This window comes from Ochotona curzoniae, unplaced genomic scaffold (genome assembly GCF_017591425.1).
Source record: "Ochotona curzoniae isolate NIBS_2020 unplaced genomic scaffold, NIBS_Ocur_1.0 scaffold_4763, whole genome shotgun sequence".
NCBI lineage: Eukaryota > Metazoa > Chordata > Mammalia > Lagomorpha > Ochotonidae > Ochotona > Ochotona curzoniae.
In genome coordinates, this window is record NW_024467123.1 from 1,996,975 (window position 1) to 2,123,489 (window position 126,515).

The window sequence follows — 126,515 nt, forward strand, 5'->3', positions numbered from 1 at the left end:
GGAGCCTGGACCTTCACCCGGGTCTCCCACACGGGTGGCAGGGGTGCAAGCATTCGGACCATCCTCCACTTCCCTCCCAGCCACGTCGGCAGGGAGGTGCACTGGAAGCAGAGCTGCTGGGACTCAAACCAACAGGAAGACAGCTTACCTGCTGTGCCACAAAGCCAGCCAGCTCCAGGAAAAACTAAACAAAAACAAAAAATGGTGTCATGCACTGAGTCTCAAAGATCTCTGGGACAAAGTTGCAACATCTCTGCGCAGGTGACTCTCAGAGGCAGAGGGAGAGTTAGCGAATGGGCCAGAAACAGTATCCACGCAGACAACAGGAGGGCTGACTCCGCTACGGACAGACAGGCAAAAGTTAAAGCAAAACTCAACAAAGAATATCCGACAGAGAGTGAACAAAGGGCACCGTTGTGCACTCCTCAGAGAGGATCCCCAAACACGGCGGACTCAGGACGCCCAGGGGGACAAGCCGTGACCGGCGACTGGCCTGGTCAGAGACTGTGCAGTTCAAAACACAGCCGCCACCGTCCACACAGAAGGCGAGCAAACCAAACAGCTGTGACAATCTGCTGCCAGAGGATCCACCGAGCAAACTAATGCGAAGGGAGATGCCTCAGGTGGCAATGAGCAGTGCCAGGCTCAGCTCTGCGGATGCGAGCTAGCCCCCCTCGTGCACGCGTGACTACTGGGAGCCAGCGTAAAGTGCTGTGCTGTTCATGTGACAGCACCCACGTGAAAATAGATCTGCATACATACCTATAAAGAGTGTGCATGAATATGCATACAAAATCTGCATACATGCATATTCATGTGCCCACAGTTCATATGCATGTATGTAGATCTGTATTCATATAAGCATTTGTATGCATGGAAACATGTGCATATGCAAGTGCACAAAACCACATGCATCTATTCATATATGCAGATTCGTGCATGCATATTCATGTGATCATTTCATATGCATGTGTGCAGATTTTATGCATACATGAGTTCCACATGCATTTAGGCATGCAGATTTTATGCATGCTAATGTGCATGCAGATTTTATGCATATATGCAGATTTATGCATGTGCACGCAAGGTTCAAATGCATTTGTGCATGCAGATTTTGTGCATGCATACTCATGCACAATCATTTCACATGCATGTATGCAGATTTATGCATACACATGCAAATTCATAAACCCACATGCATTTATGCATGCATGCAGATTCCATGTATGCAAATAGCCATTTGTATGCATTTATGTATGTATGCAGATTTTATGCATGCATATTCATGTGTGGGTGGTTTATATGCATGTGTGCAGATTTTATGCGTGCATGCTTTTGTTCATCTGCATGCTTATGTGTGCATATTAATGTATTTTATACACATATGTGCAGATTTTTTGCATGCATTTTATATGCATTTACACAGATTGCGTACGTACATATTCATGTCGAACGGTTTATATGCATGTATGCATATATGCAGATTTATGCATGTGCACACAAGGTTCAAATGCATTTGTGCATGCAGATTTTGTGCATGCATATTCATGCACAATCATTTCACATGCATGAATACAAATTTATGCATGCACATGCAAATTTATGCATGCACATGCAAATCCACAAACCCACATGCATCTATGCATGTATATCTCATGCATGCAAATAGCCATTTGCATGCATTTATGCATGTATGTATGCATGCAGGTTTTATGCATGCATATGCATGCATATTCATGTGTGGGTGGTTTGTATGCATATATGCAGATTTTATGCATGCATACTTTTGTTCATCTGCATGCTTATGTGTGCATATTAATGTATTTTATACACATATGTGCAGACTTTTTGCATGCATTTTATATGCATTTACACAGATTGCGTACGTGCATATTCATGTCGAACGGTTTATATGCATGTATGCATATATGCAGATTTATGCATGCACACACAAGGCTCAAATGCTTTTGTGCATGCGTATTCATGCACAATCATTTCACATGCATGAATGCAAATTTATGCATGCACATGCAAATCCACAAACCCACATGCATCTATGCATGTATATCTCATGCATGCAAATAGCCATTTGCATGCATTTATGCATGTATGTATGCATGCAGGTTTTATGCATGCATATTCATGTGTGGGTGGTTTGTATGCATATATGCAGATTTTATGCATGCATACTTTTGTTCATTTGCATGCTTATGTGTGCATATTAACGTATTTTATACACATGTGCAGATTTTCTGCATGCATTTTATATGCATTTACATAGATTGTGTGCGTGCATATTCATGTCGAACGGTTTATATGCATGTGTGCATATATGCAATTTATGCACCTTTCCATACATATGAATGCACTCATGAATATACATCTGCATGCATGTACACTATGAATATTCATGCATAAATCTGCATCCATGCTTACATATTCATAGCACATATTTGCATGCACATGTATATGTGCATTTATATGCATGTATGCAAATAGATATGCGTGTATGTAGATGAGTGCTTGCATACAAAATACGCATGCGAATATGCATGCACATACATGCAAGCTTATAAAACGCTACAACTGTGCATGCATATTCATACGCATGTTTTATATGCATCTTATGTATATCCATATTCATGTATGCATTTGCATGCATAGAAATGTATGCACACATAAATCTGCATATATAAATGCACATAAACACTTGCGTGTGAATGTGCATGCATAGGATCTGCATATATGCATGTGAATATGCATGCATATATGACTAGATCTGCATACACGCAAAGCGTGCACATGAATATGCGTAGAATCTGCACATATGCATATTCATATGCACGTGTTGAGTGCATTATGCAGTCATATGCTCCATATTTATATGTAGACAAATCTGCATGCATGAAAATATGTACGAATATGCATGCATATGCACACATAAATGCATAGAAATGCATGAATTTGCAAGTATAGATGCAGATTTTATGCATGCATATTCATGTGCACGATTTGCATCTGTGCACATCCATATTAATTTATGCATATATATGCATGTATATCTGCACATATGCATATAAACTATCTGCATGTGCAGGTTTAATGCATGCGTGCGTATTTGCATATTCATGTTTATATGTGGGTTTATGTGCATGTGTATGCATGTATATGCGCAGGATGCGTGCAGACATGTAATAGATTTGCATGTTTGCATATTCATCTGCACATATCTGCATATATGTATACAGTTCCATAGTAACTGAAGACTTGAAAGTCCAATGTAATGCAAGAAGAAATGAAAGTAAAGATACACAGAATGAGAAGAAATAAAACACCTTGTAGTGACATGATCATTTATGTAGAAAATCTGACAGTCCACAGCTCCCGGAATTAATGAGTCACTTCCCGGACACCAGCAAGGGACAGTGCAACCAGAAATTTGAGAACAAAATGCTGTTCTTATTAGCACTACCCTCCCACAAAACACTTAAGAATAAACCTAACTAGTTGTGTGCAGGTCCATGAGGAAAACTCCAAGACTGTGATGAAAGCAAGCCGAGAGAAGTGAGCAAACCCAGAGAGCCTCCACAGTCACTGGGGGAGGATTCAACACCACCCAGAGGTCAGCCCTCCCCGCTAGAGCTACAGACTCAGTGCGACACTCACAAACTGAGTCCAGAGTTTACACGGGAGATCAAAAGATTCAGGACAGCCAGCAGGGGACTGGCGTTGCGGCACAGTATGTTAAGCCACTGCCTGTGACACCAGCATCCTACATGGGCACCAGTTCACGTCCTGGCCTCGCTACTTCCCACGCAGCTCATCGCTAATACACCTTGGGAAAATGGCAGAAGACAGCCCAAGTACGTGGGTCTCTGTACCCCCCTCACTGACCTGGAATCTCTTGCCTTAAGCCTGGTCCAGCCACAGCCATTTGGGAAGTGAACCCTCAAAAGGAAGATCTGTGTCCCCTTCGCTCTGTAACAAGCAGGAGGATGGCTCACACAATCCAACTTCCTGGAAAGCTGCAGGAGTCAAGACAGGGCAAAGTTGGAGAAAACAAATAGACAAAAGTCGGTGGGCACAGAGCAAGGATTCCAGAAAGACCCTCACACAGTCAGCTCATCTCCAGCCCAGCAGCAAAGGCAACCGAATCTCGAGTCTTTTCAACAAATGGTGCTAGAACAACTGGACAGCCACAGGTAAAAAGTAACCCCCCCGACAAAAAATCTCAACAAAGACCTTGTATTTTTCACACACACGCAAATAATATAAACCTAAATGTATGACACAAGACTATACAGCTTCCAGGAGATGACACAGGAGGAAAATTTTGATGCTGTAGGTTATGGCTACAACATCTCAGATAAACAAAAGGCTTGAGCCAGAGATAAACTGGCCTTCAGGAAACACCGCTGTGTAAAAGTGCATCCAGCGAACGGGACCGACACTGAGAGAGAAGACACTCCTCCAACACACACCATCTGCTGAAGAAATGCCCCCCAAAATACAGTTATTACCTTTCAATAAGGAAACAACCTAATTCAGCGCCGGCTTGGGATCTTAACCTTGGCAGCTCCTTACAACACTGAAGTGTGTTTCCCACCCCTGCACCAGCAGTCACACCCTTGGGTATCTTCTCAAAGGACTGGTAAGCTTATGTCCACCCAAAGACACACAGACCACCAGCCAGAGCCGCTCGTTTCACAGCTGCGGAGACTTGGAAGCCAAACAGGGTCTCCTCCTCGGTGAGCGACGATCAAGCTGTGTTCCGTGCACATGACACCACAACGTGGTGCCAGAAGGTGGCGGGCCGCCAACCCAGGACCAGAGCAAGAAAGAGAAGTCCCTCCACAAAAAGGCTACACTCTCCCCGTGACAAGCTGGGGGCACCAGAAGGAGCCGGGGCTGCCAGGGCAGACATGAGCAGCCAGACCCTGGCGGGTGTCCAAAGCAAGGAAGCTGCTCCGCTCCATGGCAGGACGGTGGAGACACGCCTAAGTCAAAACCCCGGCACCAATGCCAACAAAGGGATGAAGCTGTGTATCAGCGCGCACCACTGCAGAACGGGAGACGGCGATGGCAGAGGCTGTGAACGGGGTGAGATGTCAACAGGGAACCATGACATGGGAAACACCCAACGGTGCTCTCCTAAGATCAAATCCTGGGAGGGGAGGAGGTGACACTGACGCAGCAGGCCGAGCTGGGCCAATGTCCCATGTGGGAGCGCCGGTTTGATCTTCAGCTGATTCCTGTAACGCACGTGTGAAAGCAGAGAATGGCAGCTCAAATGCTCGGGCCCTGTCATTCCCAGGGGAGACTGAGATGGAGTTCCAGGCTCCTGGCTTCAGCCTGGCCGTGCCCAGGCCCAGGCCCAGGCCCAGCAGCCATCTGGACAGTGCATCGGTGGATGGACAGTCTTTTTCTCTCGCCCTCCTTCTCTTCTCAGTCCCTCTGGCCTTTGCAATGAAGTCTTTACAAGATCAAACTTCAGTAAGTACAATCAATTTACAAATCGCACATCACCTAGCAGTACAAAGTTACCTTATTAAAAAGCACCTGCAGGGCCCGGCGTGGAGGCATAGAGGCTAAAGTCCTCACCTTAAACGTGACGGGATCCTATATCGGCGTTGATTCTATTCCCGGCAGCTCCATCTCCCATCCAGCTCCCTGCTTGTAGCCTGGGAAAACAGTCAAGAATGGCCCAAAGCTTGGGACCCTACACCTGCATGGGAGACCTGGAAGAAGCTCCTGGCTCCTGGCTTCAGATCAGTGCAGCACTGACCGTCACGCTCACTTGGGGAGTGAATCATCAGATGGAAGCTCTTCCTCTCTGTCTCTCCTTCTCTCTGTATATCTGATTTTGCAATGAAAAATAAATACATCTTAAAAAAAAAACACCTGCAACACAATGATGTAAAACTACAAAAATAAAAAAAGCAAAAGCATGGCACTTCGCAGCAGCAGCCGGGAGCTAGAGGACAGGAACCTGCAACTACAGTTGTCTGAGCAAGGCAAAGTACAGCTTCACGGCTGCGCAAGGAACCACCGCCATCCAAACAGAAACCGTGCCCAGGCCTGCACCCGCGTGGCCGTCGGCAGAGAAGCCGCTCCGCACGAGGCGAAGCGAAGCGACTCATCTGAGAGGTCAGTTTTCCAACTTAAAATTGCACCCGTCCCCATTCTGTTCTACCTCAACAAATATACCTCCAGGACAGCCCTTCTCGCCCATGTACACATGTATGTCCGCACGCACAGAAGGGTACAAAGATAAATATCATGAGTTGGATTCCTCAGGCAGGGTCTGTCCCCAGCACCTCCAGCCCAGTAGCCAGTCCCTGGCCTGCTCTCCCTGCTGCCCCTAACGGGCCCTTCCCTGAGCAAAGGGACTGTTTGATCACATGCCCCCTTATCCATTTTCATTCATTGTCGTCATGCTTATGACCCTCTCCTTGCCAACTGCGGGGCCAGTCCTGTTCCTCCATCGTCAGCCAGAGGAAGCGTGCCCTCACTTGCCTGCGTGCAACCTGGCAACCGGTGCCGATGCCTTTCCTCGGAGAGCCCCTGTGAGTCCCAACTTGAACCTGACCTTCTCGGAAGCACACTGGCGTGGGGCTTACTCCGGGGTACTCCCCGTGCGCCCCACTCACGCATGGTGGCGTCAGGCTGCCTGACGGCCTGGGACGGGGCTGAGCCCAGAGTGTCCGCCCCTCCCACCAGGCTCCAGGCAGGCAAGCACTCCTCGGCAATACCGCTTTAGAAAGACGAGCTTTATTGCTGCATTTGGGCATCCCCACGTGTCACCACACACGCGGCCCCCGCCCCGCCCCCCACGCGCACACACACACACACACACACACACACACAGAGTTATTCACCAGGATACAGAGACACACTGCACACACACGGGAGAATATAAAACTAGACATTTAGGTTGCTAGAAACGCGAGAAAAAAATTCCCAGTGTGAAGTGTCTTTTAGAACTATGCCGCATGGGCCAGTGTGAATTTGGTTTTGAAAAAGTCAACCTTCTGGAAACACTGGGCTGCCAGGTGTACCGACCAGACGCATGTTTGAGCCAGGGAGGAGGCTCCTGTCTCCCGGTGGGGCTGCCTGCCCCAGGGGCGCACATGGAGGTACTCAAACCCACCACCAGGCATAGGAAGGTTTCCAACGTGCCTGCAGAGAGCCACGCCCCCCAGGCCATGGGGGGGCGGGGAGGATCCTTAACCCCTACGGTGCACCCCACCTGCCCACGCCGCCCAGGCAATCACAGGTGGGTTTGGAAACCAGGCCCACACTGTTGAAGACAACGGGGGCAGGACCAAGAAAAAGAAAGGCGTCAGAAGCCTGGTGCAGGCAGAGACCTCCACAGGCCGCAGACATGAGCGCAGAGGCCAGCCTGCAGCTGGTGGCCAGTGTGTGAGAACAGCATCTAGGTGGCTGGCTGCTGACACCCCTGGGACAGCTCTCCCTCCCCCCTCCTGATCCCGAGACCCCCAAGACCTTGCCCTGGTTTCTACCTGGTCTGCCAGACACCATTTTCTCACAGAAATGGCAATGCAAGGTGCGGGGCACATGGGGACTCAGCAGCCCCTCAAAGGCACCTTGTGGGTGAACACAGGCAGCCCCCAGGAGCAGGTAGACCTGCAGCTGTTACCAGGGCAGCCCTTGCCGGCCTTTGCCTCCCCCACAGATGCAGGGATCTGAGGGCGAGGAGAGAGGCCAACGGGAGGTGGATGCGGACGGTAGGGGCAAGGAGGCAAAGGGGTCAGGCCTTCTGGAACTGAAAGGAGAAGCCTTCACAGGCCTGCCTGGCTGGACCCGGGAGGGAGAGGAGGATCCGGGGGCACCTCAGCTCTAAAGCAGTGCCGGCCTTGCCAGGGCTGTCTCCACGAAGCGCAAAGCCTCAGGGCTTCCGCAGTCCAGGGAAAGCTATTCCGAACTTTTCGGGTTGGGGGAGAAGAGAGTTAGAGGGAGGAGGGCTCATACTTTAAACAAATCCATTGTGGCCTTCACTGTCAGAGGGTGATGAGGCAGTGCACAGAGTTGCTAAGGGCTACAGGCACGGCTGTGCTGGGAGCCAGCCAACCAGAACGGGCAAGTCTGAGGCTGCCTGGTATCCCCAGGTGAGAAGGGACGTGGGTAATTGCACTTGGGGCACAGTCAGCACAGACACCGCCTAGGGAGAACGGGGAGGGACAGGCTGCTTGGGAGCCGGCTGCGACAGCATGGCACCTGCTTGGTCTGGGGAGGGTCCTGACGTGGTGGGCAGCTCTACAGACTAGAGTCTGTGAGTGCAGAGGCCACCCTACTCCCCCTGGCTCTCAAAACCCAAGGCTAGGGCTTCCACTGGCCAAGGCCAGGCTCATGGAGGCCCTCAGGTCCTTGGTCTCTTCCAGGGGCTGGATGCGTAGCCCTATGGAACTGGGGGTGAAGGAGAACTTCCTCAGAGTTCCCAAAGGGACAGAGGCCATTTGATGGGGATGCTTTGGGTTCTGTTGTTTCAGAAGAAAAAAAAAGTACAGAAGGTAATCCCTGAAGAGAACAGACCACGAGTGGGGCTGAGACCCCTCACTGTTCAGTCCAATTAAGGCAACGGGCAGGTGGGTGTTGGGCTAGGGACATGGCAGAGGTGGCCCCTGGGTCCTCAGCCCTCGGCCAGGACTCCACATACAAGTCAGCAGGAGGCAAGTGTGGGAGCAGCCACGTGTGGCCAGCGCCACCTGCAGGTCTACCTGTGAGAGCGTTTTCCAAACCCTCGGTCCCCTTCCACACAGACCTCAAAGCCCCTGCCTCCAGCACTGACCACAAAGAGCAAGTACACAGCACATGTGTCTGAGGTAACGACTCATCGGAGAGCAGCTTCAAAGCCCCAAGTACTCGCTGCGCAGCATCCACGGCCCCAGCGGACACCTGCCGAGGAAAACCTCACCCCATGGGTCTCTTCCACGTTTGCTCTCCATCCTCTTAGAACACGTAAGGCAGAGAGGGCTGTGCACCTACCAGGACGTAAACTGAACAAGACGGTGACAAAGGGAAGGCTTCTGGGTGCAACGTGAAGTGCTGGTCCTTCCGGATGCACGTATCCCTTCTGTAAAGTGCTGTCTCCTTAGCACAGCACGCACTGGCAGACACAGAGCGCCAGGCCCGGCCCGTGGGCAGGAGCACGTGCCTGGAGGGGCCTCCCTCCCCCTCCCTTCTCTCCCACCATTCCCAGTGCGGGAAGGGCCGGCCGTGCCCAGGGCCTGGTCCGGTACCCAGACTCGGCCATCAGGCATGGCGTGTTCCTCCCTCCTCCTGCCTGGACCCATGGGTAACTCCACCTGGCCCCCAGGATGGCTCAGTGTGGTCTTGACCTTCCCTTCCACATAGCAGCCTCAGCAGAGGGGACCCGGCCCAGTCCTGCTCACAGGAGGGCTTCCCGGAGGAGGGTTCGGAGAGAGGAGCCGCCAACAGCAGTCACGTGCCCGGCAGTCTAGGCTATTGAAGGCCGTAAGAAAAGGGCACGACGGGCAGCGAGCCACGGCCAGCAGCTCCGGGCAGATGGCAGCCTCTGCAGGCGCGCACGGTCAGACGTGGAGAACTTCTGCCCCACTGTCCTCGGGTTCTGAGCAACAGGAAGAGTTTGTGTCGGAACGACAGGCTCCACGTCCATCCTTGGTGTCCAAGTTGGGCTCTGTTAGTGCCGATTTCTCAAAAATACTCTTCTTGCTAGTTTCTGGGCAGTTCTGCACATAGATCACTCTGTTGTAGGCCTTGAGCCTCTTCCACAATTGCACATACACTTTGCACTGAACGTACATGAAGAGCAGCCCCCCAGTGAAGCCAATGGCCACGACCACCAGTTTAGTCCAAAAGGGCCACTCCAGGATCCCTGCAAGGGAGAAAGCACAGCTGGCCAATCAGTAGGTCTGACGCCTGGGGGTCTTCCTTCGCTCGACCCTGCTTCCGCCAAGGAGGAGCAGAGCGCGGCCTCTTCGCTCTGCTCCGCCATGAGGCAGTCCTGGAGACTCGATCCCTTCCCACTGGATTTCAAAGATGGCCGCCAGAGCAGGAGCAACTTGCCCACAGGAGACCTGGTGCTCACTGGCCCTACCACCTCCCAATCCTGGCATCACTGGGTCTGACCGGGGTAATGATCCGCTCCTAAGCAGCCCCTGGAACTCACCTGCCCGCTGCAATACCCACCTGTGACCTGCCCCTGCTTGATCTCCTCGGTGGTGCGGTCGATGAGCACGTACAATGACCAGACCACGCAGGTGATGGCGATGACGTGGAACGTCACGGAACACATGATCTTCCGGCGCTCACTGGCCGTCATCTGCAGCTTCTCCCACTGCAAAGACAGCACGCGTGCCACGCATGAGGATGCAGCCGGGGAGGATCTGCTCCCCCACCTGGATGAACCATGCCCCAAACACCCAAAGCTGCTGTCACAGCACTTGAACCAGGCTGCAGGCGATGGACAGAGGCTGGGCTTGAGATGAGGCTACACCACCACTCGCACCTCTCTGCTTACTCCCACAAGCTCATCTCCAATGGCCTGACAGAGGAGTGTAGGATCTCGGTCCTGATGGGGACACGGTGGCTCGAGACCCCGGGGGCGTATGTTACGTGGCCCTGCCTTGCTGACTGACATGGATGAGCGGAAGAGGATTGATGATGCCACGACACAGCAGCAGATGGCCATGCTACGTGGTGAAGGTGAATGGCAGAAGGTGCTCACTCTTTTGGTCCTCTGCTACTCTGCAGCAACAGCCTGGGATCGGTGCTAAGAGTTCCTGGTACAAGCAGGCTCTGCCAGTCCCTTCTCCGCTAGGAGTTCATACATTTACTCCAAAGAGCCAGACTTTTTCATCTACCAGCTTCCGAATCAGAAGAAAACAGAGAGGAGGAGAGAAAGAACACAGTGTGAACGCTCTGGGGACGCTTTCCAACTCCAGCCAGGCCTTGCTCCAAGGGGCTCTCCATAAACAACCCTGGTGCTGCAAGACCCCCACAGATGGTACCCCAGAATTAGCAGGCATTACTTGGGCCATTCATTATTTAAGGAGTCTGCACCTGCCTCCTCTGACATCCCGCCACCTCCGACTGCCAAGTTCCCGGGCTGCATTCTGTACCCACAAACCCCGGCCACATCCCAGGAGACCTGCATCTCCACCCTTTTGACTCAGAGAGTTCACCTCCTCCCTCTGGCTGTGTGCTTTTACCCACAGACATGGTGGCTCCCCAGCCTCTTTCTCTTGGCCTCCAAGTCTCACCAATGCTTCCAGAACTGCTGAGACCCAAACTTCCCATGAGGCCACGACCACTGCACCTGCCCAGCAGAAGGGAGGCCCACGGTAGCATTGCCTTCTCTGAGCATCTGACATGCGTGTCCCTACACTGCCATCCAGAAATGAATTCCTCTGCAGTTCTCATGCTCAGGTTTTGAGACAGGTATAGCTAGTCTTTTGTCCCTCCCAACAGAGCCTTCAGCACTGGGCAGCTGGACAAACCACTGCAGGTCAGGGCCAGGCACAGGATTCCTCACAACAGGGGCAGTGGGCTCAAGGGGGCCTGGGCTTAGCTGCCTCTCCCCAGCCAGCAGGGGCCCTACGGGTGCAGACAGATCAACTCTGTGCCACGTGGGCCCAGCGCTGAGGAGAGCCGCTCACTCCGATGTGCGGTCCTCGGGAGAGACGTGACAAAACTGTCACCAAGGACAAACCCAGACTCAGTATCACGTGACCATCTGTGGGCAGGGCCAGGAGAGTAACAGACAGGCAAGGAAACTTGAGGGTCCACAGGGCCAGAAACCCCGCAGCTTGGAGCCAGCCAGAGAGCAGGCCCTGGCTCTCTGCCCCTACGTGTGCACACCTTCCTCAGAGGCTTCAGCTTGGTCTCCATGATGAACTCGTACTTGCAGAGCTCACAGCAGCGTGTGTCCGAGCTCTTGATCCACTGCTGCAGGCAGGCCTGGTGCACGAAGTGCAGGCTCCCCGTGCAGTGGCAGGGGGTGATGAGGGGGCTCTCGTCGTCTCCCTCGCAGTGACAGATCCTGCGTCAGAAGGAGAGGTGGTCACTGCCAGAAGGGCCCCCCAATCCCCCACGGCCCGCTCCGCTCTTGGATGCAGACGCCACAGGTTGGCGAGCAGCACAGCACGTGTGTGTACACACACACACACACACACAGATGAAGATGGCCATGGCGGCTGCCTCGTGCCTGCTTGCCACAAAGGCGTGGGAGGTCTGTGCGGCACAGGGGGAAGCAACACAGCAAACGACAGCGTGCTCGTGTCTCCACAAACACTCACGGGCTTTCCTCAGACACAGCGTGCAGCCATCTTCCCAGCAGAAGATGTTAAGATGATTTCCACATCCACTGAAGCCAGCGAGCTACCTTCCAAGTGCACCACAACGAATGGCAAAGACGAGGAGCTGGCCTTTTAGCTCTCATCCCTAACTTCACTCACACACCACTACTCACTTCCTCCATCGCTCAGTGAATGAACCATGCCGGGAACTGAAAACTCACCAGGAAAAGGTGCTGCCATCTCTTTTGAATCCTAAGTGTCTGTGGTCTCCAAGGAGCCAAGCAGCAGGACACGGCCACTAACCCCAAAGGACCGACTATCTTACAGAAGGAACGGGATTTCCCAGCTGCCAGGGAGGAGAGACACCTGTCCTTAAAGGAGCCAGGCTTTGGCCTGGGAGGTCTGCGTCAGTGACAACGTTTCTGATCCAACTGCCAGAAAACATTAACAGCTGCTGCCAAGCAGGAGAGACTGGGCCAAGGACAGAACAGGCCAGGCCCAAGAATGGCTAAAAAAGCAAGCTCTGAGCGGCCTGGGAGGCTGGATCAGGACGACGCACAAGGGATGGTAACAGTGCATATCGGAGGGGTGGGCATTCAACCTAGCGATTAAGACACCCGGGTCCCGGGTCATGGCACCTGGCTCCAATCCCACACACCAACTCCTGACTCCAGCTTCCGGCCAACGCAGGCCCTGGGAGGCAGCACTGACGCTCCAGCAACTGGGTTGCTGACACTGACACAGGGGACCTACGGTGGGATTCCCGACTCCTGGCCCGGCCCTAGCCTTTGTCCCACTCCAGCCACTGGGAACAACTGGGCAGTTGTAGGATGAACCTCCAGTTCCTTTTGTCTCTCAGATGCATAAGCAGTTGCATCTGGGAACTGGGAAGTGGAAGATGGCCCTGAACAGAAATGGCCGTGTCGAATGGGAGGGGAGGAGAGGCAGAAGGAGAGGGCGACAGACTGGGACCAGCCAGCAGCCGGGCAGAGCCACTCCCATGCCCGCGGGGACAGGGCAGAGAGGCCGGGTAGGGCGGCCTGGGCCATGCAGCACGAAGGCCACAGAGACTATTTTCCTTTTTCCAGCTTCTTTAAGCAAAGTCTACTTATCTTTCCTTGAGAGCGGTCAGCTTGGCCTTTCCCAGGCGCAGCTGCTTCTTTCACCACCTGGCAGTCTAGCTCGGGTCTCGTTTCCTAGACATCAGCTTTCAAACACCCATACTCCATCCTTCAGAGGGAAACACGGACCCCCAACTGGCTACCACCACCTTCCTGGGACCTCACACGCTAGAGCAACAGGGGGCTACGGAGGTGCACACAGGCACAGCCGGGGTGGCAGCTTCTGGCAAACCAACCTGCAGGCATCCCCTGATGCGGACACAGGAGACGCGAGGGGCCGTTTCTCAGGAGTGGGGGAAGGACAGTCGAGGTCACTGTCCTTTTCCACGGAACACAGGGGGGCCCGCACGACCCCACCCGTCAGCCTGATGGATGTGCTGTCCTCAAAGACATCGTCGTCCCCCATGTCGTCAGAGCAGAAGCCCGTGCTCCCAGCCAGCCCGCTGGAGGCCTTGGCGGTGCGCGGGGCAAGGACACAGCTCTCCAGCTCCTGGAACCTGTGCAGACTGCTGGCGCTCGAGCCGCGGGACAGCGACAGCAGGTAGCGGAGCAGCCGCCGGCTGCGTGATGCAGCCTGGCCGTCTGCCGGCTCATCCAGGAGTGGGACACGCACACTGCCCTTGCCGGCATCCCCCTCAGAGGCAGACAGGGATGAAAAGCAGGAGCGCCAGGGAGCGGCCCGCAGCCTGTGGCTGGGCGTCCTCCGGTCCTTGAGAGGGAACCCGCTCATCCCGAGACAGGGGCCCTGAGGGAGTGTCAGTCGGCCTTCCGAGCAGGTTCTCTCCGCGTAGTCCAAACTTGCCGGCACATCCTGGGCCTTCTCCCCAACATCGTTCAGGGACTTGGAGAATTTCAGTGCTCTTCTTGTTCTCGTGTTCCTAGTGGGCTTTAGGGCCTGCGCCCATTCCGAACCAAAGGCATCTCGCTTGGGCGCCTGTACTGTGTCTTTACAGAGAACTGTCACAGGGAGCCCTGGTGTCAGAGAACTCCGGCATGGAGGAGCTTTCAAGACAACGGCAGACTGCACGGGACTGTGGTGACAACACTCAGAAAACACTGCACTGGAACTGCATGCAGAACAGTGGGATAAAAGCACAGAGAGTAAAAACAATTTTAAAGGAGAACAGACATCAGAGCGAAGAAATGAGACTTGTGGAGCAGCTTCGAGAGCAAGCAGCATATAAAACTGGCCCAACAGCAGATTGATCAAGGGGTAAGGAGGCCCTGCAGACACCAGTGCCGCCCGGGGGACACACACCGATCCTGGCAGCCTCGGCAGCAAGCAGAGAATTACCTGCAGATGTCCTGGGTGGACGGCGTGACCGAAGTGCGAGAGAAGGCAGAGACTGGAGCTGAGGCCGACGGAGGACTCACGGCCTGCAACGACACGGCTTCGGTCAGTTCCAGGAAAGAGCCAGGGAAGACAGCGCACACTGCCTCTCGGAACTGCAATGCGTGCAGAACCCAGCAACAGCCACCCTTCCCACTGCTCAGGGAGGAGCATGCATCAAAAGTGTGCAAGTCTGAGCAAAGCACACCTTCTCTCATCTGTGCATAGAAGTGATGGGCCGGGGCCACCTGAGCTGGCCTGGGGGTGGTGGCGGTGAGGGCCTGCTTGCGACAAACTGGGCACTGTATCTGGAACTAGGCAATGCCACCACCAAAATGTGGCAGCTGAAACTGCTCAGGAATCCCTAGGCAACTCAAGTTCACTTGGTGCATATCTGAGTCAGGAAACCAAGTATTGTCAGGTGCTACGCAAACACGAGAGACGGGTGAGCTGCACAGTGCCAGCCTCCCGCTTGCACACGCCGCGCTCTCCCCTGGGTCCTGGGGTGACCCTATCCAAGGCAGGCCGACTGGACACCTCTGGTCCACAAAACCTCACTGTCCTGTGCCAGCTGTTGATAAAAAAGGAAGACTGCCTCGCCACAACGCTACCAACCCACAGTTCAGCTGGGGACCAAGGAGAGAGAGCCGAGCACAGAAGGTTCCCAAGAGATCTAAACTTGGACTTGCCAATTGGAAAATTTGGAAGAATGTGAGGGCAAAGGTTACAGGGCAGAATGGGGCCTCTGTAGGGTGCCCGAGTCGGTGGAAAGAGCAAGAACTCACAGCAGGCAAAGACAAACAGGGAGGAAGTAGGATGCAGGGAGAGCAGAGGCTAAAGGTACAATTCCACCACTCAAGGCCAGCAGGCTCCCCTGCCAGCTGGGGTGGGGGGTGGGTGATGGGGGTGGGACATGCGTGCGCACACCAAACTCCTCCCTCCTTGGAAGGAGTGAGCTCCAGCTTTGTGCACCCACACCGACCTCAGGCCAACGCTGCTCAATCTGTCCCAAGCAGGCCCACACTCCCACGCACTGCCCCCAGGCCAGCTCAGGTGGCCCCGGCCTATCACAGCTGCACACCAGCCCATGATTCCCTGCTGAGATCTCAGCTCTAGTCTTCTTAAGTAATTTACTTATTCATTTGAAAAGTAGAGTAATGGTAGCAGGGGGGAAGAGCTTCCATCTAGTAGTTCACTTCCCAAATGGCCACAGCAGCCAGGTCTGGTCCAGGCTATCTTCTGCTGCCTCCGTAGCAACAGCAGCAGGAAGCTAGACAGGAAGTAGAGCAGGCAGGCCTAGAACCGGTGCTCCAGTATGGATGCTGATGATGCAAGCAGCGCCTCAAACTGCTGACCCATGGTGCCGGCCCCACCCCCTTCCTCGGTGCCACTCCTGGTTGGCACTCGACCCAGGCTGGCACTCGATCTATGGGCTCCTGGCTTCAGTCAGCCACCCAAACAGGTACCCACAAGGGCTTGACTGGGCCATTCCCCAGGACTCTGTCTTCCTGGCCAGTGTGAGGAAGCCCACTTGTCCTCCACGTACCTAGTCCAGGAAGTCACCATGGGATGTGCTGAAGAGAAGCAGTGCCGCTCTATTTCCAACATCCTGCCTCTGAGCCACCCATGATTCTTATCCAACTGGACGTCCATATGGCAATAATGGTCAGAGCACTGAAGACATCTCCCAAGAACCCCTTCACTCCTTACTGAGAATCTTCTTGAAACACAGGGAGGGCATTCCAGCACCAGGGGGAAGACGCAGCACTGTCCTCCAGGCCACATAGCACCAGCCAGCTTGTCCTCCAGTACCCTCCTCTCAGGGAGGCCACGAAGGCCCCCGTCTCAGGGGTCAGCGCCCAAGGCTTTGTGCTACTGGGGGAATTCACTGTGAAGCACGAGGGAAACAGGCCGGAATCCCCAGGCTCCCGCAGTCTGTGTGATCGTAGTCATTTGGTTCTAAGGCTGCTCTGAGATTGACGGCTGTCCTCAACTTGTTGCCCCTCCTTTTACGTCTCAGGGTTACCGGCTCTGTGCAGCACCTGTAGGCTAGGCCACAGGCTGCAGGGAAATATAAGCTGCCACCATCCCACCCTAGATGGAAGTAGGGATGTGCGGCTGCGTGCGCCGCCTCGTCCCTGCCATGGGGCGGCCTCTTCGCCAGCACTGTGGGGACTGATGTTTAGGAAGATGCTGCTGCCCCTTCTGAAGGACAGGAAATGGAGATTTCCCTGGGACCTCCCTCCTTGTGGTCCTCAAAAGCACAAAGACCCTCACGGACCCAAGCATATTTCCCTATCTTCTGAAGGAAAGGCAAACCCTGCGAGAGTGTGTGGGCATCTTCTCAGGGGACGGACACCCGGCCAGGGTCCATGTCCCGGGAGGAGACAGCTCTCAGACTGCAAGCAAAATAGAAATGGTCTCTCATCCCTTCTGAACTCAGGGGTGTGGGCCACACCTTGCCTGCCTGAGATGGGGAACAGGAGTAAGGCCAAGTTCCAGGGGGAGGAGGGCAGAGCCTGGGAGCCAGCAGAGCCTTCTAGACCATCCCCACACATGGCAGGACCTGCGTTCACTTGCCCATCATTTCTCGTCTCTGCTGCCTCCCGGTCAACTCACACAGATATGGCTGCACTGGCACCAATGCCAAGGCTAATGAGACAGCAACAGCATGCCAGAGGGCACTGCAGCTGGCAGCGTGGATCTGCACTGCTTCACCTGCCTCAGCATCCTCTGCTCTAGTCCCTTCTAACTCTGCAGGACATGCTGTGCCCGTGACACCCCAGCTCAGCCAGCCTCCCAAGACGGAACCACTCTCCTTTACTAAAGTGCAACAGCCTCTGACTCCTGCTTTGAGAACAGGAAAACCAGCTCCCCTAAGAAGCTCCCATCACCAGCTACACAGCACATGTCCTAAGTTCAGGACCCACCCACATGCACAATAAAAGCGACCTGTTAGGGGTCTCAAATGGAGCAAAATCTACCGGTCAACCAGCAAGGGTCCGAGAGACTGGCCTGAGCGAAAAGCAGAGGTGGATTCCATACCATTGTGGTACGGAGTCAGGACAAGTGGAGCGCACAGCCACAGCAGGCAAGCAGGGAGCCCCAGGGTCGGGGCTGCACGACACTGAACCCCAAGCACACCTCTGCTCTCCTTTTCACCAGGACTCCACAAGCCCTGGCAGGAGCTGCTGGTGTTCAGGAGGAGAACAGCCAGGCCAAGCCAGGAAACGCAGCCCTTGTCCCTCGCAGGTTTTCCGTGGTTCTCAGAAGTTTCCAGTCATTAGAAGGAATGCGCAGCAACCTCAAGACAAAGCAATTCCACTAGAAATCCCCTCTTCTGACACTGTCACAGCCAGTCCCGCCCAGACCAGTCTCAAGTGCCGCCTTTCCTTGGAGATTCCCCTCTTTTAAACCATTTCAGTGAGCCTGTTCGGACTATGGCAGCAATCAGCTCCACTCCCATCTCCACCTGCGAGGGGGCGGCCCTCGGGAGCAGGGCTGGCCGGCTGGCTCCGCACACCACACCTTCCCACACTGCTTCTTTACACAGCTGCTGTCCGGCCTCCCCCTCTTCTCTACAGCAAACCCCACCAGGCCTCCTCACCGCTCGCCAGCAAAGCCACCTGTCAGCATCTGTGGTCCCGGACCCCTAGCAAACGCGGGGACAAAGAGAAAGCGCAGTGGGCTTTGCTTGGCGTCAAGGCAGGAAGGACTGGTCCCGGAGGGCGAGAGGCAAGCACGGACCATGTTCACGGCTGATCTCCAACTGCCCTCAATCAGATCGGTGACCCCAGAGAAGAGGGGGAAAGGGCAGACAGGTGACCCCTAAAACACGAAAATGCCCCATCTCTGTCACAAGGACAAGCAAACGGCAGCAACAGCGCTGCTGAGTTTCCCCGACAACCACAAACCTCCAATGTTCGTCATCCTTTCCCTGCAAGTCCACCTGCCTCATGCTGTAAGAATGGGTCTAGGGCCCGATGCAGTAGTCTAGCAGCTGAAGTCGTCTTGCACATCCTGGGATCCCGCGTGGGCACCAGTTCATGTCCCAGCGGCCCCGTTTCCCATCCAGCTCCCTGCTTGTGGCCTGCGAGGGCAGTTGAGGACGGCCCAAAGCCTTGGGATCCTGCACCTGTGTGGGAGGATCCTGGCTCGTGGCTTCAGATAAGCTCAGCTCCAGCCACTGCAGCCACTTGGTTGAGTGAATCAGTGGACAGAGGATCTTCCTCTATCTCTCCTCTGTATATCTTGACTTCCAATGAAAATAAACAAATCAATCTTAAAAAAAGAAAAAAAAAAGAATGGGTCTAATCCTGGGTTTCTGGTTTATGTTTGATTCATTTCCCGCTTCTTTGGGAGAAGTGCCTAGAACACAGCAGCACTGGGCGGGCCGGACCAGGCTCCCTCTCTATCAGCCCACATCTCAGCCACGTCTGTACATCAGCTGTCCACCTGCCCGACTCCGACGGGGCGATCCGTGGGCACACTGCTCCTGACTCCTTCCCAGGCTGCCTTCTGAGAAACGTACTTTGAGCCTGTGGCCCTGGTGTCAGCACAGGGAGACAGCCCCACCCTGGGGCAGTCGCAACACTTTGTCCTCTGAGGAACGAATCCCCACACGCCTGCAGGAAGAGGTTTGTCTTGCAGCACTGTTGGTGACGGTCAAGTTCTCGCATCAACCTTGATGCTAGTTACCCTCCGAGCTGACGCAGCCTGCACTCTCCACTCCACGGACAAGCACGGCACGTGCAGCAAACAGGGAAACGCTCAGGGTGCCCAGGGAGGAACACGCAGCAAGCAGCCCGCTGAGAGAAGCAGCCCTGCCGAGGCAGGCCAGGGCACCTGGGGGAGGGGGACACCGACCGTCCACAAACACCACTGCAGCATTACTCCAAGGCCAGACACACAGCTGGCAGTCTGAGAAGTAAAACAAGGGGCAGGCATTCTATGCTGAGATGAAGATGCTATTGGGATGCCCATATTCCACAGCACAGTGTCCGGATGGAGGCCTGGTTCCGCTCTCGATTCTGGCTGCCTGCTAACGCACACACTGGCAGGTGGCAGGGGATGGCTCAACCATTTCGGTCCCTGACCAGGATTCCAGCTTTGGCCTAGCCCAGCCCTGGCTATTGCTGACACTTGGGGAGCAAGCCGGCAGATGGCTCTCCTGCTATCTTGCAAGTAAGATCAAACAAACAGACTTTTAAATAACTATCAAATTACAAATAAACTCCAACAATTTTCCAACTCTAGGTGAACAGGGGCCCAGCACAATAGCATAGTGGTTAAAGTGCTTGCCTTGAACACACCAGGATCCTATATGGGCGCCGGTTCTAATCCCTGCAGCCCCACTTCCCATCCAGCTCCCTGCTTGTGGCCTGGGAAAGCAGTCGAGGATGGCCCAAAACCTTGGGACCCTGCAACCACATGGGAGACCTGGAAGAAGCTCCTTGCTCCTGGCCTCAAATTGGCTCAGCTCCAGCTGTTGCGGCTGCTTGGGGAGTGAACCATCGGACGGAAGATCTTCCTCTCTGTCTCTCCTCCTCTCTGTATTTCTGACTTTCCAATAAAAAAATAGATAAATATTAAAAAAAAAAAAAACAAGAGACTCATTTAGTGGATCATGGCCTAATTTTTAAAAAATGAAAACAGAACAAAGCAGAAGACGGCAGAGCGCATCTGATCTGACAAGGGAGAAGTGAGGGAAGTGGCTTTCAAGGCAAAACTGACTTGTTACTGTGGCTCCCGGTCTGCACCAGCACTGGTTCTACAAAGCATCTGAACAAGCAAACCAGAAAGGGCCACCTAAGTCAGCAAGGAGATCACATTCTGTCACTGGCCCAAAGTCGAGGCTAGACGAGTCCTACTGCGGGTTCCGACAGTGCCCGAACCAGGCCGTGCCCCACGTGCACACACCTTTCCAGTGCCCACGAGAGCTCCCGCTGCTGTGTGATTAAACCCCCACACACTCATCATCACACTTCTCTCACCGACTGTGAGTCCGCACACGGCATGCTAAGATTCTGCGCTCACTCCCCTCCCTGCCCTCCTGGAGACCCCGGGGGAGGACGCAGCTGCCTGGCGGCTGACATCCTTGTATTCCACTCCACCCGACACACTGCTGGTTGCCCCACAGGGGCCCTGCCCACCCCCACATTCGCCTGGGCGATTCATCTTCCAACCGCCCCTTCTGCCACCAGCCAGAGAGAATCCTCTGCCCATTAGGGCACCTAGGATTCCATGGGACTTGTGTGTACCAACCAAGATGATCTCCCTATTTCACAGACAACTGGGCTGCACAGGAAGGACACCACACTGCACCTACGAGTCCTGGGCGTTGGGGTAGGGTGGCTTTTGGGGAGCAGTCTGGACACCCCACTAACCAGGCTCAGCAAGCTGCTAAAGGTATTCACACTGAAAAACATCAGTCTGCTCCCCTCTGCCCCTGCCCCTGGTCCTGTCTCACTCGGGGTTGGGATCCTGACGTGTACACGCTGGGATTATGTGTCTGCACATCCTGGTGAGCGCAGAAGCCATTCTGTCGAAGCCAAGGCTTCATTATGAGATTCTGACTTCCAAAAATAAATCCTCAGTCACATTCAATGGCACAAATGAACCACAATTAAAGAAGGAGAGGCCTTGTGTGGCTGCAGTGAGAAACACTGGGTGACCCTGCATCGAGGACTGTGCGAGAGCCAGTTTTCTCCAGCAGCGATTACAGCTGTCCAGCCCAGGGCAGACACACAGCCCAGCCCAGGTCCCACGGGCCAGGGTGGAGGACGAGAATGACTCAAAGCCGACACGATTTCCACCGAAAATGACTGATGAGCACGCTCCATTTGGTAGCACCGACACTGGTTACAGTTAGGCACGCAGCACAGCAGCAGCGGCCGCCACCACCCGTCACAACATCGCTGCTGGAGTCCGTGGTCGAAGGCATTTTCTCCAAGCTTCTCCCACAGCTGGCATCTGCCTGCAGGTCACTAGGTCATGAGAAACCATTCTGAGCACTGAGGGCTTTGCAGGCCCAGAAACTACAGACGTGGGAAGGCTCAAAACCACCAGGAACTATACAAAAGAAGGGTTAAGTCGTTCCCCACTCAAAATAGTCTTTAACTTCTGTAACTTCCTTCAGCCAAAAATCCACCTTTGAGAGGATCCTCAGGGCAGAAGCACTGGCCTTGGACTCAAGTCCTCCATGTTCCGGGGACCCTCCACTGAGCACATCACCCACTGAGGGGTTAATGATTTAAAACTCAGGTTACTGATCCAAGGGGATACCACAGACATCAAAACCAGCAGAGATGCGCTTCCTACCACCCCGGGGACAGACACGTCCATCACCAAGAACACACTCCTGAACCCTGCAGATTAACTTCAGCTCACCATCGCCCACCCACCTGGGAGGAAGACAGCTTGCTTCCACCCAGGCTCCTGGGGCCACCCTTGGTCCAAGGTAAGCAAAATTGCAAAGGGTGAACCCTGGGTCCGGGAGTAAGCACCTAATGGGAACCCCAAAGGCCAGGAAAGTGGCCCAGACTTCACAGTTGAGGCTGAGTGAGTTAGAGAAGGCGACGGGGAAAGTAGCCCACTCACGGCCCATCTAAACACTGATTCAGAGACTTGCCTGAAACTCCTCCATTGCCTCCCACCCTCACCCTGGCCTCTCTGCCCCTGTCCCACAGCCTTGCCCAGCAGAACCAGCAGCTCACAGGACTCTCCTCTCACTGCTTCTCCAGCAGCACCCACCAAGGCCATGGGAGAAGCTGGGTCTGGAGCAGGACAGTTGTGTGGAAGCCAGTCTGTGTGGTGAAAACACGGCAGGTATTGGAAGACACCAGCTGAAAGAGCTGACCCCCAAGGCAGAGGCCCTGGTGTGAGATCAAGTCACTAAGCCCAGGCCCCATGAGCTGCTGATGGGGCTTCCATCCCCAGCACTGAAACAGCTGAAAACACAGCAACGCTGTCATAGCCACAAGACAAGCCAGCCCACCTGTCACTTAGCCTCTGCCAACTTCACCTCCCCCTGGCAAGCGGTCACGGGAGGGAACGGCGAGGAAAGCCTCCGGAGTTCCCAGCAATGTGTCAAACTTGCTCCCCCACCCCACCTCCAGAGCATCTGTACCAAGCAGATGGCCTAACAGTCTACCAAATTCCATCTGTGACCACGTGGAGGAAGCAGCAGCAGACACCCGGTGTACCCAAGGTTGCCACAGGGCAGAAACTGCGCTCTGTGACAACTCGCATGAGAGGGGCCTAGGGCTCCTGCCACAGATGGAGCAGCCACAACTACATGAAGCCGCCCTCCTCCACCAACTCATTGCCCTATTTCTTTTTCAAAATTTTAATTAATGTATAGGTTCTAGGGTTGTCTGCGCCCTTTCCCTAGGGTCCCTCCTCACCCACCCCACTCCCCGCACTGATTTCCCCTCTAGTTTCACAATGCAGGTCCTGCATAAACAGTCACAAGTCCATCATGGCATTGTTGAAGTGCTTCCCAACAATGTAGGTATAGACACTGACGCGGAGTCCATCATCCTACTGCTGGGATGTGCTGCGTTCTTTCACTGGGAGTCCATCTCTGGTCGGCGTGTATAGAGACACACTGCACTTTGTCATACTCTGTTATCTATCTCCTAAATTACAGAAGAAGTGAGCGCAGTCCACATGGGGCTGAAAACAACAAGTTTTCATCGATGTGAAGTTAACAACCATGCTGCTGAAATAAAAATCACAAGAGTGGTGAACACAGAAATCAAAAACCTTGTAGGAATAGATACTAGTGCATGACTCTTATGGCACAGGAGGAATTAAATTAATAACTAAAACTTCATTATTCATTATATATAGCAAAACAATGTTGAAATGGACATTTATAATCCCAAGTGTTTGCAAGCAATCCATTTAATTGATGATCAATTAACAAATGACAAGAACTTATTCAGAGAGACACAGGGATAACAGGAAGTGTGAAAAGATAAATAGATTTGTCTCTACAAAACTTGTATATTGATGGAAGTTATCTTATATTAGAACAAACATGCTACCTGACCTTTTGGGATTGACTCATTTCCCTCAGCATAATGGTCTCCAATTCGGCCCATTTGGCTGCAAATGATTGTATTTCGTTCTTTTTAACAGCTGAGTAATACTCCATATAATAGATGAACCACAGCTTCATTATCCAGTCCTTTGTTGATGGGCGTCTAGACTGCTTCCAAGTTTTTGTAATTGTCGACTGTGCTGCAACGAATACAGGGATGCAAGCTGCTTTCTCGCGTACCAGGTCCTTTGGATATATTCCTAGGAGTGCAATTGCTGGGTCATAGGTGAACTTCAAGTATTCACCATGCTGACTTCCACAGTGGCTGTACCAGCCCGCCTTCCCACCAACAGTGGAGTAGGGTTCCTTTTCCCTGTATCCTCATCAGCAGGTGCTGATGGTAGTTTTATCTCTGTGTGCCATCCTTACTGGAGTTAAGTGGAACCTCAATGTTGTTTTTATTTGAATTTTCCTTATGGCTAGGGAGCGTGAGGAATTTTCCATATGTCTGTTGGCCATCTGTATTTCTTCCTTTGAGAAGTGTCTGATCATTTCCATTGCCCATTTCTTAGCTGGTTTATTTCTTTTGCTATGGTTATGTTGCAGTTCTTTGTATATCCTGGATATTAGCCCCTTGTCCCCTACACAGTGTGCAAAGATTTTCTACCACTCTGTTGGTTGGTTGCTTTCTTACTTTGTTGACTGTTTACTTTGTTGTGCTGAAGTTTTTTAGTCTGATGTAGTCCAGCTGCCTTATTTTGGTCTTGACTTCCTTTGCTTTGGGTCATACTGTAGGAAGTCTTTGCCTGTGCCTACATCTTGTGGAGTACTTCCTACGTTTTCTTCTAGAAGTTTAATGGTTTCTTGGTGTAGATTTAGGTCCTGTACCCATTTAGATTTGATCTTTGTGTATGGTGGGAGGTGGGGACCTTGTTTTTTAGTTCTGCAGGCTGCTATCCAAGTGTCCCGACAGCATTTATTAAAGAGACCTTGTATCTTTCCTGAATTATTTTCTGTTCTTTTCTCAAAGATTAGATGGCTGTACATGGCTTCAGAGGTTTCTATTCTGCTCCATTGGTCTTCTTTTCTGATTCATCTGTACCAGTACCAGGCTGTCCTGATTACCACCACCCTAAAATGTGTCCTAAAGTCTGGGATTGTGATCCCTGCAGCTAAGGTCTTATTCTTCAGGATAGTTCTGTCTATTCATGGTCTTTTGTGCTTCCAGATGAACCTTTGTTTCATTTTTTTTTTCCAGCTCTGTGAAGAATGTTCTAGGTATTTTGATTGGAATTACATTGAATTTGTACATTTCTCTTGGTAATATGGCCATTTTGATGATATTGGCTCTACTCATCCAGGAACATGGTATATTTCTCTACTTTCTGAGGTCTTCTATTTCTTATGTCAATGGTTTGTAATTTTCCTCATAGAGATCTTCCACATCTTTAGTTAGGTTTATTCCTAGGTATTTCAGTATCTTCTGTTATTTTGAAGGGTATCATGCTGATTAGTTCTTTTTCAGCCTTGAAGTTGTTTGCATACACTAAGGCTGTTGATTTCTGTTCATTTATTTTGTACCCTGCCTCTTGACCGAACCCTCACTTAAGATCCAGCAGTCTTTTATTGACTCTTTTGGTCCCCCATATAGAGGATCATATCATCTGAAAAGCTTGACTTCCTCTTTTCCTATTTGAATTCCCGTAATTTCTTTTTCTTGCCTAGTAGCTGTTGTGAGTACTTCCAGTACTATGTTAAACAGCAGTGGTGATAGTGGACAGCCTTGTCTGGTTCCAGATATTAGTGGGAACATTTCCAATTTTTCCCCATTCAGTATGATGCTGGCATTGGGTTTTTCATAAATCGCTTTGATTATGCTGTGGAGTGTTCCTTCTTAGGCCTGTTTTGCTTAGGGTTTTTGGCATGCAAGAATGTTGAATTTTATCAAATGCTTTCTCTACTGGTTGAGATTATCATATGACTTTTATTCTTCAGTTTTTTTGATGTGGTGTATCACACTGATAGATTTGCTTATGCTAAACCATCCCTACATGCCCGGAATAAATCCCACCTAGTCTGTGTGAACTATCTGTCTAATGTACTTTTGTATTCTGTTGGCTGGAGTTCTGCTGAGAATTCTAGCATCAGTGTTCATCAAGGATATGTCTATAACTCTCCTCTGTTGTGTCTCTGTCTGGCTTTGGTAGTAAGGTGATGTTTGCTTCATAGAAAGGGTTTGGAAGGATTGCCTCCTCTTCAATTATTTTAAATTGTTTATGAAGAATTGGAGTCAGTTCCACTAGAATGCTTTGTAGACGACAGCAGAGACGCCATCTGGGCCTGGACTCTTCTTTGTTGGGAGTGCTTTAATTACTGTTTCCATCTCTGTCTCAGTTACAGGTTTATTTATATTTTCTGTTGCCTTATGATTTAGTTTTGGTATGAGTCCAGGAATCCGTCCATTTCTTGAAAGTCTCCTGATTTGTTGGCATATAATTGCCTGTAGTAACTTTTTATTATTCTCTGTATGGTTGAGGGGTCTGCTGTTATGTTCCCTTTTTCATCTTGGACACTATTAATTCTTGCCCTTTCCCGCTTTGTATGTCAGTTGATCTAGAGGGGTGCCTATTATGCTTATTTTCTCAAATAACCAACTTTCTGATTCATTGATTTTTTGGTATTGTCCTTTTGATCTCTATTTGGTCTACTTCTCTCATTTTGATTATTTCTTTTTTTCTGTTGATCTTGGGTTTTTTTGTTTGTTTGTTTTTTGCTGTTGTTTTTTCTAGTTCCTTCAGGTATATACTTAGTCAATTTACCTGGTGTGTTTGTTGTTTCCTAATGCAGGCGCCAACTGCGATGAATTTACCTCTTAACAATACCTTGGCAGTATCCCACAAGTTTTAGTAGATTGTGTTTGTGTTTTCATGTAATTTTTAATTTCTTTGTCAATTTCTTCTCTGACCCATTGCTCGTTTAGTAGCATGTTGTTCATCTTCCAAGAGTTTAAAAATTAGGGTGTTTTGATTTGCGGATCTCTAGTTTACCTCTCTGGTGATGTGAGATTTCAATTTACGATTTCAATTTTTTTAAAGTTGGTAAGGCATTTTTTGTGACCTATCATGTGACTGATCCTGGAGAAGGTTCCAATGAACAGCTGAAAAGAATGTATATTCAGTGTCCGTAGGACGGAAGGTTCCGTACGTATCTATTAAGTCCATTTGTTCTATTGTCTGTATGAGATCGGTTGCCTCTTTGCTCAGCTTCTGTCTCATTGATCTGCCTATGTTAATGGAGTATTAACGTTTCCCATTACTATTGTATTACCATCAATGTCTCCATTTAGGTTCATTAATAATTGTTTCATATAGCTGAGTGCTCTTATATTTGGTGCATATACATTCACTATGGCTAATCCTTTTTGGCATATGACTTCCTTAATCATTACGTAGTGTTCCTCTTTATCTCTTTCAATATTTTTCATGGTGAGGTCTAAATCGTCTGGTATTAAAATGGCTACTCCCACTCTTTTTTCTTTTCCATTGGCCTGGAATATCCCTTCCCATCCTTCCACTCACAATTTCCTTGAATATTTGTTGATTGGATATGTCTTTTATAGGCGACCAATAGATGAGTCCTGCTTTTTGATCTATTCTGTTAATCTATGTCTTTTGACTGTTGAATTTAGGCCACTTGTATTCAGAGTTATAACCGAGAGGTGGTGATTTAGTCATGTCATGTGTGTGTGTGTGTGTGTGTGTGTGTGTGTGTGGTGGTCTTTGTTTAACTTTGGATTCTTTTATGTTTTTTGGGGGGAAGATCTTCCTCTTTGCCATCATTGATTGTGATTAGCTTCCTTTCTTTCTGACTTCACATTTCTGAGCAATGTTTCTACGGCTTGCTTAGTCTTGGCATATTCTTCCAACTTCTCTTTACTATGAAAACATTTTATTTCATCTTCAAATACAAATGAGAGCTTTACTGGATATATTATCCTAGATTGACAGTTTTTCTGTTTTAGAATCTGGAAAATGCTGGTCCAGTGGTTCTGACTGGTTTTCCTTTGGTTGTTATCCGCTCCTTTTTTCATGTTTGGTTCAATATTCTTTCTTTATGTTCAGTTGAGGGAAGCTTGACCACAATGCGTCTGGGTGAAGGTCTTTTCAGATCTAACCTGTTTGGGGTTCTCTGCTGCTCCTGTATTTGGCTTTCCCTTATGTTCCCAGTATTTGGGAAGTTCTCTTTCATAATTTCATTGAACACCTCCTGTAACTCTCCTTTTCTTTACACTCCTTCAAGAACTTCTGTGACTCTCATTTTTGATTTTTTTATATAATTCATTTCTTAGAGAGTTTTTTTTTTTTGCTTTATTCAGATTTTCTTCCAGATGCCTAATCCGTTGTGTGCTCTCCACCTGGTTACTGTCCACTTCTGATGCTCCTTCTTCTGCAACATCCATTCCATTGTTACGCTTTCCACTGTGTTCTTTAGCCCTAGTACTTCAGTTTGGCCCTGTTTTATCTTTGTGATGATGTTATTGTTTAATTCCTTAAGTTCTTCCCAACATTTTTCATTGTCTCTGAAAAGTTCGTAATGATTTTTTGTATTCTCTGGGAGCTCCCCCATATCTTCATCCTGCAGCTTTAGCATTGAGGTGGTCTTCTGTTCATTTTTGAGGAAAGCACTGGTCCCTGGTCTGGAGTATTCCCTATTTTTCCACATTTCCCCATGATTTTTCAGATCTGTGGGCTGTCTTATGGCTGTCAAATTGCGTGCTTTCTGCCTCTGATGGTTTTCTGGCGTTTTCTGATATACCTGTCTGTATGACTCACTGTGTCCCTGCTTGGAGGGTGGGAGGGGTTTCTCTGATCTGCCACCCTCAGGCAGCAGATGGCGCTCATGGGTCAATGTAGATCTAGTAAGTCTGACCGAGTCTTGGGGTGTTGCGTGTTGACCCGGGTTGCTGTGCAACCGACAACTGCTTCCTCCCAGCGACTCAGCCTCCGTGCCACACTCTGTCCCGCAGAGATCCCGTGACTCCCCCTGGAGGCTTCCTGGTTTCTCCCCAGGGACCTCAGAGTGCATATTCTCTGGGTATGAGCACACCTAGACCTATCCTTGCATGTCCATGTCACAAATTGTCCACTCGCCAGCCTCTCCCCCCTCAGTGGCATCTCCTTGCCTCTTTGCTCAGAAGGACACCTGAGCAAGCACTTGTGGGTTACTGCTCAGACTGCTCTCCTGCACAAGTGTTCCACACTCTGGGCTCCTCTGCCTTCCTCCGAATCCCTGGGGGGTGACAGATTCACGCTGGTTATCTCCCTGTATGGGTCTGCAACTCATCCAGCTTTGTCTGCATCCCTGTTTGCAATCGGCATTTGCCCTCCCAGGCTGTCAGTTGCCAGCTGCAATCCTGTGAGCTTACCAAAGCTCTTCCTTGCCTTCACGGCACCTGTCTCCCTCCGGAGAACTGTAGGAGTTTCAGACATGTCGTCTGGCACTTTTCTTCCAGCTCCCCACTCTTCTGGATCCTGTCCCTAAGCTTTCTTCACAGTCATCTACACCAGCCTTCCACAATCACCCATCTTGGATCTCTCCTCACTGCCCTATTTCTGTCACAGGAGAGTCAATGTGCTGGTCTCTGGCACAAAAACACACACACATGCTCCACCTTCCAAGAAGTCTAAGGCTGAGGAACTTGAGCTGTCCCCTCTGGCCTCTGGAATGGAGAAACTAACCACTTCCCCAGACAACCTCATGCGGTCTGTCCCTTTTTAAGCCTAAGTGGGTCAGCCAGTCTCCCTTTCCAGGTTGAATCTGACCCAACTCTTCCAGGGAGCCACAACACTGGAAAAGAGCCAAGAGGTCTAGGGTAGCCAGTGCTCAGACGCCCTGGGAACCACCAGTTGAACAAAAGCACAGCAGTAACTCCACCTGCTCATTAGCACGCCCCATCTGCCTGCCACTGGAGAACACTTGACTACCAGACACAAACCACACTCATGGCACCTGCAGAAACGAGTCGAGTCCCAAACATGGTCTGAAGGCTGCCAGCCTTTGGCGATGGCTAGAACTTAGAGGACTTGGCAGAAGGCACTCTCCACCAAGCTTCCAGGGCCTTCTCCCTGGGGCAAATGCGACCCATCATCAAGTGGCTCAGAAAACTCTGACACCTGGTAAGAGCCTATTCCCACTGCTGAACTTCGGGCTTTCCTCGGGCCAAACAGCACATGTCTGTGCGCTGGCCTTCAGATGCCACAAGCTAGGCCCCACCAGCCTCTGGGATCAGCCTTGCCTAGGATGGTCCTGGTATCTGGACACTAGCAAGGGGCAGGCATACAGTAACATACCATGTCCCACTGAAGCACCCAGATTCAACAGCAGCACTGCAGCTCAGAACTCCAGCTGCCTGTCAGTGAGTGCTGAGGGGCAGGGGCAGTGGCTTGAGTACTTGGGCTCCTCACCCATGTACAATATCTGGATTAAGCTGTTGGCTTCCAGCCCCAGCGAAGGGACACAGTGACCATGTGGGCGCAGAACAGCTAGAGTACTTTCTTTCTTCCTGTCTCACAAAAAAGAAAAGAAATCCTGGCAGAACAGAATGAGCATGAATTCCAACCTGTCTCTGAAAGATTTCAGGCCAAAAAGTGCAGGCAACAGAAGCTCAAAGTGTACTGGCAGCAGCAGCTGAGCACCGTGAAGCTGTCATTCCGGTGACTAGGGCTGGCCTTCTCTGGCCACCTCAAGTACCGACATTTCCAAGTATCTGTCCACTGTGGGCCAGCCCAACCCTGGCCGACTCCTTCCTGCCGTTAACAGTCTGCCATCCCTTCAGCTGAGGTCCCCCTGCAACTCTCCATCCCAGCCCCTGCGGATCCTTTTCCAGGTTCTGGCTCCACCCGAGGGCCCACACACCGACCGGTACTGTCTGCTTCAGTATTCACAGCACAACGTCTGGCACGTGGTCCAGGGCTGGACGGGGTGTGAACGTGTGTCATGCTCACAAATGCCGCCCTGGGTCTGCTAGGCTCACACGCAGGTGGAGGGGCGGTGGTGCAAAGGCACAGTGCTAGTGGACAGGTAGCTCCTTCTCTCCGGGGTCTGCTCCGAGGCTCTGCTCAGTGCCTTGCTGCTTCTCCCTCCCCAGCACCTGCAGTGGCAGTTCTTTAGTAGGCACAGGCTCCCAGGTGTGACAGTACATAAGATGGTCCAGCCTCTACTCCCCCCCTCTCTCTACCACACAGTCTCCTAAAGGTATCCCCTCTGTCTGGCTCTGCCTCATAAAGGACCAGGAATAACACATATGTTTAAGTAACAAGCCAAGGAGTGCATTATAGTTTTAAGCAGCTACATTGTGTGTTCCAAAACTAACCAAACACGTGATTTCAGAGACCATGCAGTGATCTATTTTGAGCTGGTCCTTCAGAAAATGATTATGCAGGGTGGCACAGAAGCGGGCTGTGGGTGGGGGACCTGGGGAAGACGGCTCCAGGATGCTCTGCTGGCCTCTAATTAGGTCCTCCACCAGGTGGTGCCAGGGCGGCTGAATTTCACACTCAGCTCACTCAGCCCCTAGAGGCACTCAGGCAACAGAGCAGGGCAACGGTCAGGAGAATCCTGCTATGCCCAAAGACAAGAAGTTCTAGACAGGCCACCAGTATCATTACAAATGGAGCATGACACAGAGGGAGCAAAGGTCACACTACATCGAGTGATGTGACGTAGATTCAAGAGGTGGAGGGAGAACACCTCTAAGGAAGCAGAGCCTTAGAAGAAACCAAAGAGAGGAACTGGCCATTCTGGCGAGCAGGGGTGATGGTGGGGAGGCCTCTCCACTGCAGGGAACCGCATGTCCACAGGTGGGCAGGAAGGAGGCTAGCCTGTCTGACCACTCATATGGTAACCAGAAGACACTGCACTGGGCAAGGCTTCAAGTGGTCCAGGTGGGGTCCCTGTAAGAGTCACAGGCCAAGGTATGGAGCTGGACCTTATTCTAAGATCAACAGGAAGCACTGGAATTCATGTCGTGGCTCCAGTGCAAGGACTGTGGAGGAGGCCAGAAAGTAGGCAGAGCTTGGAAGACTCTGGAATCTGAGAAGGCCTTGGCCAGAAGGGCTGGAATCAGTTGTGATGACAGGGCAAGAGGAAGGTATGAAGTGTATTCAGGTGCTGGGCACACCCTGCCATCACCGGCTTAGCATGCACCAGGAACCTCCAGGGCCGCCCTCTGGCCTTGGCAATGACAGGTCAGGGTAAACAAGTCAGAGCCCTGCGCTCATGGAACAGAGGTGTTTTTGAAGCAAGAAGGACAGCCAGGCTCAGTGGCAGATAAGCGGAAATCAGGCTCAGACAGATGGAGGCAGAGACAGCACTGCTGCTGCCACAGCCAGCAATGCTGGGGTTTAAAGGAAGCCAGCAAGCCTTCTCCCAGAGAAACCCCCCCAGATTTCAGACTTTTGCCTCTACAACTATGAGAAAACAAATCTGTGTTCTAAAAAAAAATAATACATAGAAATACTTCAATATGCTTCCTCCATTAGCTCTTGAAGGAAACTGAATTGTCTCTTTTTAAAAGGCTATATAATTTGTATTTATTTGTGACTCAGAGACGGGAGCTGTAGCTACCCTGCAATGCCATGCCTCACACGCTATAGCCTTCCTTTGATACAAAATCAAGTGAAAGAATAGGATCAGACCACAAATACATCCAAGAAAAGGTCATTTCATGTCACAGAGGCTCTACCAGATTAGGTTAAAAGATGATTTAATGAAAACATTCGTGCTGTTAATAACTTTCCATTTTGGCGCATCAAGGAGGCCCTGAGACAGGACAGGTTGTGTCCCACTGTGTACGTCACGGTCCTGCCAGGATCTCTGCCACACTGGCCACACACCAAACACGGGGAGAAGGTCCACGCCCACAAAGAACTTACACGACCCACAAGTCGAGCCCATGTCTGAGCTGATGCGGTCACATGCGAACAGCGGGCCGCGTGCAGACGTGGCAGCAGCCATGAGCGGCATCTCAGGCCTGCCCTTTTCCTATCTGCCTTCCAGCTGGGGGTGGCCTGTGAGCCAGTTCCAGCAAAAAGAGGCACAGGCAAAACTCGGGAAGCTGGGTGGGGCTTCCTGCCAAAAAGGGCCCCTATCAACGGATGGCCTACCCCATTCCTATTAAGGCCACAGCCAAGGTGCCAGGCAGCTCAGCTCCCACCGAGACATGCACCATGACGGAGGATGGCCGGGCAGTGAGAAGACAGCACAGAGAGAAAAGACAAAGCAAGTGAGTTAGTCCTGCACCCCGACCTTCAGATATCTTGCTATCTAAACTCTGTAAACCCACAAGTGTTTACAGCACCACAGTTGGAGTTTCGTTATGTTCTGCCAAGTGCAGTTCCAATCAAGTCAACACTCTGGTGAAAACTGACTACAAGAGATGGAATTTCCCCACGAGTCGCTTGCTCTCCTATGAGACACTCAAGGTGGCCTCACAAGGAAAACATTAAGTGCCACGCGTCCTGCATGGGCACAGGAACAGGTTACAGAAATCTAGCAAGAGTTTCAGGTTCGGTGCCAGAAACACACAGCGGAGAAACGGCGGCGGCCTCCTCAGGACGGGGTGCTGTGCCAGCAGGACATGCCTCAGCCCAGGCCCTGCCCGTGCACAACGCTGGAGCTGCGTCCCCACTTCTGTCCCTCACACTGAGAACGTATCAAAGACCTAAGCTTAACAATGATGAGGTTAGAAAAATGAAGGGCAGTCACTTCAAGTTACTGGTGTGGGCAATACATTAGGGGGGATAAGACCCCAAAACAGAGGCAGTGAAAGTAGTAACAGACAAAGGAAACGGCTAAGGAGCTTCGGCACAGCAAAAGAACCAATTAGCAGAATAAAAATATAACCCACAGGGTGGGAGAAAATTTTGGCCAACTTTCACCTAGGCGTTGATATTCGGGGAATAGAAGGAACAAGCACAGTAATAAAAAAAATATCCAATTTAAAGACAGACAAATGATGCAAACATTTTACAACATAACAATTCCAAATGGCCAAGATTACAAATGCATGCCCGACATCGATAGCCCTACAGAAAAGCAAATCAAAGCCACACTGAGATACACTTACTCCAGTCAGAAAGACTCTTACTGCCACATCGTTGAGGCCAGTGTGCGGCACAGGAATCCTCCACCCACAGTGCTGGTTCATGTCCTGGCTGCTTTACTTCCAATCCAGCTCCCTGCTGACGGCTTGGTAAATCAGCAGAGGAAGGCCCAAGTGCTTAGGCCCCTGCACACACACACACTGGAGATCCAGAACAAACCCCTGGCTCCTGGCCCAGCCCTGGCTAGTGCAGCCATTTGGAAAATCTGTCTCTGTCTCCCCTTCACCCCATATCTTTAACTTTCAAGTTACCATAAATCTTAACACACACACAAAAAAGGAAGAAGATGAACACTGTCAAAGCTGATGTAAATGTGGGCAGCCACCATGAAGAGCAGCACGGAGCTTCCTCAAAAACTACAAACCCAACTGCTGTATGACCCAGCTATCCCCCCTCGAGCATCTGCCCAAAGGAAATGAAATCAGCGCAGCAAAGAGGTGCCCGCAGTGCCAGGCTCCTACGGAAACAATCTCGATGTCCAATGGTGGACGAGCGGACAGACAGTGCAGCACACATAAACGATGGAGTATTACTCAGCCATCGAAAGAATCCTATCATTTGCAGCTTTCTGAAACAGATGCAACAGGAGGGTATCATGTCAGGTGAAGTCAGTCAGACAGGAATCTACCACAGGCTCTTTCTCACGCGGAAGATTTTTAAAAATCGACGTGAATGTAGCAGAGTGATGACTAGAGGGGTGGGAGTAGGGAGGAAACGGAGGCAGGCCAGATGCCGGGTGCCAAGCCAGGTAGGAGGAAGCGGCACTGCTCCAGGCACAGCAGGGTGGCTACAGTTCACTACAACCTACTTCCAGGAGACAGACGCTGAAGGCACCAAACGTAAACCAGCAGCAAGGAGAAGGGGAGAGCAGTTCTCCTGGAAGGCACCCACTGCACACACCTATCCAACCATCACCTCAAACATCCTTAACACACATGCTTGTCACATCCTCACTTTAAAAGTTCCTCAGATCTTTAAGGACATGGCAATTCTACCCATCTGATCATCACCCAAAGAATACATACAGTATCTTTTTGGCTACACAGTGTACAATTTAAAAACTCTTCCTAATGACAGTCCCCCACTCTCCTCCCCCTTTGAGCTGTAAGGAAAATGCATATAAACATACGAGTTGTCTAAGAACAGCAAAACACCAATGCGCTCACAGATGGCATTGCAGTAGTTCTCTACCTTAGAAACGTTGCTTGAATGACTCATGGAATGTCCCAAAGTCTTCTCATTCTGCAAGTAAAACAAACAGGTATGAGGGTTCAAGCTCTGATTAAAACAGACCAGAGACACAACGGAGTGTAACAATCCTACTGACAAGTTATTCGCAGAAACAGAAACTTGCTGAGCTCACCTTGCTGGGTACTGGATGTATGCAGCCAGGCGGCTGATACTGCATAAATGGCCCCAAATGAATTCAAATACCAACTGCTACCGGAGAGAACTTTCAGCCTGAGATAACTTTTCAACAAATTATCAAGACCAGAACAAGAGCATTCTAAAGAACTAAGATGGTGATAGGGTCTTCAGATGCACTCAAGTGAAGGTCCCGGGGCAGGAAGCCGCATGCATGACATACACAGTCCACACCACAGCATGGGGGAAGTGGACAGACAGCTGATCCCACTCAGGCTTTGAGGCTGTACCCAACTGCCCCCCTCACCAGAACCTTCTGGAGCAAAGAAACCCGGGAGTCACGCTGGGCTCCTCCCTCTCCGACCCCTCCACGTTCAGTTACAGTCTTAGATCCAAGCCCCCGCCAGTATTCTTCAGCCCCATCTCCATCTCTCCTACAGGCGCCCTTTTCACTTGGTCCTACCTGCTGACCTCTGTCACGGACTAGGTTAGGTCTCCACTCTTCGCAGGCTCATGCTCAAGTTCTAACCCCCAGTATCTCAGAACGTGGCTGAGTTGAAAGGTTGGGTCTTCTGAAGATACCATTAAGCTTAAACAAGGTCAGCGGGGAGGACCTTAGTCTGGCAGCCCCGGCGATGAGGATCTGCACAGAGCAAGGCAGTCCTGCCGGCACCTTGGGACTCCAGCCTCCGGACTGTGCGGGGAAGCCGCCCGGCCTGTAGAACCTCGGTAGGGGAGACCTAGCAAACACACACAATGATCTTCCACACTGACGATTTAGAAAGTGAGCATTCTGGGGCCAACAACATAGCATGACAGGCTAACCCTCTGCCGTGGTGCTGGCATCCCATATGGGCACCAGTTCAAGCATCAGCTGCTCAACTTCCAATCCAGCTCCCTGTCTATGTGTCTGGGAAAGCAGCAGAGGGCAGGTCAAGTGCTTGTGACCCTGTACCCACATGGCACACCCAGAAGTTGTTTCTGGCTCCTGGCTTTGATCCAGCCCAGCTCTGGTTGTTAGAGCCATTTGGGGGCTGAACTGGCGGATAGAGGAGCTCTGTTTTTTCTTCTCTCTTTGCAACTCAGCTCTTACACACACACACACACACACACACACACACACACACACACACACACACACACACACACACACACACACAGTATTCCAAGGATAAATCTGGTTCTTAAAAATAAGCAATTCCTTCTGAATCCACTCATTCTGGATCTAAAAACCCAAACAAGTCAAAACTATAACCAACTATAACCAAAAGAAAGACTGTGTTAGCCTCTTCATTTTTCCTTTTATTTTTCTGAAAGGCAAAGAAACACGAGAGACAGCAGACAGCAGGACAGAGCTCTCGGCCATGGAGCGCTCCCCAGATGTCTGCAACAGCCCCGGCGGGCCAGCGCCTGGAACCCAATGGCTTGGCACATCACCTGCTGCCTCCCAACGCTGCCCCAGCCAGAAGCGGGAGATCAGGAGCCGAGCAGGTGGCACGTGTGCCCAGCAGGCCGACTGTCGGCCCCTTATTTGTACCTTTAAAGAAATCTACTCTCACTTTGGTTCACGTGCTACACAGTTAGCTGTGGGGATGCTGAGACCTGGCTGGTGGAGGCACTCCACTGATGGATCACATGTACAGACGCAAGAGTGGATCACTTAGAGACCCTCTGGGGAAGCGCTGGCTCCACTTCATCAAGCCTCTTCTCCCAGGGAGCCAGCCCTCCAGAGTCTGACCACACCCCTGGCAGCCAGCAGGGCAGATCCCTTCAGGTCAGCACAGCAGGCTCTTGGAACACCTCCTACCCCAAAACGCTAACGGAGAACACTGCCACATCTCTCAAGCAACCTGACAGCCAGCACGTCGGCCCAGGCAATGATGCCCTCTTGCCTTTACAGCAATGTGCTTGCACAATTCTTGGAATGCTTTATTACATTCTGTACTTCATCATTCTGAATAAAAACAGAAGTGTTTGACCCTCGGGTCAATGTTAAACAAAATCAGAAAGTTTGGTAATATATCACCAAAACCCAGGTCCAATCAGGAACTTCATTCAGCTGTGCCATTGGCTCACACGCGTGCACGCACACACACACACACTGGCAAGACAGGTCAACCTGTAAGTATAACCATCTCAGATTCACTCGTGATGCACAAATACATGACGGATACACAGAGGATGCGGCTGTGACTCCTGGCTTCGCGCTTTACCTTCTCATGACTTACTGCTACACTCTAGTCCGTGACATCAAGGCCAAGACACCACATGCCTTTGGTAATAAGGACCAAAGACCAAGTGCAATCATCGTCACATCGGCTGCCACTTCAGGAGACTGGCCAGCTGGGCAGCATCTGGAAAGCTTCGGGGCCAGGCTGAGGTACTGACAAGAGAAAGCAACACATTCAAGACGTCCGCTGTGCCATGCAGGCTGGGTACTGTGCAGGCAGAGGCCTAGGGATCAAGCGTCTCAACTTCATAAACCAGGACTAAGCACTGAATTTGCTCTTTCCCGATGCATTTAACAAATATATCTCACTACACAAGCCTTTCCTCCAGTTCTTGAGTTAGAACCGTTAATGGTTTACACTGGGGAATTTATTTTTAATGGCCAGCTCCTGACTGACACCTGCCAACATTTATAGCTGCTTCTCCACTGTATGGCAAGATCTTAACTGAGCTCCAAAGGTCACCTCCATGACGTCAAAACACTGCTATAATTTTGTAAATGTCCACTTAGACATTTCAAAAGGACTTCATAAGAAGTTCAGATGGGGGCCCAGCAGGATAGCGTAGTGATTAAAGTTCTCGCCTTGATGCGCCGGGATCCCACATGGGTGCCGGTTCTAATCCCGGCAGTTCCACTTCCCATCCAGCTCCCTGCTCGTGGCCTGGGAAAGCAGTCGAGGATGGCCCAAAGCCTTGGGACCCTGCACCTGTGTGGGAGACCTGGGGGAAATTCCTGGTTCCCGGCTTCAGATCGGCATAGCATCGGCCATTGTGCTCTCTCGGGGAGTGAACCATCAGATGGAAGATCTTCCTCCTCTCGGTATACCCACCTTTCCAATAAAAATAATAAACAAATCCTTAAAAAAAAAAGTTCAGGATGACCACAGAGTTATTTTCCAAAAAGTAAATCCAACAACTCATTCAAGGCAATCAACTCATTCACGCCACACTTCTTTACCGCACAGCTATGACACGCAAACAGCTTTGTCAGACACACAGCATGGTCAAGCACACTCCAACTCCCAGCACCGGGCCAAGAATGGTACCACCTGGGAACTGCTTTGAAACAGCGTTATCAGAGGACTGGAACAGCAAGCAGCAGGGAGCTGGAGGCGGGGTGGCTGACACCACTGCTCTGTCCTATGGCCAGGCTGGCATGTGTCTAAACAAGAACAAGGCACTTCGCCAACATCAGTGCCAACAACTAGACAGGCACACCAAGGAGAGGGAGCCCCAGGCCAAGGCCAAACGCAGCCGCGGTGCCAAAGCAACAGAAACCCTGGCAGGCCCTTCCCACGAGCTCTGTAACACAGCCACCGGGCAGTGGTGCCAGCTCCTTGGGGTCCTGGGTGAAAAAGCCCACCGTACCCTCCTTCCTCGGGCACCGTACCCTCCTTCCTCGGGAAGACACAGGGAGTACAAGGGGGCACACTCTCCCCGGACCTCTCTCGTCTCACACCTATTTGGAGGGGATCTCTTTGTGGCACATGAAACCCAGTCCCAGGCCCTCTTCTCATTTGTCACTTCAGCACCTAGAGCACGTGCCGAAATCAGGCTGCAGTTTGCCAGGTCTGGGCAGATAAGGATTCTGAATTTGCAGTAACCATGTTGCTGCTTCCCACCCCACCCCACACTCCAAGGTCCAAGTTTCACTTCATCCGGCCACCCAAATAATTCATTAAGACTATGGCTCAAATTTTAAAAGGTAAATAATGACTACTGTATTTTTCTGATGAAAAGATGGCAGTGAGGCCTGGGAGAACTGTACTATGCACCCCAGAATCCTCCTCAGGGCAACATGGTCGGGGTAGACCCTGAGCACCACGCCCACTGGTGGCATGGAGGTGTGTGCTGCACATACACACAGCATCCCCACCACTCCCTGCCGACAAGGGCCACTACCTGCGTTGGTTTCTCTGGCTTGGCACTTTATAAAGCTCTGCCAAGCAGAGGCTTCTGTGCCGGAGGACAAGCTGTCAGTGGGCACCTCGAGCTTGCCCTGCCGGCTGGTCGGGAGAGTTGGTGCTGGCCCAAAGAGTGTACCCCTTGTTCTACATTTTGGACTGAAACGATCCCAGAGTGTGGGCCCACAGAGTACATGGGGAAGGTCACACGCAGCTCATCCAAAAGGAATGAGCTCACAGGCTGCCGCTCTGCTCGGAGGCAGCAGCCACACTTGTCTGGGGAGTTGGAAGGGGCTGCCTCGGGCGTGGCCTTGGCCTTTGCTTGCCTGGTCCGTGCTCATCAGCGACAACTGGACAACTAGAGAAGGTCCGGAAGCAAATTGGGGCCACACGGCTGCATTCCACCTTGTACCATGCTCTTACAGACCTTGTCCCAGACAAAGTAGAGTGGCCTAATTTGTATCCTTAGATCTTTGCAGTGTTGTCACGATGACCCCACCCCTAGTTTCCTTTTCTGGATCATTAAGGGGCAGGATAAAAAGCATGGAGGATAAACTACTGAGTTAACACAAATAAATCAATGAGGAAATAGATTGGGGAAGATTCAGTCAGTGAGGGGGTGTGAGAAAGCAAAGTTCTCAATGTAAGAAGTTACCAAACCACAAATATTTAAACAAAAAAAAAAAAAAAAAAGCTCTGCTGAAGAATACAGGACATTACACAATTTATCTAATCGGTGCTGTTAACGTTTCTCGAAAGCCCCGTGCTCTTCCAATAAAACGCAGCTTGCGGTAGAACACTGCCAAAGAAGCCCTGAAAGTGGAAGCTAAGGCTTATGGAGAGGACCGTGATGCCTGAGCAAGTCTGGGAATTCTATGCACAGAATCCAACAGCACAACTTCGTGGAGGCGTTTCCCTGAGACTCTGACCAGGCACGGTGACTTAACACAAAACTGAAGGCATCTGCATCTGGTGCAGTGGTTAAGACACCGCTTGGGGTCTGGGCGCCATCCTTCCGCTGTAGCAGCGCATAGACGGGGCCTCAGGGGGCCTGGGGACTAGGGCTGGGGGCCAGTGGAGCAGAGCGGGTCTGGGAACTCACCCTCAGACTTGGGTCCCAGGCAGGTGGGGGGTGGGGGGGGGGACAGGTGTTAGGCCCCCAGGCTGGTGTGCTGGTGGACTAGGCTGTGGGCCCTTGGACAGATTAACATGCCTGAGTCCCTAGCAGGCACACATACTGGAGGACTGGCTCTAAGACCCCAGGTGAGCGGGCAAGGCTCCAGATCAGCACGCCGCCCCTCCAGAAGATTGAGCTGAGGAACTCATGTGCTCATGGGCGTGGGGGCGGGGGGGCGGGGGTAGGCCAGGCCACAACATCCACCAGCATCCATAAAGGCCAAGACAGAGAGAGCCTAGTACCATGTAAGGACCTAGCACCTGCTGTGGTACATGTGAAACCTGGGTCTGGGAGTGGACGTGGCGGGGGAACATGAGCAACTCTCCTGGTGGGCTGTAGCTCCTGCTGGTGAGCACTGAGTCAGTGCTGGGTATTGGTCAGGCCAGGCAAGGCTGTTCCACTTGTCAGAAGTGGGTTTGGGGGAGCGGGGGGAGGGGCAGGTGGACAGGCAGGGCTGGGCCAAACATTAGCACCCTGGCATGTACAGGAGTAAGGATGGAGTATTGGCTATGCTGGGCTAGGCTATTACACCAACCATTTTGCATGAAAGCCAGGGATGGGACCAGGCTGTTCAGGGCTAGGCTACAGCACATACCAGCAAGAGTTGGGACTGGGGGTTGGCTAGACCAGGCCAGGCTGCAGCATCTGATGGCAAACACCAAGAAGGGGGACAGGCTACGCCATGATAGGAGAGAATAGCCACCAGCATGCACAAGATCTGTGGCTAGGAACAGACCTGGCCAGGGAGCTAAGGAAATGCTTCAGCTGGCTTGTGGTTCCTACTGGTGAGTGAGACTGCCAGAACGGGGGCAGAGAACTGGGCTGCACATGGCTGCAGTGAACTTTGGGATGCGTGTTGACTGGGACTGGGACTGGGGTGTACCAGACTGGGTTATGCTCCAGCACCCACTGGTGTTCACAAGAGCCAGGGAGGATAGAGGATGGGCTAGGCTAAGTCTCAGCACCTGTTGAGCCATGTGAGAGCTGGGGATGGACTAGGCATGGCTGAGCTGTAGCACTCAACAGTAAGAGCCGGAATGGGTGTGGGTCGGTTGGGCAAGGTACTATAACTGCCAGGACAGGAAGTAGGCCACGTCAGTCTGGGCCAAGTATCCACCACTGTGCTAAGATCTGCCACTGGGAGGTAACCTGACAGAGCAGCTTGGGGAACCCCTCTGACAGGATGCAGACCCTGCAGGTGAGTCCAAGAATCAAGACTGGGAACAGCCCAGACTAGGCCAGATTACAGTACCTTTGAGCATACAGGTGGGTCAGGTCTGGGGATGGGCCAGGCTGGGCCAGCTCATAACACCCACAGGCAAGATGTGAGAACCAGAACGGGATACAGGCCAGGCCAGGATGGGTCACAACATCAGCCAGTTCACATCAGGGGCAGGATCTGGGGCAGTCTGGCTGGGCTAGGCCAGGCCACAGTACCTGCCAGCATGAGCTGGGACTGGGGGCAAGCCAGGCTACAGCACTCACCAGTAAATGCTAAGACACATATGCCAGACTGGGCTGGAGCACCCATCGGTGCATGTAAGACCCGAGGGAGTGGGGCAAGACCAGTTGTGGGGCAAGACCAGTTGAGAGAGCAGCAAGGACTCCCCTGCCAGGTCACTGCTCCTGCCGGTGAGCATGAGAAATGAGACAGAGGGCTGATCAGGCTACAGCACCTGTTGGCCTGCATGTGAGCTGGATTAGGGAGAGCGCCAGGCTAGGCTGAGTGTATGCACTGGTACATGCATGAGCCAGAGTAATTACGTGCAGGCTTAGTGTAGGCCAAAAGCACGAGACAGAAACTCCACCCAGGCCTCCTATAGTTAGCAACAGCCCCAGTCATCAGCTGCTACCTCCCCAGAATGCACGTATAAGCAGGAAGCTGATTCGGAAGTGGAAGAACCAGGACTTGAACCAGTGCTTTTACAAAACAATGCGGGATACGAGTGGCCCAAAGGGTACCTTCTTTGTTCTGCTTTTTTCTTTTTCTTTTTCATGATGTTTACCTAGTTGAGGAGCATGCACGCCCATGTGCATCACTGACCAGGACTAGGGTGGAAAGGGTGGAGGGATAGGGGAGAGTGGATAGGACTATTGTTTCCAATTTTCTTTCTTTTTTCCTTCCTGTATCTGGGGGAAGAGGGAAGAAGCCAATCCAGGCACCCAGACCACGTCAGTCCCCGCGGACGGGGAACAGCCACCCAGTGTCATCCCAGGGTCCTTGATGTGGAGCATGCCCCGAGGTACTGCTCAAGTGGTTTTGACAGCTCTGAAATGCAGGTGACGGCTCAAATATTTGCGTTGTTGCTCATCCTCGGGGGGCCTGGGTGACGTTTTTGTCTCTTGGTTTTGACCTGCGCCAAGCCTGGCTCTTTGCAGGCATTTGAGAAGTGAATGGGAGAGTGGAAGACCCCTCCAGTACCTCTGCATTGCACTGTTTCTGTTGCTCTTTTTTTTTTTTTAATGCTGCTCTGTGTACCACACACACACACGTATCAGCTGTTGATGAACTGCAACGTGGACTCTGAGTGACATCAATGAACTTTGAGTGCTTTGTTCTATTACAGACCAATTGAGTCAGCTTGCACTTTGAGTCGATCTCTTTCCTGATGACTGACACAACGTGATACCACAGCCGTGCAGCAACTACCGGCCTACACGGCTCCACAAATCTTGCAAACGTCAGCATATTTCATCAGGCACCATGAAAAAAGTCATAACATGGTTGTCAGTATCATCAGAAACGTTTTTTTGTCACTGCAAATATTCAGACTCAAAATTGAAATTATTGCTGAGAAAACTCAAATGTTAACATCGGCAACAGAATTTGTTACTGGCTTTCCCTGAAGTAAAAAATTGACTTTCAAGAAAGTATGTCCATGTCAAAATAGTAGTTTGACTATTAGTCATTCTGGCAAGCAAGACCTGTATTCCACTTTCTAAAGCCACTAGAGGTAACCACTGTACTTTAAAATAAGTGGTAAGAATGCCATAGCCGAGAAATGCAAAGAGGTAGGAACAGATAAGCACATACACTGGCGAGAGCAGTCCACTGAAACTGACACATTAAAATCAGCAGAAAATGACATCAAAATGTTACTGTCACTGCCTTCCAAATGTTAACAACACATACAAGATCTATATAGAATTCAGGGGCCTGGTGCAACAGCTCAATTTGCTAAACCTTTCCTTTGCAAGCAGCATCCCATATGAGCTCCAGTTCATGTCCCAGCTGCTCCACTTCCCATCCAGCTCCCTGCTTGCGGCCTGGGAAAGCACTAGAAGATGGCTCCAACCCTTGGGATCCTGTACCCACATGGCAGATCCAGAGAAAGTTCCTGGCTCCTGGCTTGAGAGTGGCTCAACTCCAGCTGTTGCAGCCATTTGGGGAGTGAACCAGTGAATGGAAAATCTTTGTCTGTCCCTTGCTCTGTAAAGTTGGCTTTCCAAGGAAAATAAGTAAACCCTTTAAAAAAAAAAATTACTGGGCCTGGTGCAGTAGCCTAGTGGCTAAAGTCCTCGCCTTGAGCGCACTGGGATCCCACGTGGGCTCCAGTTCCAATCTCAGCAGCCTCACTTCCATCCAGCTCCCTACTTGTGGCCTGGGAAAGCAGTCGAGGACGGCCCAAAGCCTTGGGAACCTGCGCCTGTGTGGGAGACTCTGGGGAGGTTCCGGGTTCCTGGCTTCGGATTGGCTCGGCTCCAGGTGTTGCAGCTGTTTGAGGAGTGAATCATCGGACAAAAGATCATCCTCTCTCCTTCCTCTTTGCATATCTGACGTTGCAATAAAAATAAATCTTTACAAAAAGATTACTGTGCAAACACTGAGAAAGCTATCCAAAGACACACACTCCTTAATATCACAGATAAAATAAATTGAACTCTAAGAATTCAAACATCCTACAGAAAGGCAAGAAAAATAAAATAGGCTAAAGAAACAAACAAAAAAAGAAAGAAAGTAAAAAAGTAACTGGAACATTTAATTCCTGAGATATCAAGGCAGTCTGGAGACTGTGGACAAAACACAATCCATGGAGCCACAGGAGAACGAGGCGCCTCCTCCGGCTGAGCTAGCTCCCTCTCCCTCCCCCGGCCTCACCTTGAGCTGGCTAGAGGATGTGCCGTTCCTCCTCATCTTGCCACCGAGCGGTACTGGGTCCCCCAGAGAAGCAGTCGCTTCCAGCATTTCTCAGCTCACTCTTCCACCCCCCCGCCCCAAGTCACAGAAACTCACCCCAGAGCCAAGCGGCTGGGAGGTGCGCTCTCTGCACGGCGCCCACTGGCCCAATGTGCTGGACCCAGTGTGCAAGAAGGTCACACTCTAGAGGGGAGCCAGAATCGCAGTTGGTGTGTTGCTCCGTAACGCAGGTGTGTCACCCCAAAACACGAGGCCACTGTTCACACCCAGCTTGGAAGCACAAGCTCCTGTTTTTGTAAAGGTGGAAAAGCAGGCCCCCTGCGTGTTCTCCAAAGGAAACTGGCATTGTCTCAAACTGGCAAATTCAAACACAAGTGTTGTGAAAAAAAAAAAAAAAAACAATGGCATTTGACAGGTAAGCGAGGGTCGCACGGTGGCTTCGTGAGATCAACATTGAAACTGTAAACCGACCAGAAGCAGACAACGGAGGAACAGGGAACTAAACCACCATCGGGCTAGAAGAAATTGCCAATCTCGTTCCCAAGACAGCAACGGTGAAAGGAGCCACGTTCACAGGACTCCCACTCAGGAGCATTTCCCACCCCAGGGACTGAGTGAGAAGACCAGAGGAATCCACCACCAAGAACCGGCTGTGATACCAACGGAGACAGAGACTGTAATACAGACCCAAAACTGACACACAGAGAACTGCTAAAAACAGCAGTCCAGCAGTCCAGCCGGACAGGCCCTGGGCCCAGGCCCTAAGCCCTGAGCAGCAGTACCTGCCGCTGCTGCTCCATGGGAACAGACTTCCTGTCCCATCCAAACACCACACCCAACAAGTAACAGGTGCCTGGTGCCTGGAAGAGGAGGATGGAGGAAGGGTAATTCAGACTTGCTGCAACTTACGACCTCAAATGTTTAGTTTTGAGCAAGAACAAGTGCATACAGAACTCTCTCCACACACGGGAGGAAGAACAGCAAGTAACAGAAAACTGTCCTTGAGAGGGCCCGGATAACGCGCTTGGCACAGGAGGCTTCAAAGGACCATGACAAACACATTTGTAGGACAGGAAGTCGCTCTAGAAAACAAAGGGAAATGGGATGACAGACCACAGCAATAGAAGGATACAAACTAAAAAATTTAGACAGATTACGGAATATGTGAAATTGAAATAACTGACACGGGTCTAGGCACCAGCAGATACAGAATCTTCCTGTGTCCCCCCTTTGTTCTGCTAACGCACCTTTGGGCATGGAAGAGTCAATGTGGGCAGTGGAGAGCACGTGACCTGGCACAACAATGAGACCAGTCAACCTGGAGCAGAGATGATGGCTCAACTGGCTAATCCTCCACTTTGTGGTACTAGCATCCCATATGGGCACCAGCTCAAGTCACAGCAGCTCAACTTCCTGTCCATCTCCCTGCTTATGACCTGGGAGGGCAGTAGAAACTAACTCAAGCCTTGGGGACACGAGCATGAGCATGGGAGACCCACAAGTTCCTTGTGTCTAGGTTCAGACTGCTTCAGCTCTGGCCACGGCAGCCCTTTGCGGAGTGCGCCAGCCGACAGAAAATCTTTCTCTGTATCTCCTTTCCTCTGTTAATCTGCCTTTTCAATAAAAAATATTTAATCTTTTTGTATAAAGAATCAACTGAAAGATGTACAGCCTGAATAAGCCCAAATATAATGAAGGAAATTAGATATGGAGGTCTTAAAGAGATGTGAGCTATAATTATATGTCCCAAAACACACATAATTGGAGTAACAAGGAGAAAAAAAAAAAGCAATATTCAAATAATGGCTGGGGCCTGGCATGGTAGCCTAGTAGCTAAGTCCTTGCCTTGCACGTGCCGGAATCCCATATGAGCACCAGTTCATGTTCCAGCTGCTCTGTTTCCCTTCCAGCTTCCTGCTTGTGGCCTGGGAAGGCAGTGTAAGACGCCCCAAAGCCTGGGGACCCTGCACCCATATGGGAAACTGGGAAGCAGCCCCTGGCTCCTGGCTTCAAGATCGGCTCATTTTGGTCACTGTGGCCGCTTGGGGAGTGAACCAGCAGATGGAAGATCTTTCTCTCTGTTGCTCCTTCTCTCTGTAAATCTGACTTTCCAATAAAAATAAGTAAATCTTTAAGAAAAAAAATGTAGATAAAAGTAAAAGTTCCACACTCAGACATCATTTCAGCAAGGAGCACAAAAGGGGCTAGCATGGTGACACAGCCAACGAATCCTCCACCTGTGACACTGGCGTCCATACTGGTGCCAGTTTGTGTCCCAGTTGTTCCACTTCCAATCCAGCTCCCTGCTTTTGACCTGGGAAAAGCAGCTGAGCACGGTTCTCAAGTCCTTGAGACCCTGCAGCTATGTGGGAGACCTGGAAGAAGCTCCTGGCTTCCAACTGACCCAGCCGTGATTACTGTGGTTATCAGGGGAGTGAACCAACAGATGGAAGATCTGTCTCTATAACTGACTTTCATGTCAAAATAAGCAAATGTTAAAAAAAAAAAAAAAAAAGACAAACTGGGCAAACTGGGCCAGTCATTTGGTGCAGCAGTTAAGATCCTAACTGTAACACCTCCATCTTGTTCCCAGACTACTTGGCTCAAGTCTTAGCTGTGCTCCTGAGTCACAGGAGCAGGCTCCCTGCTAAAACACGCCCGGGGAGGTGGGCAGAGGACGACGGTCCCTGCCCCAAAACAGGAGACAGAATGACTTCCTATCTCTAGGTTTCTGTACGGCTTAGCCTCAAGATCGGGGACTTGAACCTGTAAGTGGAAGATCATGCACTCCTCCGTGCCTGTTTCTACATCTTTTTAGTGAATGAATGAACAAATACAAAGTTAATTTGTGGTTTTTATAAGTAAATTAAAAACACAATCTAAAGAGAAAATATTGAAAATGGAGTAAGATCAATGACTCAGTGTGAACCAGGGAAGCCCAAATAAGAGCTGGCTTCTTACCAGAAACCATGGAAGCTGGAGGGCAGACACTTGGCATAGCAGTTAAGCCACCACTTGGGACACTGCGTCCCACGTCGGACAGCCAGGATTCAAGTCTCCATTCCATTTCTGTTTGGGCTGATTACTGCAAAGCCTATGAGTCAGCGGGCGATGGCTCAAGTGATTGCCTCCCTGCCACCCACAGGAACATTCAGATTGAATTCCTGGCTTCTGGCATATCAGACTGGCTCAGGCACAGCTATTGCAGGCACTGGGTCAGTGAAGCACTGGATGGAAGCTCTCTCCCTGCCTCCCAATTAACAGTACGAGTTTATCTCAGGGGCAGCACTTAGGCCCTGGGAACAGGATGGGGAGGTGGCTAATGGTGCTGCTGGCAGTCCAGTAGCATACCCTATGTTCACCTATATGGATCAACATAACCTAGGATACTGTCAGACACAGCTGGGTCCTGGCCTCTCCGTTCCGTAACAGCTGTTGTTATTCTGGAAGGTTCATTCAACTTCACAGAGCCTCTGGATGTATCTATAAAGGGATGATCTGTCAAGAGCAGTAAAACCCACTGCAATCAGCCCAAGGTTGTACTGCTCAAGACACGTCACACCAGTAAATCACAAATGGGCATGGGCGTTTGGACACTGGCTGAAGCGGCCGACTCCCACATCCTAAATCAGAGCGCCGTGTTCAATGCTCAGGTGTTTGGACCCTGCCATCCAGAGAGATTTTAGATGGAGCTCCAGGTTCCTGGCTTCCTGTGTCACCCAGCCCTGTCTGTTGCAGGCATCTGGAAGTGAACTGACAGATGAAACCTGTCTCTCTCTCTCTCTCTCTCTCTGGATAAAGACGAATGTACATAATTTTTTAATCTGAACTATTATTCAAAAATTATTTACAAAACCAAAAAGAAAGGTTACCAGGGTGGATAAATACACAAAACCCAATTGTATGTTGACACTCTTTGATACAAACTGACAAGCAGCAGCTGAGGCTGGCCTAGTGGTGCATGGGATTAAGCCACCACCTGCAATGCCGGCAACCCAATCAGGTGCCGGTTCAAGTTGCAGCTGCTGCACTTCCTATTCAGCTCCCTTATAATGACCCTGGGGGGAGCAACCGAGGATGGCCTAAATCCTTGGACCCCTGCACCCATGTGGTGAATCTGCATTGACTGTTTGGCTTCAACCTGGTCCATTTTTGGCAGCTACAGCCATTTTGGGGCGTGATCAGCAGATGGAAGATCTCTCTCTCTCTCCCTCCCTCCCTCCCCCTCTCTTTTTCTGCAACTCTGCCTTTCAAAGAGAATAAATCCTGAAACAACAGGATTAAATGAAAAGATGCATAAAACACAAAAAAGGACCTGTAAAAAAGCAGTGATTATACTGATATCAGGCAAATTTTTGCTAGCAACATGGAGGGGCTTTTGACAGAATAAGGCCAAGTATACCCGTGAGATTTAATGACTGCAATATGCCCTAGTGTAACACAGCTGGAAGATGTATTAAGGATCCCAGATACATGAAACAAACCTGAGAGGAGACAGTCATAAGAAGCATTTGTAGATGTCAACCTTCTTTTATATATATATATATATTTTAATAATCTTACTTAGTTGATGAGGGTACAACGGGTCAAGGGCTACAGGAAAGTGGGTAATACCATTGTTTCCACACTAACATCATCATTTTTTCCTTGTATCTGGGGTCAGGGGAGAACAAAGGGAAAAGCCCCACCCAGCCTCCCACCCATCCCAGATCCCCAATGTGAGGCATGCTCCAAGGGTCCTGCTCAAGCACTTTTGATAGATAGTTCAATAGTTCTGAATTGCTACCAATCTCGCCATTCCAATCACGATGAAACCTATTCAGAGTCCACTGGCTGACATAGTCTCTTCATGGTTGGAGTTCTGAGATCAGCAGTTCAGAGAAACTTCATCTGAGATGATCCCAGACCTGATTCCTGTGTGCATACCAGTACAGGGTCCAACACCGTCCGTTGCCCCAATCAGCTTATGCACATGCTGGTCATTTCAATTGCTGGGTCAGTTCTGTTTCCAGCCCTGTCTTCCTCGTGAACCAATGGGTGTTGCAGTCCAGCCTGATCCTGTCCCACTTCATACTCGGTCCTCATGCAAACCAGTGGGAGCTGCAGCCTAGTTGGGGCGACTCCCCACAACCCCCACCAGGCCTGCCCCCTACCCTGGTTCCCATGCATGCCAGTATGTACTACAGATTAGTCCAGTCTGTCCCACATCCCATTTAGCTCTTGTATGCGTCAGTAGGCATTGAAGCCTAGTGCAACCCAACCAACCTTCTATCCAGCCCACACACACACACTGGCGGGTGCCTTTCTGTCTAGCCACCCCTGCCCCTGTCCTAGTTCCAAGAGGGAGGTGTCCACTATTTCCCTACTAGGCCACTCCTACTCCCGGATTATGCATTCTCCAGGTGGTTCTGGAGTTTAACTCCACAGATTCAGTCCCCCCATGCCAGCATCTGCCATTTGATTCTACAGCAAAGCCCAACCCTCACCTACTCTAACTTTTGCTTGCACCAGTAGGAACAGTCAGCCCAACCTGGCTTTTCCCTGATCTAGTTCACAAGAGGCCCACAAGTGTTGTAGCCCTGCCTGGCCTGGTCTGCACCCATCCCAACCCATGCTCTCCAGTGGGAGTCGTTGTCCAACATGGGAGCCCACATTCCCCCTGCTGGCTTTGCCCCTTCTTTTGAAGAACGGGCAGGCCAACAGAGAAGAGGCTGAAGATTGCTATGAATCAGCCTGACAGACTGCACACATCTTTACAGAACACACCTCAAACGCACATACACACCGCCCAGGCGAGCCGCAAAACTCACCTCAGCACACTTCCAAGAACCGAAACTAGAGAACGCGTGATTTATGGCAATGACACAGCTAAAATGTAAATTAAATGCCACTGTGTGGATCATCGAAAGGCATAAGCAAATTCACAGGCACACAGGCACTAATCAAAAGTTGAAATAACCTGTGCGTCACAAGCAAACTTAACCAGAACAACTCAAGAATTTTAGGATTCATAAAAATGAAGACACGGAACCCCAAATTTACACAATGCAGCCAAAATAACGCCCTGAGGGATGTTTTCAGCTGAGAATGTCAGTGTTGCTAAACAAAGATGCTGGACAAGCCAGCAGCAGCCGGGAAGCAAGGTCTCACCTGAAAATCAACTTGGTGATGTGAGCCTGTGATGCGCTGCCACTGCCAAACATCTACAGCCCACATCCCTTAGCAGTGAGACCAACAAGGCCTGCCTGTGCTGCTTTGTGGAAACTTGGTGACAAACAAGACCAGCCTAACCACGTGGAGGCACACAGCTCAGTATCATTACGTGCACTCACACTGCAGTGCCCCAGTGACTTCCTCAGGCAAAACTGAAACTCCACACGCATGAAGCAGTTCCCCACTCCTCTACCCACGGTCTGTAGCAACTGTGATTTTGCTTTCAACTGCTGTGAATTCGATGGCGGTGGTATTTCACGAAGGTGGGATTGTATGATATTTGGCTCTTAATGCACTCAGCACAATGTCCTCAAGGCTCCCCCATGTCACACAGTGAGTGTCTGAGTTCCTCTTTAAGACGGACAAAAGGGTACATCCAAAAGTTCACGGCAATGAAATAGCAGGTAAGTTTACGATCTGGCTGCTGGTTGGGAACCCTGCCGTCCCAGTTCTGTGAGGAGTCAGAAGGGCTAACAGGCAGTTAGCAAGGGTCCCTGTGGGAACAAGGAACCAGGTGTATGTTATCTGCTCACCAGGCACTGTCCAAGAAAGGAGAAGACTGCCATGGAACACCATGGGCCCCATGCCCACAGGAATTGTAAGAAACTAGGCTCTGACACCATACCAGAGCACCCCACAATCAGATGTCCCAGGCACTCGGCAAAGGACCCTGCAGGCATCCACTGCCTTCATTAGGTCAACATCCTATCTCAGCTGTCACACCACTCACGCAGCTGGCAAGGCAATGTGTTCACTGATCAGTAAACATTAAAGCTGAACCCTGACACACGTCAACTGTGGAAGCACTGATCGATGGATATGCACTCCCAGTCCAGCCTGCCAATAGCCAGACTTCAATGGAATCCTTCTTTGTGTCCCCTCCTAGCAAACCATTTTCACTTAATACAACTTTCACTTTCGCTCACCCCACAAACTAGTGCCTGCATTATGTTTAAATGTCATGACACAAAGAACTAACTGGAAACTCTTGGAGTAACTCCAGCTCTTAACTACAGCTTCCTGCTCATGTGGACCCTGATAAAATAACCAAATACCTACCACCTCCGTGGCCTGAGTTCCCTGCTCCTGACCTTCAACCTCTTCAGAGGCGGCAGGGTTTTGGGGAGTGAGTCAGTAAATGGCATCCTCTCTCAAGTCAATGAAAAATAAAGATATTTATTTGGGGGTATGTTTTTTGAAATCATATATATACAAAGTCTTCCAAACCATCATGGAAAATACATATTACAAAAAAAAACCAGCATGGGTTTCAAAGATTAAGAAATGTTTATTTTCATCTACATGAAATGCAGAACAAGAAAGATCAATCTTCCATCCACTGGTTCACTCCCTAAGCACCTGTAAGAGGGAAGGTCTCTCACGTGGGGGACCAGGACCCAAGAGCTTGGGTCCATCACCTGCTGCCTCCAAGGATATATTAGCAGAAAGCTGGACAGAAAGGAAAGAACAGAGTGGGCCAGCGCTGTTTCTCAGTGATTTGCTAAGCCACTCTGCAAAGCTGGTATCCTGTGTCGGAATTCTGACAGCTCTAGCTCCTACCCAGTTCCCTGCTAATGTTCCTGGGTAAGCAGAGAAAGATGGCCCAAGTACTTGGGGCCCTGCCAAACAAACAGGATGGAGTTCCAGGTTCCTTAGACAAGCCCCAGCCCCAGTCACTGAGCCTCTAGGGGTTATGATCCAACAGACCGAGACAGCTCGCTCTCATTTACTCTGCCTTTCAAGTAAGTGAATCAAAAGAAAAGGAGAAAGGCAGGCAGAGGAGACGCGGACGTCACAGGTGGTGGCTTAAGCTGCTTCAACACAATGCTTGCCCCAGATTCAAGATGCTGAAGTCCCTTCTTACATACGTGCCTTGACGGCTTCTGACGCAGACCTGTGCTGACGGCTGGGGACAATGCTGCTAGTGACACAGGTGGAGGCTTTGCCCGCTACACCAGAATACTGGTGGTTAATGACTACGTCTAAGGGGAAAGAGAGTGTGTTCTTTTATGGTTCAGAACACAGAACATCCCCAAAAATCAAGGGAGAGAAAGGAAAGAGGTGTTTAAGTACCTCTTTGTGACCTGGCTTTCAATTCTTTTGAATATATGCCCAGAAATGAAATTACTGGATCAGATGACAACTATTGTATCTTGAGTCTTTGGAGAGGGATCGCGCTGGTTCCCACAGCAGCTGCTCCATGTTCCATGACTCTCCGTGGTGCACAAGGCTTGGGCTTCCCAGCTCCTTCACGCCCTCACCTCAACCTGCCTTTGTCGTTCACCTAACAGCCATCCTGACAGCTGTGAACTGATAACCTCACGGTTAACGGCACCGTGGCTATGTTTTGTGGTCACTTGCGTATCTTCTTTGGGAAAATGTCCCTCCAAGCCTTCTGCCCATTTTTGAAGTCAGCTGCCTTGTCTTGGCTGCCAGTGCATCACAGCAGTTGTTTCAACAGTAAACCTTACCACAGCCAGGGTTCCATTTTCCTCCATCACACCGACGGACTCTTCATTCTGCCCACTGTGTCCACTGAGGCGTGAGGCTTTAAAATGTCAATTCAAATTGCCTTTTATTTTTGTTGCCTGTCCTTCTGGTGTTAGACTCAATACAATACATTTTTTTACAAAATCCAATGTCATGAAGCTTTCTCCTGTATTTTCTTCTGGGAATTTTAGTTTTGGGTCCAAGATCCATTGAATGGCTTTCTGCATGCGGTGTAGAGAAAGAGTCTAAGTTTCTGCTGTCACACGCTCACATCCAAACTCTCAGGCACCATCCGCCCTTTCCCCAGCCGGCAGTCCCAGCATCCCTACAGTGCATTCTGTATGGAGACGTTCTAATACATCGAGCTCATAAAACTAAGGAATCTTCCACTTGTTTTAACATGTATGATTTGATAAAATAGCTGTGTCTTCTCTGGTTTATTGGTGTTAACTAAAATATAGGCATAAGTTTTTATTCTACTGGAATTTTTTTGACACAGATTTTGTGATAACAATGAGGTAGGATTTATTAATTTAATGCCTAAGAGTATAGAAAATGCAAACCTGTGTGCAACAAACAATCAAATTATACTTTACAATATATCAGCTTGGACAGAAATTTATTTATTTATTTATTTATAGATTTTATTTATTTGAAAGGCAGAGACAGAGAGAGGAAGGGACAAAGAAGAAAGTCTCTTCATCCACTAATTCACTCTCCACAAGGCTGCGGCAGCCAGGGCTGATCCAGGAGCTTCTCGTGGGTCTCCCGTTTAGGGCAAAGGGGCCCAAGTCTGCTCATACGCCTACTTTCTGCTTTTTTGGAAGCAGCTGAAAAACCCGAGTCTGTATTAGTTTGATTAATTAAAGGATACCAAGATCATTTCTAAGACTATGAAGCTATTGCTGAGTGCGGGTCTAGATAATATCACTTGTTTTTCTGTGCCTACAAAGAGGCTGGGCGTGGGATCTGTTAAGCAAATGGCTCCTCCTGGCTGTTCCGTGGCCTGTGTGAGGGGATGTGTGTTGGAAGGCATTTCAGCTGTTCATCTGCTGCAACAATGGCATGAGACAGCTCAGGACCGTTCACTCTCTGGTTTTTCTCTGCGGATTCAGAGGTGCTTCAGTTAAAAGCTGCAGTGAACAGTACAAGAGCAGGCAGGCAAAGCTATAGGTCTTGTTGAATAAGGCAGTAAGATAAGTTTTACTCATTCAGAAAATACATAGTTTTGTCTTAATATTAAAAAAAAAAATCTTGTTTTGCCAGAATGAGAAAGAGGGTCATAAAGAACAAAGGTTGACAGAAAAAGTCATAAAAGATTTGAAGAAAGGGCATTATTTTCTATTTGCCTTGGTCAAAGCTAGCTCAATTGTGATGGATTACTTCACAAGATTTTGTAAAAGACTGACATGCCTGGGGTATCAAAAATCAAGGCAAAAGTAGAACTTTGTTTTCTGTGATGAGATGAGAAGCTATTTCCCTGAATTGCTGGTCTGCTTCTTAGTAAGAAGGTAACAGGATTATTTGCTCTCTAGATAAAAAGATTTTGTGCTTTACCAGAGTAACTTCCTGAGCTTTTCCTGTTGATTTTACTAAGTCCTTGATTAAGTGGAAAACAAGATTTCTCCCCAGTGGGAGCCAAATGCTTTACCAATTTTATACCTTCTGTTTACTTCCAAATGTTCAGATGTTACTTTGGAATAAGCAGGCAAATTTGAGTACAGTTGCTGTTACGCAGCATGATCTGTGAGTGTCCCCAGCACCTGCTCAGTGTCCACGCTCTCACGTGAACGCAGCACCCCCCGGCCCGCCGGCTCTCTCACTGAGGCTCGAGGCCCAGTCCAGCCATACCGAGCTTCTTAACTCCATATCCTTGACACATTCTTGGCGCGTTGCTGATTAATAAATCTATGACTGTTTTATCAATATTGTTGCTCCAAGGTTTATGCTAATCTGGTTTGCTAAATCAGATGCAATGCTTGTTGTACTCTGAATGCTTGTCATTTTGGTCTGAAAAATTGTGTTGGATTTTCTTGCTTTCCATGCCATAGAAGCAAACAGACTTTCCTATCAGTTATATTTTCCTTAAAACAAATGTTCACCAGATGTTTTATTTTTGAAAAGTATTGGTAATAAACTGACTGCAGCCATTTCAAGTATTTGTCATCCACACATGCTTTGTCTGAGTCTAATGCTTCTTTCTGGCCAGAAGACCATAGAAAAGGACACGCTAGGTGCTTCTGATATCACCAGGAGTAGACCAACTCAGGGCAGTAAGGAGACTGCACAGCAGGTAAAGTTGGGCCTGGCATGGCAGCCTAGTGACTAAAGTCCCCACCTTGCACACGTTGGGATCCCATATGGGTGCCGGTTCATATCCTGGCAGCCCCAGTTCTCACCCAGCTCCCTGCTTGTGGCCTGAGAAAGCAGTCAAGGATGGCCCAAAGCCTTGGGACCCTGCATCCATATGGAGGACCTGGAGGAAGCTCCTGGCTCCTGGCTTACAATTGGCTCAGCTCCAGCCATTGTGGCCACTTGGGGAGTGAATCAGCAGATGGAAGATCTTCCTCTATATCTCTCTTCCTCTCTGTAATCTAACTTCCCAGTAAAAATAAATAAATCTTAAAAAGAGAGAGAGAAAGACAAGAAAGAAAAGGAAAAAGAAAAGAAGAAAAGCAGGTCAAGTCAGACACCGGTTTGTGTCCTGGTTGCCCTACTTCTGACCCAGCTACCTGCTCATGGACTAGGAAAAGCAGAAGACAGCTGAGGCACTTGGACATGACACTTGTATGAGCAACCTGGATGAAACTCCTGCCTTGGCCTGGCTCGGTCCCAGGAGTTATGGCCATTTGGGGAGCAAACCAAGATCTCTGTCTATCCCTAAGTAATAGTAAGTAAGTCTTTTAGAAACAGCCAAAGCAGATGGGATCACAAGGTTGCTAATCCCACATGCAGTAAAACAAGAAGTAACTGTATAATGGGAAATGAACTGACAAGCGATGACCATAGCTTTGGTCTGGAATTGTTGTTGTTGGAGTGGTCTATTTTCTTGCATTTTTTTTTTTTTAAACAGAGTGGACTTCATGGACTTCATAGGTACAATTCAAAGAAGATAATCAGCCTTTCTCCTCTTAATTTCTGGGATGTTCCCTTTTCTAAACCATGAAAGAACACACTTTCTCTTTCCTCTTAAAAACTGTCTTTAGAGACCAGCACCAGGGCGTAGCACATAAAGCTGCCACTTGTGTCACCAGTATCCTGTATGGGCGTTGGTTTGAGTTCCAGCAGCTCCACCCCTGATCTAGCTCTCTGTTAATGTGTCTGGGAAAGCAGCAGAGGATGGTCCAAGTGCTTGGGCCCCTGCACCCACGTGGGAAACTGACTGGCTTTCAACTGGCCCAGCTCCAGCCAATGCAACCATATGGAAAGTGACCCAGGACATAGAAAATCTCTGTGTATCTCCCTAACCCCACCATTCAAATAAGTAAAATCTATATTTTAAAAACGAGCAATCTGGGTCCAGTGCAGTAGTCTAGCAGCTAAATCCCTCGCCTTGAGTGTGCCAGGATCCCATATGGGTACCAGTTCTAATCCAGACAGCACCACTTCCCACCCAGCTCTCTGCTTTGTGGCCTGGGAAAGCAGTCGAGAAAGGCCCAAAACCTTGGGACCCTGCACCCGTGTGGGAGACCAGGAAGAGGCTCTGGGTTCCTGGCTTCGGATAGGTACTGCTCCAGCCTTTGCAGCCACTTGGGGAGTAAATCAACAGATGGAAGATCTTCCTGTCTTTCCTTCTCTCTGTATATCTGAGTTTACAACAAATAAATCTTTTTAAAGAAGTGCAACCTGTAACTCAACAATGTAGTGGACTCTGCTCGCGTAAGCTAAAACACCATCTCCCTGCTTTATGCCTCCAGAAACCAGAATGTTACTGAATATTCTTTTATAGCAATAAAGTCTTTCCATAGGCTTCTAAGAACTGATAGTCCTTTTTATTATGATGTGACTGGAAATAGAGCTTTTGCTACCAAACTCACATTTATAAACGATGCTCATTCAATCAGATATGATCAAGTACTTCCAAGGAATTAAGGTTGACTCTACGGGCCACACCTGGAAAACCTTCCCTTGGCAAACTGTCCTACAGTGTTCCCTGTCTCAAAGGCAAGCAAGGAAAGGTACTTCCCAGGAAGCCCAGGAACATAAGACATCCAGAGGACCACAGAGAAGAACCGTCATCTACAGGAATTTTCACACATACTAGCAGTGAAATTTGACAGCCAATTCTTGGCTTGGCTTACTAGCCTTAGAACCAGAAATAAAGAGTCCAATCTGAGATTCCTCAAGCAAACTTAAAAACAAAGCAAACTTACGCCTATGTAAATAATCAGGCCAAATCTAATGCAATTAAAAAAAAAAAACAAAAATCTAATGAGATCTTATTTTGTGATCAAGATAAACTTTCTTGGGGCTGGTGCTGTGATTACAGCAAGTTGAGCCACAGCCTGAGGCAGTGGCATCCCACCATATCAGCTGGTTTGAATCCTGACTGTTCCACGCTGAACCAGCTCCCTGCTAATGCTCTTGGGAAAGCAGAGAAGAGGATCCAGGTCCTTAGGTCCCTGCTACACTCATGGGAGACCTAAATAAAGCCCCAAGGCTTCTATCTTCAGCCAGGCCCAGCTGGCCATTACGGCTAGCTGGAGGTGAGGGGGTGAACCAGTGGGACCAACATCTAGAAGGTGAACCAGTTGGATGCAAGATCTCTCTGTAACTGTCCCTTTCAAACAAAATGACTCTTAGAAGAATAACTTTCATGAGATTCTTTTTCATCAAAAAAGGAATAGGTACCTAATAAACATAAGGATATCCAAGAATGATGCTGACCAACTTCACTCCCATGGGGAGAAATAAGCTTCATCTCTATTACAGTAGCTCATTTCAGTATTCCTTTACAGAAACTGGGGCACAGATATGGGCCTGGTGCTCTGAGATCATGCGTAAAAGTAGTTCTTCAATTCATATTCAAGAGAATCATGATTTTGACTCTTCTTGGAATTCTGGTTTTAAACTCATTGTTTCATGTACACGCAGGTGGTTAACCCATAAAATTTACCTTTCTGAAGTACAGACATACAATGACATTTAGTAAACATACAATGCTGAACAATCGTTAACCACTACATAGTCCCTGAGCATTTTCACCATCCTATCATGAAACTTACTATCCGTTAATGGTCGGTCCCATTTCCTTCTCCTTAACCCCTGGCGCCCACTACCCTGCTCCACGATCTACCACCTATTAATATTTCAGAGACAACCACACAGCACGTAGCTTTTCTGACTGACTTCTTTCACTCGGCATAATGCTTGCCAGGTTCATCTCTGCTTTCTAGTATGGATCAACACTTCGTTCCTTTGTATGGCCATATGAGTCTCTGTTGCATAGCTCTCTCTCTCCCTCTCTTCATCCATTCACCTGCTAACAGACACTGGATTGCTTCTGCCTCTCAGTCACTTGAAATAATGTTGCCATACACACGTACACATGAGCTTTTGCTTGCTTATTCTGAGGTCTCCACCTGAGGGTGGAGTCCTGGATTGTGCCACCGGGTTGTTTCACCTCTGAGGAACCGCCACACTGCTTCCACAGCAGCTATGCCAACCTTCATCCCCACCAGCAGGAATTCATCCTTGTCTTCTGCAAGACAGCCCTTCTCAGTGGGTATGAATTGCACTCTGTGCTTCTGATCTCCTAAAGCAGGGGTGGGAAACAATCGGCCAGCTGGCTGCATAAGGCCAGCAAAATCATTTAGTCTGGCCCTGCCCAGGCAACCACAGGCCATACTTAAAATCAATCAAAGCACGGCAGGCTAACAACCTTGGAAAATTCTGTAGGGCCCCTGAATGATGTTTAAAACATCCAAATGGCTCTTATCAGAAGGAGGGGCTCCCTGTTCCTGCCTTGAAGCCTGCTGTATGGCCATAAACATTCTCTTTTATCAACACATGGATGTTGGAGAATCAACCAGCTCGTCTTTTACAGAAAGCCCAGCCTTCATTTATCAAGTGGAGAAAACCAGAGTCCAGAAATTCGGGAACACCCTGCAATCCCCAGATGACAAGTAATCAAGTTCGATCAAGACTGAAACTTGCCCTGGCACAGCGGCACCTGAGAATACCTCCCGGGATTCTGATCTGGGACACTAAGAAACACGATTTCTTCAGCTTACGAATGCTCTGTGTAGCATGGAGCTCACCTCCGTATTATTTAAAACCATTACACTGAAAACGCAGCAGTGGGCAGCAAGTCCTAAGCTGCCGATGACTGTGTTATTTAGATATAGGATGCAGGGAAAGTACAACGAGGTCCTGAGGGAGGGGACGGCACAACTGGACAGGACTGACGGCACAGCTGGACAGGACTGACGTCCGTACAGAAGGCACATCATCCTGCAGGATGTACACACAGGGAAGGTAGCCTTCCACCAGCCAGGAGGAGCCCTTGCAGGAAAGCTCTGCCACGCCTTTGACTTGGAGAGAATCAATCCACCTTTTTTAGACCACACAGTCTGTGGTATTGGCAATGGCAGCCCATACTGCCTGAAAACAAGTCAGGAAAATTCCCACATTGTGTTCACCTGTCTCAAAAATGCAAAATAAAAAATAAAAGCAGCTGGTATGAACGAAAAACATAAAGGCACAAAACACTACTTCACTACAAAATGGGAAATAAAATGGAGGGTGCATTTAGTAATAATTTTAACGCAGGGAAAAATAATAACATCACAAAAGTTAAGGCAGTGAGGGAGGGGAGAGCTACAATATTTATAAAACTTGATATAACAAAACAGCCCAAGGCAATTCATTTAAAATAACGCAGAGGGGGTCCCGACGGTCACATGACACAAGCCAAACTTAAATACGCTCTCTGCTGTTGCGGCTGCTCTTTTCATGGCAATGATTAAGTGACAAGCAACTATGCAACACAAGAGACCCAACACCCTGACAGCTAACTGCTGTCCAAGGGCCATCCCTCCAGGCTACCTTCAGCTTCTCCTCTAGACGCCAGCTGTGTGTAGGAGGAGGGAGGGGCAGTGAGTAGGGATGGCACCAGATGTGCCCCTGTGTGCCAACAGCCTGCAGGTTCACACTTCTCCCTCAAGTCAGAAATGACCAGTTCTCACACAATCTTCCCTAAAATGTTCCCTACAGCACAGTGTAGGAAACTTAGCTTCCTAGTGATGCACTGAAGGACACAGTATTCCCAATGCTATTTTCCACTATCTTCACTTTCTTACTGAAATATTTCTTATGAAGACAAAAAGTTCTTTGTATTCATTAATTTATTTTACCTAGCAAAATGGATACATACATTTCTACCATTGGAAAAATATGTATCCAGTAAATATACCCTGAAGTTACCATAATCTGCATGGATATCAATCAGAATTTGTCTACGACTGAGGTCCCAGGATTTTAACACCAACCACTTCTACTTGCTGCGGTGCTCCAAGAGCAGGGGACCCTTGTCCGGAGGCTCCTGGAGCTCTTCAGTATAAAATGTACTCATTCAGGAACACAATGTTGACCACTTACTATGGACCCAGGCTTGTTCTTTGGAATGATGAGTGAATGTGGAAACTAACCCTGCTTCGGTGGAGGGCGCTTAAGGAAGTGACGTCAGGGGAGGCTGCTCTGCTCTGTCTCAGCGCGTGGGAGCTGCATGTTCGGCCATGAGCATCAGAGTCTCTGAAAGGCACCAAGAGAACTAACTGTGCATCCCACCTGGCCCAGAGCCCGGGCTACTCCATGTGGCTCTTCTCACTGTTCCACATTTTGTTTGCCCACAGCTCATGGGCACCTGATGGTCTCAGTAAAGGTAATGAAGACAGCAACTATACACAAACCATACAAAGTGTCACCGGCAAATGGTCCTGCCAAAAGAAACTGCATGTCTGGCTTGCACGATGTTGCATGCGCGCACACGCACACACACACTCACACAGATAAGACCAACAAATAGAACAAAGCCCTTTTGTTCTGCCTTCTATGCATCTGACCATCCTTGCAGAAGCAAAAATCTAGCCCAGAATTCCAGCAGCAAGAATTGAGGTGACTGTTGAAAATTCTGCTTTCCCCAGAGAAAGAGCAAAGAGGACCATAGCTGTGCTCAGATCACGACCTGAGTCGTCCTCTGCAGGCAAAGTCAGGGAATCACATGATTTACAACTCAGTGGGTGATGTTAATCAATAAAAAAAGACATGGTCGGCAGCAAGAGTGAGACGACAGCCTTCTGAAACACTAGAATTCATATATGCAAATGATTCCACATCTTCATAATTTCAAGCAATATATTCTTGTTAGAAACAGCACAGCACAAACTGGAAAATGGAAGGACCTGGCCAAGCTTCTCTGGGTCAGGAATCCCAACTGTGTGCCACCCTGGAGCCTCCCTGGAATCGCCAAGCTAGATGGCATTCCTGCACCACGGGAGAACCCAGTGGCCCGCTCAGCAGGCCCTTCTCCTACCTGAAGCTTCATTTTCCCACAGGAGCACGGCGACGGTGGCGGCGTGTCCTCGGGGCAGTTGGCCCAGGCCGCACAGCTCGGCCAGGTCTGCAGAGCAGCTGCTGCCCTGCAGCAAGCAGCAGGGCATCGCGGCCTCGGGACTTGCCAGGGCTTGCTGGAGCCCTCGGCCGTGAACACTGCTGTGAGCACACTGGACTAACTACTTCCTCCAGCTGATTTCCAAGGCATGAAGCCATCAATGAATAATTCATGACAAGTCCATTCCAGCAAGCGCTTTCCCTTCTGCCCTCTGCTCGCCGGCAGCAAAATGCAAGCACAGATTCTCAGCCACATTTGGTGGCAGCCAGGGAATGACAGCAAATACTGCTCCGCGTGCTCTGTTTGCCTGATAACCTATCACCCACACTTACTTCAGTCTTTTTTTTTTTTAATGCACAAAGGTAAATAATTAGCCACAGATGTCTGTCAGAACAAACCAAAAAAAAAAAAAAAATCTCTACAAAACCTGCCTTACATTATGGGTTCTGACTGTGGGGAAAGCAGCAAAGTGCTTGCACTGCAATAAGCAAGACTGTGTTTACATTTAGCAGGATAAGCTCCCACAAACCAAAGAAAGTCATCACGGCTGGGGGAGGGGAGCTGAGGGAAGCAATGCCAGGAAGCCGAGTGCTTCAAAGGGGAATTTTCCCTGGTCTCGGGGCTACAAATAAATCTTCCATCTCACTGGCATTCTTCTAGGAAGCCCGGGAACACTCATTTCCCCAAATTTTTCAAGGCTTACACATTTTCCCAACAAATGATAGCTGAAGCAGTTTACTTTCCGCCACTAAAAACACAAATTTCCAGGAAGAAATGGCACCAAAAAAGAGGGCCCAGGTTCTCACCATCTGGGCTACACCTCCAGAAGTTCAGCCAGCTGAGGTGTTATCACCAGTTTTGCCTCAATTACTGCATTCTTTCCTTGTGCATTCACTGTTAGTGCCACCAGCATCGATCCTGCGGAAACCAAGGTCCTAGACCGTGCTTTGATGGGGACCCCAATGCTATCAGATCCTAGTCTCCCACAGACTCTAGTCTCCCTCCCTAAGCTTAGTTTCCTTGCTCTATCTTTACTAAAAATAACTCACTGAGCTGAGAGAGTGGGGCGGCCAGCCTCACAAGGGTTTTTTTTTAATTATTATTATTACTATTGCATTTCATTTTATGACATCGTTTCATAGGCTCTGAGGTTCCCCCAACCCCTCCCTGTACCCTCCTCCCATAATGCTGGATTACTCCACCTTATTGCAGTATTACAATTCAAATCCAGTCATGCTTCTTTCATTGCAAGCACGTACCATGCATGGAGTCCAGCATCTTATTGTCCAGATCAATTCAACAGTTTCTTGGGGAGACCATCTCTGGTCTAAAAGCAGAGCTGGCAGAATCTCGTCCCGACCAATTAAAAGCCATAATATAACATCAACAACAGTTTACAACATGACCCATAGGGTTCTTGACCACAAGACTTCAGAGATGATTTCTCTCTCCTGTACCCATCATCTGGATTTGGGGGTTTGTCTTGAAGATTTTTCCTAGGCTCCCAGCAAGAACCCTGCAACCTGGTCGACTGAAATCCACTTTCATCAAAACACTCAGAAGAAGACAGCATCACTCATAAATCAGTGGTAGGCCGTGAATACTGTGAATATGTGCCTCTCAACCCCAACTTCGGTCTGCGAGTCAGACGCGAGAGAGACAGGGCTCCCAAGATGACACCCTCCCAACCTGATATGTATTTATTCCATACTGCCCCTGAGCCTGTGACCAACCAGCACGTGACCATCGTCAGGTGGCCGTCGTGAGCAGCTCCATCACTGAGCGCGCAGTGTGCGAGCGACTCAACAGCAGTGACACAGACCACCACACCGGGCGCAGATGACAAGAGGCACCACCGTCCCGCCCCACCAATGACCCCTGCCCAGTCCCCTGCCCTGCGCTCATCAGTCTGGCAGAGCCTCTTCCCATCATGCTGTCTCCCTCATGTCCAAGCATAAACCCCAACCAACGTTGAGGTGCAAGGGGGCCTTCTGTCAATTTCCACGGCAGGGAAATCAAAAACTCCTAGGGTCTGTATCCTACGGAACGTGCCCCAAGCCCTTGAGGAGCCTGGGAGGGGAAACAATAGCTGGGTCCTTGCTCTGTGCTTTCGATGAAGACAGCCTTTCTTCCACCACTCCGATGTCAAGAGTGAGACGCTTTGTGTTGGGTTCAGCAGGGAGCCATGCTCCAGGAGTTAGCTTTTCCAGCTGCAAGTGTACTATTCCTAATTATTTCTCATTTAATTGCTGGTTCTGCAAATTGGTTTTTCATGTGGCGCCTTGACCCCATAAGTCCCTCTTTGCTTCATTCCATGACTTTATAAAACTCAAGTTCTTCTTTGGCAGTTCCACAATACTTAGGAATCCTCACCACAACTGAAGAGGAATTATTTCTTCCAGAAGTGCCGGCACCCTCCCCCCAGGAGCTCTGGCCACTCGAAGCATTCTGCTGTGCGCAGTGACCCTACATCTTTCACCAGCCATCACTGGGCATCTGTCCCACCTTTCCGGGGGTGCAGCTGTGAGTCCAGGGGGCCCTTCTCTTCCTTGCCGTGTGAATGTGCAGGCCAGGAAGCTCACCGAGTATAGCAAAGGGCAGAAGAAACCCGCTGAGTGCTACATTCAACATCCATTCAACATCCGTTACACTGTGGCTCCGTCGGAGAGTGACGCCCCAGAGCATGGCATTGTGGCAGTGCCGACTGCTCGCTAACTGGCAGGGTCTGAGAAGCAACGTCTCTTTGACTTTTTTTCCTTTCCATTTCCTCCTCCTCCAAGGCTGATCACACATCTCTATCCCCAAATGTCAGCCATTAAGGTTAGAATATTCCTCTAACCTCCCCCCCACCTTTCTGTGTAAGAGGATGGTCGTCAAAAAATCCTCTGATGTACCTTAACTTGAGAGCAGCTTAAAAGATCCCCATTCTGGAAGGGATGCTCACTCCAGGGAGGAATGTGCAGGACACAGAGATGTGAAGGAGAGCTAAGCAGACAGACCCTGAGTTCTCCCACCTCAGTCTATTACAGCACGTCATGCTTTTGTGTCACACCACTCCACTACACGCTGGCCAATCCTCACCAATCCTAGGCAGATAAACATTTTCCCTGAATCTCTGTGCCTTCGTTCTGACTATGCTCACACATCACCCAGAGCTCTGATTAAATATGAAGCCCATGACACGGCACGTTAAGCCTCCGTGATATCAGCATCCCACATGGGCAGCAGTTCAGGCCTCATCTGCTCTTTCAATCCAACTCCCTCCAGCTCCTTGCTAATGTGCCTGGAACAGCGGGAGCAGAGGACAGGAAGTCCTTGGGCCCTGCACCCACATGGAGACCAGAAAGAAGCTCCTGGTTCCTGGCTTCTGATCTGCCTGCTCTGGCCCAGCTCTGGCCTATCTCCACTGCTGCAGCGATTTGGGGAGTGAAACAACAGTTTGAGGATCTGCCTCATCCTCCTCTTTTTCTAACCCTGTAATTCAAATAAAAATAAATTTTAAAAAATTAAATAAACCCGTGTTGCTTTTCTGTTGATGGTATGTTCTGGTTTCACATTGCTGGTACATTTCTGTTGGATTTCATCCATGAGCTCTTCATATCAGGAAGACCTGGATTTGACTTCATCAACAACAGCCCTAACTCTGACACCAAGCTAACAGGTGAGCAAACACCAGCTCTGCCACACAGCAGAAGAGCCTGCCAGCTGCCATTCCTGCTCCCCATGAGAACTCAGCATCTGTTCTTCCTGGCTCTCTCTAGTCACCAGGAGTTGTGGGGGACACTAACCTCCCTCTCCTAGCTAGAGCAGGCTGGCAAGAGCCCACTTCCTGAGGCAGACACCTCCAGCAGGACATGGTCTGCATGCTGAATGGTCTCAAAGGCCATGTGTTAAGAACTTGGTCCTCAGAGTGGCCCTGCTGGGAGGTAGATCTTTCAGTGGATGCTGGGGGGGAAGGGGAACAGGTGTGTTCCTTGGGCACGCTGCTATAAAAGCCTGAGTTTGGTCCCATCCAGATCGCTGATTCCTTGTGCACAACACGATCTTGTCCCCATCAGCTACAGGCACCTCAGAAACACCTATGCCACGCGCAATCTTGACTTTGACCCTCCGGAACCTTGAACTCAAACTCTTCTTGCTTTGGAAATGTGTTGCAGTAGAGAAAAGCTGATGGATACAACCATTAACAAGACCTCAGTCGGGTGTGTTCACCACCAGACGCCCCGCCTGTGCCACCTGCCCATTTTGTCCCCGCTACTCCAGTGAGTGCGACCAGCTGTACCAGCCAGAGCTCACCTAGCCGGACCACCACAATCCGTCAGCCACTGGCACTTTCCGTCCTGCTCCTGTCCTTCTCCTTGCCATTTGCTCCTTCTCCATATCCTCTATACCACTTCCTTGTTCAGGTCATTGTCACTCACGGGCGCCATCACTTTGTAAGCAGTCTCTTTCCAAGCTCCTCTTACCAAATGATTCTCTAATTGCATGGTGACCTCATAAAAAATAGTGTTCCAACGGTGTGGCTCCCATTCCACCTCCACGGACTTCTCAGTGCCTATGGAATCAATGTGGCACTCTCAAGCCTCGCCCCACGCACCCAGCGAGCATTTAAGTGCCAGTCATAAACAGCTTTGGTTAGTTCCTCGGTGGGACCCTAAGCACTTCTCCCGCCTAAGGATTCGTTCTGCAATGCACTCTTTGCAAGCCCAGCATGATAGCCTAGTGACTAAATCCTTGCCTCGGAACCACTGGGATCCCATATGGGCACTGGTTCATATCCCGGCTGCCCCGCTTCCCACCCAGCTCCCTGCTTGTGACCTGGGAAAGCAGTAGAGGACGGCCCAATGCCTTGGGACCCTGCACTCGTGTGAGAGTCCTGCAAGAGGCTCCTGGCAGTCAGTACTGCTCAGCTCTGGCCTTTGCAGCCACTTGGGGAGTGAATCAGCAGACGATCCTTTCTCTGTGTATCTACCTCTCCAATAAAAAATAAATAAATCTTAAAAATAAAGTAGTAGTTCTGCATTGCACTGCTCCCTCTGGCCTGAACATGATATCCTTTAGCTTCACAACTAGTACCTTATCTTATTTTTTTTAAGATTCATTTCATTTTTATGTGAAAGAGTTACAGAAAAAGATCTTCGAGCCAGTGAATCACTCCCCAGGTGGCTTCAATGACCACAGCTGGGCTGTTTCAAAGCCAAGTTTCTTCCGGGTCCCCCGGGTGAGCACAAGAACCCAGGGCCTTGGGCCATCATCCACTGCTTTTTGCAGATGAATTAGAGGGAGCTGATTGGAAGTGGACTCAAGCCCGTACCCACATGGGATGCTGGCACTGCAGATGGCGGATTAATATACAGTGCCAGCCCCAGCTCCTCCTTTTTGAAGATTCACCTTTGACATTCCTCCTTCCAGAAAATATCCCCTGCGGTCATAGATTTGGTGCGGAGACTCTTTCTGGACCACGGGATTTGCCACACCCAATTGTCTGTCTACTTCCGATCAGCCACAAAGCAGGACAAAGGAGGCTGAGGCAAGGAGACTAACAGAGGCTGCAAAGCAGTACAGGTGACAATGTCTGGGCCACGGTGACAGCTGTGGAACGGACACAGAGCACAAGGTCTGGAGAGAGAATCAGGCAGCCCACAGCTGGTCTCTTCACAATACCACATGTATGCTTTGTACCTGAATATAACAGGGGCCGAATAACTACTTGTTTGAAGAATGAACACGTTAATGAAGACTCGGGTGAAGACATCAGCAAACAGGCAGAATGCAAGACTCGAGCTCCGTGCAGACTTACTAAGCAATGCTGGAGTGTAGATACAGGCAAAGCGGGTGGAGAAGGGCGAGGTCCTCAGTGAGGCACAGCTGCTTTACAAAGATACGGCCTTCACACAGCAAGTTAGTGAAGAGCAGTCTGGAGGTTGAGTCTGCAAACCCAGTCCACTCTCAGAGACTCAAGTCTGTGCCTCACCTAAGAGATGAGCATGGGAGTGGCGGTCACACTGCTCAGTGAATGACCTACACGGACTGAGGTCCACAAGGCCCTTGGAGGAAGGGCGTCTTGCACAACGTTTGTGCCAGCAGCTGCTATGTGAAACAGAGGTCCTCACTGGCAGGCTTCACCTGAGATGCGACAGAAACGGTCACGTTCAAATGTCTGACGGGACCTCCACTTACTATAGCGAGAAGGAAGCCAGCACCTTTACTGCCACTGTCAACAATCAGGATTGTTTACACAGACACAAGTCACAGAACATTTGGGAAACTGGAACCTCAGAGGTGCTTTCACAAAGTGCAACACCCCAACCCCACCTCCCAGCACTGCAGGGAAATCCTAAATCCAACAGGATGGTCTTTCACACACAGCCAAGATAAAAAGCGAGCCAGAGAATTCCCAGATGCCAAGAGGTAGATAAAAACAAACAACTGCACAGCAGCTATCACTCAGCTGAGATTTTAAATATATGTTTACAGAACTAAAGAAAAAAAATGATATAATTTAAGGGCAGGAAATGAAAAAAAACACACAAAAGTTAAGAAATAAAACTGTACAGACACTAGAAGTAGACCTGAAAGAAAATAAGTCCAGCACACAGAAAGAGAAGAGGAGGCAGTGCGGGAGGCCAGGTCTGCAGGAAGGGTGGCTGAGGAGCCCAGCAGTGCAAAGGCACGTGCCAGGCAGAGACTGCCACCAGAGCACAGAGAGCAGGGCTCAGCTCACCCCACCCCGCTGGACCACGGCTGCTGCAGGGGAGGGCGGGGCTCCACCATCCGTGTGCTGCTCCAGTGAGGGAAAACCCATGTGTGCAATACATCACCTGTGCAGGAAAGCATGCTGCAACGGAAACTAAACAATACGGAAAAGCACGCTAAGTCAGGTGGCCACCGGGAAGACAGTTCTCGCTGCACATGAGTATGTGTAAATATATGCAGAATAAAGATATCACCTTGGTGAGATAGTAAGACATTGACAAGTATTACAGGGCGCTATAATTATATTGAACATTCTGAATTGAAAAGCAAACTTAGTTGTTTTTCTCCTAAAAGGAGAAAAGATTTAAAAAAGATTTCTTGAGATTACTGCTGGCCCACTGTTTTGGTTTTTTTGTTTGTTTTTTTGTTTTGCCCCACTGTTTAGTTCACAAATGACAACTGGCAATTACAACCAACTCGATTCTTTATTTTCAATTATCTAAAAGGCAGAAAGAGAAATCGTCGATTCACTGGCTCACCACCTAAATTTCTGCAACAGGCAAGGATATGCCAGGCCAAAGCCAGGACCTCTGGAACTCTTTCCGTATCTACCACGAGTGGCCAAGAGACCTGAGCGCATAGGCCATCACCTGCTGCCTTCCAGGCGTGCACTAGTCGGGGGCTAAAAGCAGAAGCAAGCCCAGGACTCCATCCTCAGTGCTGTACTGAGCACCACACCAAACGCCAAACCGAGTCATGAAGCCCTGCAGTGACACTTCGGTCACTCCGGAAAACCAATACCAGGGTTTCTCCTTGCACACAGGCCGACCTAACTCACCAAGATTTTTAACTGTACTTAGATTACAATTACTCTGATAGAGCAAATTCTCACCGGTCTAACAGAGAGACCAGCCAGGTCCACTGTGTGCACCCTCCACTGGACTCGCGCACAGGCTGGGAATGACAAAGCCAGCTAATGAGCACACCACGGCCTCAACAGTGACTACCACTCAGCGGTGACTTCTAAAAAGCTCTTTATTTCCCAATCAAGTTTCCTTTTATACTGCCTAGTATGTTCTTTTTATATGACTTACTTGAAAGGCAGAGGGACACAGAGAGATTGCTATCTTCTGGCTATTTGGAAATACACGAAGCTATTCTTAGCTTTAATCACGTGCTGTGCAATAAAACCTATTCCTCCCATGCAACTGAAACTGCACCTAGGAGCACTCCAGCAGCTATAACTCTCCTGAAGCACTCTGTAGTTCAGCTGTTCAGATTCCACGCAAACACCATACCGTCTTATTTTACCATGTCTAGGCTGTCTCCTTTAACACACTGCCCGCTGCGTTCATCGACTTTCTCACAAAGAGCTTCCTTGCTTTCCTGAGGATAGAAGAGTACCCTGCTTTGCAGACACACCACGTTCTAGAACTCATCCACCAACGGCCACTTAGAAACACTGAGGATAATGCTCCAGGCAGCAGAACTAAGGCCCTGGCAGTCTCTTCCTGTTCTTCGTGGGTGCCTCCCCTCTCCCTCCTTCTGCCTTTCAGTGTCACCTCCACCCAAACCCAAGTGTGTTCACGTTGCACAGCTGTGACTCCTGAATAAAATGGACCTTCCACACTCACTACATTCATAAGGCGGTATCCCTGTGTGAACTGTCTGATGTGTAATCGCAGATGACTCGTCACAAAAGACTTTTCCATTCTCTTAACATGCGTAAGATTTCACACCTGCGTGAACTCTCTTCTCGACTTGACTTGCTGACTACAAGCTTCCTGAAGTTTACTTCCTGACTTATCTGATTTCCAAGCAGTTCATCCTTTCTGTGGGCATCTGTGAGTTGTGGCACTGTTTCTTGCTCCAGGATCACATCAGGCTTGGTAATGGAGCATCCCAAGGAGAGCGTACTGCTCTCAACGGCTCTCCAGCATCACATCCCCCAACGGGGTCTTCTGAGCATTGTCCATGATTGTCCACTGCTCCTGGGTAAACTCCACAACCAAGCCTTCAGACGACATGAACGCTGCTGACGTTCATGGGATTGTTCATGGGAGGACTACAGGGATGTTTGTCCTCACCATTTCTGTCCAGTGTAATAAAGCAAGAAGCGGGGAGGGAGGAGGAGGATGGCAGAAAGCAGAATTGGCAGAGAACAGCCAGATAGAAGAGGGCAGTGCACAGCTGTCTCTACTGACCAATGACATGCGTACCAAAGCAGTCATCCATGGATTCTCCAAAAGGATGATAAAGAGTGACAAATGAGTCTGGCAAAATCGCAAGGCACCAGTAACAAACAGCAAGACATGCAAATTGTAAAACAAGGGAATAGGCAATCAGCCTTGCAGTTAAAGCTGAGTCTCCTATGTCTCAGTGCGCTTAAGTGTAACCTCCAGCTCAGGTCCTGATTCTACATTCATACGAACGCAGACGCAGGAGGCAGCGATGATGGCTTAAGTCACTGGGTACATGCCACCCACATGGAAGACCTGCACTGAGTCAATCAGCCCAAGCTGGGCCCTGGCAGGCATCTCAGGGAACTAGTCAGTGGATAAGAGACCTCTGTCTATGTTTCAGAAATAACTTACAAGAGGTTAAGACCTTTACAGTGGGCCTCTCTCTCTCTCTCTTTTCTACCCTGCTATTCTTGCAGCAGCCTCAGCTGCAGCGGCCCCTCCCCTCCAGACCTGCTAGGATGGGGGAGGGGGAAGGGCTGGAAAACCTAGGTTAACCTGATACACTGCCCTTTATGCCTTAAAAAAAAAAAAAAAGGCCTTTACAGTGAAATCTATGAATATCACTAGAAGAAAATAAGAGTTAAAGAGGACAGATTATCTTGCTCACGGGTCAAGAATCCATAATGCTAAAATGTCAACTTGTTTTTAAGTGGAAATGGATATTGAAAAACAAAAATATAAGAGAATTAAGATGGCGGAATAGGGTAAGGACAAGTTTACACAGATGGAGAAGCAGCCAGTGTGAAGCACAGAGGGCACATTCCAGGAAATAGGAGAGGACAGACCGACAGCAGAGCGGCACCTGGAGACTGACAGACACAGGAAAGCAGTGGATACAACGGTGTGGTGTTGCAGTGACTGATGCTCCAGTGGCATTCAGCCAGTGGAGACCTGAACTGCTCCAACTCCACCAGCAACAAGGTGGGAAGGGACATTCACCAGGAGCTCAGGAGATGAACCCAGACAAAGAACTGCCCATCTTGCTGGTCTGTCTGATTTAACCAGGAGCAGAGACAGAGCGGCAGATCCCAAACAGGCAGTGTGGGAGCAGGGTGGATTTCATAGCCAAGTCAGGCCCCTAGAGCTGAATCAGGCACCATTTGGTGTAGGGAGGCAAAGGCTATGGGACAGGACTGCCCATGCACTGCGCTGGAGGTGAACTCATTTCTGGCTCAGTGAACTACAACAATGTGGTATCCTACAGGTTCTACCCAAGATAAGTCCAGGTAGCCCAAAGACCTGATGGCCAGCAGATTAAGAACCCTAACCATTAGCACACCAGGCACCATTTGATACAGGGTAGCAAAGGCTATGAGACTGGAGGGACAACAGTGAGCTGCACATGTGCCGAGCTGGGAGCGAAATCACTGAGCTCAGTGCACTGCACTGGTCCCACAGGAAAATAATACCAACTATGACATTGTACAGATCCATAAGTCCATGTGGCCCTCAGACCTAACGGCCAACAGATTCTGGCAAGATCAGCACCACCAACAACCTAGCTATGCAGGGCTCATGGTGTCTCCCTAATCCTGGGAATGGCTCAAACCAGAAGAGGGAGAAAAGTTGCAGACAATGGTGAAGCCTCAGCACGGTATCACAGGAGGCAGAGAGTGGTGAGCCAGGGGCTGGGGTTACAGAGACCATGCAATAGCCTAACACAAGAACCCAGACCTGGAACTCACTGGAGGGAGTGGCACAAGTGACTAGAAACAAAAAGCCATGTGCCAACCACAATAAGTAAAATCGAACTGTAGACCTATGGGTGACACAGCTTAGAAATCTACCCCAAGGAAAAGAATCTGCTAACCAGAAGTACAATGACCAAGAGCAAAATAAGAGACAAAGGCACAATGAATATTACTGAAAACTCCCCTGCAAACGAGCAAAATGCTTTGCCAACCTCAGTGTTAACTGAGGAAGACATCCAGAAAATGGGGGGATACAGAATCCAAAACACTTGTGATAAAGCTTCTTAACAACAAGAAGCACGTAAAGCAGGAATTCAAGAAATTTTACCAATGTGTCACACAGGTAATGAATCACATGAAAACTGATATATCAGAAATTAAGAATATGATAGAGAAAATTAAAAAGCAGACTGGAGAGTGTCCAGAACAGATTAAAGGAGGGAGAAGAAAGAATCGCCAAACTGGAAGATATTTTCTGTCGCCAGGGGAAACAAACAAAAAGCTGGAAACAGAGGTGGGCCAAGCTAAAAAAAAAAAAAAAAAAGTATTCAAGAACTAAAAGACACCATTAAAAGGCCAAATGTAAGAATTATGGGAGTACCAGAAAGTGCAGAGAGAGAAGCTGGGTTTAAAAATATATTTAATGACGTACTAAAAGAAAATTTCCCTAATCTGGAGAGTGAACAACATCCAGGAGGGGCACAGAACTCCCAACAGGCTTAACTAAAAGCGATCTTCACCACGACACATGATCATCAAGCTCTCTTCAATCGAACATAAGGAAAAGATCCTTAAATGTGCACATGAAAAAAAATCAACGGACATATAAAGAAAGACCAATTAAACTCACAGGAGATCTCTCACAAGAAAGCTACAGGCCAGAGAGAATGGAGTGACATAGTCCAGATTCCAAAAGAAAAAAATTGTCAGCCCAGGATAACGTACCCAGCAAAACTTTCCTTTGTCTTTGAAAATGAAATAAAATTCTTCCACAGCAAAGAAAAGTTAAAAGAATATGCCTCTTCCAAACCTGCCCTACAAATGATCCTTAAAGACGTTCTCTTGACAGAGAAAATGAATAGCATCCAGCAAAACCAAAAGCAAATGGGAAGAACATCCCAGCAAAATAACAATAGAAGACTAAACCAATGAACAACCCATTCCTAAAATGACAGGACCAAATTACCACCCATTCATATTAACCCTGAATGTAAATGGATCAAACTCATCAATCAAATGTCATAGATTAGTAGACTGGATTAATAAAACAAAACTCATCTGTTCGCTGACTACAGGAGATTATATCACCAACAAAAATTAGCGGAAACTATATCTCATGGATTTTTTTGTTTGTTTTATGTCTTCAAAACTCTTTCCCATTAAATTCTTCACTGACTCATAGGCCATACAGTACCATCATTTTCCTCCACAAGGTTCTTGACTTTCATTTCTTCAGTGACACATTAGTCTTCAGTAGTATGCTATTTAATGTCATGGCATTTTTAATTTCTTGTTTTCTTCCTGTTGTTGATTTTGTATTGTGGCTTTTCATTTAAGGGGATGTATAGTAACTGTGTAAAGGAGACTATCATATCCAGATGTGAGGATACAATGCAGTATGCATCTCTACTTCCAGATCAAAGATGGACTCCCAATGAAACTGTTTACTATATCTTGACAATAGGATGCTGGACTCTCTGCCATTGTCCATGCCCACAATGATGGGACATATGACTGTGTATGAAGAACTATATTATAGTAATTACATAGGGAACTCAGGAAGCAGAGAGGACTTGGGGAGGGGTGAGGGCAATCCCAGGGCCTATGCAACTGTATCATAAAATGATAATAATAATAATAATAATAATAAAAGAAAAAATTTCATGGAAAATAAATTTTAAAACTCAGGTTTATTTTTGTGTTAATTATTTCAAAATTCATGTATAGTTTTTCCATTGTATTTTCCATGAACGTTTTGAAGATCTCTCATATACATGAATTTCAGAAGTTTTTGCAGTAAAATAAACCTAGCTTTTAATTTTCTACAAACTTTAAAAAAAAAGAAATAAGTTGAATTACCAGATTGTTTCCACTTAATTCCTCAAAGTAAACAATCAAATAACAGTTTCAGAAAACATTTAACAATTGATCTAAATTGCACATTAGAGAGAGCAGTGAGAATACAACAGGAGTAACATGTCTTGTTTGTAAACTTGAGTACAAATGCAACAATGACTTATTTTAAAAATAGCTTATTAAAGATTTACGCTATCTGAAAAAAATAATACAAATATAAAATCTAGTAGTGGTTTTTGTCTTTATAGAAATTGACAATCTGATTCTTAAACACAGAAATGAAAAACATAACCAAAAATAGGAAAAATGAGTTTAAAGAAAACCCCTTATGTTCAAGGTGCACTGTAAAGCCTGAACACTGACAACTGAGTGGTGTGCGTATCAAGACAAACAGGTGAATATAAGAAAGAGAGCCCAGAGAGAAAATGTATGCACAACTGATTGAAGGACAGATACTGCAGAAATGACGGTCTATTCAGCTGTTGCTGGGACAACGCAATATTCATGTACAGAAACATTACGTCCTTTGTCTTTCAAATAAAACCCAAATAAATAAAATGGTAACTAGGAGGAGGGGGTTGGGTATTAGCACAGCTGTTAAGACACCACTCGAAGCACCCACATCCCATGTGGGAGCGCCTGCTTGCAGTCCCAGCTTCTACACTTGCCATCTGACTTCATCCTAATGTGTTTCACGGGGGGCAGCAGTTGATGGCTCACATACTTGGGTCCCTATCACCCACCCAGCCATACCGAGTAAAAGGCTCCTACCTTCTGCTTAATCCAGCTCTGGATGCTGCAAACATTTGGGGAGTGGAACAATAAATGGAAGATGCCTATTACTCTACAAACAGATGAAAATAAACACTTACAGGTGTGTACACACGAAGTTAATGTACATAAACCTATATACCTTCTATACAACTGCACTCGCAGTTTTCCACGCAAGGGAAAGGAAATACCTGAATGTTCACAGCAGCCTTATTTGTCATCGCCAAAAACATAAACATCCCAAATCCCCATCAACAGGATAACAACTGTGGCATATCTGAATGACGGGTAATACTTGGCAAGAAAATAGGCTAACTAACTACTGAGAGAAATACTTAGATGAATAAGCAAGGAACTAAACTGTATGAAAGAATGCTGACCAGGGCCCAGCACGGTGGTTCAGTTAGCTAACCCTCAGTGTGCAAGCGCCAGCATCCCATGTGAGTGCCAGTTTGTGTCCTGCCTGCTCTACTGCCCATCCAGATCCCTGCTTGTAGCCTAGCAAGCACAGGAGGATGGCTCAAAAGCCTGAGCCCCTGAATCCCTGTGGGAGACCCAGAAGAAACTCCTGGCTCTCCTGGCTTCAGACTGGATCGACTCTGCTCCCATAGCTGCAACCATCTGGGAAGTGAACCGAAAATACCAGTCTACGTTGAAAGAAAACAGATCAATGAGTACTGAGAAAGGGAACGGACAGCGGCCCAAGGGAGGGATGCCAAAGCAGTGTGAGAGAGACTGGGGGAGTGGGAGACGCCTCTGTGAGCCTGATGGGGACATGATTTCATGTGTGTGCACATGTCTAAGGTTATCAAATTGTGGACATCAAGAAAAGCCTTTCAAGGAGATTGGCTCTATTTACTACACCCACAAGTACTACTGTTACATATGTGTGTATATGTGTACGTATATAAACTCCTTTCCTGACCTAAAAACAATTCCTTTCTTTCCCCCTCCAACTCTACACAGCTTCCTCACACACATACACGCCTGACGACTGAATGCCTCCCTGCCCCAGACCCTGCGTCGAGGCTCTCACCCCCAGCAAGTCAGCAGTCAAGGACAAAGCCTGGGGGAGGTAATTAGGTACTGGAGGTGAGGTTAGGATGTCAGGATCAGTACGCTTGCGTGAAGAGGCAGCTGTTTTCAACTCAGAAGGATGTGGTCCCACTGGCACCCTGAGCAGAACCTCCAGCATCCAGAACTGTGAAAAACAAGTGCTTGCTGCTTAAACCAGCACTCCGTGCTATTCTGCTACAGTAGCCTAGGCAGAAGATCCACACCTACCCAGACATTCTGACCAATTTGGTTTCCGCACTGGACGTGAGAACAGGACTGGCAGCCTAGGCTTGCTACAAGACAAGTTCTTAGACTGACCTTCTGCCTGGCTATATCTGTCAATTCATTTAGACCAAGAGGATTTTCAAGAGATTACCAGGGCCAGTGTTATGGCACAGCAGATAAAGTCACAGTTGGCAACACTGGCCAGCATCCCATGTAGATACCAGTTCCTGCCCTGGCTGCTTCTCTTGTCATCTAGTGCCCTGCTAATGGCCTAGGGGACAAAAAAAAAAAAAAAAAAAAAAAAAAAAGACTTTCAAAGCGCTTGGATCTCTGCCACACACAGAGGAGATTCAGATGAAGCTCCTGGCTCCTGGCTTCAGCCTGGCTCAGCCCTGGCCATTGCAAGTATATGGAGAGTGAATCAGCCAATGCAAATTCTGTCTCTTCCTCTCTTTCAAAATAAAAAAAAAAATCTTTTTTAATTAAATGAATCTTTCATTGATAGAATATAAGAAATATAAATCTTGTGGGTAGTTTCCCATTATTTTAAATTGATAAACAAAAAATACTGAAAACACTATATTTATAAACCCAACCCCACCCATACTTCCACTTGGCATTTCCGACAATGCTGACCACACACGTCCCCAAAATTCAGTAAAACAGAAAGGGCTGCAGGTTGACAATCAAAAAGAAAAACATGAATGATTCAGAGGTCCTTTTAAATGTATGCGATGTACTACTCCTTGCAATTCTTGTATTTTACAGGGCGTGACACAGAAGACTACGCCTTCAAAAAATCCTCCATGGTGTAGAGGAAGGAACGAAGCTTCAACTTCGAGCAGGACTTCTTAATTCAAGATTTAACAAAGATTCCTTACAATCCTGGGCAACTAGTAAGTTTAAGCGTAAGAAACGCCACAACAGCTCACAGAGCAAATGTCTGCCAAAGCACTGTGTAAGGCAAAGCAGAGAGCAGGCAGGCAGTCCTGCCTCGCCCCAGCCGCTCCCATCTGCACTCACCCAGCCGACCGGGTAGCAAGCCAAACATACCACACACACCCCCACCCCATCACTCCCATCATACTCAGGGTCACCATCACATTTTTTGCAGCCAAGGATAGGGAATTGACCTCCAGACCAAATCCAGCTGGCCACCTGTTCTGGTCATTGACATCTCACTTGCACACACTCATGTGGAGAGAAGCAGACACCGTCTTCTTGTGTGTTTTTACACTACAATGGCACAACCAAGCAGCAGTTCATTCTGACTCACAGAGTCTTAAACGTTTTTTTTTTTTTTTATCTGATCCTTTACAGGTTGTCAAGTCTGGACTAAGTAAGATATTAAATAACCCTCTATTCATTTAATTCACTCCCCAAATGGGTGCCTCAATGACCAACTTAAGCAAGCATGACAACAACAACAACAAACCCTGGAGCCAGCATTGTGGCAGAGCAATTTAAGCAGCCACCCGCAATGCCAGCATCCCATATGGGTGCTAGTCCAAATCACAGCTGCTTCATTGGCAACCAAACTCCTTGCTAAAGCAGCAAGGAAAAAGCAGCCAAAGACCTGGCACAGGTGCTTGCTCCCAGCTTCCCAGGCGTTCTCCCTGGTTCCTGGCTATGCTGTGGCCCACACCCATGTGTCACTTGGGAAGTAAACCAGTAGATGAAATCACTCCCTCTGAATCTGCCTCTCCTTCTGTATCTGAGCTTTTCAAAAAGAAATGTTGCGGGTTTTTTTTTTTAATAATTGTTTTAAAAGGACAACAATAGATTTTTCGCCAGCTTTTCCAACCTCCTCTGATGCCCCATCCAACGGGTGTGTTCTGCTGGAGTTAGTCTATCCCAACATCTTCGAGTGCACCTTGCTCAACCCCCGGATCTTCAGTATGTACAATTTCTCCCACCTAGAACACGCTGCAGTCCCCCTTCTCAAGACTCCTGGCCACCATTCCAGTTCTCCACGCGAATGCCATTTTCTCCAGAAAGCCTTTCCTGATCCACTGGTGTGGTGGGAGCAGGGAAAGGTGGTCCTCAACTTCCTCCATCACTGATCTGATTAGCCTTTTCATGATCAAGCCAGAGGATGGACACCCAAGGGCAGAGAGAGGCTCTGTGTTGCTAACTACAACAGATCTATAGCAAAACCTTCCTACATTTTTGCTCAAAGAAAATGATCCTCATGCCCTGAGAATCCAAAGAATTGGCCTCAGTGATTTTCCCAGAAGTAATCAGGCTGAACTCATCAATGAAGGAACCACTTAGAAGCAGTCTAAGTTTATATTATGTCTGTAAACACAGAAACCTACCAGAAGACAATTCCGTTGGAGCACGACTACTTGTGTGCTTATGAGAATATTGTCAGCACAAACTCTGATCTTGGGAAATCAATGCCACTCTATGCAATACTTCATGGAAATTTACTGCAAAATAAGCCCAGCGTGGTATTCCCCTTACCTGTTCCTGCCTCTCCTTCTCTTTGGTCTTACTTGTGTAGACGCGAGCAGAGGCAGCACCCTGGGCTGGAATGGCAGAGCGCGGCTGCAGTGGCATGCTCATCCCAGCCTCCGACCCGGTGATCTTCTTCAAGGACGAGCGTCTCCACTGGCAGAGTCATTTTGGGCCATGGACTTCAAGCTGTGAGACTGAAGACAAGGAAGATGTGACTAAGCTGGAATGCCTGCAAGACATCCAGCAGCGAGGCTAGCAATTTATATTCATTTTCAAAAGCCTTAACTAAGTCTTGGGGGGAAAAAAATGCTAAAAAAAAAAAAAAAGGAATTTAAATAGGAAAAAAATGCAGAATTTCTCTCTGACAGTAAGATGGGAGTGCCTGAGAGAGGTTGGTGGTCAGGTATCAGTGTAAATCAGAGCTCCAGTTTCCACGGGCTGCTTGGATTCAGGACACAGCAGCCTCCATTAACTGTAAGAATTTTTTTTTTTAAGTAAGCAGCTTTTCATCATCAAGCTTTCATTCTGACATAAGTAACGATCTTTCCTTACAACTGCTATCCGTGAGTCCCCATGATGGCAAGATTAGAGGGTAAGTAGTCTACAACAAATTCAACATAGCTAGGATCTCTACTTAACATTCCTGAAGCCTGAACTCTCCAGATCAGTTGGCAAACTTTATTCTATGAAGCGCAAGGCGTGGGCCAAATGTGTTCCAGCTACTCAACTGCGCCTGTGTGGCAAAAAGGGTCAGCCATGATGAAGTACAAATAGTGAGAGCAGCTATGTTCCAATAAAACGTTACTTACAAAAAACAGGTGGCAGGCTTCGTGTGATACACAGACCTGTAGCTTGCCACACACCGCTCTACAGGGTCTCCCAGGGAAGACGGGAGCCAGCGTGGGCAGCCCTGAGCACCGTGCAAAGGCTGCCCTCGGGTGAACGCACGGTGCTGCGGTCAGCTGTCTCCAGGCACCTCTGCTCTTTTTTTCTGACGTTTCCCTACATGGCTGTAAAGCAGCTAGTGACGGTATAAACATTCTCTCCTCCTCTCTCCCCTGGCTGCCCCCGACTGAAACCTCTCAAATTCTGAACAAACAAACAAAAAAAAAGTAGACACAAACTGCCTGTAAGATTTAACGTAGTAAAGCTTCAAACTCTTCAAGCTTTCACAGTGGATACAAGCCTTATACCACAAGAATGAATCCCTAACGTGGGAGCTTTCATTTATTAACCGTGCCCTGGAGGCATGGCAATAAACAGGGAGCCTGTCAACCCTAAGATGACGTAGGACGGGCAGCCATTTATTCCACTTTTCCCAAAACTCTGTTCTCAACCCAAGCCACGTGTTCTAACAGTGTCCCTGACCAAGCAGAAAAGCACCAGGGTCCGTTCACACAACTATCCAATCAGCAAGCAACGGGAAGCAGCGAGCTGGAAGAGCTCCAAGAACACTGCTGCTGGAGCCGAGCAGGTGATGCCAGTGCCTGGATGTCACAGAGCACCTACGCCGGTTCCGGCTTCTGGGGAGCCTGGCACAAGCAACAGGACCATGTCCGGCTAACAGGGTGGACCCCTGTGCTCGGCACATTCACAGGAGCCAGTGCTTAGCAGCTGTCACTCACACAGGGCACAAACTCCCCAGGGGTGAACCTTTCACGTCAAGGATCGGCCAGAGTAGAACTTGCGACGTGACCATCACCGTTACATCACTGGCCTGCGCCCATCACCGGTCTGGGAGGGACTATTCATCCCACAGAAGCACAAAGGCAGCTGCGGTCTATTTTTTCACTCCAGGATTTTTAGAGGACTCTCTCCTTCAGCTACGTCAGCTACTGCTCTGACACGGCCTCCCGACCCTGGGCAATGGTTTGTAGGTTTACCTAAGGAGATCTCTCTCCTATGCCAGACATATTTAGGGTAAGAATAACTTTATGAGCAAGTCACAACACAGGCTATGACACTTTTAGTGTGAATGTTGATTAGAAAATCTTGCTTTAAAGATTTATTTTTATGGGAAACACAAGCACAAAGAAGGAGATAGAAATATCTTCTATCCGCTGGTTCTCTCTCCAAGCGGCTGCAATGGCCAGAACTGAGTTGATCCAAAGGTAGGAACTTGGTCTGAGTCTCCCACTCGGGTATGGGGTCCCAAGGTTTTCAGCCACCACACCAGACACAAAAATCTTAAAGATATTACCCATATTACTTTCTTTACATAATTTCCAGAAACCAGTTTTATATCAATTCAATGCATCCTTAGCTAAAAACTGTTAGACAGGGACCTGGTGCAGTAGTCTAGTGGCTAAAGTCCTTGCCTTGCATGTAATGGGTTCCCATATGGGTGCCAGTTCATATCCTGGCTGTTTCACTTCCCATCCAGCTCCCTGGATGGCCCAAAGAATTGGGACCCTGGGCCTGCACGGGAGACCCGGAAGAAGTTCCTGGCTCCTGGCTTCAGATCAGATCAGCTCTGGACATTGCAGCCACTTGGGCAGTGAACCAGAGGACAAAGTATCTTTCTCTGCCTCTCCTCTCTGTAAATCTGACTTTCCAATAAAAATAAATAAACCTTAAAAAAAAAAAAACCCTGTTAGACCTCTGCATTAACCCTGACAATCCAGACACAAGGACTTCAACTCCACCACTGCTAACTTGTAAAATACAGCACGCGCATGTGAACACCTGTATCTAGAAGTGCACTGCCAATGCAAGCTGTCCAACAGCCTGAAAAGATACCCCACGTTCACAGATCAGGACTCAGCATTGCCAAGATGTCAATTCTCAAACTGATCTAAAGACTCCAAGCTACTCCTAACAAGATGTGAGTTTAGTTGTAGAAATGGACAAACTTTTCCTAAGATGAATATGGAAATTCCAAAGACTCAGAATCACTAAAAACAACCTTGAAAAAGAACAAAGCAGGCTGACTCACACGTCCCAATTTCAAACTCCAGTATAAAGGAATAGAAATAAACTCACAGATTAACGGAATAGAATTCAGACTCAATCGTATCTGGTCAACTGATTTGCTACAAGGGTGCCAAGATCATTCTAAGGGGAAAGAGTATCTTTTCGACAAATGGTGCTGACACAATCAGACAGCATGTGCAAAAACATGGGTCCTTTCCCCGTACAAAGAAAAGAGACAAGCTCAGGAACAAAATTAAAGCATATGTGCTTCAGAAGATACCAACCAATAAAATGAAAACACAAACCTACAGAACACAAGAAAATGTTTGAAAAGTCCAACTCTAATAAAGGACTTATGTCTAAAATATATAAAGAACTTACAACTCAATAATAAGACAAATAACTCAATAAAAAAAAAAGGAGCACTGAACATCATGAGGCACCAGGAAAATATAAACCAAATCCATGATATCACTTAATTATATCCAAAACCAAATACAAATAAGGGGCAGGTATTAGGCCCTATAATTATCACGTGGGACAGCTCTCACAGCAGAGGGCCTGGGTTCAAGGCCCACCTCCACTTCCATTCCTACTTCCAGCAGATGTGTGCCGTATAAGAAAGCAATGGCTCGGTCACTTGGTCCCTAACACCAATAAACAGAAAGATGTCTCCGTGTGTGTGTGTGTGTGTGTGTGTGGTTCTGCTTTTCAAATTAATAAAATTTTAATAAATAAGGCATTGGTAAGGACATGATGAAACTGACTGCCCTCATACACTATGGGTAGGGAAGTTTGCAGTTACTTTGGAAAATAATTTGTCTCTACTCTGAAATGTCAAATATGTTAACCACAGAATCCAGCAATCTCACTCCTGGGGTAGTGAAAATGAACAGAAATGAAAACATTTGCTCATACAAAATCTTGTACACGAATGTCTATATCACATTATTTGTAATAGCCAAAGGGTGGAAAATACCCAAATGCCAAACAAATGCTAAATGAAACGTGGTATAATCATTCAACGGAATAATACTCAGCAAACAAAGAAACGGAGTACTAATAAAAGCTACAGTATGGAAGAGCCCTGAAAAATAGTATGTTACATGCACGAAATCGATCACGTTTGAAAGAGCACCTGGAGCACGTGTGTAAGGAACGTGCAGAGCAGATAGTACATAGCAACAGGAGATTAGTGGTCGCCTGTGCAAGGGGCAGCAGGGAGCAAGTGGAGGCTCGGACGCAGAAGGAGTTTCTAAGATAATGAAAACATTCGAAAACTGATAGTGGTAATGGCTGTGTAACTCTTGAAACCAGTTACAGCATGATACACTCTCAATCTTAATTAAATGTTAATTGTGATATAAGCTGAATGAAATAGTCATTGTAACAGATATAAGCCAAAAGTCTATCTCAGTAAAGCTGTTTTTAAAAGGACACCAAAATAGGGGCCCGGCGCGGTGGCGCAGTGGTTAAGGTCCTCACCTTGCACGCCCGGGATCCCATGTGGGCGCCGGTTCTATCCCGGCAGCCCCGCTTCCCTTCCAGCTCCCTGCCTGTGGCCCGGGAAAGCAGTCGAGGACGGCCCAAAGCTTTGGGAACCTGCACCCGCGTGCAAGACCCGGAAGAGGCTCCTGGCTTCGGACCGGCATAGCATCGGCCGTTGTGCTCACTTGGGGAGTGAATCATCGGACGGAAGATCTTCCTCTCTGTCTCTCCTCTCTGTATATCTGCCTTTCCAATAAAAACATAATAAAAATTAAATCTTTAAAAAAAAAAAGGACACCAAAATAATGTAGACTGAAGAGAAAGGTTTTGTTTTCCGTTTGTTCTCCCCTGCGTGTGATTTACCCAGCTGACATGGAGATGGCCACCGTGACCCTATCTCGCTCTTCCAGTTGAGAGAGCCAATGGGAAGGACACAGCAGTCAGCAATCAGAAGCTAAACTTCAAGTCCCAGCTCAAAATGATGTTGGGCAAACTGAATTCTCATGCGTAGGAGCGGAGGACAATCCCCTCCGGTTAGTTCCAGGGTGAAGGCCGGGCGGGTCTCACCCACACGCACTGCCGGGGGGGGGGCTCTGCACACCAGGGCATCCAGCAGGCGGGTCCCGCCGCATGTGCAGGGACTTCCCTGGCCATCACAGTGGCCTGCGGTGATGTCTTCCCAGTACTACTTTCTGTCCCCCAGTGCCTGACACAAGATTTACACAACGGAGAACACAAAGCCTTGCTACATCTATTCAGGACCTCTAAGCAACACGACTGTGAGACGGGTGGCCAGGCAGACAACGCTGTCCCTGTGAGCAGCAGAAAGAAGGCCCGATCCTGAAGACAATCAGCATAGCTTAACAATCGAGCGTTCTGTGTGCTTTCCAGATGGCCAAGACAAACCCAGGATTCTGCCCATCCCAGCAACGACGGCATGGACAGACAGACGACAAAGTGGGAGGCAGGAGAAGACGAAGGTGCCAGGCTCATCCCTCTGGGGAATGCTCACACCAGGAGGGGACGGTCCCCCTGTACAGTTTGCAGGACACCTGCTGCCCTCCACAGTGCATTGTTGAATCTTCATACTTCTGACTGGCACTGTCAGAAAAGAAACTGTGAGTCTGTGGTCCTCAGCAGCACAATTCATGTGCCAAACGAGGAGCCTGTGCGCAGCAGGCCTACAAAACCGGAAACCGGATAAGGCAGTAGGAGGGGCCAGCCGCTGCGAACACCAGCAGGGATAATCACGGTCACACTTGACCCACGACACGTGCAAGGACAAGGGACCACCTGGGAAGGGGACGCCTTTGTGACCTGCAGAGGGGCCTAAGGCAGCGCCTGGCTTCTGGATGTACATTCACAATACAAACATGTAGAGAAGCAGCAGTGGGAAGACAGGCTCAGGACGACACATACGGCTTTGCCTGCACACAGGGAAACATAATCCGTTCTTCAAGGAAAATGGTACAGTCAGTCATGGATCTGCTTAGACGCTGCAAACAATAAAGCCCAACACTGATGCAGAACCGTAAAATCCTTCCGGAAACAACAATGGGGCCCAGCATGATAGCCTAGTGGCTAAATCCTCACCATGCACCCGCAGGGACCCCATATGGGCGCCAGTTCATATCACAGCTGCCCCACTTCTCATCTAGCTCCTTTTGGCCTGGGAAAGCAGCGGAGGATGGCTCAACATCTTGGGACCCTACACCCATGCAGGAGACCCACAGGAAGCTCTGGCTCCTGACTTCAGATCAACACAGCTCTGGCCGCTGTGGCCACTTGGGGGATGAACCACCAGACAGAAGATCTTTGCTTTTGTCTCTTCTCTCTGTAAATCTAACTTTCCAACAAAATTAAGTAAATCCTAAAAAAAAAAAAAAAAAAAATCAACGTAGAAACATAATGTGAACAATATCCATCTCAAACCAAAATTCAACAGTCATGCAAACTGTTTAGGGACATTCTAACCAAACTAAGAAGTCAAATGAGCCCTATCTTTGTAATCATTTATATATACCTGACAGGAACATAGAGATACATCCGTGCGCATGGCAGGCACCCAACCCTATGAGCCACTGTCTGTCTCCCAGGGTGCACATCACCAGGAAGCTAGAATCGGAAGCACACCTGGACTCAAAGCCAAGGACACTGACGTGGATGAAGGCCACCAAAGCAGAATTCTTACCTACCACTGCAAAACACCTGCCCCAACACCACCATTTATAATATACGGCTAGGTTTTCTGGCAATTAAACAAAAAGGGAATTATAGAACACGCTGTACACAGGGAAAGGACATAGAACTCTACGGAAAGATGATACAATGTGTCAACAACTTGTATGCTAGGCCCTTGCCCTCGTGTAATGGGTACAATCAGGCTAGCCTGACAGAACTAAAAACTGTACAAAAGCTGACTCTTGGCACGCTCAGCCTGTAAAAATCTGTAAGGCCCAAGATTTTCAACATTACATTATTTACCACAAAAATACTAAAATTTGCTAAAATGTGGGAATGCTAAATAAACCATGCTACTGGGCCCAGCGCGGTGGCGCAAGTGGTTAAAGGTCCTCGCCTTGCACGCCCGGGATCCCATATGGGTGCCGGTTCTAATCCCGGCAGCCCCGCTTCCCTTCCAGCTCCCTGCCTGTGGCCTGGGAAAGTAGTCGAGGACGGCTCAAAGCTTTGGGACCCTGCACCCGTGTGGGAGACCCGGAAGAGGCTCCTGGCTTCGGATTGGCTCAGTTCCAGCCGTTGCGCTCGCCAGGGGAGTGAATCATCGGACGGAAGATCTTCCTGTCTCTCCTCTCTGTATATCCGCCTTTCCAATAAAAAAATAATAAAAATAAATCTTAAAAAAAAATAAACCATGCTACTGGCAGAATCAAGTCAGTGTCACTCAGAGTTTTATGTATAATTATAAAAGGACTCATTTTCTCTGAGGCCCTCGAAGGAGGCAAGCCTAGTTTTCCTAAAGGACAGAGTAGGAGAATATTCTCAAGACACCAAGCTTTCTCCAATGTACAAGGTATTGAAGAAAATGCAACTACTAAAGAGCCTAGCACGGTGGCTCAATGGCTAAATCCTCGCGTTGCAAGCACCAGAATCCTAGATGGGCATCGGTTCGTGTCCCAGCTGCTCCATTGCCCCTGCAGCTCCCGTTCACAGCTCAGGAAAGCAGCAGAGGATGAGCCAAAGCATCGGGACCCTGTACCTACACGGCAGACCCAGAAGATGTTTCTGGCTCCTGGCTTTGGGTCAGCTTAGCTGTGGCCACTGCAGCCATTTGAGGAGTGAACCAGGGCATGGAACATCTTTCTCTGCTTCCTTCTCTCCATAAAATGCAATCTGCCTTTCCAGTAAAAACAAATTAAACAAAATAAAATCTAATTTAAGAGGTCAATAAAAAAATAGAATTAAAAGTTAACTTCATTCTTGTGAAAAAACATTTTAAAATCTATGTTTTAAGACTTATTTTATTTTTATTTGAAAGGCCTATTTGTGCAGAAAAGGAGAGACAGGGAAAGAGAAATATCTTCCATTCACTGGCTCACTTCCCAAATGCCTGCAATGGCCAGATCTGAGCCAATCTGAAGCCAGGAGCCAGGAGTTTGGTCTGGGTCTTCCACAAGGGCAGTAGGCTCTCAAGAAATTAAGCCTTTCTCCACTGCTTTCCCAGGCCATAAGCAAGGAGCGGGACTGGAAGTGGAATAGTCGTTTCACAAATCGGTGCCCACACGGGATGCCAGAGCTTGGCGGTGAAGGATTAGCCAGCTGAGCCACAATGCTAGGCCTGCTGCGTTTTCTAGAAACCAACTGAAAAAGACCCCTCACATGCGTGAACTTCAAAATGCTTAGTACCAAAACAAGCTCATCTTTTAATTCCATCTCCCATTCATCGACATGTATAACATTACACAACTCTAAAACACTACAAGAAAATCCTTTGATATTTTTTCACAGCTGAGGGATAATACGAAATGAAGCGTCTTAAGAGCACCAGCTGGATCCCAACATTTTCAAAATTCTAAGCCAATATTTCACCAAGGAAATCTATGTCCACCCAAACAATCAAACAAATGAGGAGACAGAATTATAGGGTAGGTTGGGGCACAAGCGGAATCAACACATATACTTCCAATACATTTCCAACTACAATTCCACATTCTCCTTACCTGCTTTTTTGTCTTTTTTTTTTTTTAAGATTTATTTATTTTTCTTACAAAGTCAGATATACAGAGAGGAGCAGAGAGAGAGAGAGAGAGAGAGGAAGATCTTCCATCCGATGATTCACTCCCCAAGTGACCACAACGGCTGGTACTTGCCAATCTGAGGCCAGGAGCCAGGAACTTCCTCCAGGCCTCCCATGCAGGTGCAGGGTCCAAAGGCTTTGGGCCGTCCTCGACTGCTTTCCCAGGCCACGGGCAGGGAGCTGGATGGGAAGTGCAGCACCCAGGACATAAACCAGTGACCATATGGGATTTCAGTGCATGCAAGGTGAGGACTGTAGCTACGCAAGGCCCTCCACGAACTTTGTGAAGACTTCTCATCTAGGCTGATCCACGCCTACAGTGTTGTTTCTTCCGCCTTAATGATTTAATTAGTGATTAATTAATTAGTGATTAATGATTTAATTTAATTAATGATTTAAACATTAGAATACCCTTTGGAAGGAAATTCCACATATATAGATTGCTACAGTATCAGCGAATGACCTCTCCTTCATTAACTACTGAAACTCTATTCACTGAATTCTTTAATGACTTGCCCCTTGACTTTAAGATTCCCACAAGCAGAGATGGTATCTCCTTTTGTTCACCTTTGTATCTCCCTATCTCTTACCCTCCCCCATCCCTTCCTCACCCCATGTTCTATCACAAAAGACCTATCCAATAAAGGCTAGCTGGAGTCATCTCCTTGGGACAGCTGCCAAAACTGAATGGAAATATCATTTGTAACTCAGAACTATTAACGCACACAGCACACAGTCTCAAAGCCTCACCAAACATCCTCTCCAAAGCATGAAGAGAAAACTACAGTCCATTTCAACTCAGAAGAAATCCTGTACTTTTAAGTCCTGGGGCAGACCAACCACATCAGACCTAGTTTAGAATTGAAACAGGACCAGCATCCTCGGGTAGCAAGTAAAGCAGCCACCTGCAATGCCGGCCACCGTAACCATTTGGGGAGTGCACCAGTGGGGGGGAAGATATCTCTGTATCTCCACGGCTCTGCCTTTCAAATAAGCACAATTTGGAGAAATTAAAAGACATGATTTAAAAACTGTAGTGGAATTCAAATACAGTGAAATATGATCTCAAAGGATAATTCTAAATGGCCACAGTTTCAAGTTATTAGGAATTATGAATAAAAGCTCTAGAGACTGGGCCCAGCACAATGGCTCAGTGGAGAAGTCCTTGCCTTACATGTGCCCAGGATCCCATGCGGGCACCAGTTTGTGTCCCAGCTGCTCTACTTCTCTTCCAGCTTCCTGCTTGTGACCTGGGAAAGCAGTCAAGGATAGCCGAAAGCCTTGGGACCTTGCACCTTTATGGGAGACCTGGAAGAATCCCCTGGCTCCTGGCTTTGGATCAGTTCAGCTCCAATCACTGCAGCCACTTGAAGAGTGAGCCAGCAGACAGATAATCTTTCTCTCTGTATCTCCTTCGTTCTGTAAATATGCCTTTCTAAAAAAAATTTTAAATCTTTAAAAAAAAAAGTTGAGAAAGGGAAATTTGTATTTCCTAAGTTACACATGAGAAAGTTCAGCTTCAAACAACTCAATGTTGAACAGTCAGCAAGTCACCAATGCCATATCTACAGGGTACAGCAGGTGCACAAATGTCCCATGCACATCCCATCACCTCAAAGCCGTACCTCTTCCAGTCACTCAGCCAAGGAGGAAGGTCACCCCATGAGCATCTAACATGCCAGCAGACCAGTGTGTAGCAAAGCACAAGCCATAAGCTGTGAAGATCCTGCTGCTGCTGCACTCCATTAAAACAGAGACCCAAACTGAATTTCAAAGTTCTGAGACGTTTCAGGGAAGATGACAGGATAATCCCACCCACCACCCCCACCCCAAAAGTCTGAAACTGAACCTTATTATTAAGGCTTGCGCTGTACTAACTTACATGTGATAAGCTTGTCTTTAAACCGCAAAATGAATTTTAAAAATCAAATGCAAAACAGATTTAACTACCAGAAAAATATATGCACAAATATCAAAACTAAAGAAATCATAAAGCACACTAAAAAAAAAAATGGACTCAAGTTTACTCAGAAACAAATAAACGCTGAAAATTCTTAAAGAGAATGCACCTACACAGAAACCAGGGCTGGGAAAGGGCTCAGCTGGCCCAAGCTGTAATACCTGCTGACACATGCAAAGGGCAAGAGTGAAGACAGACTCTGTCAAGCAGGGCTGCAGCACCTGCAGGTACATACAAGATCTGGGACTGGGAACACACCTGGTAAGGGAACTTGGGGAACTCCCCAGCTTGGTCACACTTTCCACTGTGAAGCACAGTAGCTGGGAGTGGTCCATATCATGACAAGTTGCAGCAGTCTTTAGCATTTCTGTGGACTGGGACAGGGGCAAGCAGGGCTGGGCCAGGCTGCAGCACCTACTGGGATGTATGAGAGCTAGGACAAGGTGTGGGCTGCACCCAGCTGGGATGGGCTGTAACATCCACTAGCAAGAGCTAAGACCGCAGATAAGCCATGGCAGGGTGGGTTGAAGCACCCATCAGCACACACAAGATTCAGGGCTGAGAACAGGCCTGTGAAGAGAACTCTGGGGACTTCCCTGCTGGGTTGCTGTGCCCACTGATAAGTGCAAAAGCCAGGACTGGTAGTGGACCTGACTGGGAAAGGTTGCATCACCCACTAGGAGACATGTGGGCTGGGTTTGAGGATGATCCAGTTGAGGCCAGGCTCCATCATCCACTGGTGCTTGGGAAAGGATGAGTATGAGGCAGGCCAAGTTAGGTTGTGGCACCCACCAGGTCACATGAGAGCAGGTTCTGGGGAGGTGTGCCAGGCAGAGCTAGGCATAGCACCCACTGGTCAGAACGGGAATGGGTATGGATGGGTAGGTCAGCCTAGACCACAGTCCCTACTAGTGAGTGCTAGGACTGGGGACTGGCCATGTCAGGCTGGGCCGTAGCAACCACTGGCACACTCTAGATCCAGGGCGAGGAGCAGGCCTGATGGGAAAACTTGGAGAACACACCCACTAGGCCGCAGCATACACTGGTGAGTGCCAGTCAGGCCCAGGAGCAGGCCAAGCCAGGCCAGGCAGGGCTGCAGCACCCATTGGCATATGTGTGAGCTAGATCTGGGCACAAGCCAGCCTGCGCCAGTTCACAGCACACAGTGGCATGAATGAGAATCAAGCCAGGACACATGACAGGCCAGGTTGAATCAACACACTCATCAATTCACATGTGTGCTGGGGATAGGACAGGCTGCAATAGGCTGCTGCACTAGACCGTAACAGCTGGGACTGGGTATAGCCCGGATTGAGCAAGGCTGTAGCACCTGTTAGTGAATGCCAAAGTCGGGGGCAGACCATCTAAGACTGGGCCACAGCACCCGATGGCATGCACAAGACCAAGGGATAGAAGTGGGCCTAGCAGGAGAACCAGAATCGCTGGTGAGCTTGAGAGTCATGGCCGGGGGAAGGCCAGCACTCACTGGCATACATGTGGGCCAGGTCTGGGGGAGGGTAGACTGAGCTAAGCTGCAGCACCCATGGATGTGCACAAGAGCCAGATGGGATACAAGATGGACCGGGCTAGGCTAAAGCACATACCAGCAGATGAAGGAACCAGGGCTGGGGATGGGCTTGGTGGGGATTTTTATGGCAGGCTGGGCTGGACTAAGCAGCAGCATTTATCAGTTCATGTGAGAGACAGGGCTGGGGACAGAACTGACCAAGCAGCTGAATTTATCAGTGTCTGCAGATAACAGACTGAGCCTGACCCTGCACTAGCTGCAGCACACAAAAGTCAAGTCTGAAGTCAATCCAAGACAAGGATTTAGATGGGGACTCCCCAGCCATGGAAAACATGTTATCAAGGCTAGGCCTCCTCATTTGTTGACGCTCACGCAGTGGACAGCACGCCCAGATACACACAGGGGACATGACAGCCAGCTCATTTAGGCCAGCAGAAGAAAGTGACTGCCTCATCAGAGGATGGAAAGCAGAACAGGTTGGACAATTCTCCTGGCTGAGCTTTGCAACATGTTCCTGAGCCTTTGGTTACGCTAAGGTGGACTTGGTCAGCCAATAGACCTTGGAAAAATTTTCTCAACCCCCATTGCAACAAAGCAATGTCTCAGAATCATCTAAACCACTCAAGTGTTTGCATGTTTGAGCACTAACCCACACAGGGGTCTCTAAGGCATCACCAATAACTGTCCTCTATCCCTGGTTACCCCTGAGTCCCGATGTATTCTGACAATAAGTAACTGCCGCCTCCCCTTCCTCCCGCTGTGGACACATGAGAAAAAATAAAAGTTGGAACATTTGTCCCACCCACCTTCCTCCATAACTGAGCCCTCCCCACCTTAATCAGAGACCTACATGGGCAGGCATCCCTCTCAGGTACACAAATAATATTTAAAAAAAAAAAAAAACAAGGGGGGGGGGGAGAAAAGAAAAACTGATCTTCCTGGGAAGAAGAGAGAATCCTGAGAATTCTGGATTGATTCTAGCCTTGAACTCCAGAACCGCTGCTTCCTTGGTTCTCCAGCCTCCAGACTGCTCTGCAAGTTTTGGACTTGCTAGCCTCTTGAATCACATAAGCCAATCCACACTAAAGAAACTGGAACTGGAAAAAAAACAAAAGTTACTGTGTAGATGGAGTTTACACAGGAAAAAATGATGCAGAATTCAACCTGGGCCAGCCTTGGTTGTTGAGGCCACCTGGAGAGTGAACTAGTAGATTCAAAATCTTTCTTTCTCTCTCTCTGTATTTCATGCAAATAAATAAATAAATAAATCTTAAAAAAAAAAGACAAACCTAAGTATGCAGTATGCATTGAACTGAGGAATCCATCCCAAGACGAAAATGCTTTTGATTCACAAACTGGAAATCACCTTTTCAACAGGCAATACAAACATAATCTCACACAATTCAATAAAATCCTCCACTCCTAAATTTGCACTGGACAAAGCAGTATGAACCTCATGAAATATTTTCTTTGTATTTACTCATTTTCATTTTCTTTGGGAGGCAAAAAGAAATTTGCCATCTGTTGATTTGTTCTCCAAATGCCCACTGGGTCAGGATAAACCATGAGTCCGGAATTCCACCCAAGTGACAGGAAGTCGAGTACTTGAGCCACGATCTGCTGCTTCCCAGGATACACACTAGCAGGAAGCTTCAAGCCTGCTCCAGTGTTTTACAATTGGTAACAAGACATTCCGTGGCTTTGCCCACTAAGAGAACAAAGCACAACCATCTTAGCCACCAAGGTCTCGGAATACAGTTTCCCACTAAAAGGGATCAGGGCTGGTGGGAGAAAGGTCCTGTGATGGAGTAAAGAGTGGCCACCTACAAGACCAGACAGGAAGACCCGTGGGGAACACGCACATCAGAAATGCCTGGAGATGCTCCCAGTGGCCAGATACTCTGATCAACAATGAGAATAACTGCAATACATTTTAAAATACATTTTTAAAATACATTTTTTAAAAAGTCACATTTTACAATATTTGTTAAATAAATGGATTTGAGAATAACTGGCCATCTTTGGGGTCATAAAGAGTTTTCCAACAGTTATAAATAAATTTCTTTTTTTAAAAAGATGTAGTTATTTTTATTGGAAAGGCAGATATATAGAGAGGAGGAGTGGCAAATATTCAGAGAAAGCTCTTCATTCCGATGAATCACTCACCAAGTGACCACAACGGCCGGTACTTGCCAATCTGAAGCCAGGAGCTCTTCTACGTCTCCCACATGGGTGCAGGGTCCCAAGGCTTTGGGCCGTCCTCAACTGCTTCCCCAGGCTACAAGCAGGGAGCTGGATGAGAAGCGGGGCCGCCAGGATTAGAACTGGTGCCCATATGAGACCCCAGCACGTGCAAGGCGAGGACTTTAGCCACTACACTATTATGCCAGGCCCATAAATAAATTTCTGAATAACCAGGTAATATCTAAGAAACTTCTCCATAAAATTATTCTATCTAATATGTGAAGAAGGAATAATGGAATTTAGGATGGTAACACTATAGAAACACATGACTTAACACGTGACCTAGGCAAGCCTGTTTCAACAGCTCATTTGGTCAATCCTCCCCTGTAAGCACCGGGATCCCATATGAGCGCCGCCGGTTCATGTCCTGGCTGTTCCAGTTCCCATCCAGCTCCCTGCTTGTGGCCTGGGAAGGCAGTGGAAGACGGTCCAAGGCTTTGGGATCCTGCACCCGCATGGGAGACCTGGAGGAGGCTCCTGGCTTCGGATGGGCTCAGCTCCAGCACTGTGGTCACTTGGGGAGTGAATCATCGGATAGAAGATTTTCCTCTCTTTCTCTGCTCCTCTCTGTATATCTGCTTTTCCAATAAAACTAAATAAATCTTCAGAAAAATTATCAAATTAACTATTCTGAGTGTAGGGTTTTGAAATAGATCTCCAGAATTTCTTGATCCGTAAAACTGAAACTATACTCACACAACAGCAACAAGAGACTTTTTTCTTAATGTTTCCTATCCACTACCTGTAGCCTACAGACGACAGTAGCAACAACTTCTTTTAAGGTATTATTGTCTCGATTACCAGGACAATAGCAAATAGAAAAGAAAAGAAAAAAAAAGACAGTCCATAAGGGAAACGAGAAGTCTGAACCACGATGCAGCCAGCAGTCGCACGCACCACCCCCTGACTGGCAAAGGAAGCCAGGACAAGAACGTGGCTTCAGGATCCCCCTAAGTGGGAGTGAGGGGCGGGGCAGGAAGGCAGCCAGCAGCACCCCTCAGAAATATTCCCAGCACAGCTGCATCCCTCAGAGCCCCACTCCCCAGGATCAGAGGGAAACCAAGCACTCGGGAGCACCGTGCCAGGCCTTGCTCAGCACGCCTGTAGTAATACGCCTACACAAGCCTGCAGAAGGAAGAGTAAGACTTAAACTCGGTTCATATTTATGGATATCAACTCAGTTCATATGTATAGCGTACGCTACTAATGCCCAGTTGTTACAAGCCTAGCGCAATTATGTTCTTAAAAATAATTACTGGCACTTTAAAAAAAAAAATCGTATCCTTATTGGAAAGGCAGATTACACAGAGAGAAGAAGAGGCAGAGAGAGCTTCCATCTGCTGGTTCACTCCTCAGATGACCGCAACAGCCAGAGCTGAGCTGATGTGAACCTAGGAGCCAGTCTCCCAAGTAAGTGCAGGGACCCAAAGACCTGGGCCAATCCTCCACTGCTTTCCCAGGTTACAAACCTGGAGCTGGATCTTTTAGTGGGTCAGCCAGAAAAAGAACCATTGTCCATACGGGAAGTCGGCGCCGCAGGTGGAAAATCAGCCTACACTAGCCCAGACACTTTAAAAAAAAAAAAGAAAAAAAGCTTATTTGTTTATTTTCAGGGGAAGAGAGACCAACAAAAGTCTTCTAGCCACCTGCTTATGCCCCAAATGGTTCTAACATCCCAGGTTAGGCCAGACAGAAGTTAGAAGCTTCATCTGGGCTGGCCACACGAACAGCAGAGAAGGCCCCAACTACGTGGGCCACCTTCTACTGCTCTCCCAAGCAAAAGCTAGTAGGAAGCCGGACTGCAGGTGCCGCAACCAGACTCACGCTGGATGCAAGGCACTGCACGCGGCAGCTCAACCTGCAGCACTCACACTCGTCGACACCGCCCCTTTTCCGCTCAGTACTCCAGTTCCTGTTAGCTTCGGTGTTAGATGAACCTGAGCCAACCAGTCCTTCTTCAGAACCACTTTCAGACTATCCCACTGTTCCACAGAACAACTCCTGGCCTGAGCCTGCACTGGGACCAGGCCAGAGAAAGACAGGGGTCCTGCACAAACCCAGATTCCTGGCAGAGAGATCAGCCACAGATTTCTGACTCTGCAACAGGCCTGTGAGTGGGAGAGGGGACTCAGCAAAGTTTATGTTGGAGAAGCAACAGTCCAGGTTTAATTTTTTTTTTTTTTTAAGACACAGAGCATGAAATCTAAGTAGTGGTCTGGAGAACATCGCATCCATCGCTCCTACTTCATAACACCTGCATAAAGCGAGGGGCTTGCAGAATGAGCTAAAGACACCCTCAAAAAGGCCCTGGACAGCACTGGACGTTTCAAGGCATCAGCAGCAGAGCAGACGGCAGCTACCGGCCTCAGGTCTGGGAGCAGTGCAAGGGAACGACCCCCGGGCGGCCCAGGACAGACAGCGCCCTGTCAGTACGCTCAGGTTTGCTCCCAGCACAGCAGTGGCGGCTGTCGGCTCTGCTTCCGGCACAGGCAGAAAGTGTGGCCAGAGAAGCGTACACCAGCACGAGTGTGTACAACACATTCAGCTACTAACGCCACAGCTGGAGGACACTCACAGCAGGGGGCTCATGTAACCAGGGATTTTCACATTTTTGATGTTAACTCGTTTTTTATTACTAAATCTTTTTCATTGCTGATCTCTTTTTAATGTTTTAAAAATTTGAAAGGCAGAGGGAGAAAGGGACACACAGTGATGTTCAATCCAGTTTCACTCCCTCAAAAAGTCGACACGAGAAGGGACTGGGCCGGGCCAGAGCCACAGCCAGAACTCAATCCTGGTCTCCCATGTGGGTGGCTGGGACCCAGAGGACCAGACCATCGCCCGCTGCCTCACAGGAAACACTCCGCAGGAACCTGTGATTGTAAACAAAGCCGGGACGTGAACAGAGAACGAAACACGGGACATGGACCTCCAAAAGGCCCCCTAACCACTGTGATAAATGCCCACCCCTGCTTCTGTTTTGTTGCTTTTTCTACAATTACACAGTATCACAAATAAAACTTGTATTTTAAAACAAAGCTCAGCAATGCTTAATGAAAAGAAATCTGTAGTAGTATCAGTGCAATGCAATACAGAGCAGTAAAATGTAATGCAGAGTCTACAATAAATCTCCATTGGCACTTCAGTAATTTAGGTCACTTAAAATCAAGTATTCTAAGCAAAGGTAGTTTGGAAAAGATAGGGCTTCAAATGTAAAACTTCTGTGACAATTTTCAATTATTTGGGAAGAACATCAGTTCCAAGGAATTAAGCATTCAGCCTAGCCGTCTAAAACACCTACATCCCACATTCAACACCCAGCTCCACGCTCAAATCCAGCTTCCTGCTGATGCACAGCCCAGGGCACAACAGTGACAGCCCCACGCCACGCTTTCCTCCCCCAACACCACGCACCTGGATTCAGCTAACAGATCCTGGCTCTGACCTCAGCCCAGCCCTAGTCATCGCAGGCAACTGGGCAGGGAATCAGTGCAGGAGCTCGCTCGCGCTCTCTGCCTCACACAGAGAATGCAGATTTTATCACAGTAATGAGCCGCTTTCCCCTCGTCTTACCCAGCAGGTGCACGCCAGTGAGCACAGCACGCGCTTCACAGGCCGTGACGGTACAACACAGAAGCATGTGACAGAGCCAGGGGCCACCACCAAGGCACATGTGCAGGAGAGCACCTGCAGGCACTTCACACGGACGTGTAAAGCAGCCCTCACCAGCACAGGAAGGAGCCAGCTTATCCCTGGGGACACACTGCTCTGCTCAGAGCCAGACCGGACTGCAAGTGGAGGCCCACCCCCAGAATCTGCGCTCTGAATCCCAAGCTGCAGAGTCTGGCCTCGTCCAGCTTCCCCACGTTCCTCTGCCTGTGTATTTCAACGGAGATCTCTAAACCAAAGACAGATTTAAAAAAAAAAAAATGCGGAAAGCATTTTTTTTAAATTACATGATGGTAAAGAGTAAGTTAAGACACCTACCACTGACACAAGTTAAATTTTTTGCAATAAATCTTTAGGACACAAATGGTCCTTAACTACTGGCTCATTCACAGAAGGTTGTTTTTATATAGATAAACAATTCAATAAACTTGGACATTAACTGCAATGGGAGTCTCCATAAATGTGATCACAAACACATATTTCCTTCTTGGCTAGAATCCTAGGAACAAACCAAAAAAATCCAGTGTGCATCAGACTCATAATGGTTTTCACACAGGAATGAGCAGCATAGAATTTTCTAATTTATCCAACTTATTTCTGCAATAAGTTCATTAGTTTTCAAGTCCAGAGAGCTTTTACTTTTATCATTTTAAACAGCCTGGATGCTCATGTACCAGGCATGTAGTCCTTGCAGCTGGTCGACAGATGGGCCCCTGCGGTCAGGCCTGACCACAGGCTCCTTCCTTCCCCAACACACAGCCAGGCACCTGCCCAAGGACAGCCAATCACTGGCCAAGGAGAGAAAGGTTAGATGAGCTGTCATGTGGGACATGGACACGCTGGGCCAGGGTTCACCCTGGAAATCCAGCATTCAGAGGGACGCAGAGTGAAGCATGACCTTCAAAGACACACAGACAAGGCCAAGGTCAGAGAGGGAAAAATCAGGAATGGAACGTGTGACAGAGAGAAAGAAGAGCATGAGGAAGGCTCTGGCCTCCACAGAGAAGTGGAGCCCAATATGAAGAGAAACTGCAGACACAACTTGAATGTCTGTATGTTTGGCTGGTCCCTAGAACTGTGCCAGAACCCAACAGCCATTCAGTTCCAGTCTCCTCCAGGAACCTTACTGTGAACTGACTCCCCAAAAGGCAAACAGCTTCACATACCGTCAGGAGTTTGGTTCGGGGAAAGGGATAAATTAAAACACTTGAAATCACACGGAAAAGAAGTACAAAAGTCTAAAAATATGAGGCCAGCACGGTGGTGCAGCAGGCAAAGGTGCTGCCTGCAATACTAACATCTAGTTGCTTCACTGCCAATCCAGCTCCAGGCTAACACTCCTGGGTCCGAGTGCTTGGGTCCCTGCCACCCACATGGACCACCTGGATGTAATCCCCAGCTCCCAGCCGAAGGCTGGCCCTGGCCTGGCTGTTGAAGGCCTTCTGGGTGAATGGATGGATGGGTGGATGGATGGATACATACATACATATAAATTTTTAAAGATATATAAATTCATACTAAAAAAAATGCCCAATGCACAGAAAGATAAGTCTCTGAGTAAGCCAACAGAATAAACACTTCTGTCCTCTCTCCTCATATTATGTAATTATCAAACATACAAACTGCCCAGGAAATACGGGTGCAAATCTGGTACAGCAGCTAAGACAGAGGCATCCCCTACCACAGTGCCTGGGTTCAGGTAGCAATCCACTCCCACCTTGGCCTCCTGCTAAGACGTACCCTGGGAGGGGATGGTCCAACACTCGCATCCCGGCCACCCACGTGAAAGGCCCAGACTGACTTCCCAGTTCTGGACTCAGGCCTGGCCCAGTCCCAGCTGTCCTGGGAATTTAAGGAGTAAACCAACAGATGGAAATCTTTCATTTATTTATTTATTTATTTCGTCTTTCCATCTCCCCAACACCTCAGTTTGTTTCTCTGCATTTTAAATAAATACAAATAATTAAAATTATTAAACTTATTAAAGAATAAAAGTTAAGATTTATCTATTTACGTGAAAGACAGAGGCAACTTAAAGGCACACAGGGAAGGGGAGGGAGGGAACAAATGAGGGAGGGGGCAAGGGGCAGTGGGAGAGACAGAAACCCCCATCTCCTGGTCCACTCTCCACGTGGCCACAACGGCCAGCTCAGAACCGGACTGAAGCCCCCGAAGCAGGAGCATCATCTGGGCTTCTTACGTGGTGACAGAGGCCCAAACACGTGGGCCATCTTCTGCATCTCCCGGGCCATTAGCAGGAAGCTGATCAGAAGTGGAGCAGCTGTCACACAAATCGGTGCTTATGTGGGATGTCTGCATCCCAGGTGGCAGCTGTACCCACCACGCTGGCCCACATTTATCTTTCCAAAGTAATACAATTTTAAATACACAGTGAAATTAAGAAATGGTCAGTTTAAAAAAAAAAACATGGCTTTTAGAAATCAAAACATAATACTTACTAATCAAGTGAGGTAATTTAAAAAGCAGATTAGTCGTATATCATACGAGACACCAAGTTAAAAAATGCTGAGTATTATGAAATCTATACTGTTCACGTTAGCTAAAATATAGAGTCAACCAAGTGTCTACCGTCAGATGACTGGATAGAGAAAATGCAGTGTATGGATACACACACAATGGAATGCTAGTAAGAATGAAATTCTATTTTCATCAACAGATTAACATTGCACTGAGTAAAATAAGGCAGGCACAGAAAGACAAATGCTGCTTGTTCTCCCATGTACCTGGGAGCTACAGAGAAAAGCAAAGCGAAAAAGAAACATGTTAGAATCACTATAATTTTTGTTTATACCTTTGGTCAAACCAATGGCTAGCAACAATATGGAACTGGGCTCTCATGTGACACAGCAAGTTAAGCTGCTGCTGCTGGAGAACTGGAGGAAGCTTCTGGCTCCTGGCTTCAGATCGGCTCAGCCTGGGCTGTTGAGGTCATTTGGGGAGTGAACCAGTGGATGAAAAGATCTCTGTGTGTGTCTCGCCTTTCAAATAAAAATACAATAAATCCACAAAAATTTAAAAAGCCATCTCACCTCTAACACTGGAGTACAAATTTAAAGAAAATGAGAATTACACATTGCGACAGAAAGGACGGGGTGGTTGGCTCAATCACATGTGTGACCAACTGGGGGTCCTAGTAAGAGAATACAGAGACCAGCGGCAGTGAAGACAGGAGCTCAGAGCTGTCAGAGGCACACAGACAGGAGCTCAGAGCTGTCAGAGGCACACAGACAGGAGCTCAGAGCTGTCAGGGGCACAGACAGGAGCTCAGAGCTGTCAGAGGCACAGACAGGAGCTCAGAGCTGTCAGAGGCACACAGACAGGAGCTCAGAGCTGTCAGAGGCACACAGGCAGGAGCTCAGAGCTGGCAGAGGCACAGACAGGAGCTCAGAGCTGTCAGAGGCACACAGACAGGAGCTCAGAGCTGTCAGAGCCACAGACAGGAGCTCAGGGCTGTCAGAGGCACACAGACAGGAGCTCAGAGCTGGCAGAGGCACACAGACAGGAGCTCAGAGCTGTCAGGGGCACAGACAGGAGCTCAGAGCTGTCAGAGGCACACAGACAGGAGCTCAGAGCTGTCAGAGGCACAGACAGGAGCTCAGAGCTGTCAGAGGCACACAGACAGGAGCTCAGAGCTGTCAGAGGCACAGACAGGAGCTCAGAGCTGTCAGGGGCACACAGACAGGAGCTCAGAGCTGTCAGAGCCACAGACAGGAGCTCTGAGCTGTCAGAGGCACAGGCAGGAGCTCAGAGCTGTCAGAGCCACAGACAGGAGCTCAGAGCTGTCAGAGCCACAGACAGGAGCTCAGAGCTGTCAGAGGCACAGACAGGAGCTCAGAGCTGTCAGAGGCACACAGACAGGAGCTCAGGGCTGTCAGGCACACAGACAGGAGCTCAGAGCTGTCAGAGGCACAGACAGGAGCTCAGAGCTGTCAGAGGCACACAGACAAATCCAGATTGGAGAAGCACACCATGCACCGAGCAGCACGAGCAAAGGTCTCTCCACCCAGACACGTTACTGTTCACTGCCCCGTCAGGCCCAGGAGGACATTCAACTGTCTGAAAGGACGAATCATTACGACTCGTCTGACTGCAGGCTCTCCCAGCCACAGCACAAGCCAGACGGTACAATTATTACTCTCTTCAAAGCCTCAGGAAAACATCACTGCTGACGACCAATATATGCCCAGCAAAGCCACCCCTTTTAAAGCATGGAGGCGAAATGAAGGTACGTCCAGCAAACCGTACCTCGGGCAGTTTCTGAGCAGCACAATGCCACTGAAGAAAGCTGGGAGGGAAGAATACGTGCGTGGTGTACAAGATGAAAAACTGACCTTAGAATGAGATCTGGGGTGCCAGAAGGAATGGGGTGCAAGCATGGGCACCTGTGTCCATGAGCACAAGCACACACTACCCAGGCTAAACACAGTGGTTTGCAACAGGATACAAAAGGAGCAGAGAAAAATCGGGGGCGGGGGGAACACCAATGTTTACTTCAGGGAGTGTAAGAAGGGAGATCATTAAAGTATTTTAAAATATCTACATTTTCCTGGAGGGAAAACCAAGATATTGGTGATATTCAGCTTTGTTAGCTTAAAAGGCTAGGATGAATCAATGCCATATGTTACGGACAATAGGCAAGGAACGCGGCTGACGAACTCCAACAAGGGAAAGCACTAGAAGCACCTCCACGGCGCTACATTAACACTGGTGGTATCAACAGGGAATCGCTTCGTGGGTTTTCGTGCACACGGAAGATGCTCTGGTCTGATTATACCCCCAAAAGTGGATGTTAAAACTTAATCCCACACAGGAGGAGTAGAGACCTGGCAGAACCAGCCTGAATGAGGTTGGGGAACTTGAGGAAGGGGCTAGAAGGAACAAGCCAGACCCCAGGCTCTTCTGCCTTGCTCTTCCACCAGGCAAGGATGGGGACAGCAGGAAAGCGCTCACCAGACACCTAACGCTGGTGCCACGAGTCTGAATTTCCTGGGATCCCAAACCATCAAGATCCGAAACCATCAGACTTCTGTTTCTATCAAGGACCCAGTTTCAGGCACTTTCTCACAGCAATGCTAACGGGCTAAAACAGATGAATCAGAAATACAGCCAGCCACTGCGAACCTACACAAGGACACAACCTAGCTCTGTCCACTGAGGCCTGGAGGCAATGAAAGACACACCAGCGGCAGCAGGCACCTCATGTGCCCAGATGGTGATTTCCACAAACATGTCCACCCGCAGCCCCATGAAAGCAAACCTGCCACGAGGGGCCAATGTGAGTGCTGGGGCACCCAAACCAGCCAAACCGTCTGCTTGCACCAGCAGGTAACTCTCAATCAGGAGACATAAAAGGGGCACAGGAGAGCAGAGTGAGAAGGGAAATAACCAAAGTAATGAAAGAATATACAGATGAACCACTCCAATGGAAGCACAGACCAAAGCCAGGAGGTGCAGGAGGGCTCCTCCTCCCACACAGCAGTAACACGCAGGCTGGAGAACAACCACTGCAGGCTGAAACGGTAAGTCAACGTTCGAACAGGAAAGGGAATTTATGCAGTGGCAGTGCACCCACTGCCAAACCAAAGACTGCATTGATCAGCAGAGAAGTCTTTCAGCTACCAACAGAACCCACTGGCTAACACCATCGTAGCTGCTGGAACAAGCTAACCTTGGAGAGCCCCTAACACACTGTGCTCAGAAGAATGGAAATCATCTATTTGAAAATCCCTGTCTAAAATGTACAACCTGGGGCCAGAGTCATGGCCTGGCAGCTAAAGTCCTCGCCCTGGTCGTGCCGGGATCCCATATGGGAGCCGATTCTAATCCTGTTGAATCCTCTTCCCATCCAGCTCCCTGCTTGTGGCCTGGGAAAGGAGTCGAGGACGGCCCAAAGCTTTGGGACCCTGAACCTGTGTGGGAGACCCAGAAGAAGTTCCTGGCTCCTGGCTTTGGATTGACACAGCACTGGCCGTTGCGGTCACTTGGGGAGTGAATCATCGGACAGAAGATCTTCCTCTGCCTCCTCTTCTCCCTGCATATCTGACTTTCCAATAAAAATAAATATTTTTTAAAAATGTGATAATGCTAGCAATACAATATGTGAATCTGAGCAAAGAACACATAACAATTCCTTATACCCTTCCTACAGGTTTAAAATCATATCAAAAGCTACACATAAAGCACAAGATGTAACGGGAAAACAAGAAGTATTTGATACATGATCATTATCTTTAATATGTGGATATTGCATAAAGCAAACTTTAATATTCAAAGATATTACATAAAGCACAAGATGTAACTGGAAAACAAGAAGTATTTTTTCATACAGGATCGCTGTCTTTAATATTTACACATTTTATAAAGCAAACTTCAATATTCAACGATCATAGTAAGCAAAAGACGTAACTGGAAAACAAAGTGTTTTTTCACACAAGATGACTACCTTTAATATTCAAAGACACTGCATAAAGCAAGCTTTCTAAAAAAAACACCACCACTCCTAAAAATAACAGGAAAAGAATACACGCAGCCACATCTCAGAAGCTGATGAACAGCTAAGGAACACGGAAAAACACGAAGTCAACTTTACTGATGACTTTGAAACAGTCAAAGGCAGATGTGACGTTTTGCACCTGTTCTGACCATAAGTTTCTTTTTGGAAAGCATCAGCATTGGCCAGGATCCCCTAAAAAGTGGACACTCAACACATCAGCAGTGGAGTGTTAGCCGGAACCTTTCAGGAAAGCAATTTAAACTGTGAAATCAGGAGCCTTAAACAATCCACACCATTCTGTTTCTTGACACCACGTGAAAGACACTTCAACTATGGGTTCAAGTTGTCGCCATTCATGTCCTAGCTGCTCCATTCCCGCTTCGGCTCCCTGTTAGGGACTGCGAAAGGCAGTGAAGGACAGCCCAAGTGTTTGGGCCCCTGGCACCCATGTGGAACACCTTGATGAAGCCCCAGGTTTTGATCTGGCCCACTGCTGGTCACTGCAGCCATCTGGGGAGAAGACCAGCAGATGAGATTTGTCCCTGTCTCCAACCCCTCTGCCTCCCCTCCCACTAAGTTAACTTTTTCAAATAAATAAGTCCTTTTAAAAATAAGTAAAAAACTTGGGCCCGGAACGATGGCCTAGCAGCTAAAGTCCTCACCTTGAACCCACCGGGATCCCATATGGGCGCCAGTTCTAATCCCGGCTGCTCCACTTCCCACCCAGCTCCCTGCTTGTGGCCTGGGAAAAGCAGTTGAGGACGGCCCAAAGCACAGGCCGTTGCAGTCACCTGGGGAGTGAATCTTCAGATGGAAGATCTTCCTCTCTGTCTCTCCTCTTCTATATCTATCTGACTTTGTAATAAAAATAAATAAATTTAAAAAAAACAAGTAAGTAAAAAGCTATCCCCAGAAGAAACAAAACTGTTCAAAATAATTCACTGAAAGCAAAAGAAACACAGCTAAACAAACTGTAACATGCAAGATTCAGACGTTGGAAGTTGTTTCAATGGGAAATGTGATGCGAGGTGTTGATAAATTTTCAAAAATGAGGCTTTACAATGAACTTACCTACCTAAGAAAACAATTCATAAGGCTCACAGTAGAAGTGCTAACACATACACAGGACATGAGCCGAACCCCCTCCAGTCCCCACCAACTGTGCCCACCCAGGCCAGAGCTACCATTCCTTCACGGTGGCATCACTGCCAGCCACTGGTGCTCCTTCTGCGCGCCCAGTCCCATCCCATCTCATGCATGTCTCAAAATGGACTCAAGCTACTGAAGTCACTTCGAAATGGAAACCTAAGTTAAATATGAAAGTTCATCAAGTAGCAATTTCAGTTTTGTTTTCCTGTTTCAAATAAAGGCATTAAAAACAACCCCGCGGCTTTCTGAGACAACCTAGTCTCCCAAGCAGACCTGAGCCAGCAGTTAGACCCCCACATACCCGACTGTTCCTGATGGGTGCTGCTGCTGTGCGAGCCAGCAGTTAGACCCCACATACCTGACTGTACCTGATGGGTGCTGGGTGCTGCTGTGGGCGCACCTTTCCGTCAGCAGCGGCGTCTGGCAGCCTAATCAAGAGCCACTGGGGAAAACACAGCCAGCTGGGGAGCCGACCTCCGCCACAGCCCAGAGCCACACCTGACTCCAGCTCCGCCCTAGTCCCTACGGATTCCACCTTGCACTTGGCAACACGGCCTAATTAGCTGAGCGGAGCACAGCAACGCAGGCAAAAGCCAGGTGGGAGCAAGTTCGTCCTAACCATGCAGCAGGTCAGTTGTGAGGTGTGCATAAGGCAACGGTTCTCAGCCGGCGTTACGTTTGCAGCCCAGGGGACTTGTGCCAGTGTCTTTGATAGTTTTGGCTTAGGGAGGAGAGAGAGAAAGTGTTTACTGGTATCTACCAGAAGAGGTGGCTACAGTAGTGTGTGTGTGTTTACTGGTATCCATTAAAACAGGTGGCTGCAGCACTGTGTGTGTGTGTGTTTTATCTATTTGAAGAACCCAAGGACGCTGCTTAACATCCTATAGCAGCTCTCCACAGCAAAGAATTATTTAACCCCAACTGCTGACCAAGCTCAGCGTGAGAAATCCTGCCACAAACTGCTATGTCTCCTAAGGCAGAAAAGCCTCACCCCCAGCCCAGCAGCACAGGAGTCTAAGTTACTCCAAGAACGTCAACTAAACCATACATTGAAAAGTGGCAAAAAACATTCTCCCCTCCCCCGGACTCGCTCCCTTACGTATCTTACATTTCCTCCAACACCGCTTCACAGCAGAAACTAGCAGATAATACTATCAAAATGGCGCAGGAGGGAGGCACACCCACGGAGTCGATGACAAAGTCAGCTGTGCCTCTCGGCAGGGCCTCGGACCCCAAACTTATAGCCCCCAGCTTCGCTTACAGACAGAAGGACAAGCAGTCAATACTCAAAGAAAATACTGCTCCTTCCCCAGATGACTCATCCAAAACGTCACAAGACATAAAGAGCCACAGCCATACTCAGCGTGCCCCTGCACAAACAAAAAGGTGGATAAGAATTCAGTATACAAATCGGCACTGTTGTCATTGGATCACAGTCATGACGGCTAAGACACACACCACGGTAGCCCTTCCTCGATGACTTTAACAGCTTCCTGAAGCCGTGACGTCTACCTCCAGGAGGCCACCAGGTCCCATGCCTGGCTGAGGCCCAATAACCTGGGCCTGCTCCTGCAGCATCACTGAGCCTGTCTGACCCGTACGTTTGTCCTTTCAGCGGCAGCGACACTGACCACTTCCAGTGACCCACTCAGTACTGACCAGCGGCCCGTTGGACATGCGTCCATTACAGATGGACTTGTGGTGCAGAGGTCAAGGACCCCCTGGAACACCTGCTTCCAGTATCGAAGTGCCTGGGTTCGAGTTCCAGCTCAGTTCTCATTCCCCATGCGTGACAATAGGCAGCAGGTCAGGACCCAAGCAGCTAAGGCCCGCCACACACGCAGGAGCCCTGACTTGAACTCCTTGCTCCAGGTTTCAGCCTTGGAGTGGTCTAGTGAGCTTCCTGCTCACACCCCGGCAGGCCCAAGGATTTAGGGTCCTGTCACTCACACATCAGACTCAGTTCTTGGATCCCGGCTCTGGCCTGGCCCACCTCCAGCTGTTAACGGGCAGCTGGGGGAATGATCAAGCAGATGGAACATCGCTCCCTGTATCTCCCTGTCATTCTGCCTTTCAAATAAACAAATCTGAATTTGGGGGCCTGGCACTGTAGCCTAGTGGCTAACGTCCTTGCCTTGCATGTGCCAGGATCCCATATGGGCTCCAATTCATGTCCCAGCAGCCCCATTTTCCACCCAGCTCCCTGTCTGTGGCCTGGGAAAGCAGTTGAGGACGGCTCAAAGCTTTGGGACCCTGCACCTGTGTGGGGAGACCCAGATGAGACTCCTGGCTCTTGGCTTTGGATCGGCACAGCTCCAACCAATGCGGCCACCTGGGGAGTGAACTAGCTGATGGAAGTCTTTATGTCTGTCTCTCCTTCTCTCTATATATCTGATTTTCCAATAAAAACACATAAATTTTTAAAAGTCTGAATTTGGGGGCCAGCATGGTAGCATAGCAGGTAAAGCTGTCACATACAACAGAGATATCCCACATGGGCACCAGTCCACGTCGCGACAGCTCCACTACCAATCCAGTTCCCTACCAGTGCCTGTGAAAGCAATGGAAGATGATCCAAGTGCTTGGACTCCGTACCCATGTAGGGGACCAGAAGACCCACCCACATGCTACATCTTAACACTGGGTTCAAGTCCCAGCTCCTCTGGTCCTGTTCCAGTGTCCTGCTAACGTGCAGCAACAACTCAAGCACTGTGGTTGTGCCACCCAAATGGGAGCTTTGCATGGAGTCCTGGGCTCCTGACTTGAGCCCGGCTCAGCCTGATGGCTGTGAGCATTTGACAGTGGGCCAGTAGACAGGAGCTCTCATGTACTGTCTCGCATATGAACAATCTTTTTAAACAGATGAAGGTAGGAAGGGTGTCACAAGGCGATGAATGTGAGTTGCCACTAGACCCTGAAAAGGGACAGACATCTGACAAGCAAACACAGACCTCATTCCTACAGCACAGAGAACCAACTCTGCCAACAGCCTCAAAGACCCAAGGAGCAGACTCATCTTCAGAGCTCACCGAGACAGGGCAATCCCAAGGACGACCTGAAGTCAGGCTCCCGGCTGGACATAGCACCCCTCTGACCTGCAGACAAGGAACGTGTGTTGGCTTACATGGTCACCTGTTACACAGCATTAAAAAAAAAAAAAAACCACACTCTCAGGAAAGCTAAGGATGCGCTACCTGGGGCCAGTGACACGGCTCAACGGGCTTCCACCTTCAAGCACTGACATCCCATACAGGTGCCAGTTCGTGTCCCAGCTGCTCCACTGATCCAGCTCTCTGCTTACTGGTCTGAGGACGGCCCCTGTTCTAGGCCCCTGTACCCACGTGGGACACAAGGTGAAAGTGAAAGAAGCTCCTGGCTTTGGCTCGACTCAGCTCCAGCTGTTGCGGCCACTTGGGGAGTGAAGTGACACATGGAAGATCTTTCTATTTCTCTATGTCTTCCCAATAAAAATAAATAAATCTTCAGAAAAAATAAATCCATTACTGTATAACGCAACAGTTCCACACCTAACTCTACCTAAAAACTCTGGCTTGTCTGAACCAGAACACAAGCAAAGAACACGCCTATCACCTGGGGGTGCGGGAAGGCGACAACCCACTCATTCATCAAGGGTGCAAAGGACAAACTGGAATGTTCACACAGTGCAACACAACACAGCAATTAAACAGCAAGGAACTCCATTGGCTGATTCTTAAAGTCTTATGTAGTTATTAAGCTCGATAATACATCGGGTTAAGCCTGCATTTACAATCCTGGGATCCCAAGTAGGATCACCAGTTTAAGTTCAGCTGTTCTACTGTTAATAACGCCTGGAAGATGGTGGAAGATGACCCAAATCCTTCATCTCCTGCCATCCTGGTGGGAGACCTAAATGGAGCTCCTGGCTCCTGGCTCTGGCCTGGCCCAGTCTGGCAAGTTCCCATCTGGGGAGTGAACCGGCTGATGAACATAGGAGCCAGCACTGCTGCTGCTGATGCATTTGAGAAAAGCAGTGGCAGACATTCCGAGTGCCTGGGTCCCTGGCAACCAAGTGGGAGGTCCAGATGAAACTCCTGGCTTCGTATGACCCATTGCTGACTGGTACAGCCAGCTGGGGAGTGAGCCAGCAGAGGGAAGATCTCTCCGTTACTCTCAAAACAAGTGAATCTTTGGGTAGTACTTACTTCTGGGGGGACGTAGGGAGATGAGATCCGAGTGGAGTCCCCAGCACAGAAGGTAATGTAAGGTTGTTCCTACTGGCGACTAAATAACATTATTTACATTCTATGCATGTCTTATAAACACTGTAACATCTCTCCAAGATTTGAAAGATCTTATCAACACAATTAATGTGACCAAAAAGGGGGAAGTTTTTTTTTTTTTTTTACCACTGCAAACACTAATTCAAATTATGCGGACACAGCCAATCATTTTTAATCATATAACGCATGGATTCCGTGCCTTTTTCCACTCAGTGGGTCTTCAAGGCCCATCTAGGCCGCAGTATGTATCAGTTCTGCAAACCCCTTTCACACTTGAATATTCCACAGTAGGGGTGAGCTACATTTTACTTGTCCTCCATCAGCTGATACTCATTTGAGTTGCTTCTACCTTGGGGGTGTTATGCACACCAATGCTGTGAACATGCATGCACAAGTTTTGGGGTGGGTTCACGTCATCACTTCTCTCAAGTACCTGAGCGTGAACCTGAGTGTCACGTGGTAACCCTGTAGTTGGGCATTTGAGAAAGTGCCAGACTATTTCTCAGAATACCAGTCCCAAGGTACAAAGATTAATTTTTTAAAAAGGCATATTTATTTTGAAAGAATTACAGACAGACCATGCATTCGTTCATCAGCTGGTTCATTAGACAGACCAGCACCAGGCCAGGCAGAAGTCAGGAGCCTCAGCTGGGTTTCCCACACAGGTGGCATGGATTCAAGCACTGCGGCCATCTTCCACTGCTTTCCCGAGCCACTGGCAAGGAGTTGGACCAGAAGTGAGGTAGCTGTGCAAAGAACCAGTACCCGTACAGGACTGGCAGCACTGAAGGCGGGTACCCACCTCCTCTCCCCATCCAAGTTGTGCAAATGTCACAACACTCGCAACTACTTCTGTTTCTAACTAGGTAAGGGTCATCTTGATGTGTGTAAACCAGACATTTCATTATGGTTTTGACTTCCATTTCCCTGGTGGCTAATGTCTAATATCTCCATTGATATAGACAGATTTTTCATCTGCTGGCCCACTCCCTAAATGCCTGCAACAGGCAGCGGTGGGCTTCAGCCATTAGTCAGGTCTCTGACACAGGCAGCAGGGCCTCAACCCCTAAAGCCACTGCAGGCAGCTGCCTGCCCGGATGCATATTATTTTTTGTGCCTACTGGCCACTTACATGTTTTGTCCAAGAAGCATCTATTCAAATCCTTTGCCCATTTCTAAATTAGGTTCTTATTCTCATTGCTGTGGAGGTACAACAGTTCTTTATGTACTCTCCTCTCTGTACATCTGCCTTTCAAATAAAAATAATAAATCTTGAAAAAACACTTAAACCAATCACACACCCGGAGAACAGGCAAGATTGAAAACTATCTCCTACAAAGAAAAAAATACACGTACATGCCAATCCGAGACTCGGACTACTTTTAGAAATCTTGGAAACGTTTCATCCGCTTTGATATTTGAAACTATTTGCCATCAAATACATAAACCTAAACTATATGCACTGGGATAGAAACAGAATTATTTTTATTTACTTTTTTTTTTTTCATCTGTTTGAAAGACTGCTCTCCCACCTGCTGGTTCACTGCCCAAATTTTCACAACAGCTGAATCCAGACCAAGCTGACAAGGAAATGCCAGTCTCCCATGTGGGTGGCAGAGACTTGTCGTCTCCAGGGCGACATGAGCAGCTGCCAGCTGGAGTCAGGAACCAAACCCAAGCCCATCAGTGGCAGCTCACCTGCCGCCCTGAGCGCCTGGCACAGAAACAGAACTTACACAGTGCGGGCAAACAGTAAAAGGACCACAGGGAGAGAGGAACTGCTCTCAGGAACTACTACCAACAAGGAGGGTTTCTTTCTTTTCTTTTTTAAGATTTATTTATTTTCATTGGAAAGTCAGATTTACAGAGGAGAAGGAGAGGCAGAGATCTTCCGTCCTCTGCTTCACTCCCCAAGTAGCCGCAGCAGCCAGAGCTGAGCTGATCCGAAACCAGGCACCAGGAGCTTCTTCAGGTCTCCCCCACGCGGATGCAGGGTCCCAAGACTTTACGCCATCCTCGACTGCCCTCCCAAGCCATAAACAGGGAGCAGAATGGGAAGTGGTGCAGCCGGGACACGAACCAATGCCCACATGGGATCATGGCCCAAGCAAGGCAAGGAGTAAGTCAGCCAGTAGGCTTCTCAGCCTGCCAAGGAGGATTTCTTTACTCCTTCAGTTGCTTTATATGCTAATCTCTCCCGGGCATTAACATAACAAAGAGAAAATGTGGGAACAAATTACCAAATAAAACTGCAGTAAGCCTGGCTGAAATTCAGGAGTATTTCAAACAGAGATTAAGTATGCCCCATGCAATATCCCAATGAGAAATGCATCTGTTATTTATCTGGAATTGTACTGAAATTAACAAGATGAAGCCAGAGGGCCTAGCACAATAGCTCAATGGCTAAATTCTCACCTTGCAAGCACCTGGGTCCCAAAAGGATACTGACTCAGGGCCCAGCTGCTCCACTTCTCATCCAGCTCCCTGTTTATGGTCCGGGAAAAGCAGTAAAGGATGATGGCCCAATGCTGTGGGAACCTGCACCTGCTTAGGAGATCCGGAACAAGCTCCTGGCTTCATACAGCTCAGCTGTGGCAGCAGCAGCCAACTGGGGAGTGAACTAGGAGATGAAGGATCTGTCTCTCCTCCTCCCTGGAAATCTGCCTTTCCAACACAAGTGAATAAATCCTGCACAGAAAAATGGGATGAAGCCCTAACCAACCCAGTTTCCTTACTTTGTAACAGAAACTAAAAGCCAGAGAAAGGAAGTGGTTTGCCTAAACGCAAACCCAAGATCAAGGAAGTGAGCCTGCTCTGAACAGAGAAAACAGATTCCACGGGGAGACCTTAAGGCGCCCTCCGTCCATGCGACCTCCAATTCCTGCTCTTGTGAGAAAGGCGCCAAGGACACGGGCTGGAAAGGGAGTGGGTTTCCTCTGTAACATCAAGCTTTCGATCTCAATAAGTGGTTGAGCAGCTCCAGTCTCCAACAAAAGAGATTCAGAAATTATGCTTATACATTTTTTTTAAAAATCAGATTTTTTTTTTTTTTTACAAACCACCACGTCACACTTTCGAGTACGTACTTGCTGATTCAATCAAACAGGACATCCTTTTCCCATGAACTCAGTGCTCCAGGACTCTCAGATATAATAAAGAAGTGTTCTCACAGACCGTGCACTCTCGGGGTCCCGAGCCAGCCACACCACTTCCCATACAGAAGACTTCCACTCCCACTGGCACCTAACCCAACCCAGCAGTGACGCGAGCTGCTACAGCCTAACAGCCTGCTTCCCAGTGGGGGCTGGGGCCATACCCAAAGTCCGCCAGACCGCGATTGCTCTTTCTCCACTTTGTGACAGTTTCCGTAATGGCATGACACAGATGAACCCTCAAAAGAGCGATAGCGAAGCCTACACTCACAAAAACATTCGTCTTCCAGAGCCCAACAAATTCCCAAATACACAAAACATTTCCGCAATCGTTAAGGGAGCTGCTCCACCCGTGAGCTTTGGGGGTCCCCGGGAGGGGAAGGGGTTGGCAGGGAGACCCACCCCCCCAGAGGCTTTTTTTTACTTCCAAACACTCCGTTTTCAGAAAGCAGCTGGGGGAAAAAACACAAATTGGTCACGATAAACCATGATCCCGCTCCCCTTTCAAGCAAAAAAAAAAAAAACTTGGCGCAGGTGCACAGAATCCAAATCAAAGCAGCAGCAGGAAGACGGGACACCTACCTGGGCCTGGGCCGGCGGCTCCGGTGCGTGCCGCGGTCCGCGGAGATCACGGGGCGGACGGGGAAGTGTCGCTCCCGCACAGCCGGCCGGGGCGGACCGGGCCGGGGCGGACGGCACCTGCGAGGCGCCCCGAGCCGCCCGGGGTCCCCGCTCACGCCGGCGCCCGGCACCCGCAGGGACCGAGCTCCCACCTGTCGCCGCCCGCGCGCCCGCCAGCCACACCCCCACGCCCCGCCTCGGCCCCGCACCACAGCCGGGCCCCGCGACCCCCGAGCCTGGGCCGCCTGCTCAGGGGGGCGCCGAGCGCGCGGCACGGCCGCCCCGGCCCGCCTCGGACATGCCGCGGACGCGGACGCCGCAGACGCGGACGCAGCAAGCTCCACGTCGCGCAGCGCGCCGCCTGTTTACAGCCCTCCGCCGGCGGGGGAAGCGGACGGGAGGAGGGGATGGGAAGACGCCGGCTGGCCGTCACGTGACGTCCGCGTCACGTGGCCGCCCGCCTTGCGCGGAAGGGTTGCCGTGGCGACGGCGGCGCGTTGCAGCGGGGCGTCTGCCGGCGGCTGCTTCCCGCACGGGGCTCGGGGGCCTTAGGACTACAACCGACGAGGCCGGCAGGGCACTACTAAGCTTGCTTTCTTTCCCTGCTAAGAGGGAAAGAAAAAATGGAAAATACCAACCCCCTTTATCGCAAGCTAACGAATGGAAAGAGGAGGGAGGAAGTAGTTTTGTTTACTTTTGAGCGTTCATCCTGAAAGACACCTGCGACCCGGAGAAGGGGTGTGAAGAAAGATTGCAGGACTTCCAGCTTTTATTTTACATTATATTGTAATTTTCATGGGTTTTTGTGTGTTTTTTTGCCTAAGTACAGACGTGTCAAAATAAATATTTGAACGTTCAGTGTGTGTCCACAGTTTCCTGATTATATGCTCTGTCCGCCGCCTCTGTGTCTACCAGGTCTAGAACGCCTTCGGCCAGCCTTAAGGAAGGAATGTATTTCAGCTGCTGCCAATGTTGCCTCCAATTGGTATCTCTTACAAGCAGTATACGACCCTAGTGGTTTGTGTTTTCCAACAAATTAGGACATGGATTGTGAGCAAATCCACTCCAACTATTCCCTCGGGTATTTGGTTGTCCAAGAATGATCTACTGTAGCACTAACAAGTTTCCTCAAATACTTGGCTGGGTAGAGAGCGCACTGCAGGGAGCTCGAAGGAGCCTGCGGATGGTAGATTGGGGCGGCCCTTGGGGCACAGGGGGTTAATCCGCTTTTGATGGCAACATCCCACACAGCAACACAGGTTCACATCCTGACTAATTCCATTTTCAAACCGGCTTCCTATACACTCACCTGGGAGGGCAGTGGAAGATGGCCCCAGAATGTGGGCCCTGACACAGGAAGGAGCTGAGTGGAGTTCTTGGCTACAGGCAGTGCACCAGCCCCAGATTGCCTTCTGACCCCACACCCACCCCTTGCTCTCTGAAAGGCTACTCTGCCTTTCAAATCATTTTTTAAAATTTTTTTAAATTATTATTGCAAGCCCAAAACATGTTCACTTCCCTGCCACACTTAGAGTATACACAGAGTAGAAAGTGTGGTGGTGAATTTTCTCCATACCTATCTTGTACTGCCAAAAATCAGCAATCAAGTCCATTACCACAGCCTGTTGACACTTCTGGCAGCAGGACCAGTGTTTTTCATCTGCTTGCCTTATGCCTAAACCCTGCCCGGTGAGCAAATATTTGTGTGGGAAGTGGCAGGACCTTCATGGCTCCTGGGGGATCTGAGAACAAGACGCATGGCAGCAACGCTCAGGTGAGTGTTGGCCCAGCCTTAACTTCTAGGCAGTTGGCTTCACCTGTGAGCCTGCCTAGCTCTGCCTGAAAAGGAGATTGTTACCTGCTGACTGTAGAGTGGTTTTAGGTTGGTGTGAGTTGACACACAGCTCTTCCTAGCGTCCAACACAGCCACAGTTTGGCTGCCTTTAACTTCTATGGCATTTGGCAAGCGGGTCATAGTACAGGAGGTCAGAGTCCGCAGCAGGAAGGGGGTTGCTTCCAAAGCCCAGGGCCCTGGATTTTTGCACATGATCAACATGGAAGATGGGATTGCCAAGCAAGGAAATGGGAGCACAAAGAAGCAGCAAACCCTTTGGTCTTAGAATATGAAGGATGTCAAGGAGGCACCTGGAGCTCGCTGCAGATGCACACAGGTGACCAATCAGGTGCTAATTCCCAAAGGAGCACTGGCCTGTAACAACACATTCTGAGTTCTGTCCACTGTGCTCACAGAGACTCCAAAGCCATAGCCCTGGTCGTGTCAGGAACCTGCTATGCTCTCCTGGGGTCGGGCCAAGTGATCAGTGCTAATCCCAGCAATTAGACACGGTGGAGTCACCACCAGATGCTGGGACCCACAAACCATGATTCAGTTTTTGTTTCAGAGTTTCCTGGCAAACAAGACTATGTAGTATGTAAGACAAAGCACTGGAAATGTACAGAGCCCTCCCATGTGGCATTTTTCTCTAACACAGGTGGACATGCTAGAGCTCCCGTTGCACTCTATATGCTGGTGAATGTAGACTACAAAGCAAGAATCGAAAATGACCTACTAAGGTGGAGGAAAGCTACAAGCTGGCAGAGCCAGCCTTGAGTTCAAGTTTCTCACCTACAAATTGGAATTTCTTTTCCTGTTTCTTTACAATTGGACAGATGTAGTTTTCACTTTTGCCTTCTCAAAGGGTTTTCTTTTTATTTTTTTTTGTCTCCTGCTATTATTTGAACAAATTTAGCTTCTGATGGCACACAAGTGGTTAAATCCCAAAGTCTTGAGTTAATGGTACTAGAGGGTGTATACCCCAATGATGATGTTTAGAAGCTGGGCCTGGTGGCAGGTCTTGGGGAGCACACCCTCAGAAGGTCCAGCCTCTCTCGTTTCCCACCTCAGCTTATAGTCCTTCCTCCACCTGAGCCCGGCCAATGCCATCTGCTGTCCTCCCTCAGAGCCAAACTAGCTGTGCCATCTGATTGTGGACACTCCACAATGCTGAGTCACATGGAACTTTCTATCATTTGAATTTCCTCAAGCGTTTCATGTTCGCACTGAATGGCTAATAGACATTCCCCAGGACAATGTTGATGATGATTTGCTTCATGTAGAATTTTGTGTATTTCAGAGGAAGAGGATTGGGCGGTGGAGTAGATGTAAATGTGAAAGAAAGTTACAATGAAGGGTGATCACTCTCGCCCTGCCCCAGAGCCTTTGCACCTGTAAAGACCAGCAGAAGAGAACGCCCGTTTTATAGAGAGGAACAGAAAAGCTATGTGCACTTAGGGGCAGGGCAAGGGCAGGGACAAGATTGAGAATTTTAACTTGCCTTCCAAATTTCCAAATTGAGATGCCCCGTCAGCAGCTGGATGGAAGAGAAGGTGATTTCTTTTGTTTTATGTTTTAGATTTATTTATTTATTTATTTATTTATTTATTTATTGGAAAGGCAGCTAGCTATATAGAGAAGAAGATTTCCCATCTACTGGTTCACTCCCCAAGTAGACACAAGAGCCAGATCTGAACCTGTTGGAATCCAGGCACTTCTTCTGGGTGTCCCATGCAGGTGCAGGATCCCGAGGCTTTGGGCCATCCTTCATTCTTTCCTGGGCCACAAGCATGGAGCTGGATGGGAAGTGGAGCATTAGGGACATGAACCAGCACCCATATGGGATCCCGGCACTTGAAAAGGGAAAATCAACCAATTGACCCATTGTGTTGAGCTCGAGACTACAATTTGAAGGAGAGAGAAAAATCTTCTATCTGCTGATTCATTTACTGTCCAAACGGCCACAGTGGCCTGGTGTCCTACATGGTGCCAGGGTCCCCTGTATTGTGTCCCAGCATCATCTGCTGCTTTCCCAGGCACATTGATAAGGAGCTGAAGTGGTGCAGCCAAGACTCAAACTGAAATGTGGCATTGCAGGTGGCAGCTTAAAGCATTGGGTTCATGACCAAGCACTGGGTTCATTGCCACCTCGCCCCACCACCACCAGGGGTCCTGTTCTGTGATGCGTTTTTAGGGTTTTCTTGTAGCAGTGAGTGAGGGAGGTGAGTATATGCGTTTGTGCGTTTCTGCCCAATATAAATGGCAAGCTCATGGCAAGGCAACATGGATATAGAAGAGAAGCCACCGCGGGAAAGAAACACTGCAGATGGCTGGAGGAGTCATTCTTGGCTAAATCGAATAAGCTGGGGGAAGAGGGGTCTAGGGGAAAGGTGCTGGTGGTTCCAGAGGAGGGGAAATTGTGTGACCATTAGCTAGGAGTGTGCTGTGTCCCAGCCCTGTGGCTTCCTACCTGCCTCCCATCCTTACCTTCTGCAGTCATTTCCTACCTCCACCTCCTCACCCCACAGAGTCACAAACGTTGATTTTTTAAGATTTAAATTGGAGCATGTCAATTCAACACTTTCCCACTGAAGAGTGGGAGTGACTGCTCAAGCGCTTGCCCGTAAGGGTCTCCATGACCTTGGCCTCTGGCTTCCCATGGTTCTCACCACATGGCAGTGCCTTGGCTTCTTCAAGGGTAGACCACTTCCCTCCATGTCCTCACTTCCTCTGTGACTTCATTTCCAAGTGTCTTTCTTGGAGACAGGATGCCTCTGGCCACGCTTGCTGAAACAACTCTACTGTCAGTGCCAGCCCCCACTCCTGCTGAGTTTTTGTCTTTAGCCCTTCAAGACAGTCACAGCTCGCAAGTATCCGTTTTGCTGCCATCCTTCTTCTCCCACAACACCTGGGACCCGGTTGGTAACATCAGCAGCTCTGGCCAACAGGTTGTGAACATGGAGGTTCAGGTACACCTTGAGGCTCCCTTCTTGCCCTACCCCAACCAGAAATGGAAGCTCCCTTGTCTTCAGCAGAGGTGAAGGCACATGATGGATAGAGCCTGGATCATGGAGCCTGTGTGGGGCAGCTGCTTCAGGAAGTTCCCTGGCTTCCTGGACTTTTCCCTGATGAGATGAACTTTGTTGCATTGAACTGCTGAGCTTGCTGAGGGTTAATCTGCTGCCATAGTAAAATACAGAATCTGTTAGGGTCCGAATCATGTTCGACCCTCTCCTGGCCCTTCAAGTCCTAACACAGTTGGGTAACTGGGGAGATAGCAGCCTTTATAAAGCTGATTATACTAGAATGAAGTCAATAGGGCCTAGTTGGTTAAGCTGCCACTCAGGACTCAGGTATCTATCCTGGTCTCCCCATTTAGGTGATAAGAACTTAAGGACTTGAGCCATTTTCCACTACCTTCTATGCACAATAGCAGGCAGCTGGGTCAGAAACTTGAACCAGCACTCCATTAGAGGGTGCTGGCATTAAGGGACAGCTTAAATTGCTATGCCACAACATTGGCCCTAGGGACTGAAGGCACAGAATACAGAAGAAGAAGAAGAAGAAGAAGAAGTTTGAGACTTTATGTGATATTTTTTGTTACCACATCCTCAATATTTAAATGTGTTCTATCTTACCAAATCCAACATCTATAAAAGCAAATATTTACAACTGACCAAGGCAAAAACCTTAAGGGGCAGGGAAAGATGATAAAGGATGGAATGAACAAGAGGCTGAGTCTTTAAAAGAAAGTAAAAGTTACAAGTTGTATAAAAAAAATCCAATGTCTTGCTGCCAGTAACATCCAAAGTAGGATGATAAAGACAAATGGGACAATCTTTCGAATTTAGCTCCTTTCTTTATATTGCTTAATAGAATTTTATTGTGCAAACATATTTCATTGTTATGTCAGTTGAAAGTGTGTGAAGCAATAATACCCTAACGGGAAAGCACACACTTCACACACTTGGGGCCTTGACCTTGCTTTGTAATACCAACCTCCACAAATGAGTCAGCACTCCTTGAAAACATGGCTGATTATAGCATTGGGACAGGACAGTTAAAGATATCTTACGGCAGGGCTAGTGTGGTATAGCTGCCTGAGCTGTAACTTGTGACACTGGCACCCCACATTGGAGTGCCAATTCAAGTCCTGCAGGAGGAGGCTTGTATCCCAACCCTGGAGACTCCCAGACCCTCACGAAGGACTACCAGTATGGGTGCCAAGGACTATATCCCATGTGCCGAGGAGATCACGGGGAATTGGAGTGTCCTCGCAGGCCGAGAACTCTGAGTTCATCCATTCCCTATTGCATCTCCTACACGGGATGGAAGAAGGCCAGCTCCTTCCTTATAGGATCTAATGTCATCGGAACAACACCCAGGAGCCCTGAATGGACCTCAGAAACAGAACAGTAAACTTCTTTCGGGACTTGGGAGAGGAGCTTTCTCTGGTCCTTACTTAGTTCAAACTTTGGCTCCCCATCCTCTCTTGCAATGACCATAAGGGTCACTCTGGAGTCCGCCCCACCCCTCACAAAAAGGAAACAGTCAGCTTGGACTCCCATATACCTAACTAGGTAGGACACAAAGATTAGTTACTCCTCACTAAGATATTAAAGATTTCTCTGCACATCCCTCCTAAAACTGTTCTGCTCCTTACTTGTTAACATATGGCTTGTTTGAGGTATAAGCCTGTTTGGACTATCCTAAATTTCACACAGTTCAGTAGAAATCACGCTTGAATACTTTAAGGTGCTAAATATATAAATGAAAATAGACATGAGACAGCTGAATAGTATCATATAACTATTTTAAGGTGTATAGCAGCTGGTTGTATATAAACTATAATTGAGATGTCAATGAAGCAGTTACAGGATGTGGTTAAGAACTTGCATTTTCTAACATACTGGTCACTCAATACCATGTCAATTAATTTCATGATGTAAATTGTTGTTGAAGTTGTGTAGTGGCTTTTCATTGGAGGGGATGATATTCTGCCAGCCCTACTTTCAGACCAGGGATGGTTTCCCAATGAAACTGTTGAATTTATCTGGACAATAAGATGCTGGACTTTCTGCATGGTCCATGCCCGCAATGAAGGAATCATGACTGGTTATGATCTGTAGTACTGTAACAATGTGGAGGAATTCAATGTGGGGGTGGGGAGGGCTTGGGGAAGGGTTGGGGGAATCCCAGGGCCTATGAAACTGTGTCATAAACGAAATAACTGTAGTTTAAAAAAAAAACAAAAACAAACAAAAAATTCAAGTCCTGGTTGTCTCAGGTCTGATCCAACTTCCTTCTATTGTTCCTAGGAAATCAGCAGATCACGGCCCAAGTATTTGGTCCCCTGCCACCAATGTGGGCAACCCAGATGGAGCTCCTGGTTCCTGGCGGTAACCTGGCTCAGACCCAGCTGTTTTCAGACATTAGGTATGTACAGCAGCAAATGAAGATATCTCTATATATTCATCTCTCTCTTTCTCTCATTCTCAATCTGGATCACCCCTCACTCTTTGTTGCTCTGAGTTTCAAATAAGAAAACGAGTAAGTCTTAAAAAAATAGATACGATGTCAGAAAGTGAGGAAGTGTTAAGAAAATACAGCAGCAGGATCACCTATTGATGATCAGCTATGCCAGAGGTGCTGCTAGTGACAAAACCTGAAATAATTTGAACGAGAAAATAGAGTGCAGGAGGGTTCCCTCTCAGGAGGTGAAATGGACACCCATGAGATTGTACTGAATAAAATCAATGATTACATAAATCAAGGATGAGGAAGACACCTCCTTGACAGGTAGAGGAATTCTGGGACCACCCTCTCCCCAGTGAGGAGAAGCATAGCTCCCTGTGGGCTCTGCTAAGAGCACATGGGAAAGCACTGAGAAGCGTAACTGTGCTGTTGGGAAACAGGCAAACACACCAGCCAGTGTGCCAAGTCAACATCAGCAGCCACAAGCCATGTTGAGAGCCCAGAGCCTGGAGAGGATGTGGTGAGAATAGCGCTTCTCTGCTCAAAACCCACACAGTCAGTCTCACTGTGAGGTCAACATTGGACAGTTTCCAAATTGAGGACATTCCATGAAGGAGCTGACCAATCCTCAAGTCTGCCAAAGTCTGAGAAATCACTCTGGCCCAGAGGCATCAGCGGGGTAGGAACCATGCAGACAATTGTAATGTGACCCTGGATGGGGGCCTGGGACACAGCAAGGCAAAGTGGGGAAATGTGAATAGAGCGCCAATTGTACCATGGTCAGTTCTTTGACTCCAACACATCTATCACAAACACGCAGGATGGCATTGGAATAGAGGGAGTGGGTCATCTTTCCAAGCTCTGAGGATCCATGCAAGAAATGGAATAAATGATGTCAACATAGGAGTCATCTGTACTCTCATGTTTATAGGAATTCAATCACAATGGCTAATATATAGAATCAACCCAAATGTCCATCAACTGATGACTGGCATTCATACATGATGGAATACGACTCAGCCATAAAAAAAGACAAAATCCTGTCTTTTGCAATCCTATGGATGGAACAGGAGACTATTATGCTTAGCGAAATAAATTCATCCTAAAAAGACAATAACCATCTCTTTTTTCTAATGTGTGGTAATGTATACAGAATGAAAACCTGCAATGCATATGAGTGAAATTGATATCTTGAGATGGGATTATCGTTTAGAACCCTTGTCCATACTCGTGGGGAACAGGGATCTTTCTAACTAGTACTTGTTGAATTCTTTGTTTAATGTGATTATAAATTGAAAGTATATCAACAGAAAACTAAGAAATAAGGCAGGACAGTGGGAAGGAAGGAGGGATGGAGAAAGAGGATGAGAAATATCATTATGTCCTTGAAACTGTATCTGTGAAATGCATAAAATCTGGTCCCTTCATATACACATACGAAAAAGAAGTGGGAACAACCTAGATGTAAAGTGTCTCCACTGTCTATTACAATTAAAACAGAATGGTCGGAGGGATAGACTTTCAAAGTTGTTGCAGATTATGGAGTGAAAAAAACAGAATGGAAGATACATTTTCTGTTTTTGATTGCTGGGGGCTGAAAGAGGCGTCTCTCCTGGGCTTGTAAGATTGCTACCTTCCCTTGTCTTCATGCGGTCTTCCCTCCTTGAGGGTCTCCGTTCTAACTGAAGCCACGGACAACAAAGGATTCCCCACTGTTGCTGCACAGAAAGCTATTTAAACTGATGACATGCTCATGGTCCAGAGTGATAATTTCCTTGCTTCTTGCACAGTAATTTGCTATCCCATAATAGTTGTCTTTGCTAAAAATCTGCTGAGCTTGAGTGCTTTTTAGGGTCCCTGATGACATTGTAAAGAACCGACTGCAGCCAAAATTGGAACCCAGACGAGAGTCACCTTAGGAGTCGTCAAGCCCGTGTTTCGGTGCATCAGGTTAAGCCACTGACTGCAATGCCAATGCCGGCACCCAAATGGGTTCCTGATATTCCACCTCTGACCTAACTCCTTGCTTGTGCATTTGGAAAAGCGGCAGAAGACAGCCCAAGTGGCTGGGCCCTGCCTCCCATCAGGGAGGAATCTGGATGGAGCTTTAGAGTCTTTGTTTTGACTTGACCCAGATCTTGTTGTGTCCATTTGGGGAGTTAATCAGCAGCTGGAATGCACTACTTCTCTCTCCCTCTTTCAAATTAGATGTTACTAAATTTTGTGGAGCATCCTGGATTAGGCACAGAGACCTCTGTTGCATATTTGTATAGTTTCATATACTTGTTTGATTCTAAGATTTATGTATTTATTTAAAGTCAAAGTTAGAGAAAGACAGACGGAGAGAGAAAGAGAGAGAGAGAGAGAGAGAGAGAGAGAGAGAGAGAGAGAGAGAGAGATGGGCCTTCTATCCACTAGTTCATTTCCCAAGAGGCCACAATAGTCAAGGTTGGGCCAGGCCAAAGCCAGGATCCAGGAGCTTCACTCGGGTCTCCATGTGGGGGGCAGAGGCCCAAAGATCTGAGTCATCATCAAGCTGCTTTGACTAGTTTGGAGCTGGATCAAAAGCAGAAGATCTAGGCTGCAAATTAATGCCCATATGGGATGCCAGTGGTGCAGGCAGTGGCTTTACTCACTATGCCACAGCACTGGCCCCAGTTTCACATATTTCTTGTTAATTCTTACCAAAATTATAATTAAATAACAACACCGTTGCTTTAAACTTTTAAAAATTGCCTCGTTTACTTGAAAGGCAGGGCCTACAGATAGAGACTGAGAAGGAAGTGCTAGTTCACTCCCCAGATACCCACAAACAGCTGGGGCAGAGCTGGAAAGAAGCCACGGGCCCAGAACTCAGATACTCAAGCCGTCATGTGCCCACTCCCAGGTACATGTTAGCGGTAAACAAAGCCTGACTTCAAGTCCAAGCACTCAAACATGTGACGTGGGAATCCCAAGAGTTGGTTTAATCATTGTGATTTATTATGCACACCCACAGTTGGACTTTAAACAACTAGGTCCCAAGGCCTTGGGCCACCCTCTGTTGCTTTCTCAGGCCACAGGCGTGGAGCTGCATGGGAAGTGGAACCACCGGGACATAAACCAGCACCCATATGGGATCCCAGCACGTGCCAAGCAAGGATTTAGCCATTGAACCACCATGGCAGGCCCTGTATTCCATTTATTACCCTGGGCACTGGTCACCCAGATATCTTCTCTGTATATGTCAATGAACTGTACATATTTTGTGTTTATTTACTTTTCTAGAGGTATATTGTATGTGAAAAAAACTTTTGAGGGGTTGGTGCGATGGCATGACAGGCCAATCCTCTACCGGCCGGTGCTGGCATTCCAGATAGTGCCCGTTTCTATCCCAGCTACTCCACTTCCTTTTGATTTAAATTTTATTTCTTTATTTTTTTAAAGACTTATTATTATTATTTTTTTATTGGAAAGGCGGATATACAGAGAGGAGAGACAGAGAGGAAGATCTTCCATCCGATGATTTCACTCCCCAAGTGAGCGCAACGGCCGATATGGGATCCCGGGGTGTGCAAGGCGAGGACCTTAACCACTTGCGCCACCGCGCCGGGCCCTATTTATTTATTTATTTATTTTAAGATTTATTTTTATTATTTTTTTATTGGAAAGGCGGATATACAGAGAGGAGAGACAGAGAGGAAGATCTTCCATCTGATGATTCACTCCCCAAGTGAGCAAAACGGCCGATACTATGCCAATCTGGAGCCAGGAGCCTCTTCTGGGTCTCCCACGTGGGTGCAGGGTCCCAAAGCTTTGGGCCGTCCTCGACTGCTTTCCCAGGCCACAGGCAGGGAGCTGGAAGGGAAGCGGGGCTGCCGGGATATGGGATCCGGGGCATGCAAGGTGAGGACCTTAACCACTTGCGCCACTGCGCCACCGCGCCGGGCCCCTAAATTTTATTTTTTAACATTATTTGCATAATTGACAGGATTTATGCCCCGGTGGGTGTCCAATTAAGGTGGGGAGGGCTAAGGTATGGAGGAAGTTGTATGGGACAAATGTTTCAATTTTTTCCCCCTCCTGTTTCTCTAGCGAGGGAAGGGGAAGGGGCCACTCCTCGTTGTCAGAATACATGACCTGAGGATAGGAGACAATTAGCTGACGATGCCTCAGAGACCCCTATGTGGGTCTCTGAGTGATTTTGATAGTTCTAAGACATCGTTGGTTAATTGTATAAGGACTGACCGAGAACATGTTTACAAGGTCTATCGGTTGACCAAGTTCACCTTAGTGCATCCACAGGCCCAGGGACATGTCGCCAAGTTTGGCCAGGAGAGTTGTCCAACCTGTTCTGTTCCCCGCCCTCCCCCCGCCTCATGCATCTGGACATGCTGTCCACTGCACAGGCATCAGCAACTGAGGAGGCCCAGGCCCGATATATACACTCCAAGGTCATATTACATATATCGTGATTTTCACTGTGGTCAGAGTTTGAGTCCAGCCATCTAGTTGAGGAGTCCCTCAACTAGAAACATTGCCTGGGGTGACCTCAGACTTCACTCTTGTGTGCACTAGCCAGTGCAGGCTCAGGTTTGGTGTAACCTGTACCGGTCAACACACATACCACTGGATGCAGCTGCCTGATAAGTTCTGCTCCCAGTTCATCTCTCATGTGAAGTTATGGGTGCTGCAGCCCAACCCAGCCCAGCCCAGCCTGCCACAGGTCTTATCTTTATACATGCCAGCAGGTGGCACAGCTTAGTTGGGATGACCCCCAATAGCCCTACTAGGCCTGCACTCAACCCTGGATTTGCATGTTCCCATATGTGTCTCCTTGTGCTAGCCCGGTCCATCTCACATCCCATTTGGCTCATATGCACACCCATGGGTGCTGCAGCTTAGTTCAGACCAACCTGCCCCCCAGATCCAGCCCACAGGAATCCAGTCACAGGTGCTACTGCCTTGCCCAACCTGGGCTATCATCATCCCTGGTTTTCATAACCAATGGGAGCTGTAGCCTAGCAGGAGAGTATCCATAACTTTCCCATCTGGTATAGATCTTTCACTTGCCGGGGAATACTGCAGTCCAGCCGGACATGAGTTACACTCAGTCCCGGCACATGTCAAACAGAGGGTGCTTAGGCCTAGCCCAGCCTGGCCTACCCCCAGTTCCAGCTCTCATGTTTATCCATGGAAGCAGCAGCCCAGCAAGGGAGTCCCTGAAGTTCCCCTACCAGGCCCTCTCTCTGTCCTGGTCTTGTGTGTGATAGTGGGTACAGCAGTCAGCCTCAGGTGGCCCACTCCTTGTCTCAGCTGGGTCCTATGGCCTAGCCCAGCCAGGCCACCCCCAGCCCCAGCGTCTGTGTATACCATTGGGCAGCAGCAGTGCTATTTAGCCCAGCCCAGGTGTCCCATGTGGATTGGTGCCTTAGCCTGAACCGCACATGACCTCTACATTCCCATAGGTCCATGGAAACTTCCAAAAGTCATTCCTTCCATGTCTAACGTGGTCTCAGCCGTTCCCACTCCAATATGTCCCCAGGCCCCCTTCCCTAGGGCACTCTGAAGCCCCTCTGCCTGTGGTACAGGGTAGTGTGTCCCGGCCTGGCATTCACTGTTTCCCCCCTCTTGTCTTGAAAAAAAAAATACCACAGCTGTAGCAACTGCCCAGGTTTCCTGTACCTAGGCAAGTGTTACACTGCTGGCAGAGAAGAAGCCAGTACCTGGTGGACATTCTGGGCCTGGTTAATGCCAAATTTCTGTTAACTATACCAGTATACCAGCATAGAGTTGCCTGTTTGATTTTTCTTTGAGGAGAGGGTGGGTGGGGAGGGAGCCAAACATGGCCCAAGAACATCACATGGGAAATTTGGATAAAACTCCTGGCTGCTGTCATCAGCTTGGCCCAGTGCTGTCAACTATAGTCACACAGGAATCAGTGAATGGAAGATCTCTCTCTTTATATCACAATTCTGATTAAAAAGAGAGAGAGAGAGAGAGAGAGAGAGAGAGAATAGTTGTTAAAAAGTGCCATCAATGAAGATTCTCCATAGGTGATTAAACATCCAACAAAAGTTCCCAAAGGAGTGAGCTGTAGAGGAGAAATCCTATCAAGTGCTGTAGAAAATGTTGAGACTTCAGGATGAATGGATACATCAAGGGCCT

General features: G+C 48.6%; 1 protein-coding gene across 7 annotated transcripts; it reads right to left on the reverse strand.

Moving 5' to 3' along the window:
* Window positions 1–6,751: 6,751 nt before the first annotated feature.
* MARCHF8 (membrane associated ring-CH-type finger 8) lies at window positions 6,752–113,204 on the reverse strand. Of its 7 annotated transcripts, none has more exons than XM_040970415.1 (8): window positions 113,021–113,202; window positions 79,311–79,498; window positions 35,151–35,201; window positions 14,715–14,797; window positions 13,657–14,487; window positions 11,863–12,043; window positions 10,192–10,339; window positions 6,752–9,877 (listed from the first exon to the last, which is right to left on the reverse strand). In XM_040970415.1, exons 2-8 carry the CDS (start codon window positions 79,410–79,412, stop codon window positions 9,573–9,575), a joined length of 1,701 nt encoding a protein of 566 aa, XP_040826349.1. In that variant the 5' UTR covers window positions 79,413–79,498; window positions 113,021–113,202; the 3' UTR covers window positions 6,752–9,572. The 7 variants fall into 7 exon arrangements, with proteins under 7 accessions (XP_040826349.1, XP_040826350.1, XP_040826352.1 ...); XM_040970416.1 differs by lacking the exon at window positions 113,021–113,202 and adding an exon at window positions 105,383–106,650; XM_040970418.1 differs by lacking the exon at window positions 113,021–113,202 and adding an exon at window positions 105,393–105,417.
* Window positions 113,205–126,515: the final 13,311 nt, after the last annotated feature.

What these genes read in the sequence shown, in the direction of transcription:
- MARCHF8 (XM_040970415.1), bottom strand. Translation starts at nt 79,412, where the DNA reads ATGAGCATGCCACTGCAGCCGCGCTCTGCCATTCCAGCCCAGGGTGCT. An exon ending in ATTCAAGCAACGTTTCTAAG is followed by an intron (nt 14,798 to 35,150) that starts GTAGAGAACTAC and finishes GTGTCGTTGCAG; the next exon opens with GCCGTGAGTCCTCCGTCGGC. An exon ending in CAAGCAGGGGCAGGTCACAG is followed by an intron (nt 9,878 to 10,191) that starts GTGGGTATTGCA and finishes TCTCCCTTGCAG; the next exon opens with GGATCCTGGAGTGGCCCTTT.